The sequence below is a fragment of the Notolabrus celidotus genome, chromosome 5, assembly GCF_009762535.1.
Source record: "Notolabrus celidotus isolate fNotCel1 chromosome 5, fNotCel1.pri, whole genome shotgun sequence".
NCBI classification, from domain to species: Eukaryota; Metazoa; Chordata; class Actinopteri; order Labriformes; family Labridae; genus Notolabrus; species Notolabrus celidotus.
The window spans coordinates 17,946,023-18,074,394 of NC_048276.1; the positions used below are offsets into that span (position 1 = coordinate 17,946,023).

A 128,372-nucleotide genomic window follows, 5' to 3' on the forward strand; every position below is an offset into this window, starting at 1 on the left:
GTCTGCATTTTGATATAGTACACAGTAGTATATATTTCTAGTATATAGGGATGCACTGATGTTTTGCCAGTTTGTTCTCAGCCGGTCCTCGTCCTTCTCAGTCTCGTATGTCAGGGTTGAATGTGTCCCTCTGACAACACCCTTGGCCTCAGCCTGGCCCCCCCAGTAAAATTGGTCTAGAACCGCCACTGGTTCAGTCCACCCATTCCTGGGACATTTGAGACGTCCCTGGTGAAGGCGCAGTCTCCTAGACACACAAACAGCTTCAGGAGAGAGAAACAAAAAAGGATGAAAATCACCCGAACACGTGCCTGTAGGAAAAAGCGGGTTTTGGAGTAGGGAAACACCCACGCCTTCAAAGACGATGTTGAAGCTACCCAGGGACCCATGACACTTAGACAAAAAAATCCTGTAAATGTGTTTGCTCGGGTGAAAATCACCTGGTGATAGTGTTCTAGGGTTAAGATGCATTCTGCAGAATGTAGATGTCAATGATTGTTTGAGTGATATTGACTGATAAGTCAAAGTCTTGGTGCTGACATTAGAGTCATTTTATGATTGATTATAGGGATCAGTGCATTAGGTGATTATACACATTCATTTGATGAAGGTCTCCCAGTATCTAAATGCTGTCTCCGTTTTTCTTTAAATGCTAGTTTCGCTGAGTAACAGACTGATGGATCTGATCTCCTCAGACAGTGAGAGTTGGCTCTGGGTGCACTACAGTGAAGCTCCTGCTTGGCTTTGTAATCTAAGATATCTGGCTGTACTGTTTGTCAGATCGGCATGTTCAAAGAAGCTCTCTAAGTTGTTCATATGATTGCAGTAATATGACAGTAAATCCTACAAATATCCTCAGTGAAAATATTCACTTTTTGAATTATCACTTTAACATTTTGAAAATTTTACAGCAGATTTTTGTGGTGCAGATGGTTTTGTTACAGGAGAAAACTTGTCTCTTCTTTTGCAATCTTGGAACCACTTGGTCATCATCTGATGACATCATCGCCTCTACAAGCATTGGTCAACACATTGGTGACTCGCTGCAGTATAGGTCATACAGCCCGCCTCCTCAATTATAACAGATGGAACATGGGTCAAACTAGAAAGTTGAATTACACACAAAACAACTTTTCCTCTAACACGCTTTCTGTCTAAGGAGTTAGTTCATATCATGCTGATTTATGTCCAAGTGTTCATTTTATGTGCAATATCTACTGTAGGCAGTATTTTGGTTTCACTTTTTTATTTACAATGGGAAGAGATGGAGGCGTGCTGTCCATATTATTATACACTCTGGCTGTTTCCGAAACCGCCTACTATACTAGCAGTACGTACTGAATTGGCCAAAATTCAGTATGTGTGGTGCCAAAACAAACAACCAAAAAGCATGCCATGGACATCTTCATGAAAAAGCCTGAGCCCTGCTAGCCCTACTGGTTTTGCAGCCTGTGTCTTGAAGCAAGTTTGCTTCGAGACATCTATGTCAGTTACCAGTTACCAAAGCATTTCCCCTGGGTGCAGAAGGTGCCCAACCTTTATGTGAACCAGGTTTGTGTAAGAGTCAGGACTTCAATTTGGCTAAAAGTGCATGACAACTGTTGTCTTTGAGTATAAACACATGACAAGTACATGCCTTGTTTTGATGTGCCACTATTTGCCCTGTTGAGTTACGGTGTTACAGTTGATCTGAAACCAAATCCCTATTATTATTTTAGTAATCACATTTCTTTCAATCTTTTTATGAAGTGATATTTTTGGGCATATTCATCTTTATTGATAGTTCAGATGAAGAAAGGAAAAAAACGTGGGGAGCAGAGAGTGGGGGAAGACCAAGCGGCAACCTCCGGTTTAAAAGTATGAGTCCAATGCGGAAGTGTTAAAAACTGCAGTTCATCGAGAATCCGCTTGAGGCTGGCCCCGGAAGTACCGGAAGTCACATACACATGAATTGGAAAAAGCTGATCTTTACAGCAGAAATAAACATGTTTACAGCCTGGTACAAAAGACAAGTGTAGTAGCTCATTTCTCAATGTGCTCTCAATGTGAGGGGGGTGAATTTTTTTCTAAAGCGGTATTTTCGAAGCTATTGAGATTACGAGTCTTCCAATGAGAGGCACAGCTGACTGCAGGAACACTGTAGCTGTTGGCTAGGAGGCTCAAAGCCTGCCTCTTTAGGTCACACTGGCTCCACAGCAGCAATATGACTGCCGCCGGCGATTGGCCTCAAAACAGCGCTTCAGAAACAGATGGATGACGTCACGGATACTACGTCCATATTTTATACAGTCTATGGGGAAGACATGCAGCAAATGGTAGTGGCCGAAAGTCAAACCAGCGGCCACTGTGACGAGGACTACAGCCTCTTTACATGGGGTGCACTTAAACCATTAGGTCAACCTGAGCCCTATTTCTATCTTTTTGTAACATTGCTTTTATTTGGTTTTATTGCAAAACATTTCAGTAATGTTAAATTTCCGTTTAGCATTTCAAACGTGACTACTGCCATCTTTTGGCATAGTAGGTTGCTACAAATTACAGTGAAAAAACAAGATACTTCCAAACACATGATTATTGGTAAATTTGGTAAATTAAAGTATAAGAAGTATATTAAATTTAGCTTGCGTACAAATATCATAAAAACTACAGTAGTTTGTCAACCCCTTTTTTTTATCCTTCCTTTAATTTTAATTTTATTTCCCTGTAATTTTATATGGCCTGTAATTTGGAGTCTTTTTTGCTTGTGTCAGCAATGACTTGACATGACTTTATTCAAGGCTAACTTTTATATGACTATAGATGAGTATTTGAGGAAATGTATAAGCTAAAATCCTACTTAAGGATATATCACAAGTCATGAAGTCCACTGATTGTATTCCTCTTATATGGATTTGATTGAAATATGTAGAAATACAATAAAATTCTGACATCAGCAACATAATCTGTAGTACATATGTCCTGATCTGACCGGTACATGAGTGAAAGGAACAGAGTTCGATTTGGTCTCTTGGATCTGTCAACGAAACCTTATCCCTTAAACTTACATGCACACACACACACACACACACACACACACACACACACACACACACACACACACACACACACACACACACACACACACACACACTGCAGCCAGCAGCAGTTCTGTCAGGCAGCTAGTGAGAAAGGAGGGTTGTGGAGATCAGGGTGGCTGAGCTGGCCTCGCTCTGCAGAGTCTGCAGTGATACACCAATCAGACCACTGGGAATGTCATTACATTCATCACAGGGAGTAATTGAACTCAAGTGTGACCGCAGGAAATACTGCTGAACGATGCACATGTTGACATTAAAACACTTATTCACTAGGTAGGAAAAAGATACATGTGTGTACAAATACACACAAATAAAATAAAGCAGCACATGTGTTAGACTAAAAAAATTATCTTATTCTAGTATAAAAACCTGTTCTGGAATCTGAACAACTAAGAAATATGAAAAACCTTCTCCACCACCATCATCATCATCATCATCACCTTCTTCCCCTGCCGCTCCCTCTCTTTCTGTCTTTCTTCAATTCTCTCTCTCACTCCGCATAAAGTCACTTTGATGATCTCTTTCTCTTGTGTGTGCTCAGCAGTAGCCTCCCTCCTCACCCTCATTCAGACACACACCCATGCATACTCACACACAAACACACACACCCACACAGACACACTTCTTGCTTGCGGCTGCATGAACTCATGAAACACTCTGCATGAGGCGACTGCTCCTCTGGACTCTTATGATCCTTCATTTTTGAGGTAAGGCTGCATGCGCGTTTGTTCACTAACGTATATCTCTTGGACCCAGAGGGACTCTAAGTGGTGATAAAACTGGATCACTATGGTTCGGGCTTGGCTGCAGTAGCAGTATTGATACTTAATGCAGGCCATATTACAATTTCCCTTTGTCTAGTGGATTATTATCTATCTGGCGTTATGTGCTACAGTCTGAGGTAGGTTTACAATAGATTAACTGCATATTAGATGAGCAGTGTGATGGATCTTATTTGTTTTGTCCTAATAGACGTCTGTGGCTCTGAAAGCACACTCAGACATTCTTGCTATCTGTTTATATATGCATGAATAAAACCTGGTGTTACAAATTGAATTCCCTTCTTGAGGAAATTCATGAACGATAAGCGCATCCCTACTGGATTTGTTGTGTCTTTTTTCTGTACAAAAGCATGAAGTATATGCAAGCAAGCTTTTAAAGTTACCTAAAGCAAATCTATAATCTATAATCATGACTTTTTGCATGTATTGCTGAATACTGGCTGCAGAATATTCAATCTAGTGAGTGGATGGTCAATTTGTGTTTCCCAGCAGCTGTAAAAGTGTTTGAGGAGTGAGTGTATATTTTGCTGTCACTGTGTGACAGTTTATTGCTCTAATTTTGGATCAGGACCAGCTGATCTGCTGAGTTCAGAGCTGCAGTCACCAAACTTTAAGAGATGGGAGCTTTTTTAATCTTTTTTTCCTCACTCTGGCCAGTCCTGGTCCAGTGATGCAGAGAGATGAATTTAAACTGGCAGAGCCTCTTCTCTTAAATGATAAAATCCCCCCCCTCTTAAATCATTCACCAAATTCTTGGGGCCAAAGGGAGCGTCTGACACATCCGTCAGTTACTCAACTCAAGTCATTTCACAAGGTCAAGATGCATCAGAGTGCAGTTTGAGGTTTAGAGCAAAACACCTATGGATTTAGCTGAAGTAATAACACCAAACCAGGTCTGCCTGGCACAACTCGTCTGAGGGGTTCGGCTCCTGTAACTTTTTACAAAAAGATCTTTGAAATCCATGTTTTCATTTGGACTCTTTACCTTTTTCACAGGACATACATCTTCTTCTGCAATGAGGTATCTCCCTTTTTTTCGTCCAAGTTTAACACTCTTGTGGGTGGAATTCCAAAGTTTATCACCTGTCAACGATATGTAGAAATAATGTATTACGATCAAGACAAAAAACAACAGGTGGCTTTGGTTCAACAACAAGACTGACTCTGTGTGACACTGCCATGCCTGAACGCTTCATGTTGTTGTTGTCTTCATCACTGTCAGCTGTTATTTTTGTAGGGAAGGTGACTTTTTATTGTACTTATCTAATAAATTGTTGGGAACGCTCTGAAGTCTGGTTTGCTGAAGAGAATACTATTACTTCTTTATTAAAATCATAACTGTTTTTCTTCTTAGGAGTTTGTTTGTTCAAATTGAGCTCTTTACAACAAAACAGGCCTCTGTGCTAATGTGCATCATCCTTTCTAATATAAACCAAAAAATATGATGTCTCTCTGTCTTCCTATAGTGCCCCCTCCCTCAGAGTGTGAGGCGGACGGCCTCCCCAGTGGTTACGGGTCCAGGGATTCGATCCTAAAGCCTGGGGAGAAGAGGGTCTGGAAGAGAGCAAGGCGTGGGCAGCTACAGGCGATCAGCAGGTAAAATCAACTGTTATCGATTCATCTGTACTCATGACCAGTGGTGGACAAAGTACACGTCTTCATTACTTAAGTCAAAGTATAGATACTCAAGGTCAAATAATACTCCAATACAAGTGAAAGTTGTTCTGTCAAATTATTACTTGAGTTAAAGTACTGAAGTACTTGCTTTTAAAAATACTTAAGTATTCAAAGTACTTCTTAAAACATCTCAAAACGTTGTATTTTCCCAAAGCATGAGTGCAGTCTTGAAACATGACATTCTGTTACATTATGTTTATCTAGAAAACATTATTTGAAATCTCTAAAAACTACACCATGGAATAAAAATAGCGACAAAGTTACTCCAAGCACAGACAAGTTTGAAATGTTCATCTGGAATGAAACAAACTTTACGTAGCTTAACATGCTTTCTCAGGTTGGACAGGGAATTTTTGTATGTTTGGGCAGAGTGGGAAACAGGGACAACATTTCAAAGAAATGTTTCATTCTTCATTTCAAAACCCTCTAACACGGGCTGAAGATATGACCATGGGTGTTCAGGTGGAGAATTATAGCCATCATTACCACCTCTAAATGAACGGCCTTATCTGAGTGAAATTTGCTCTGTGTTTGCTCCACGTTCAACCGTGGAGACGTACGATATACAGGTACGACTAAACCTCTGAGACAAACAGAACTACACAAACATATTTTACTGTCTTTGGGATCAGATTTCAGAAAAGAGAAGGAAATTCATGAGCTGATTTCAAAGCAAAAGTAGTGAGTAACTAGAGCATTGATGGAAATGTAGTGGAGTCAAAAGTACAATAATTGTCTTCTGAATGTAGTGGAGGAAAAGTTATAAGTATCCTCAAAAAATAATAATCAAGTAAAGTACAGATACTCAAAAAATTTACTTAAGTACTGTACTCAAGTTAATTTACTCTGTTACTGTCCACCACTGCTCATGACACATTAAAAGGTGCTCCTGCAGTCACACCTGCTCACAGTGTCAGGCCAGTTGATTGGTGTTTGATCTGGTATGTTGCATTAAAAGTGTGGCAGCAGTGTGGTGAGTCCACTTAATGCCTCGTGTACAGTCAACAGCCTATCTGCAGTGGGCGTGTGTGTGCAGCCCGGAATTGTTTTCAGTCTCTGTGGTCAGAGAAAAACCCTTGTGTTTGTGTGGCTTCTGATGTTTCAGCTGCAGCAGCTGGGATCTCAGTCCCACCAGCACTGAGGCAGGCAAAGGGAAGCAGCAGCCTGTGTTTGGACTAGGCGGAGGTGCATCCATGCGTTGCTCCACTTTGCTCGGCATCCTCACCGGGGTGCTTCTGTACCTGGTGCTGGGAGCAGTGGTGTTTCGTGCCCTGGAGACTCCACGTGAGATGGGCAAGCACATGCAGCTCCAGGACACACGCCAGGAGTTTTTGATGAACTTCACCTGCGTCGACCCTGAAAATCTACAGAAACTTATAGAGGTATGACAGAGCTTCTCTTACTTGGAGCATATCATCTCCTACTTTTTATTTTAAATATGTGATATAAAAAAGGATCGCTCAACAGTGATATCTCTTTAAGACAGCAACTCTCCCCCACTCTTCCTTTATTCTTACGTGGGCGGGGTATCATGGTGTGTGTGCATCCACTTGTGCCTATATGGGCTTGAGCATATTTGTGACACACCAAAATTATTTAGTTGCAATTTCCTGTTTCTTAAAACAGTGGCACTTAAATATTTTGGGTTTGACACCCTTCCAAGTAAAGCAATAATTGTTTGTGATGCCAAGTCACAGGTTAGGTCATTGCCATAAGTTATGAGCTATTTATGAGACCTTCCCTGTCAGGAGGGAAAATAGAATCCATATAGTATATAGCAAAGATAATCTTTTTATGAATGGGAACACCTGCTAAGTGCATGAAACACCACTTTTGAGAAACAATAATGTTGCAAAATGTTCCTCCTTTTATTTCAATTTAAATGTCTATTTTGCTAGATGACTTCCCAGGCTTAAATAAAGCAACTTTCTAGTTACTTTCTCAAAAGTTAAAATGTCACAATATTTATGTGTGAAGTTGCAAATAGAAGATTTTTTAAAAATATTTCCTTTGATTTTGCAGATGCAGTTTTTCTGCTCAACACATAACAAGGTGTCCTTCAAATAGACTCAGCGTTTAAAGTCTTAAGTTGCGGTAGATCTTTAAAAATGTTGCCAATAGTTTGTCAGATAACTGTGTCACTTTTTTAATCCATTAAAGAACTTATTAGACTTTGACTAAACAACTTATCATATTAAATCATTTGTGATACACTCATCAGATTTTTTTACAGTTTTTGGCTCTGTAGTGAAGCTATTTGTGACTTTGATGAGCCAGACTGTGGTCCAGACAGCAGGTGTTTTTATGTAAGGATGGGTCAGCTTTACAGTGTGTGTGTGTGTGTGTGTGTGTGTGTGTGTGTGTGTGTGTGTGTGTGTGTGTGTGTGTGTGTGTGTGTGTGTGTGTGTGTGTGTGTGTGTGTGTGTGTGTGTTTGCATGAAAACTGAAAACTGATCCATGCGTAAATTGAGCGAGTTACGAGCTGGAATGATCTCAGTGCAGTGATGATGAGATGTTTGTTCTCGCTCCAGAATGAAACTTGTAAAATACAGTTTTAGCTTGCAAAGTTATATAGACATGTTGGCTGACATTTACTAAGAGGTTAAATGAGGACTGAGGGATACAGCAGGAGTAAACAGTGTTGTCCTTAATTTGAAGAGGACATATTTTGTAGTGAGATGATAAAAAAAAAAAAAAACAGGTTAGTGAGTAAATACAAAGACTCAAAGGAAGAAACGGCACATTCTAAAGTAGGACTTTTCATTACAGAGGTGTTGTCACCATAGACTGTATAAAATATAGACATAGTATACGTGACGTCACCCATCTGTTCGTGAGCGCTGTTTTGAAGCCAATCGATGGTGGCAGCCATATTGGAAATGCGGAACTCAACCAGGCAGAGTGTGACGTAAAGGGGCGGAGTTTGAGCCTCCTAGCCAACAGCTATGTGTTCTCGACCGTGAGTCAAGTCAGTCATGTCCTTATTTGGGCAAAACCTCATCAATCTCAACTATTCACAGATTCTGCATCAAAAATGAAAAATAAATGACTAAATGACTCAAAGTTTTTGGTATCAGATAGGTCTGGTTTCTGTGCAGTCAGAGTATAAATGTTCACTAAGGTTTCAGTACGTTTTGACTGAAGGAAAACCATCCTTGTGGAGAGCAAATTATATAGAACCAAATACAATCCAAGAACCTAATGGCTATTATCTAAAGAAAATATCCCTTTAGCTAACATCCACTCTTAGATGCTGTTTCTGTACTCGATCCCAGTTGTTAAATCTGAAGTTACCAGTCTGATTGTGAATGAGTTTGTTCTAGAATTCCCTGATCGCTAAGTGCTGGCTACACTGTCACGCCAAGGGGCTAAACTGATATTGAGCATAGCCGATATGTTCTGAGATTACCACCACATACTGTAGAAAACACAAATGTAGACTCACCCATTGTTTTCTGAAGAGGCTTTATGAATCTCATAGATGGCGGTTATCATATTAGAAATGCTGACAAACATCTATAACGCACCCACCTGTCAAATCATTCTCAACTGTGATATTAAGAGGGGATGGGTTATACCAACATATCCCCGTACAGTTGTCCAAATGGCTGAAATAAGCAAATAATGTTTAATACTACTGGAAAATGAAGATTTGAACATGGGCTCTAACAAAGTTTCCTCTGCTTTTGGAGTCAGCTTTTAGTGGACACTGAAGAAACTGCAGTATTTTGCAGTTAGCAGTGGCTTCAGTTTTCCACACCAGATGCTGCGGCTCAATAGACTTGCATTGGAAAAAATGCCCATCCAAAGACAAGAAAAAAAAAAACGTATTTCAAGGTACTTTTACCGTGAAATAAGCAAAAAAATCTGCCAATAGAACAAGTGAAATTTTTCTTCGTAAGATTTCTTGAAATAAGACGGAATATTTAGAAATCTGTGATCTTAAAATTAGCAGGGAAAACTTATTTTAAGCAATATTTTACCAGTATTTTAAAGCTTAGTGTCTCAGAATAAGACAGGAATGCTAACAGTTAGTATTTATTCACCCAAAAAAATATTTTTGCACTGATAAATTTCATGTCAACTTCTTCATTTGAGATATATTCACCTTAATATGAGTTGTATTATAGCGGCACTTCTCTAGGTTTAAGACCACCTTGAACTTGAAATAAGATTACAAAGTTATCTGATTTAGAAGAAACAGTGCCTGAAAACACATCCTTAAAAAAACAACTTTTCTTTCTTTGTTTCATTCTTTGTATCTTTCTTTCTTTTATCAATTGAGCTGTTATCTGATAGATTGTCCAATAAAATGCATTACTTAAATCAAGTAAAGGGTTTGTCTTAAATCAAGATTATCTGTCTTGTACAAATAAGATCTCAGCTTGAAAAATGTATGAAATGTAAAATAAACCTTGTTTCTTCTAAATTACAACTCAAAACAAGATAATTTCAAGATTGTTTGACTTAACAAGATATTTAAGATGTCTTAAAACAAGTCTTTCTATCTTGCTCAAATGTTACTTGTTAAGTAAATTGATCTTAAATCAAGTTGGATAAGGCATTTTAACTAAAAATGAGACAACTAAGATTTTGAGTTTTTTCAGTGTATGAGATTGTTTGCCCTGCCCTTATTGTCTCACCTGTGTCTGATTATTCTCACCTCCCTAATGTATTCAGTCTTTGTAATAAACATTAACTTCAAAGTTTTTTTTCGTAAACAAGAGAATCCAGATATTATTCGTCCATATATAAATCATTTATATAAAAACACAAAAGTGCAAAGCACACAGTGATATTATAAGGTACTGTCAGAAATTACAGTAGAAATCTAAAGGACCGATTAGATAAGCTTGCATTATAGCACAGTTGTATGTATAAAGATTTTTAAAAAACAGAACCGGTATGATGACAACTTACATCAGAACTCCAGTCATCTTTTTCATGATTGAAGCAGGCAGCTGTTCGAGAGCCATGCTTCAGATGTTCTGTTTTACAAGCAGCATTGTGGGTCAGGTTTCACTGAACCGATGTCAGCTGATGTTTCAACAGGTCCTCAACCCCCCCCTTCCTTGACCATATGACCAACCATGATCATATTTAATCCAGTTGAGAAGTAAAAATGTATCTTATTTTTACATACCAAACCATGAAGCAACAACACTGAAGCCTCATCATCCAAGATCTTTACATTCGATACTTTAATGCAGTTCCACCTGGAGAAAAAGCAATGAAATTCCCTCTCTAGCTTCATTGAAAACAAAACAAGTTCAGAATTTGCAATTTTTTTTCTGCTTTAAAGTGATCAAAGTTTAGACAATATATAGACAAGGCATATTTGTAAGGTACACTAAATGTATTTTCTTATAAATACTGCTATAAAGGTAAATACAAAATACAAAACTTTTAAAATACCGCATAAATAATAAGATGATTTTTAACAAAGATGTAAAAAGTGCAGCACAATTCATCCCCCCAATTGTAAATCAAATCCACCAACCAAGTTACAAAACATTCAGAGTGTTAATGTGGAAACGTAAAGTAAAAATAGGGATGGACACATGCAGCAGCATTATTCCACCAGACACAGTCCTGCCTCTGTTATCATACATTTATCATCCAATTCATTAGAGTTGATAATATCTGCAGAGACCACATCCAGTCTTCACTTCATCTGCTGCAAATTCAGAGTTAACAAATGGCTTCAAGTACCCAAAGAAACAAAAGAGATAATTGGATCAGAGGATTTGATTTTTAGTGCTGGCAGCAGTTTGTTTCACTTAGGACGGAATGAGTCGTCACCTCATTGTTGCAGACTGCATGAGCTGATACAATGACGATGCAGTTTGCACTGTACCAAAGCTCTACTTTGAGTTATGAGGTAATGAAGAGAGTGATTTTAAAATAAAGTGTTAAAGTGAAAGGTTCATTTATCTTTACTGATCTTTGTGTGAGCTTTTGCTAAGTGCTTCTAACTTCATCAATCCAGCATCTGTTTCTTTGCTGTCCGGGGCATAGATACTCTCAGGGATGGCCAGGGCTCTTAAAAGCTGAACAACCACCCCAGGTGCTACCTCAACTATGAAAATCAAGTATGGTTAAATATATGCCTTGTCAGAGGCGAAACTTGTGCTAGAATTAGCTGTGCGGACTGTGTTCCATTTTAATTTTTAATTCCTGTAACCACTTAGGATGAGGTGTCAAACCAGATGACTGAAGAAGAAACCTTATCTTTATCATTCTACAGCAAATAGTCACTGTCACAAAGGATACACTGACTGTTAAAAGAGGGCTGCATAATATTAACATAAAAACACTACTTACGCCAGTGCACAGGGGGCACTCAGAATCAACACAAACAGACTGTTCCTCGCAGTGTAATGTAATTGAAAGTAGATATAAAAAGTGGTGACAACGGGTAAATAGATATTATTTATTTCTATATATATACCATGCCTAATGTTGCGTCCCAGTTTGGCCACCCCAGTCCAAAAGTCTGACATGCCCCTGTTTACTGTGAAATCAACTCATCTCTGTATGTTCACAGGGACTGGTGGATGCAATGGGTGCAGGTGTGGATCCCAACAGTAACAACACCTTTGTCAGCTCATGGGATCTGGCCAGTGCCTTTTTCTTCTCAGGAACTATCATCACAACCATTGGTGGGTGAAGAGTTGAACTGTTAAGGCCACCAAGAGGAGATCCTGGTTGAATATTTGTGATCAGAACTGTGAAGACAAACCTATTTCATCTACTGCTCTTTGACCTCTGACTCTCACATGTCCAGGTTTTGGAAACATCTCCCCAAAGACAGAAGGTGGCCAGCTGTTCTGTATTTTCTACGCCCTGGTGGGAATCCCAATGTTTGGTTTCCTGCTGGCTGGAGTCGGTGACCATCTGGGTACTGGACTGAGGAAAGCTGTTCTGAAAATAGAGACTCTCTTCCGGGTCAGATCCTAAACAAACCTCTCAATGTCTCCTTTGCTTGCATTGTAAACATACTGAGCTCTATACGACTCTGTTTTTCCCTCTTTTTGACAGAAATGGAAAGTAAGTCCAACCATAGTGCGAGTGATCTCAGCTGTCCTGTCCATCCTGCTGGGCTGCCTGCTATTCGTTGCAGTGCCTATCCTGGTTTTCCAGGAGGTGGAGCAGTGGAGTCTGCTGGAGTCCGCCTACTTTGTAGTTATCACCCTGACAACAGTTGGGTTTGGAGACTATGTTGCAGGTATTTGAAAGCTAATCAACCAATTGCATCTTCTTCTTTTTTTTAAATTATACTCAGACAGTGTAGAGGGAGAGAGAGAGAGGGTGAAAACAGCAGGGTCCCCATTCTCAGGGACAAATGAGCAATTGCACTAGGCCTCAAATTACAGGGGCTCTAATGGCCATAGTTAAATCATGATCCTCGGATTCAAAACATGGAAGTTAAGTACCAATGACTAGAAAATGAATATTAAAACACTCTAAATATAATGTAACTATATTTACTAAAATTCTTGTGTTGTCAAGGTAACGTGGGAATGTTATTTATTATCACATCAAACACTGAAACAGAGGGAGTTTAAGTGAAGTGAGAGGTGAGGTTGTTTTAGCACTGTTACTAACTACTACTGTAATGTTGTCCTGTTTATTCAAGAACATTGAATCCTTAAAAACTGATCAGTAAAATACCTGAAATTCTGATTTTTTTTTTATGTTTAATCATCATATAAAAGTGACTAAATGTCAAATGTAATGCAATAGAGGGACCCCAAGAATGGTTGATTGACAGGAAGTAGTAACAGAAAATATAAATATTTAAAGCCCCTGTGAGGAACTTAAGGTTTGTGCTGATTTTGGTGCCCTCCTGTGGACACAGTTATTTCTTTGCTGATCTCTTCCTGTTCATGTGTTGCTAAACAGTGGCTGTTACTATACCGCCTACTATACTAGCAGTACGTACTGATTTGGCCAAAATTCAGTATGTAGTAAGCAGTATGTGAAAAAGAGCAAAATCTGCAGTATGTGAAAAACTCCCCAAAACTCCCCGGATGTCAACTGATTCAGGAAAATTTCTCAGTATGCATCAGACCAGTCTGCCTCACGTGCTGTTTCCCACAATGCACAGCGCTCGTCCGCTTTTTCTTTTTTATTCTTATTTGATATTTGGGTAACTCAGTTTTTAGGGGCTGTGAAAATTATATAATTACAAATAAACTACTTCTTACCTATTTAAATCATGAGTGATGCTAAAGAAGCAGTTTCTCTATCAGCTTGGCTGTTGTTTACTTCCGCTTTCCTAAACCGGGAGTCCAGTGACGTCTGGCCCAGCGTACTCCAACACAGATACAACAGAACAGTCATACTACATACAAAATTAAAACGCAGTATGTAATACGCAGTACCTACTAAATACTACTTTCGTAGGTAGTATGTAGCAGGCCGTTTCGAAAACAGCCAGTGTATCTTGATGAGAAATCTCATCCTGTTTTCTTAACTTCTTACTCACTGTTAATATTTGCTGTAGACAATGTAAAAAAAAAGGCTCTTCTGTCTGTGGGCTTTAATCCCCACACCTGACACCTACCTGGTGGCAGCAGCAACAAGCACTACAAGTAACTAGAAATGTTCAATCTTGTCCACGATGACCTTTGATTTTGTGGCTCACACAGGGGCATGAGTATGGATTTTCAGTCTGTTTTATATCCACCTTAAAAATTCTTTAAGTAGAGTTCAAATACCTCAAAGTTTTACTCAAACAGTACTAGTGTAAAAGTAATATTAACAGTTTGTGTGTATGTGTGGGGGGGGCGGCTTTATTTCACTGAATCCACCTCGGCACAGTCTGAATGGACAGAGGAGAGGAGAATTTATTTTGACCTGAGTTCTTGTCAAGCTGTACTCATGCTAACCAGAGGTGCAAAGCATAAGCTTGGGATGTCTCTTCGGTGCATTGCATTCAATGTGTCCATCAAAAGGCCTGCAGTATCTCTACAACAGAGGGCTTTTTGTCATCACTTTGCATGCTTTAATATACACAGATAAAATACCCAAGTGTATAATTTGTTAACATGTGACTTGCACTTGCTTTAAATTCTTTCTTTTCTTTGTTGAATGTATTTATCTCTACTTGAGTTGCACGTACAATTTAATTAGTCCCCATCAATATAATTGTCAGTTGTAATGCATTAAGTTCACTTAGTGCAGACATTTTTCATTTACCTCATAAATGATTCAGGGTTTTTGTCTGGTCTGAGGTGAATTATTGATGATGTCATCTGATAAAAGTATCTCCTGTTGTAAATGTTTATTTACTCCACAGAAGAGAATAGATGTGTGTATGAATGTGTTGCTGTTACTTAATGCTACTCTGTGTTTCATGTCAAGGGGATTCTGGGAATGAGGGCAGTGACCACTGGTACAAGCCTCTGGTGTGGTTTTGGATCTTACTGGGCCTCGCCTACTTTGCATCAGTCCTTACAATGATTGGAAACTGGCTTCGGGTTTTATCCAAGAAGACAAGGGCTGAGGTGCTTCTTCTTCTGCTTCTTCTTTAACATTATCATCTTCCCCTTCTTCACTCTTCCATTATGTGTAGTCTCTACCACTTCCTGTCCATTATCTCTGCTTTCATACCTTCCTCTTAGATGGAGGAACTTCGAGCCCACGCCACAGACTGGACCCAAAACATCCAGAATATGTCAGTGGATTTCCGCATCCCAGGAAAAATGGATGACCCCTTCAAGCGCCGCCGGAAAAAGCGCCGTCACGGCCCTCGCAACCATGGTCACAGTGTGTCAGCTAACGGCGCCCCTGAAGAAAACCAAGAGCAGCACGAGAATCAATCAGAGTCTGGATCTTCCTCTGCCTCCTCCTCTTCTAATGAGTCGGAGTCTGAATCCGAAACAGACTCTCAGGCCACGCAGACGGAGCAAGTTCCTGAAGAGAAAATCCCAGAGCCTGTAAAGGAGGAGATTCTTCCAGAGCCTCACCTGTCTCAGCCGTTGGACTACTTTGGAGAGAACCTCGCGTTTATCGACGAGTCTTCAGATACTCAGAGTGCTAAAGTACATTTGGATCCTATGTTGGATTCAACAGAGTCCAAATCTAGATCTGTTCAACCCAAGAGGAGACGCCATAGGAGACCAGTACCACAAAGAAGCCCCAGAGTCAACCGCTTAAACCAGGAGAAGAGGGAGTCCAATGGAAACCCAAAACCAGTCCCAGATCCACCACTGAAGCCTCAAGCAGATCACAGAATATCCACTGCACAAGTATAGACTTTAGAGAAATGCAACGGGTTCATAACCTGACAGAGGAGTTCAAAATGTTGCAAGTGTTTTGTGTATCAGTTGAGCTTTATTCCAAACATTTAAAATGCTGCAGAAGCCTTAGCTACATGTGGTTTGCATCGAATGATCTCAGCATGCAAGTGTGTATGCCTTAAAGCTGATGAAGTGATTTTTATGCCAATGTTCCCCTTACTTTCTGGGGAGTTACTGCTCTCTACTGGACCAGATCAGAAATGCACTACACCTCTCTGAACATGGGGGAGCTGCCTTTTACTACTAGCCTTGTAGTCATGTTGTAGAGAGGTTACTCTGGTCTGAGTCAGTCACTTTTAAATCCTGCCAACAATAAACAGGTACTAAACCGGCTCACATTTTTGGTATGAGAAAAACGTTTTTTAAACACTTTGAGCAACCATAGCACTTGCATTTTGACTGCGAAATGAAGTACTCCTACTGTAATGCAGAAACATAATAAAAGTGTTTTTAAATAATGCAGCACTTTGTCTTGCAGGTATGTTATAACTTTACAGTTATTTAAAGACTCCGGGAAACATGATAACACACTAACTGTGGAGCAAACCGGATGTTTATCATAACTTGTTGCATAAGCTGTATGATGATGACCTTGATACACTGAGCATGACACATCCTCAGTTTTTGTTACAAGAGAAACATTTCTGACAAAGCAGGAGCTGAGCACATCAAAGCTGAATCCAAATGTAGATTTCTACAGAGCACCTTAAGTCAAGCAAGGGGGTGATGTTCATCTTGTGCACACAAAGGCCATAAATACACATTCATGTACAAACAGGATGCCATGAACATGCACTGACAGGGAGACGTCAGAGTGAGGGTGCTGCACATGGACAGGCACTTTGAGTAATAGGCGTTTCGATGCCTTGCTCAAGTGGATCTCAGAAGTGCCCAGGAGGTGAACTAGCACCTCTCAACTACCAGCCCGATTTCCAAACTTTGGAACTTCAATATGTGAGGTTCCAATTTCTGAGCCAAGTCCTTATAGACTGAGCTACTGCTGCCCCATACCCCACTCATGTAGCATTTGTGTGTTGTCTCTTGTGCTGTGTGATAAACATGGCATAAACACTAATTTTGGCTCCCACCACAACACTGTCTATTCTGATAACAATGGAAGGATGTGAGGCCACTCAGCCACTTTTGGTGTAGAAGTAAGCTCCAGAAATGCTTAAAAAAAAAAAATGAAAAAAAAAAAGCTAACTTTGGGTAAGTAAGCTGCACCTTAGAAATTTAGCTAGGACACCACATTAACACGGTTGGTCAAAACTACTCTACAGCAAATCAATATCCCAAAAGTGATAGTCGGTGTTCGGCTTCACATTTTACAATGAAGGCATAACAGCAGTTATTTACTTTGATGTCACTTTCAGGATGGAGCGCTTTAACACTGTCAATATCATAGTGCTATGTTCAAGGTTTTAGTCATGTAGTGCAGGGGTCCCCAAACTTTTCAGCCTGCGACCCCCAAAATAGGTGCCAAAGACTTGCGACCCACACTGTCCCTCAAAGTGATTTAATGTGTCTTCATTTAGCTCGTCTGCAGAAAATGACCCTACCTATATGAATATGTAGCTGTGTTTCCTGTGTCGTTATGAATTAACCTACTGCTACTGATGCTTTTGATAATTAACTATTAAACTGAGGAGTAATCTGGCAAAAAGAAAGGCAGAAAGCTCATTACATTTTCTATTATGAAGGATTTTGTTCAAGTTTAGCTACTACTTTTGTCAAATTTTTTACTATAATGGGTAAAATGTACTATTTTTTAGATTTTATAAATATCTGGGAGACATCTCACAACCCCCCATTTGTGTCTTGCAACCCCCCAGGAACCCCTGATGTAGTGTATGATCTTAACATTCTACTGCTTACTGATTAATTAGCCACTGGAGAGAAAATCTTGAGGGAATTTAGCTCAAGTTAAAACAAGCTAACACATGACCTGCTATTAGTTTAGCTCATATCAACTATCAACCACTTCCTTCCTCACATTACTGTTTGACGGTATAATATAACCTGAAAAGTGGTAAAGTTAGATAATTTACAGTACTGGTAGAAAGTCAATATTAGCTATTGGTTTGCCAATGAATTATCAAAACAATACATCCATAAACTAACCAGGACAGCTAAGTCACAGCAGCTGACATCAGCGTTGAACCATGATAGCTAGCTAATATCTTTAGCTAGGAATTCCTGTTACACCGGTAACAACTACAACATCGTGACATGGATCAGCTTGAAAGTGGTTGAATACTTCTTGAGGTTTATTTATCAGTAATTGGTGATAGGTTATGGTTTTCAGAAACACATATTTTATACAACCACAACTGGAGGTGTCAAAAGTATTCACATGCATTACTCAAGTAGAAGTATAGATACTAGGGTTTAAAAAGACTTCTGTAGAAGTTGAAGTATCAACTCAAGCTTTGTACTCAAGTAAAAGTGAAAAGTACTGGTTTCAAAACTACTTAAAGTATAAAAGTAAAAGTAATGTAAGGGGGAAAAATGCCATTAAGGACAAAAGCTTAGGCTGCGCCACAGGGGCCTATAGTGCACTACCCCACCTCCCAAAAAACATGTTTCTAAAGGCCATAATGACTATAATGTTATATTAATATGTTCATGTTGAAATATTTGGGTTGCACCTGTTTCAGCTGTGTTCATGCCCATTGAAAATAAATGCATTTTTGTACGATGCAAATACATTAAAGAACCATATAGAGTATGTGTACTACTGAGCATTAACATGTTTAATTGAGTGGAGGATATGATAACTAGTTGCCTATACGTATTGTAACGGTGCAAAAAGTCAAACTTGGCAGGCATGTTATCAATAGCTTTTATTGGAATGTCAATGTACATAAATGTGTTTTTTTGAACAATGTCAAACGAAATATAAGTAACGAGACTATTTTTAAAATGTAAGGAGTAGAAAGTACATCTAATTGTGTGAAAATGTAAGCAGTAGAAGTAAAAAAGAATTACTCCAGTAAAGTATAGATACCCAAAATTTCTACTTAAGTAAGGTAACAAAGTATTTGTACTTTACTTGACAGCTCTGACCACAACATAATAAAAGCAGTACATTATAATGGCATATGAGTTTCCCACCCTTAACAAGAGATCAGCTAATCCTAACTCTAATCCTAACCCTGACTGCTGTGTTAAAAAAGTAAACACCAACAGAAACCAGTTAAAGCGGGGATTGAAATCTATCCCAGGCAATATTTGTCTTGAATTGCAGATCTGCTCTATCAATGAACTGAAAAACAGGCCTCAATGTGTGCAGAGAACAGGGGAAAAATATCTTATAATTTGATGGCGAGGGGGAAGACATGGTTGTGGCTTAAAAATTACTGTGGACCAGTTTAAGCCAGTGGAGAGAGTTCAAACGTGCTGCAGGATCTGAATAGCATACATTCAGTACAGTGAAGGTACAGTATAAATGCCCTTCAAGTTGTCAATATGGCTCTGTTAGCATGTGCTATAGTTTCTGACTTGATCCATGTAAACGATACTCTGCTTGGAATTCTACCTTTGCGTTCCTGAAAATGGCTCCAAGGACAAACATTGCACAACAAGCTGAAGCTGCTGTTTGATTGTCTGCATTGCCTTTTTTTTTTATTAAAAGCAGATTCAAATGTATTATTTCTTTAAGAAAAGAAGGCTGAATCCAGAAAAGAAGTAGTCATCACTAATTTGAAATTAGTCCACCCCTCAGAGTAAATGGATGCAGATTATTTCATGTATGAACACAGCCAGCAGATGGCACACATTGACATGTTTTCCTGAAAATGACTGCCAAAGACTAATTTAAAAAGTAAAGTAATATACATCCAAGGTCTTCCCCTGACATTGACTTGCATGATTTTGTTTGCAACCATCTTAATTATTTTAATGTCATTTTGTTGTAATTTTAAATAGCAATTCACATTTTGTCCTGCTGCTGGTTTTTAAACTATTTCAAAGGTGCAGAAACTCAGTGGAAATGAACTAACCCTCCAGAAGCTGTCATTTTCCTGCAGTAATTGTAAAAAAAGAAACGGCAGTGTTCTGGCATCGCAATCAGGAAGTCAGCAGTCAGTGATGATGAGCTGTGGCAGTGGTGACCTTTTACTGGAGGACACACACTCAGCTGCTCTAACGTCATCAGCACTGCTGCTGCAGTTACCCTAAGCTGCCAATAGAGGGCAAGTGGCTACTGTTTGTCCTGATGATGTAGGCTACACTACTGACCTAGAGATAAGGGAAACACACACCATAAATCAGAACTGGATGTAGATTATGCTGTTTTGCACCGTCAAGATTTTCTCCTCTTATTTCTGATGGACAAAAGAGACATAGTGCAGCAAACACATTATGTAAATAAAAGTTCTGAATCTGCTGCATGATGAAGACATTTTTAATCAACAAATGGGTGCTGTACTCTTACAAAATATCTTAAACAAAATCTCCATGCACACATGCAGGAAGTCATTTCAGTGTAACCTCATGGGGAAATTTGCTGCTCTCCAATTTCTGGGGAAAATGTCTGCATTTTGAGATACTGGCCTAACTGCTGATGTTCATTATATTACAGCACATTACTATTCTATGGTGAATTTGTTCTATAACCTTTACATGACTGCAACCAACACAGAGAGCATGTGTAAATGTAACAAAATAGTCATCAAGCTTCAGTAAGAAATAACACTATGCCTTGTGTTAACTTTATGACCTTGTCATTATTTACACGTCACCTGTTAGTCCTTTCGTCAAGAGTCCTGATTGTTCAGCTGTGGACCAGCTGACCTCCACACCGATTGTAGTTACACACAATACATCTGTATTTTTCTCCATCCTTTTTATACAAACAATACGACCACTACTTTAATCATAAGAGTAATAATCGTAGGAGGAATGATGATGATATATTTTTTATATCTGCATTTTTAATTTATAAAGTTACAATGTGCTTTTTTAAAAGTGTGAGTGCAAATCACATTTTTGTTGCAGTGTACTCCTGAAACATTTTCATGCAAAAATGTCTGCGTTTACAGAAGGAAATCTTTGTAGGGTAACACACTAAGGTAATCCTCTCTCCCTTTTGGAATTATTGGAACAAAAACCTGTTTGTTTTAAATCAATTTGGACTCATGAATTGTGTGTATACTTGCATATTTGTGTTTATTTATCATTTTCAATACAGTTATGAACCTATATATATTCAAGCAATAAAACGTATACATGTATAAGGGACAGGTAATGGAAGACATAGATTGAAAAGAGAATGTGGTTACGATGGGGGATGGGAATCACAGAGTAACTCATGATACTAAACCTTCCAGCACATGGCCCACAAGCAGGATAATATTACAATACAGCAGCTCTGCAATAATTGATAAAGTGCAAGACAGTCATGAAATGCCACAATATCTGCTTGACCGAAAGTTGCAAAATGGGAAGAAAGAGTGGGGAATGACATGTGACAAAGGGCTGCAGATTGGAATCAAACTAGGACCACCCAGTGCATGGGGTGTGGATTTAACAGCTGAGCCAAACCATCACCAAAAAAGCTAATGTTTTCACATGTAAATATTGATCTTTGGCACCAGCAATAAGATTTGTATTCCAAAAGTCAGAGCGACCATACATTGTTGTTTAAATATTTTGAGCCACCCTTGGTAGTGTTGTAATTTTTGCATAGACATTTCAAAAACTGATGTCAAACCAGTCAATGATAGTCATAGTAGTTTAGTAACAGCTTTTTCTCTCTTCCTTTTCATAAATAGGCTAATTATATACTGATCAAGGTGTTAATAGCACAGGTGGAGCTGCTCTCTATTAGATGTGTTGTTGTCTATGACTCACTGATGCAGTGCCTAGTTGCTATTCGTGTACAAAAGACACAATGGTTTGTATTCGTGTAACCACTCAGCTGACACCTGTCTGAGGTCACGACCTGCTGTATAAGGAGCACCCCGGGGACCCCAGCTGGCATCCACAATGTGCTTCTACTCCTCAACCACAGCTTGAACACAAACCCTGAGCGAATAAACCCCTGTCATAGGACTGCTTTACTTATATTACAATAAAGCAGTACATCTTAAATCATAAACTGTATGTAACAAATCCAATGTTCTGCTTTTTGAGTGTATCTAATGAAAATAGCATGAGCAGATCGCCTTTGACAGGATGATAGTGCACACTCTGCAGCAGTGTGATGCAGCTCCGCAGAATTGCAGTGTCTGCAGCACAGACTGGATAACCTTGCTTCAAGGTCACAATGACACTGCCGTCAGATTTTCCTCTCATGCGCGCGCCACAAACCCTGTCCCGAGCCCCGAGCCCGCTACACGCACGTGACCACATCCAGACACACACACTGCTGCTCTGCACTACACTGACACCCTTCAGGGAATACAAGTGTGGCTTTAGCGCTTATTGGTTTAAACCGACTAGACTGAGGTTTATTGGTCTATAATTACAGCCAGATAATGCCAGGATCTCAGGGGAAATACTTACTTATCCGAACGGTACCGTCTCATCCAACATCCTGTTTTATATTCTCTCTTTTAATCAAAGACAAAGTGTCCAACTCTTCTGTGACTACTTGTCTCCTCTCTGCGCCAGCTGTTAGCAGGCATGTTGGGAAGTGCAGGGGCAGCCTATTTCGAGAAGCAGCAGCTACAAAGTACGACATAAAAAACACTTTATTGTCCTCATTACCTGTACAAAATATATAGGCTAAGAAGTATTTGTGATTTCAGTATAGGCCTACCGCCTCCAACAAACTGTTTTCAGTAGTGTCATTTTTTCCTCCTGTCTATTTCCCCTTCTCATCCCATTGCAGTGAGCTACTGATCTCTTCCTTGGCTCCTGTCCAAATAGTGTAGTGGTGGAGTGAGCCGGGTTAGTGTCACAAGACCGACAGCATGACTACATTTTCCATAGAGGTGTGCAGCAGGGGACATGCAGCCTATTTTTTTAATTCCCTCTTCCGCAGTCCTCTAAAGCCTGTATAGCTGTGCCAGTGGTATGACAATGTCTATATAACAGCATTCTTTATTATCATATGTTAAAAAAGAGCTCTTAATGACCCACTAAGGGAGGACAATATATCCATGAAGGCCAACGAAGCTTACTTTTGAACGTATGGCATAATGTTAGAGTCCTTCTGTTGATTTTTTAATTTTCTTTGGGGAAAACATCTATAGATTTCGTCTTGCAGGCCTCACGTAGTTTATTTGTAAATAGTTAATCTGAAATCAACATTCTTTATCTTTACGCAGCGCATTCAAAAAGCCTGGACCACATTGGGATTACTGGGTCATTTTTTTTTTCTTAATTTACGAGTTGCAGGCTCTTATAATACTGATGACGCGGGTGGAAGGTGCGTACGGACGTAACGGAGACTCAGCGGACGCAAATTGGGCTGAGGGAGGAGAAAAGGCACGGGACAGAGGCTACGTCACATAGAGGCGTCAAAGCACCGGGAACAAGCTAGGCAACAACCGGAAGTTAATCTGCTGAAGCTTGGAAAAATAAAACAGCAACTTCTATTAATATCAATTATACCAGAGCCGGCCCTAACTGACTTGGTACCCTAGGTAAGACTTCAACTAGTACCCCTTGTATTATAACCAACTCCAACAATCACATCACATAAACACTTAAAGACAACTCACATAAAGCTTCATGTTTGACAGGTTTCATTTGTTTTAAAATAAGAATAACCTCTATAAAAACATTAATAAAATGGTAATAACACTGATATTTAGCAGGAAAACAATTATACAATTTCAAAATGCATAATGTTATAGTAGTAGAATGTATTCAGTCATTATATAACACAATTATATTCCCAGTGCAGACACTTTAAACAAAAAAGGCTCAAGGAGAAAGGGTAACGCAAAAAATATAAATGTTTGCTTTTCATCTTTTCAATACAGTCACAAATCACACAGCTGTGGCAACAAATCTCTTTAAAATTGACATTAACTGAGAGAAAAGAAAGGAGACCCACCCGCCATCCCGGCCGAAAACCCACAGACTTGATTGTGTTCACTATTAAAGAGCGTATACTGCGATTACAACGGATTTCTGACTAAACAAAAGCTGCACATCAAAATCGTGGATATCAGGACTATCAAAAAAGGCACAAACAGATAGGTCACACAAAGAACTCAGCAGAAACTTTTTTATACAACTAATCCCAGTAAGGTTTCCAGTGCCCTAAATGTTCAAACTAAACCCTCCAGAAAAGTCTTTCAACAGGTAAGTCATCTTCATCTTAATCAGAATCAGAAAGAATTTTATTTACAATGTATCTCAACAATACAAAGAATTTGACTCCGGTATTTTTGCGTACTCCCTGTACAAACATAAATAGACAGACACTAAAAATAAAGCACTAATAAAAAAAAAATATATATATATAAGTACAAATGTATCTTGTATTAAGTGATGACTGAAAAGGCAGAAAAAAATGTTTATTTAAGCTTAGCCTACATTTCTATCTAATTAATCTAACAGCTTCCAAAGTGTAAAGAAAACAAAAAAACAAAAACAAAAAACAAGTAAATCATGAACACTTAAAGGTGACATATCATGCAAAATCAACTCCTTAATGGTTCTCTACCTGAAATTTGTGTCCCTGGTATGTCTACAAAACAACTGAAAATGAAAAAAAAAACATTCTGCCCCTGTTTTGATTTCTCCACCTTTTTGTAAATGTGTGCTGAAACGAGCCGTTTTAGATTTCCATGTTTTTGTTACATCACAACGACATCCCTCTTTAACGGAAGTCAGAGCTCGGAGCTTGTTCAGCACATGGACTGTATAAAATACAACTCAACTCCTCCTCTGTTTTTCATTACCTGCACACGTGTGCTAACAAGGAGCTTAGGAGGGAGGCATGCTAGTTGTAGGCTGTGTTAATAAACACAATGGTCGGTTTTACTCCCCACGTCTGCAGATTTGAAGATCTAGTGAATCATTTTTATTTTTCATGGAAAAGTGCTGGCGCTAGTTAGCATAGCCACATAGCTACATGTTTGTAGCTGTAGCTGTGTAGACACACGTCGACATACTGACAAATAAAACAGCAAGAAACACTAAATCTGTGACCAATAGTTCAGAAAGGTCCTGCTGCCTTTCTGGCAGATGTCGGTTTTACTCCCCACGTCTGCAGATTTGAAGATATAGTGGAGGATTTTTATTTATCATGGAAAAGTGCTAGCGCTAGTTAGCATAGCCACATAGCTACATGTTCGTAGCTGTGTACCAAGACACACGTCGACATACTGACAAATAAAACAACAAGAAACACAAAATCTGTGACCAATCCTTCAGAAAGGTCCTGCTGCAGGCGCCTCTCCGTCAGGATCAGATTCTGGATCAAATTCAGAGGGTTGAAGTAACGTGGGTCTGTGAGCAGCCATGTATATTCAGCCAACATTAAAACATTAGATCAACGTGCTGGAGAGCCAAGGGCACATCCTCTTCCTGAGGAGGCGTGGTCAGAGGGAAAACAGCCTGTTCTGAGCAGGGCTGAAAAAGAGGGTTTTTCAGGCATGCCGAAATCTGATTTCAAAGTGTTATTTGAGCATAAACTTTAAAGTCATGTTTTGGGGACCTCTTAGACCAATATATTTTGATGAAAAAGAGCGTAATATGTCACCTTTAAAGACTTCAAAAACTGATTTGCATACCATTATTTTTTAAAACCAAGAGTGAATCACAAGCTTTTAAATGTTTACTTGCATCATTCCGCAATTGAATCCAAATTTAAGTTAGATAAAACAATATTCTTTTTCTTATCTTCAAATTTTCTTCCTCACTCATTTAGCAGTGCCCCCTATGGATGGCCGGCGCCCAGAGCTGTAGGAAGTGGCTTTAAGTTGGGGGTGCTGTAGTAAGAGGTGCAATTTTTTTTTTCTTTTTGCATTTAGGTTATGTATGCAACTGATAGGACATACATTTTATTATTATTTATCTGGTTTGACTGCAAGCTTTCAAGAGAACTTTTCATTATAAATTCACATCAATAACAACCATAATACAGGCTACTATAATTTGTATCAAATACCCGACTTGCAACTTCCATACCCCGGTGTACAGCAAAGAGCATACAAGCCAAACCTGGTAAAACAGGCCCAAAAGGCAGTAAAGCACATTGAATAGAACTTATCCAAATAACCTCAGTTCTTAAGCACGAACACACACAGGGCCAAGGCTTCGGGTTATTTTAAAATGAATAATTATTTAAAATTGCTATAATTATTTCTCAAATCTTCCTCAGGCATTAGATTTTCAGAAAATAATACCATGAAAGTAATAGAAAAAACTGTTTTATTGTGTTAATTAATGTATTTATTTCAACTTATTTATGCATCCAGAAAATAATGTGTGATGCCTTTTCCAACAGGGGGTGCTGCAGGGTCGGCCCTCGTTATATTCTTAATTTTATGATTTTTTGGACTATATTGAACATTAGAGTAGATGAAAGTAGCTTCTTTCTGTTGGACTCTGGCTCATTTTTTTTACACGACAGAAATGAAATTGGAATCTTTTATTTTGAAATCTGTAACCGGAAGTTCAGTGTCCTTTCTTGAATTCCTGTCGCTGTCATCCAACTACAACCTCGGCTGTGGCTGCTGAAGACGAAAATTTATAACACCAGGGTACCGATGCGAACAGGCGGATAAGACAGCGTGTCGCTGGTTGTTGATAACGTCTTATTACACGGTAACGTAGTGATGCAATGAGAGAAACCGAGCGAGGCTTGGACAGCGCCGTTAAACCGGTAAAACCGACAGCGGACTCTCCAGCCGCAAAGACTTCACTGACTTCAGACTAAAAAAAACACAACCTGCGATGTTTTTACATTTCCCAGTAAGTAGCCCTACTCACCCATTACTGCAGACTCTGATGACACAGTATGTTTAAGCTATGTGTGATTTTTCATCCTATTGTTGTGATTTTTTCTAGATGTCAGCTGTTTTAATGGTTGCTATGTGCTGCACGATTCTCCAGGCAGATCTAAGTTCGCGTGGCCACGTTATTCAGGGCAGGGGGCACGAGCCGCTGGATAAATATTAATTACATTGTGTAATAATTTGCAGTTCAGGATTTCTTTTCCAGCTTCCAACCCCACTCGTAATTTATCCTTTGAATAGTTCAAACATAAATTACAAGCTATTGCACTCTACGTCAAGGCATAGTGCTCTATTTATCGATGACCATCCTGAAATGTCCTAATAAACAGCATGCATGGTCACTTATCGGCTTCATTAAGAATGCAGGGCCATGCTTGAGTACGGTGCAATGGATAATAATGTCCTCATACGGCTCACAGCATGTCCCTCACACTTAAAAAGGCGAATCTTGCATGCACAAACACCCAGCACTTCCCCAACTGTACACACTTAAACTGCAGCTTTTTAACATATGCATTTTAACCCCTTGAGTTACTTTCTTCCTCCTCTTAACATACTGAACTCTGCAAGTCACCGAGCATGCTGGGCCAGGATTGAGGTCACCGATCTTAAGGTATAATCCACTATGGCAATTAACCTTTCACCGGTCCGAGATCAGTAGGCAAGGTCACCCCTGGGTGCTGTTCTCGTTGTCTCCACAGTGCGCCGCATTTAAAACCCTCAAACTGAGTTTTTATGGACTGTCAGTGCGATGCATATTGACTGTCAAAGCCCTCTAACAGAACTAACAGAACCATCGTCTTTAAAATCTGTGAAAAAGGAAAGGTGTTGTAACATTTTCACATTAGGAAAAACGTTTATTGAGAAATAACATAATTTTCTTCTTCCTTCAATTGTTGTCTGCTTGCTGTGACATTTTTCAGGGAAATCTATTCTTTTTTTACTTTCCTTTTGAAACAATTGAATTGTCAATTATGATCACATAGAACACAGATGAGTAATCCACAAAAGTTGGTTGCAACATATTCAGGTCTTGTTGCCCGTGTAAAAGTTGGTCTAAAACAGGTACAATTGTGTCCTAATGTTTTCTTAATATTCCTAAAGCTAAAGTCACGTTTTCACTTTCAGGAGTAGGTAAAGAGATGTTTCAAGTAATGCTATATTTATTAATGCTTATTAAAAGGGTCTGATCTTTAATTATTTACAAGGAGTTATCTCTAAACTTCAGCTTATGACTTTGCATGAGTGAAAGACAAGGTGTTGGCTTTACTCTGCCTGTCCTTCAAGCATTCCTGTAACTGTGACCTTTGGAGTCTGTCACGCAGCATAAGGGGGAGGGTACTCCAGCAGCATGCACAAATCTACATAGATACAGTGGAATATGTACTTCAGGAAGAAAAAAGTCAGTGTTATGATCATAAACATGACTGACAACAGGGTAAACAAAGCTATGGCTAATATAGAGGCTTTCTTAGGAACACTGAAAGATTTGCAATGCTAGTAATCCAATATATAAGACTAGTCCTCAGACTTCAAAGGGTATAATTAGACTGGACCATGGATGTGTGACCATTAAAATGACAAATGGCAGGTGGGAACATAAAGTAGTGACCTGACTGTAAGTTATGTGATGGCACTCAAAAACCTTTGCTTACTTTGCAGGTCTCCTGAGAGCTGCAGAAGACATCCGAAAGCAATAGCACCACATTGAGCCGCCATCAGGAGTCACAAACATACAAAGGCTTCACACTCCAGCTCAGCAGACAGGTAATCTGTTCACAGTAATTATTCTTTTGAAATTGTATGCACTGATGCTTCCACTTTGTTTATTTATGTTCTGTCTCCCTTATTTGCAGTCCAGTCCCATTCCAAAGCTAGTTAAAGTCTTCTTAAAAAATCCCTTAGATATAAAAAAAATTGTGATAGGAGAGATGGAGCATAGACAATAACATGTATTGTTTAAGGTTTTCATTTGCCGTCCAAAATATTTAAAAAGTCTGTTTGCATGGTGCGCATCACTATTTTGCAGACAGGCTATGCATAGGATGAGCTGTGGGCTGAATGTGTTGTGAAAGTCCTGCAAAACCCTGAAGGGATAAATGAAGGACAAATAGTGTATGGAGGGGAGGGAGGATTGCAGTATAAATCAATGGGAGGATGTCCAAAATCCTGTGTGAGGACAGAGAAACAATCAAAGCATCAGTCTCAAGTTGAACTCTGAAAATCTTTGTCTTTTCGGGTGCATTGTGCAATACACAGGGTTGATTGGGGGGGGGGGGGGGGGGGGGGTTAAAAGCTTTCTGCAGCACTTTGTGTCATTTGGAATCAAAACCTACTGTTGCCTCTAGTGTCCTAATTTGCTCTGTGCATTATTTATTACAATAGTACCACTCACCAGTAAAAATATTAGTCCAACTTTACCATTCATCCATGAAAATCTCATGTATTCCTGCAGGTAAAATAAATGGAGTCTTTGGACTTATGATGACTAATACACTGATAGTGAGGTCATGTCGGACCTTGCCGGAAAGCATATGAGTAGTAATAAGAAAAAAAGACCATGTGTGTAATTTGAAAAGTAAAGTTTGCAAAGCACTCTCCTACGGAAGCCCTAAATGGACATGCTTCCTTTTGTTTTTTTGTTTTCCCAATATGTCAACCAATCTCTAGTTGTTTTCTTAAAATCTGGACTTTGCTTGACAATAACTCATATCCACAGAGTTGCAAAAGCACAAACCAAACATAGAACATTAACATGGGTAGCGGTAGCATGGCATGTTGTGGTATTGCCTATCACAGGGACCAGCCTGTTGTCTGGCTTTCTAAATTGCAAGAAAAGTACCAGGGAAACCAAGCTTTGGTATGTCATGATAATGACTTAATCCTGTCTGTTGTAATTGAAAACAAGTGTTCCTATTTCGAGATAATGGGATAAATTAGTTGAGATCTCAAGGAAACTAACCAAAATGACTTGTTATCATGGGCACGCTTGGACACATATCCTCTTGGGACATCCATATTTTCCAAACCATGATAATAACTCAAACGAAAATTAAAGGATATATGAAATGCAAGCAAGCACAGTTATTAGATTCACAACTTATACAGTAGCTATAGGCCTCACACAAATTCACAATCAGGAATGAACTGCATCTGCAATTTCATCTTTTAACTTTTTGTGACATTTCTATATCCACATGAGTGTGATTCATCTTAAAGCTGCTGTTGGTAGTCACAGAGTAAACATCTGTTCAGAGAGAGGGACCTTGAATGTCAACGCTATCCCTCCCAACCAGATTTCCTCTTAGACCCCCAACAAAGATTGGTGTGTGCGGTCATGATAATGTGGGACTCATAACCAATCGGAGGACATAGTTGGGGCCACTCCTTAACCAATCAGGACAGAGGATTGGAGATTAGCCATGATTGGTCCATCATAACAGGGGGAACGAGGGGAATAATAACATCGCTTGATACAAAGGCATTGGAAAACGCAGAGATTTCGCAATAGTCTCAAATTACTCCACTTACCGATGAGTACCTATCATAGACTGTATAAAATATGGACGTAGTATCCGTGATGTCACCCATCTGTTTCTGAAGCACTGTTTTGAGGCCAATCGTTGACAGCAGCCATATTGCTGCCTCCTAGCCGACAGCTAGAGTGTTCCCGCAGTCAGCTGTGCCTCTCATTGGAAGACTAGTAATCTATATACCCCCCCTACAGTGTGTGCCGATCAAGAAATTAGCTATCCAGACTACACTCGTCTTTTGTACCAGGCTGTAAACACGTTTATTTCTGCTGTAAAGATCATCTTTTTTGAATGGCGTTGTATTTGGTTTCCGGTACTTCCGGAGCCAGCCTCAAGCGGATCCTTGATGAACTGCAATTTTTAACACTTCCACATTGGACTCATTTTTACCGCTTTGTAGCTATAGGCCTTACACAAATTCACAATCAGGAATGAACTGCGTCTGCAATTTCATCTTTTAACTTTTTGTGATATTTCTACATCCACATGAGTGTGATTCATCTTAACTCTAAATTTCTTAGTGCAAAGTTAGTAAAAGAGACTCAACCTTAAAAAAAATTAACATTCAGTCATGTTAACAGTGAAATAATAAGGAAACAGATAACAGTTTCAGACAGTGCTCCTTGAACTAATGTGTTTAAGCTACAGTACAGCCATCCATAATCATCAACCAGCTGCTAGAGAAAGCCGATTTTATCCTAGCCCAACCACGCACGCACACGCACTCTCTCTCTCTCTCTCTCTCTCTCTCTCTCTCACACACACACACACACACACGCACACACACACACACACACACACACACACACTGGCAACACGAGCTAGCAGCCGCTTGCTGTCTGAAGACCGATTCTCTGTTAAACCTGTGCCATGATATCACACCGTCAGGAGGCTTGAGTGCTGTAGTAGTCACCGCTGTCAGGTAAGATGTATCCTAGGCCGGGTTAAAGAGACAGAAATAATCCCGTGGAGTAGAGGAGGGGAGAGCTGGTCAGTCGGGATTAACGCTAGCTACCACTGCTAGCTTAGTTAGCACAAGGGAGCTAACCTGCATCTATCATAATGTGTTAGCTGGGTTCAAGCTAATGCTAACGCTACTCATAACATGTTTACAGTACACACGACACGCTCCAAAAGGCAAGTTATATAGACAACACAGCATTTAAGAAGAGCTCAGCTGTTTTCTGCAGAGTTTAAAACCTGCTTCTATCAAACAAAAATACAAATTCAAGTTTCAATATTTTCCCTAACTAAATCGATGTTCCTCATTTTGTAAAAAGCAGATGTGGAAGTAGCCAGTGGTGCACATGGTGTAGGGATACTTGTTGGTGTTACATCTAAATCATCTGTAAGGTTATCTGGGCTCATTTAGCAGTCCTGATCCATTCACTGAGTTTATAAACTCAGTAAAAAGTCAGCTAAACTTCAAACAGGCTAGGTTTGCTGTGACTCCCCTTCCCTTTGCTGCTTACCAAACAGCCCCACAATCAGGTCCAGAGAGGGCAAACTCCAAAGAAAGTGTAGACTGCCTGCTGACACTATAGGAGTGTTTTATCTGTTGTAGCTGTAAATATGATAAAAGGCTTCCTTACTTTGTAATATCAGGTTACTGACTTAATGCCTGAATGGCAGATGAAGAAGTCTTTATCTGAAACCTTACTATCTATTATTACAGATTGCACTGTGCTCTTGTATAGCGTGTACACTGTATAATTTAGATAGTAAGAACTGACTCAGTCTGCATCATATCATCAGTTTAAACATACTCCTTGTTCTTTCATTCAGTGAGTCATTGAGCCAGTTATATTTAAAATATTGAACAGCTTTGTTCACTTCCAAATCTCATTTTCATGTACACAGACGGGCAGAAAGATAGAGGGAGAATTGAATTCGGGTGTCGTAAAACATAGATGCACTTAATAAATGTTATAATTTATGATATCTGGGGGACTGTGGCAATCCATGAAAACACTATTTTGAGTTAGAGGTAAGCATGGACTTCTTTTGTTCTGTACACATGAAGATTCAGATTCAGAGAATTTTATGAATCCCAGAGGGCAATTTGGTAATTTTATAAATACACATTCACAATTTCACAATTTCACAAGGACAATCTATAACAAAGTGTTAAAAACTGCTATCAGCATTCAAAGGCCGGCTTTGAACCCTTTGCTAAGATTGCACAGATTGTAGCACTATGATACCAGATGTCACAGGGAGTGTAATGACTACAAATGTAGATCCCATTGGGATTGGTCAGAAAAGTAAACCAGTATACGACTCAAATTTAAAGTTTTTTAATATTTGATAGAGATTGTAGTGTCTCTACTATTAACTGTAAAGCACTGGCGTTATATTGAATCAATACCCTTAGTTTTGCGTGTCATATTAGAAGATTCTTGTCAATACCAAGAGGCAACCTCCGGTCTCAAACTATGATGCTCATGCAGAAGCATTATAAACTACAATTCATCCAGAATCCGCTTGAGGCTGGCTGCAGAAACACCGCAAACCACATAGACACCGATTCAAAAAAGACGATCTTTGCAGCATTAATAAACATGTTTACAGCCTGGTTCAAAAAACGTCTTGGCCCTACGTAGCTAATTTCTCTATCGGCACACACTATACGGGGGGTGAATTATTTTCTAATGCGACAGCCAGAAGATATTAAGATTACGAGTTTTTGCCCAAATAAGGACGTGACTGACCTGACTCCCGGTCGGGAACATAGAGCTGTTGGCTAGGAGGCTCAAACTCCGCCTCTACGTCACAATATGCCCGGATAAGTTCTGCATTTCCAATATGGCTGCCACTGTCGATTGGCTTCAAAACAGCGCCCAGGAACAGATGGGTGACGTCACGGATACTACGTCCATTATTTATATAGTCTATATTCAAATACTCCTTAGCCTTGAACAGAAAAGTGTCTGTTCAGTAGTATGTTCATGAAATTATGTTTAACTACTCATCATGTCCAGTTACTCTAATAAATGTAAAGTTGTCAGTAGAGCCCTGTAAATGATGGATGTCTATAATGAGTAATATATCACACGTTCATCCTGTCCTACACATTGACATTGACAACCAGCATACACCACAGGTCAGGACTGAGTACCTATTGATTTTATGCTGTTAACATACAGATTGTTGGAGATATTTTCAGGTCAGTGTGTTGGTTAATGTAAACATTTGTAACTAAACTTGGAAATATAAAAAAACTGCGTAGCCATGTTACCTAATAACCCCTTATTAAATGTAATTCAGTTTCATCTCTTGTATGAAGTATGCAAACAGTACTTTATTAATTGTGCCAAAATGTCCATAGTAAGGGGACGCCAGTGTGCAGAAAATGTGGCTGCATTCAATGTTGGCAGTTCAAAGGATTGAGGAGTCAAACCAACCATAAGCAATGCAGTTTAATCATTGTAAATATACTGATGACAACTCTCAGCTGTCTGATGACTCGGAGGAGGAAATTGTGAATTTGTATGAACAGACAGTAGATTAGTTAGAATGTATACCAGATGAGAAAATCCCAAGTCAGCATCAGGTCTTCACCAGATTGAGGACATTTCTGCTTTAGAAATCCTATGTAATAATAATAATAATGATGATAATAATGATAATAATAATAATAATAATAATAATAATTTTATTTGTAGAGCACTTTTCAAAAGTGCTTTACATGGGCAGCAAAATAAAACAGACAGATCATAAGAACACACAAGTCAATATAAAGAAATAAAACATATTTTAAAAGACATAAAATTCCCCTCAAAGAACTCTAAAGGAATACAATTATTTTAAAATATATTTCTTAAGACAGTTAAAATAAAACAAAGTCAAATAAAATTCAGATAAAATCCGTGAAGGCTCTGCGAAAAGTATGTTTTAAGAAGGGATTAAAAAGAGCTCACTGACTCAGCTCATGTCATCATCTTTACACCGTCATCTATAAAGTAAGAACAGGAGCACAATCGTGAGTGAGGCTCTTAATGAATCCAGCGATGAATGCACTCAGGTGTACACATGGTGTACCACTCCTGTAATTACAGGAGTGTTACACCTTAGTTCTGAATTAATTATCACCATTATTTGGGCATGGCAGTGGTCATGTGATGCACATTTGATACATTATGTGTCAGAGAGACCAGACAGCTGTTGGGCTAACCATAATATTTGTAATTGATGAATTTAAGATTAAAGTTACTGGAAACTAATTAACTCAAAGTGATTTAACCAATCAGATTGAGCACTATTGGGTTTGCATTCAGGTAAAGGTCACTACTCTTAACTTACTTTAAACACTAAATTCTTCTATTAATAGTAATAATGTTATCATCACGTAACAGTTGTGTATCTTTTCTTTATTGAGTTAAACTTTCTGAAAGCATTGACGTATAGGCTGTCAGCTGAATCTGAAGAGTTGTTGGTGTTTAAGACTGAAGTGAAGTGTTTTTGTGACTTTGGAGATCTTTGTTGTTGTAAAATTTACTGAGATGGGTGAAGGTGGAAATGCTTATAAGACTTGATAAAAGTCCATGATAATGGAAGATAGAAAATGTCCATTGCAGTGCTGAGATTGCTCCACAAATTTGTTACTTTCATGATGCATACAATATCTAGAAACTAAATTGTGGATTCAAAGGACGTCATGTTTTTTCATTTGGATGTACACATTTAATCTCATTGCCATATATGTCATAGTTATCATGTCTGCATTTGTAATCAATTGAGTACTACAGACAGCTGTTGGCAGGCGCGCAGGTTGCTGCAGTGCTCTTACTGCCATACTTGAACATAAGTTATGTGTCTGGTTTGTTCATGAGCAAAGCGACCTTCAGTCTCTCTCCTTGGCTATTTTAATGTCCAGAAAGTCAAAGACAAAGGCGTCACACTGCGGGGATGATCTGAGGGCTGCAGAGTTTTATTAAAGGTGTGAAAGGTTCTAGCTTGGTGAGTTTAGTGTTTTTTGATGGCATAAAAATCTGAGAAAAATGACAACAATCACACGAGTGCTGCAAAGGGGACATTTTGTTGTGCTTGTAGCATGTTGATAATGCAAAATCTGGGTTCTTTTACTAGTCCATGCTCCCAACAAAGTGAAGTAAAAGTGTTAAATTCATCAGCAGTGCCAATTCAGAATTTCTTCCTGTATCCACTTTGCTGCGAGTCCACCTCCATTTTATGTGTTTACACTCAAATCATCCCACATGGACAACCTAAACATGAGTGCTAGTAATAATTAGTAGCGTTTGGCATAAAGCCTCAGGGACGTCATAGTAAAGTGACACCACACTATGGTCTATCATTTGACTTTTGCTGCACTTGCTCACACCGTCTTGCCATTTGGAATACTAATTTCAGTATTTATGTAATTATGAGGGACAATTTAAAACATTCCTAATCAGATATATACCTCATGTCCGTTTTTTTAATATCATGAGGTGGTATATTGGTAGTTCAAAAGACGAAGATGTGGGTAAAAGGTTGTGTGCCTTTATTTACCTTGACCTTTCTTTGTTGTTTATTTTTTCCCCTCCAGACATCATGTCTTCCAGGGAGCGTCGGTCAGATGTCTACATAAAGGCTGAACCCAGCAGTCCAGAGGGAGGCGGGGGAGGTCGGACCAGCCCGGGCGGGGCCTCCTCAGACTCCTCTCAAAGTGGAGGTGGAGGAACCAGAGGAGACGGCGCTAAACGTTACTCGCCACCTCTCTACACGCCTGCTCTGCGCTGCCACTTCAAAGACGAGGCCGGAGACGGGCCAGAGGAGGGCTCCACCGGAAACGGAGCGGGACGATGCAAGTACGCCCTGAGCACGTTACCCAAGAGGTTGTGTTTGGTGTGCGGAGATGTGGCGTCAGGTTACCACTATGGCGTGGCGTCGTGCGAGGCCTGCAAAGCGTTCTTCAAGAGAACCATCCAAGGTGGGTGCAGAGGTGAAGTTTCTTTATCTGAACAGTTTTCTTCTACATTTAGAGTACTTTTGTTGAATGTAAGGCATGTTGCCTGACAGTGTCCTCCATATCTGGCCATTAACCCTACTGTTATGTTTGTTTCTCTGGAACAGCAATAATGTTCCTGGGTCAATTTGACCCGGGGCATATTCAATTATCCAAAATTGTCTGAACCCCAAAAAATTCCAATATACATTTTTTTTTAAATCACATTTTTAGCTCCATTCCTAACCATTTAAATCAAGATTTAGTCCATTGGTGTTCTTTAATTCTCACAGATCATGCTTCAATGAGGATAACTCACTCGATTTTCATTAAAATTCATGTTAAAACTTTTTTTAATGTACATTACAGAAGCCCTTAATATAAATACAATAGTTGTACATGACAAAGATTTTGGTTTATTTTATTTAACATTTGAATTTTTTTTTTTTTTGATAAGTTAACACGACAACTCTTTTGTCACATGCTGCCCAGATTTTTATGCTGCGTTTGACTGGTTTGGAAGGCATATGTTGCCTAAAATAGACTTTAAAAAGGGTCAATTTGACCCGCAACATAACAGGAGGGTTAAGATATCCTAAGCAGTGCAAATATTTTGTATACACATCATTGTGTTATCATTGTCAGTAGGGTTGTTTATTGGCAAGAATCTAGCAATGCAATAACTGTCACTGTATGGAGGGCAGAAATTATTATGATACCATTTAAAAGGCAATAAACTAAGGTAAAATGTATATATATTTTTTTATATATATTTATAACAGTGGCCTATAACATCTTGGATCAAAATACTGTTTTTGTGAAGTGTGAGAAAAATATTAAACATTAGACACTATCTCAGAACATTACCCTTTGAATGGGAATTTTTGATTAAAAATACAGGTGCTACTAAAAAAATAAAATATATAATAACAATATAATATATAATGAAAAAAGTCTATATTTTCCGTCACTTATTTAAAAAAAAATGGCATACAGCTTAAAATTGTAAAGTGAAAATAGTTGAATATTTCATTTTGAGTAAGAGTAAATCACTATTCAAACAGAATGAATACCATACATCACTTAGTCTAGTTCAGTACTCACAACCACAATCATGGGGAAGACTGCTGACTTGCCAGTTGTCCAAATGATGTTCATCAACACCCTCCACAGAAGGTCAGGAAGACTGGCTGTTCACAGAGTGCTGTATGAAAGCATATTAATGGAAAGTTCACAGGAAGGGAACAGTGTGGTAGGAAAAGGTGCACAAGCAACAGGGATGGCCGCAGCATTGAGAGGATAGTGAAGAAAATTAAATTCAACAACTTTGGAGAGCCTCATGATGAGTGGACTAGTGTCAGTGCACCTAGAGCCACAAAGTACAGCTGTTTTCATGAAAGAGGCTAAAACTGTCACATTCCTAATACCAAGCCACTCCTGAACCACAGACAACATTAGAAGTGTCTCACCTGGGCTAAGGAGAAAAAGAACCGGGCTTATGCTCAGTGGTCTAGAGTCCTCTGTTCAGATGAAAGCAGATTCTGCATTTCATTTATAAATCCAGATTCTAGAGGAAGAGTGGAGAGGCACAGAATACAAGGTGTTGAAGTCCTGTGTGAAGTTTCTGCAGTCTGTGATTTCATCTGCTGGTGTTGGTACTGTGCTTTATCAAGTCCAGAGCCAACCCATCGTCTACCAGGAGATTTTAGAACACACCATGCTTTCATCTGATGACAAGCCGATTCTCCTCTCCAGCAGGACTTGTCACCTGCCCACACTGCCAAAATTCCTACCAATTGGTATACCAACCATGATATCACTGTGCTAGATTGGCCAACCAACTGGCCTGACCTGAACCCCATAGAGTATCTAAGATGAGTAACACCAACACTGCCAATATTAAAGCATCTTAGGCGTCAGTAACTCTTTACGCCTCAGCAGTGCCTCAGGCTGGTCCCCCTTTATGTGACACCACATTGATGCAGTCGTTTGTGTTAAAGGAGCCTCAGCTAAGTATTTAGTGTAATAACATTACTTTTCCCAAAAGGACATTTCTGTTATTTTAAACCCTTTAAAAAGATTATCTTAGAAAAACTCCAATGATGTGAGATACTGGATTTCCTTTTTTTTTTTATAATTAGTCATTTAATTGAGTTTTTCTTCTTTTTTTTTTAACAAGAATAACGAACAACACAGGCAAAGCAAATATTACAACATCAGACAAAATAAGTAAATATGTAAATAAATACAAAAAAACAAAACAAGAAAATAATATTAATAAATACAAATTAAAAAAAATAATAAATGAGAGAGTTTGGCAGGAAACAGTGGGCATTTACATTTATGTTTATATTTACATATTAAGGGCAATCACCATACATTCTACACAGAGTTATGTTGCTTCCCCCAGTCTTAAAGTCACTGAAGCTGTCCCATTGTTCTTTAATCATATCGTTTCTGGAGTTTAATTTCCCCAACATATTCTCACATGCAGATACTGGTTTTCTTGAATTTTCACTGCATGTGTACTGAATGTAGAATACATGAAAGTTTACTTTTTGGACAAAAAGGAACTTTTTCACAATATTCTAATTTATTGAGATGCACCTGTATATGTTGTTTTCATTAGATGTAACACTTCACAAAATATTATACAATGATAGTTTCCTTAATGCTTAAAAATAACTGTTTCCTGTCTCTTCGACCTCTGAACTCATGGCATGCAGTCAATGGATTTATTTATAGAAACAGGATGTCTACAGAGCTGGTCATAGGGCGAGTATAGCTGAAGCGTTGGGCTTTAAAATACACAAATGCTCATGAATTAATCAGGTTTAATCTAGATGACACTGTTGAGTTCCCTTCATTAGATTAATTGATCAGTCTGGGACAGTGTAAGGCATGGGGTTGAATAAGACTCGGTGACTAAAGACTTGTAACACATATTGTAGTATTGTAAAACATGCTTCAGTTCACTGTCTCTACAACCATCCCATCTGTTTCTGCTGGCCTGTTAAAACCTCAAAGTTATTTTTCAGTGTGTGTGCTCAGAAACTTTGTAGGTGATTAACACCCTGATAACAATGTAGGTCTCAAAATCACATCCTTATTATTGTTTGTATGATCATTATTAAAGCTGATAAGTCCTATTTTTCTCCATAAAGGTAACATTGAATACAGCTGTCCAGCATCAAATGAGTGTGAGATCACCAAAAGGCGCAGAAAGGCTTGTCAGGCATGTCGCTTCACCAAGTGCCTCAAAGTAGGCATGCTGAAAGAGGGTGAGTGCTCATGATGTGACAAAGCTCTCCAGTGTTAGATCTGAAGGGTCTTTGTTGCTTTTATATACTTTATTGATTTTCATGTGTTTTACTGGTATTAATTATTTATTTTTTCCACAATGCAGGAGTTCGTCTTGACAGGGTCAGAGGAGGAAGACAAAAGTACAAGAGACGTCCCGAGGTGGAGAATGCAACATACCAGAGTGCCCCTCTACCACTCACAAAGGAGAGTGAAAAAGGTGGGATTAATGTTCCTGTTTTATGACTTGATTTTTAATCCTGGAACAGGCAACGTGCTTTAATACTATTACCATAATCAATTTATAAAAATGAAATCTGAAATCTGAAAGTATCTTATCTTATATAAGATAAGATACTCCTTTATTCGTCCCACAACGGGGAAATTCATTGAGTTACAGCAGCAAACAAAAAGGTGTACAGTACAAGAATATATATATATATATATATATATATATATATGTATATAAGTCCATCAGAGACGACAGCTTGGCAACAACTGTCCCGTCAGCCACCACCCCCACAGGGTCCAGGACTGAGCTGGCCTTCTTCACCAGTTAGCTTGCACCAGATAGCCCAGTAACTCATCAGACATACACTCATGGACTGTTGATCCCATATGTTATTGTTACAAATTTTGCAGGTACAAACATCCCACACATAAACAGCTATATAACAGCATATGCTATTTGACCACCAGTGTCTGTGAATGTTTTGTCTTCTTTTCATCTGCTTGCTGAGCTATATGTTTTCAATAGTTTATCAGTAATGTGCTGGCATACTTCTTGGTAACCAGAGATAAATCTAAACTGAGGTTGGTAAAAAAATAAATAAAATCATGTGCTCGTAAGCTGAACCTTTTTTACTTTTAATAAATAGTAATACAAATAAATGTATTTATAGAGCGCTTTCAACCAAAGTGATTTACAGAGATTCAAAACATTTTAAAATCAAGATGCCCGGAGTGTTCCTCCAACAAATGCAGGGTGTGCTGGATATGTCAAACATTACTTTGCCAGAGAACACCAGCAACACACAATATGCTCCATGAATTCTGTATGATTAGTAAACAGCACCCTCTACTGCTGGAAATGGTTCAGTGTGTGATTCAGTATGACTTTTCAGTCAGAATGAAGAATCACATCCATGTTGCTAAAGGGTTGTGCACGTTTACATTTTTAAAAAATCTTATTTTGTCATTACAATGAGAACACAAGTTTGACAATAAGAAGTCAGTTTGCAGCTTTTCATCTACATCTGAATTTCAGATGTAGAAACTTTCATTATGAATATTGTGCAGTGTGATTAACTCTCAAAACAGCATCATAATTCAATACATTAGTTTGATTAACAGGGATTATATTTTGGTTATCTGTATGTTTCTAAATGTACACTGAAGATTGTATTCATGCATCTTATTAATCCTTTGTTTCTTATGTATTTGTGTCACAGGTTCCTCCAACATCATCGTGTCCCACCTTCTAGTGGCAGAGCCAGAGAAGTTATTTGCCATGCCTGACCCTCTGCAGCCCGACACAGCCCAGCGCACGCTCACCACCCTGTGTGACCTTGCTGACCGAGAGCTGGTCGTTATCATCGGCTGGGCCAAACACATTCCTGGTAAGAGATGCAGGGAGGATAAACGACAGGAGGAGAGGCGATAAAAGCATGGCAACCATGGAGGATATGTATATCCTTAAAGCTGGGGTTGGTAGTCTCGGAAAACCAGCATGAATTTTAATGTAGCATTTCCTCATGACTCCGTCTAACCCCTCCCCTCCTCCCTCGGAGCTCCTCCAAAACGACGCGCCCCCCCCCCCCCCCGCTCACATGAACGAGCGCTGCTGACTTGCGACCATATGATCGTGACTGATTCAAAACCGGTCCTCACCAAAACATTATCATAGTGAAAGTTAAAAACACAAACAAACATGGCTGCTGTTAGTACTTACAACTGTCAAGCGAGCATTATCCAGTTGTACTGGTGACACGATATCAGGAGAAAAGTTATAACACATATAATACTGTAACAACTCTACTGTTTGTTAAACGTGTTCAGTGTAGATGTTCTTAATTCCTACAGTGTTGACAGTCAGTGAAGGCATCAGGAGAGGTGTAGAGTGTGTGAGCGGGAGAGACGAGGATAAGTTTATCATTCATTCAAACATTGATTGTTGCTTTCATTAGTTGGCGTGATCACGGCTGACAGTGACCGGTAAGTTAAGCTCAACGTGTTCACGAATCGGCTCGTCATCACTACAGCGTCTGGACGGACGCTACAATACATATACATTCTATGTAGGACTTACTAAATGTCATTCATTCTTCTGCTTGTCAGAGCCCCCGTGGTGAGAGCTTTTTAGACTCTGATCCGGACTACAGTCCTGAGCAAAGCACCTAATCGGGTCAGAGGGGACAGGCCTGAGGTCGAGCGAGAGGGGCAGTGAGTAGAGTCAGGGGAAGCAGCGGCAGGAGACGGGGACTCGGAGTGCACGCTGGGGAAATGTACGCGCAGGAGGCGAGCAGAACGGCAGGACGGGATTTGAATGATTTAAAGTTTTGGCACACAAAAAAACGGTGATTGGTTGGTGTTTTCCCAGGTTTTCTCCGGCTGTAGATAGCAGCTTTTCTTCGCTCTTTTTTAGGAACACATTATGTATTGATTTCCATCAGGACATAAAGATCATTTTAAACAGTATAACAAAAAGTGTATCTAAATCTGATTACCAACCCCAGCTTTAACTTGCTGTGTCATGTTCTCCTCAGGCTATGGCATCTGGATTTATTTATTCGGGAACTAGAATACTGACTGATGTAAATTGCCTGGGTCAGCGTAATCAGCTTAATTAATAGGCACAACAAGGTCAAAAAACATGGTCAAAATAAATTAGATTTATGTGCTACGGAACTGACGCAGTGCTGAACTGTTTTACAGGCTGAGTCAACCACTGTCTTACTCTGCCACGAAAGATGGGACCAGTGCTTGATGAGTCAGTTTACAGAAAAAATGTGAACACATCACCAGTTTGCCCCCTCTGCATTCACATTTGTGTGTGTGTGTGTGTTTCCTTGTAGGTTTCCTGTCGCTATCCCTGGCAGACCAGATGTCCGTGTTGCAGTCGGTGTGGCTGGAGGTGCTGGTGCTGGGTGTAGCTTACCGCTCTCTTGGCTGCGAGGATGAGGTGGTGTTCGCAGAGGATTTTGTCCTTGACGAGGAGATGTCACGTGTTGCAGGACTGACGGAGCTAAACGCAGCAATTAGTCAACTTGCCCGCCGTTTCCGTGCACTAAACGTGGACCGGGAGGAATTTGTCATGCTAAAAGCCATCGCACTCACAAACTCAGGTACTACTACTTGTGAAGTTGAACAGACATGCCATCATATAAATGGTTAAATCCAGTTTCCAAGTGCATCTTATAAAACAAGTTGCATGATAATGCTGTTGTGCTCCTAACAGTGATGAAGAATTGTATTGGTTTTAATTTCACTATCCCTGGGAAATGTTCACTAGTGGTTTTATTGAATATTCTATACATTTTTATCATGTAGTCTCCCTTAAGATAAGATAAGATAAGGTAAGATAGTCCTTTATTCGTCCCACAACGGGGAAATTTAAGTGTCAAAGCAGCAAAGTTGACAGTTCAAAAGAGTATAAAGATAACAAGAGCATATAAAATAGCAATTATTAAAAAGTTGTTAGCAATTCAAATTAAAGAGGTAAAAATAAGCATATCTTACAACATATATACACAATGTATATACATAACTAAACAAGTAAATTTACAAATATTTCCAAAACCAATGACACAGTGAAAATGTGCACAGACTTGTAGCCTAGGTACAAACAATGTACAGAACAGAACTGGGAAGATGGGTAGAAAGACGTATTGCACATGTAAGAAGAGAAGGATGAACTGGATTAGGGAAATATTGCACTTGAGTCCGTTTTGGTGATGTAATTGTTATTGGTTATAGAGTCTGACCACTGCAGGAAGAAAAAGAAAAAAGACTATCGAAGAGCAAGGATGTCTGTGCTGATATCAGTTGAAATAATCAAATACCAATCAAATATTAATATCAGCTTTATTAGGGACTGCTTTTGCAAAAAGGAAACTTTGGAAGTCCTTCACATTGTCAAGTGGAATATGTCCAAAACTACAATCACAATGAATCATAGCAATAGGATTTATGCAAGTTGTCTGTGTTAGATTGCATACATTTTAGCTATTTGTACAAAGTATACTTTCTACCTCTATCTGTCTGAATTAGTGGGCACACTGAGGTTTCTTTTGGATATTACACTCCACCGTTTGATTGGTATAATTCTTGAACAAGTGTGGTTTACGAATGTGGGGTAGTATGTCATTCCAAATGTAAGTAGCTGGTTAATTAATTCAATCAGCCCTCATCTGACTGCTAAATGTAGCAACAACAGTGGATTAGGTGGAATGGGTACAGTCAATGTCAATTGTCCAGCTTTTTAGCTTGATGAGATTATGTACATGTCTGCAGCCAAAGGTTTGGGACAAACAGGATGACAGGGGACAGGTGCAGTGAATGGTGCTAAAAAATAAAACAATAAATATTTAGATTTAATCTTCTAGTCTTTTGCTGGCAGGTCTACTAGTGCAAAGACATAATAATTATAATTGTATAGAAGTTATGACGACTGGCAACAGCAGATCCTTAAGCATATCCTGTTTTGCCACAGATCAACCGTTTTTTTTACACAGTGTTTCATAAGTTTTTAAGTTGGCTACACGCCTTCTTTCTGTTGTAACAGCTACATTTTTTCAACAAATGGGGGTAATTGACAAAGAATGGATTGCAACCACTAATCGCTCCCAGAATAGCCTATGATTTGCCCCTGCTTTCTGTTTTGTCTGAAGGTCGGATTCACAAATCAAATAGCACTAATGCTTTTGCAAAATATGCTCATAATAGTGCAAAAATATCCATAAAGTTCCACAGCTTTGCCCCAGTTTTGCGTTTTATTGTATGACATAAGCTGTAAGCATCTTCAGACTCTGCTGCACAGAGCTGTGCTGTGCACTCTCATACTGACAGCGCTAAATTGTATCCACACAAATGATGAGCTGAATGGAGAGGGAAAGTCCTTGCCAGTTAACTGTGGAGTCGATTCACAGATGTGACAAATATTTCACAGTTATTATCCAGCTTAACTCCTGGAGCTCGTTCAGGTGGAAGAAAAGAAAAAAAGACTCTCTGAAATGGCAGAGCCTGTATGTGTGGAGATTGAGCCACCGAATGATATAACTCCTGATTATTATAAAAATAGTAATTTCAAAGTAAAATTAACAGACTTTTGAGTGTGACAACACTTTTAAATACTCTAGTTTAATTACCAAGCATACAGTAAAAATGTCACTCTTAACTGCACGGGGCTGCTCTTGCTGGTGTTGGTGAATTAGGTGTTGTTTTTTTACAGTGAGGCTCTTTTGCATAAGAAAGGACCATCTTTTGCTCAAATTGAATGCATAATGGCTCATTTAAATGTATGCAAACAACACTGGTGCACAGAGAAGGCATTTACTCTGCAGTGCAGTATGTTGAGCATTTAACCCTTTGCACGTGCCTTGTGAATTAGACAATGTCTTTTCGGCCTATTTGCACAGGTTTAGCAGTCAGAAAAGCCACACAATCCTTTTTGGGAATCATGCCCACAGTGCCTTACCATGTGCTTCCTTTCGTTTTGTCAGACTCTGTTTACATCGAAGACATGGAGGCTGTGCAGAAGCTGCGGGACCTTCTTCATCAGGCCCTGCTGGAGCTGGAATGTCAGCGGCGCCCAGACGACCCCCAACGGGCAGGACGCCTCCTTTTAACATTGCCTCTCCTCCGACAAACTGCTGGTCGGGCTTTAACCACTTTCTACAGCATCAAGACCCGTGGTGGTGTACCCATGCACAAACTATTCCTGGAGATGCTGGAAGCCATGATGGACTCTCCCTAGAGCAGAAAGCAGCTGAATCAGATGAGGATGCAGTGGGAGGAAAGACCCAACAGAGGTCTAGACTCGATGAGTGGTTTGTGAGACATGGAAGATTTTATTATAGAATTAATAATAAGGGAGATAACCCTTTTTCCCTTTTTTTATAGGCTACACAAACTAAAAAATAATGAGAAAAGAGAAGCTCATGTAATCATGGGAATGGTTATTTACAGTAAGATGTAACTGCCAAACTACAGCAAGAGGCTCCAAGAGTGCAAACATCTAACAGAAATGCCAGAACTCTGCTCAGTTTCAACTGTTTTAATGATGTGTTTCACCACAGCACCAATCTGCAGTTGCATCAACACTGAAGGATGACATTTAGGTACCCCAGAACAGACTGAAACAGCGTGGCTTTGGAACTTTTTTAAATTAATGCAACATCTGCTCATAAAAGCCATAGTAACATACTCGGGGGGGGTGACTTGAGGGTCCAGTAAAGGGTCACGTGGACATGCACATGGAGGGCTTATATTTACTATAGTTTAGCGTGCCGTTGTAGGCAAATCCATAGGAATTACTTGCAATATGTTAAAGCAATATAATGACTCAATTATTGTCTGTCACATTCAAAATGTGGATAAAGTGGAGATACAACAAGTAGTATGTGTATATCAGTAGTTCTCAACTCTCAGGGCCTCAAAATGTTGACTTTTGTAAATTCTAGCTTCTAGTAGGTACAGGTTTGGATCAAGGATACCAGCCCAGTAGAATTAGAGAGAAAAGTACTGTTAGTTTTTGAGTAAAACCTGGAGTTGGGAATCACTGGTGTACAGAGCAGGTGCAGGATTCTTTATAAAAGGTTGTGCAATTGATTTTCAGTCCAGGAGTAGACGGTGTACTCAAAATATTCTCCACTCGGAAAGAAGTTCAGTGTTGTGTGTAAATTGGCACACATAAAACTTGCTTTCTGACAAGCAAGTGTGTGCGTTTGTGTGCAGTCTAACTCAATGAGCTGCACTGAGATCAGGGAAGAACACAACTCTTTGACATGATAGCCAGTGTGGCAACTACGGTCCTTAGAAAAGAAATGCATAAACTTCATCTGCTTTTTTTTAATACCGTTCCCCTTCTTTAGATCTTACCACTATTTTTGGCTTCAGCAGCTGTGCTGTGAAAAAAGGAAAGGTCTGACTTGTCTGATCTGTGGACTATAACTTCTAATACTAACCTAAATGACTGATAGGTGTGTGATGATAGTTTGCTGCATTTTTTGCAGCAGTGAAGAATGTTGCATTAAAGGTCTCAGTTGGTTCAATATGAGATCTGTCATTTGTTTATGTGCATCTGTTGAACTTTAATTTGAAAGTGCCCATTGTGGGCTAAAGAAAGACATGACACATATGCAACATCTTTCTTTTGGGTGTTAAAACGTTTGGCAACATCCTGGCAGTCATACTCATAGTTCAGCAGGTCTGTATACTTAACTATAGAAACGATCAATACAGTGAGCTTCAAATGCAATGTAAGGCTACAGTATCTGATGTCTGACAGATCCATAAGAATATTTAGTGGCCATTGGCCTATTAAACTTTTAGCCATGTACAGTTCCATTTAAATAAACAGAAACATGCAATTTGTAGTGGAAGATAATAAAGCCAGCAAATGTGATACAAATTCCCCATTTCAATTACATTTGTGCAGCTTACAGTGTTCTGAAATTTGTAAAGACTTGAAACTTGCTTTTTCATACATTTTCCTTTCTAGGATTTAAGGGTATTTTATTTACTTGTGACACTGTTGTGGGTTTGGTATTAAAATGAAGCTTTCCATTCAGGACATTATGAATACTAATTGTTTTTATTTTGATGTAAGACGTGGTGTGTTTTCTGAAGCTGATTGTAGGGATCATTTAACACGGCAAATATTTAGCAGCATGGTGAGGTTACAGAGGGCTACCTCAGGAGGCACAGTAAGCCAGATGGCCAAAAAACTGTGGAGATAAAAGTTATCATTGATCTTTTGATTTGTCAATCTGAATATTGGTTTTTATTGAATGTCTTGCAGGTGCGCAACCGTTTGAGATGATTCTTTTTCTCTTAGTTTTCATAATGTTAAGGTGTATACGACTCAGTAATCAGGTTTTAGAAGATGCCCCATGGTACAAAGTGTCTCGCACTGAGAGGCAAAATGACAGTCGTTGGTTTTACAGGAATAATGATGCAGCTAGAAAACACTGGAGGTCAGTTCACATCGCAAAATATTCACACAGATGTTTTTTACTACAGCTAGCACGGTGGAGCAGGGACTGATATCTCTGACTCACCTTGTTTTCATGGTTACAACATAAAATATTAATGTCATCAAAAAACGATATTTGATCTCTGATGTGCTTACTAACCTACGTTCTCTAACAGTAAACTAAACTGAGGCAAACAAAAAATGTGGATGCCTTCGTCACTTTAGGGCTGTTAAAGTTTCTTGATATTTACCTGATCATTGAAATAAAGTTAGCTTTCTCATTAGCATACAAATATGTTTTAGGTACAGTGGGTTAGGGTGAAGGCAGGGTCATTTGCAGTGTCACTGTTAAAATTATATAGTCATTTGTAGTTTTATGAAATATGTGCGCATTAATATAAATGAGCAATACAATAAATTACCAAACCTCACACATTTCCTTGTATAGCCACGATGTACATTTAACATTGCCAGTTATAATGAAGAATAGCTACTAAACGTTCTATTATTTAGAGGTTCAAATCAATGTTTGTATTTTGAAAGACTATTTAAATGATTAAATTCTATTTTTTACTCAATTTACTGTTGTTTGTTGACACTGCTTTATTTTTGTGTGTGATATTGGCTGTGAATTTCTGTGTGTAGGCTCCTTTTTGTTTCATTTAGATAAACCAGTTTGATGTCCTTGTCTAAACATGTCCACATAAAATCACTGTGAAAAAAGTGAGATCTTCCACTGTCTGAAGCAACAGGGAGTGGACTATTGTAGGTGCTTTGTGTTGTGTAATAAATGGACACACCACCACCACATAACATTGGCCTCATCTCTCCGTGTCTTAGATGTATGTGTGTGTATATATATATATGTTTGTTTCTTAACATGTTAGCCAATGTGATGAAGACTACCATCAACTCTATGATTTGAATTATTAATCATGTGGTGCTAATATCACATTATCACACACACTTCATTAATAATGATCTTGCAAAGATTGTGCTAAACAAACCCTTGATAATTCTAGGTTACAGTAAAAAAGTATACTATAGAATAATAGCTATACTGTAGTTCAATACTAGTGACACCCACTGTTAATGTTATATTGGAATTTTCCAATCAAAGTTCCGAGAAACTACTTGTAAACACTATGTCACATTAAAATGTTTACTTCTTGTGCAGTCAAAATAGTTAAATCTGTATTTAAGCAATATTGCACTGCAGAGAGTGCGGTTGTATTGTATATCGGCACGTTCTGACTGTCTCATGCTAGAGACTGCGGTCTACGTGCTAGGAATACTCACAGCTGTGCTGTCATTAAGTACAATAGTAGGCCTACAATCCGAAGTGGAATATTGCTTTCAACAGTGTTTCAAGTACGAAGCAAAAACACCATTATTTTTCTGATTCCTTAATTTTCACTTTGGCACCACCAACACGACTCGTTCTGCATTTTAACCATCTTAACCTGCTTTGTCCTGATTCCAAGGAGCGAATACAAGTTGGCACACATGGTGCATTTCGACCAAGAGTTCCGGGGTCTTTTAGCCCCCAGAACTACTTTCCCCTGGAACTAAAACGTTCCTTTGCCCCCATTGTTGTCTGCGTTACGACCGCGGGCTGAAGTCCCGGGTAGATTGTGCAAATCAGGCCAGTGGCGTATGGAGAAAATAATAATAATAATAATATTTTTAAATCTTAATAAAAAACTAAAGTATGCATTCCCAGGAACTCCCTCTGTGTTTCAACTACTGTGTAAACTCCAAAAACACTGTTACGTTCAACCGAAAGTTCCAGGACCTTTAAAAAGTACTACCCCCCAAAGCAAGGGCTTTTCAGGGGGGAGATTATCTACCCCTGAACTAAATTTAGACCCTGGTTCCTCCAGTTGAAACGCATGTAGTTCAGGGGTCAAGTTCCTGCGGTCAAAAAACACCTTACGTGTGCATGTTAGCGCACCTACCTGTTAACAAGACTATTCAGAACACTTGGGGCGCATAGTTACAAAAATATAGATGTCCAAGTGTGGTTACACTACTTTATCAGTGCCACTGTTACATCCAACTTTATAGTTCTATTTTTGAGCAAAATTAACTAAATGATCAAATGTAAAAAACAATTTGAAGTCAACTCATTTAAACTACAAAGAGCTTAATGTCACTTTAAAAAAAATAACAAATCGAAATACTCAAAAGTGCGAATCTCACAGCTTAAGTATATTGTAGACGTCTTGTCTAAATTTAAGAGTTTTTGCCAGTAGTAACTTTTAGGTTTATCTTCCAACATTATGTAGCTTCCCCACCTTTAACATGTTTTTCATGGCCAACAAATAAAGCCATGTAAAGTTTGTTTTGGTTATTAACCCTCATGTCTCTGCCTACAAATGCATCAATGAGCCTGACATATTACATTAGACTTTTAGCTTCCTACTAGCAGATGGCGCAGTAAATAAAGATTTAGCAGGCCCATTTCTGGGTGCTAGGTTTAATCCAGACAGTCCATGTCTATCTGGGACACTGCTGTTGGTTCACAGTGTCGGAAGTTAGAGTTGCAGCAGGACCGTCTCTGGCAGATTGTGGTGTGTCTGTCTGAAACCCAAACGCAGCGCACCGCACATCCTATAGCGCTACCGCAGCATATTGCCTCCACGCTACAATGCTCACTATCACATCCACTCTAATCAAGAGCACCCGTGCTGCCCAGTGCGTGAGGCTGCTACACACTTCTCCTGTCGCCAGAATGCCGATACAGGTGAGATTTGAGTGCCTTGAAGCTACAGCATTAGCGATATGTGCTACATGGCTTGCTCAAGGTTTTATATAACAAAGATTTGACTCTTTTATTCGGCTTTCCTCCTGTAGCTCACCATGCTAACAGTGCTGCTGAAACCACGTCGCCATAACAGATGTGATTTAGGAGTGATAGAGCGTGTTTGTTTGTGCGTTATGAGCATGTTCGTCCTTTCTGTACTTTACTACTTCCTCAACACCTGCTGGGGTTGATTTGAACGCTGCATAATCTGTGCGTAATGCAAACTGTCAGTCAATACAGCAAGGTAATACTACTGGTCCCATGGCTTTCAAACATGGCCACTTGAAAATAAGGAGGATTTGCAATTTTCATGTCGATGCAGTTACACAGTTGAGTGGCCCTGAAGTTTATTTCAGTGATACAGCTACAGTAATACCTTTAACTTTGGACAGATATGGTGACAGCTACTTCACACCACGTGCCCTGCAATCTTCAGCTGCAGCTACGTACAGATATTGTTTCACAAGAAGTATCTATTCTCAGAACATGTTGGGAGTTTGATATATTGTCCAAAGCATGCTGAAAGGGCTTTTGTTTAAGTGTATTAACTAAAAGTCGGTCAATGTCAGGCTTAAATATAGGCATTCGGCCATCTTATCATGTGATATGCACCTTTGTGTAGTGATGTGTCGCCCTCCAGTGGTCAGCTGCGAAAATGTGCGCACATGATGGATTAGAATTTTAATCTTATAAAAATATTCACTCTCTATATCAAGGGCGTCAAACTCATTTCAGTTCAGGGGCCACATACAGTCCAAGTTGAAAATCATAATATAATAACCTATAGAGAAGGACAACTCTAAATGTTCCCCTTTGTTTTAGTGCAAAAATGTACAAGTACATTCTGAAAATGTTCACATTTAGTGAACTATCTTTCTACAGAAACAGCTGTTGTATTTTTCGCCATGATGAGTCTCACAGTGGGGCAGAATATTTTACTCTTTAAGCCCTGAAACCTGCTGTGAACACCCCAAACACACAGGTTACCCATTCACCTGACACAGAGTGAAATGTTTACTGCAAAATAACAGATCAATTATATTAATCTACAAGGCAAGGCAAGGCAAGTGTATTTATAAAGCACCATTCATACATAGAGCAATTCAAAGTGCTTTACAGAGTTAAAAACAAAAACCAGACCAGTAACAATCAACAAAAACATACAGCAGACACTTCAAACATTAAAAATTTTTATGCAGCCAGTTATGTTTGATCTACTCTCTCTCTGTGTGTACTTATGTAACTTAACGTACATAGTAAATAGTGTTTGGTCTTGTTATTTATTTAAATTTGGAAGGATTATTATAAATAATCAGCCCCCTTCGCTGCTCTGAAGTCCGTAACTTGCAGAGTCTTACTGTCCCGCCGGACACAGAATCACAACTGGTCTTGTCTTAACCGAAATGAACCCTTAAATTATTCGATTAATCAACAAGGTAAAGTTGACTGTTTTGGACCCCTCAGCTCCAGCAGGAACAGTCTGCTTGCTGGACGGTGTTGTATGCAGGGGTGTAGACTGTAGAGCTAGTGTTAGTAGTTAGTGGATCATCTTATAGTGCTCTAAAAAGTCTGCATGAATCTCAACCGGATTATGCAAACAGCAAGTAATTTTTCACTTTAAAAAGTCATTCCACGGGCCAGATTGGAACCTCCAGCGGGCCATTTTTGGCCGCATGTTTGACACCCCTGGATTAGAATTTTAATCTTTTAAAGTTATTCACTCTCTATATTTTGTTGAACCACGAAACTACAATACGACCGCTATCTATGGGTTTGATTTAATATATGCTGTATATACACTTTATTTCAGACTCATAGGTCCATATCATCATAAAAAGGTATAAAAAGAAAGGAAATAAATAAAATACACAATACAGGGTCAGCAATAATTACAATTAGTTAATTATCTGAATCTTTCTCATTGGCTCTACTGTAACTGAACCAAAACTGAGCAGTATAAAATGGAATACAGTAAGCACTAAAAAGCTCTATTTTAACATTATCTGTGCACATTGGAAATCTACCTGCCAGCATATTAGCCTGTGCATACAGTTTACAGCACGGTCGCTGCAGATCATCATCATCACTCAAATCATTCCTGATAATGTGCCTTGAATATTTCACTTTGTCTACTACACTAAGCACTTGATCAGAGCTAAAGAAAGAATAATTAATAATTAATAATTTTGGAGGTGAAAAAATGCCTCAGATCGTTCATGTATGTTTTTGTATGTTTCCCACTTTTCATAGAAGTAGTTTTTGCAGCTTACAGAATGACATCGGGTAAAACTGTTTGTTCTATCCCTGACAGGTCGGAGAAAACCTCCCTGCAATTGAGGTCCAGGAAGGAGAGCCAGGAAACAAGGTGGCTATGGACCAGCTCTTCAAGGGGAAGAAGGGAGTCCTCTTTGCTGTGCCTGGAGCTTTTACACCGGGTTGTTCCAAGGTTAAGCCTACACTCTCAGCTCTCTGTCTGCTGTTTCTTGTTCACATTCAACTTTACATCAGCTGACGTTGTATTTCTCTTGCTGCTTTCAGACTCACCTCCCAGGTTTTGTGCAGCAGGCGGCCGACTTGAAGAGTAAAGGCATACAGGAGGTGGCTTGCATTTCTGTTAATGATGCATTTGTCATGGCTGCCTGGGGAAAGGAGCACGGGACAGATGGCAAGGTAAGATTGCATTTTTGAGCAATTGCTGCGACAATCAGCACTGAGAAGAAGGAGATAACATTGAATTAATCACATCTTAAATGTGAAGGTGTTTTGCATCTCTACTGTTAGATCTACTTGAGACTAAAGTAAATGTGTAAGTCCTGCTTTCCACCGATCTGTAGTGGATTTAACCAGTAAGAAACCTCAGCAGACTGCTTGACATTATGCAACAGGATGTGTGCATAATGGAGGCAACTGTAAAAATTGTACTTGATTGCATGCAACCTTTGAAATTTGGAAGCTGACAGATGATTAAATGTCACACGCTTGTTGTCAGTGAACCTGTGTTATATTGTCTTTGTGTCCTGTTAAGTCTTAAAAGGACTACAGTGTCCCTTGCTCTTAGTTTTGAAGCACCCTTGCTTGAGAGTACAGAGGCAAAAACGAAGCAGACGTATTAAAGACACATGAAATCTTTGATAATACAATTGTTAACAATATTACATTTACTACTTTGTATTACAGGTGCGAATGCTGGCTGATCCTACTGGAGCTTTTACAAAGGTGAATCTAAATGTCTGTTTTTTTTTTAACTTACATTAATGTCACTGCGTGTGCTCATCTAACTTTTTTTCTTTCTGGCTCTCTCTTAGGCTGTTGACCTGTTACTTGACAGTGATCAGATTGTGCAAGCTCTCGGAAACAAGCGATCCAAGAGGTAATGACAGTCATCACGTATTTATGTTTTGCAATAATAATGTGTGTTTTATCTTTGTTTCCATTACAACACAAATGTTAACTCAGGCTGTGTTGGAAATCTGTCTGTATGTGCTGTGATAGCTAAAGTTTGAATCATCCACAGTCCCTTGCACTGGCCCGAACAGATTGTCTGTGATATGTTATCTTGGTTTGTTAACATAACAAATCTATAACTTTTTAGACACTGATGAATTTTGTATGAATCATTCCTACTCACTATTGAGTAAGAATGATTGTTTACCTGTCAGTGATTGGTGAATAATAAGTGAAAGAAGGAATGATTTCCAACATGACAGCAGATACAAACCTCTTTTTGTGTGTTTATGATCAGTTTAAGAGGATAAATACAGAGGGTGTGAGTATTTTATGTTAAACAACAAAGACAAGATCTGATTTTGTGCTGAAGGCATATTTTCACTGTTTTCACTTGTATAGTCCTGAGTCAATTCACTGTTTTATTCCTTGAATGATGTTTGTATCTTTTTAAATTGACATGCTAAATGATGGATCATGCTGAAAATAAATCTTTTATTTAATCAGTATTTAGACAAGGTTCATCCGGAGGTGTTTTTGAGTCCAAAGCTATAATTAATTTCGTATTTCATTCTGTGTTTCAGATATGCCATGTTGGTGGAAGATGGAGTTGTGAAGAAGGTCAATGTTGAGCCTGATGGCACTGGGCTGACTTGCAGCCTGGCTTCTAATATTCTGTCTGATCTGTAGGCCTATTTAGATCATCATAACCCAAACTGTAGGCACAGTTTCTGTAAAAGTTGCACTTACCAAGCCCACTACCAAACCTCTTCAACCTGTCTCGCTCCCCAATGATGGATGAAAATGTCAAACACAGCCAGAAGGTTATTAATGCGCACAACTAAGACTTGAAAGGCGATCAAAAGTAAAGACCACGATCCTCTGTAAACTGTTACTCCTGAGAGAATAAAGTTACCCCTGAAAGCAATAATCACTGTTTTCCTGTTTGGCTTTAAGTGTAATTAATACATTTTTATTTAATCAGTAACTGTATTTTCTTTTCATAATGACTTCTACATGAGTGATGTTTAATTCCATGATCTAGAGAATAATCAAGACACTTTAACTGAAAATTAGTATGCACTGAAAAAAACAACAAAAAAGTTTTGGTGAACAACAGCTAACTGAAAGGGGGATATTTGGAAAAAATATCTGAGAATGGACAAACTTAAACACACTTTGTCAACATTGCATGAACAACACTGAAACAACAGTGTACACTACATTTTTTTTTTTCTCAGAGGCATGTTGCAACAATAATCGATTGCCAGCGTTGCCTTTTTTTCTTGAGGTATGATACTACACATTATCTGAATAGTATGTTTGCTTTTGGGAGAGTATGACTTTTTTTAAATAGGAAGACACTGATCTTTAGAAAATATGTTGTCTAGAATAATTTGATTATCTGTATTAAACTGACAAAGTCCCCTCTTTCATTTGAGGGGTCTGCAGCTGCAAATGTGAGAGTTTGCCCACTAAAGTTGCTTTACTATGAATTATAAAACCCAAATGAAAAACAGGAATATTATGACACCACAATTTCTAAAAATATTGATTCAAAGGGGGCTTCAAGAATTAATTCAGTGTTAGCCTAGTATTGGCCTATCATTCAGATAAAAAAAGTAACTTACTCTGTAGTTACAGATGTTGAATGAAACAAGTTTATGCTCAAAGCTGGATCAGAGCGGATGTGCCTTTGTTTTCTAAAAATGGTATAATTTGTTTCTTTTTGAAAGGCTGTAGAAAAATTGCATAGAAGTTTTGATTTGATTTGATGTCTTTATTTTGAACATGTAAAAGTAAAATAGAAAAAAAAACATACAAGTAAAAAAAGAAGAACTAGTTATACAAAAACCCCAAATTCAATGAGTTCCATTAGCAAGCACTGAAACATTTTACTTTACATGTGCGAAAAGGAGTAGGAAGAAGTTAAAACTTATCTAATCCTACCCCTTTATTCACTATTTTCTGGCATTATACGAGTGCATTCCCACAAAACAAATCTTCATCTCCTATCTTCATATTTACAACTACAATCAAAAGCAAACCCCTCATGATTCTCAGCACTTGTCTTCCTCCTTGTACCTCATGAAAATTACTTCTCTATTCCTCTTCCTCAACTGATCATGTTCTGACATTGCTGTAGCTCCATGTTGAGTATGTTCCAAGTTTTAAAATCATTCATACTTTAAAATGCTTGAAGACTGACTGTATATCAATATTATTGGCATTACAGTCTATGGGCTGGACTGTTTATTCCATAAAGCAGCCCTATTCAATTAGCAGCCCGCGGACCACATGCGACCGGAAAGCAACCCTCGAGTGGCCTGAAAGCAACTGCATAGTGTATTGTCATTTCAGAGAGACATTTGGTTTTCATAGTTATTTCACTTAATTGCGCTTTATTATGCACTATGATGTCAGCTGGGTCTTTACTTCCTTTCAAAGGAAAAGTGTCACTGTGCCCACTGTTTATTTTTTTTAATTATATGCACTGAAGTTGTGATTGTCTTAGATGGGACCAAATATGGACAGGGACAAACTGTGTTTTTTGTTATTTCAAAAGAAGAAAAACACCTCAAGTTCTGAAAAGTTGCTGTTAAGAAAGTTACTTTCAGATGTGACCAAAACAAAAGATGGTGTTCCTAATCTGCACCTTTTTTTTTGTTCATATGCACCTTAACATGTATTTACCTTTCAAAATGTGTTGAAGTTATGTGTTAGAAATGTAAAATTTAAAGAAGCAGTATTTCAGCATAGGTTTAGTCTAAGTGCTGCTCTTTTATTGTGTTTATGCCCTTTTGGATGTGGCAATACATTAATAAGCATCCAGTGTGTTTGTTATCTTATCTATTTGTTTTTCCTTTAAATGGTTAACTTTGCTCACTGTCTGCTAAAAATGTCCGGCCCAGCTCATGTCCTTAGTCAGAAAATCCTGCCCGACCACATATTTAATTGAATAGCCCTGCTCTGGTGTATGGGCTGGTTTATCCTGTAAGGCAATAATCAGGGTCATCAGTTCAAATCGTCAGCCTGTGACGTAAGTGCGCAGAAACCAGGCGCAATGCATTGTGGTCGCCGGTGCTTGGATAGAAACAGAAACCACACGACTGTTCAGTCAGCAACGTGATATTCAGCCAGGGATCACAATAGAAAGGTAAGTTAAAAGAAGGCGATGATGTGTCTTGATCGCGATTTGTTTATAAGTAATAGAAGCACATCAGTTTCGAGGATGTGAGAAGAAATGCAGTGAAGAGTAATTAGCCAGCTAGCTAACAGTGATGCTACATCCATATGAAGGCGCCTAAATCATTTGCAGCTAGCTAACGTTGCTCTTCATGCAAGCTGCTCCACGACTATGAGGATTGCTGGCAGACTGCGTCATGTCCTAAAAAGGCGATAACTCCACTGTAACAGGCGGTGGCAGTCGTTGGTGAATAGACTGCAATGCGATGAATAGTGAGCATTAGCACATTTGCTAAAGCAGTTAGCAACTTCCATTGCGCGCGCAATTCAACACTGCTGTTGTTGCTCACGAGCACTGATAAGGATATGGTTTCCAACTTTCTCACTACTTAATAAGGGACAGGAGCGCGGTGCAAAGCTGGTGTGAGCATGATGTGTGAATTCAGTGTGTATTCATATTCTGGTTCAACTGGAAAATCAGGAAGTGTGTATATTCCCTCTAATCCTTACTGTATCATCATGTAACCTCATATGAATAAACCTCAAAGAAAACACAAATTGGCTCTTTAGATACTCCATGTCAAATATTACTCCAATACAAGTGAAAGTTGTTCAGTCAGATTATTGCTTGAGTTAAAGTACTGAAGTACTAGCTTTTAAAAAATACTTAAGTATTCAAAGCACTTCTTCAAAATATCTCTAAACATTGTATTTTCAAAATACATGAGTGCAGTCAAGAATACAGTACATTCAGTTACATTATGTTTATCTAGAAACCATTACTTAAAATCTCTAAAAACTATGCCATGGAATAAAAAGTTACGTAGCTCAGCACGCGTTCTCAGGTTGGACTGTGAATGTTTGTATGTTTGGGCAGAGTGAGAAACAAGGAGAACATTTCAAAATATATGTATCATTCTTCATTTCAAAAACCTCTAACACGGACTTAAGATATGGCCATGGGGTGCTCAGGTGGAGAATTATAGCCATTATTACCACCTCTAAATAACCGGCCTGATCTGAGTGAAATCTGCTCTGTGTTTGCTCCACGTTCAAATGTGGAGACGCACGATATACAGGTACGACTAAACCACTGAGACAAACAGAACTACACAAACACATTTTACTGTCTTTGGGGTCAGATTTCAGAAAAGAGAAGGAAATTCATAAGCTGACTTCAAAGCAAAAGTAGTGACTAACTATAGCACTGATAGAAATGTAGTGGAGTAAAAAGTAAATTAATTGTCTTCTGAATGAAGTGGAGTAAAAGCAATAAGTACCCCCCAAAAATAATACTCAAGTAAAGTACAGATACTCAAAAAATGTACTTAAGTAGAGTACTCTAGTAAATTTACTTTGTTACTGTCCACCACTGATGACAAGTCACAGTTTACAGATATTTGATGTTAATTTTTGATCAGCTCTGTGCTGCATCTGTTTTTTGAGTCTGACCATTTAATGGCCATCAGAGAGAAAATCCTCTCCACACTTTTTTTGCAGGTGTGATTGGCACACGATCCACTGTGGTTTTATCTGATCTAGTATCTGTAGAGTGCAGTCTGCTGTATTTACAAGAGTTAATAGTCAATATATGGGACAATTGAGGTCCCGTATGAAACAAACCAATGTAGCCCAATAATACCCCGGCTGATACAGGACAGTTGGCAACCCTAGATCAGGCACTGATTTGGCGATGAGGGTAAAAATGTTTGCTCACCTGTATGTGTGTTTTAAAGTTACCACTCGACAACAGCTCACTTTATTGAATAATAATAATAATAATACATTTTATTTAAAGTGCCTTTCCAAGCGCTCAAGGACAATTTACAGAGAGGATGAAACACAATAAAAACAACACGATAAAATAAATAAAACAACAAGCAAAGTAACACCAAGTTAAAATGAGGCAGTGAAGTTAAACAGAGTTCGAGAGTTGGGGAGCAGAGCGACTGAAGGCTTTGCTCCCCATGGGGCTGAGACAGGCAGAGGGCACAGAGAGGTGGAGGGAGGAAGAGGAAGACCTGAGGGAGCGAGAGGGGGTGACTGTGGAGATCAGACATATACGGGTAGATGAGGTTGTGAATGGCCTTAAAAGTATACAGGAGGATTTTAAAGTTGATTCTGAATTTGACCGGGAGCCAGTGGAGCTGCTGGAGGACGGGGGTGATGTGATGAAAGGAGGGGGTTCCTGTAATGATGCGGGCTGCAGAGTTCTGGACCAGTTGAAGCTTATGGAGGGATTTGTGAGGGACACCGAAGAGGAGTGAATTACAATAGTCAATGTGGGAGGTGATGAGACTGTGGACCAGGATAGCAGTGGTGTGAGGGGTGAGAGAGGGGCGGAGACGGTTGATGTTGCGGAAATGGAAATATGCAGAGCGGCTGGTTCAGGTTTCCTTACCTCGTCTTTGACACCACTGAAGAATGTACCAACTTAACCACACAACACAAATTCTTGCCTCCCTTCACCGGCATCCGATCAGCTACAGAATTAATTTCAAAATCCTTCTGTTCGTTTATAAAGCACTTCATTGTTTGGCCCCCACGTACATCTCAGAACTCCTGTCTCCACATCACTCTGTCAGAGCACTCAGATCATCACACCAAAACTTCCTGTCTGTCTGAACATCAAGGACAAAGAGATATGGGGACAGGGCCTTCTCCATCTGTGGAGTATTCTCCATTTAATTAATCAATTAAATGCATCTCATCCAACCTTTCTTGTGAAACCATAAGGATTTAACACTGTTCTAACACAACCCCTTTAATTACACCTCCTAAAAGGTAAACAAAACCCAGGACTTCTCTCAGTTGAGTTTCTTTATGAGAGCAGAGCAGGAGTGGCAGATAATTCCCAGGAATGATATCTAAAGAGAAAAGTTCATTGTAAGACTTGTAAAACCTGATGTACTGTACAAAGAACTGCTACAGCTGATACAATGTACAAGTGTAATCAGACAACAAAGTGACTGAGATTTTGTTTTCTCTTTTTTTTTCAACTTTATTCGTAGAACATTTTCAACATTTTAGACAGACAGTGCCACCACCCATTACAAGGCCATTCAACAATTTAAAACAATAACAATAATAATAGAAAATACAAACATAAATGAATAAATAACAAAATATAATAATGATAGTAAATAAGTGGGAGAAAATAGGATTAAGGTACAATAGACGTATTAGATAAAATAGATAACAAAGAGTATGTTAAGATTGCACACATCAGTCCTCCAACTCAGAGGAAGAACCTAGAGAATGTATATAGTCCAAAAAGGGATCCTAAGTAACATGAAACTATTTCACCAAGCCTTTTAGTGTAAACCTAAGCTTCTCAAGCTTCAAATTATACAGCACCTCGCGGATCCAATGAGAACGTGAAGGGGGGCAGGAGAGCCTCGTTGAGGAGAATCAACCGACGGGCCAGCAGGGTTGTGAATGCCAAGGCCTGTTTTGAATTTTAGGAGCGCCTTTAGAAGGAACGATGCCAACAATCGCAGACAGACTATTCGGAGCAATAGTGTAACCGTATGCCTTAGTTAGCGTATCAAAAATATATGACCAAAACATCCCCAGTTTGGCGCAAGACCAAAACATGTGTACTTGATTCGCAGGAGATGACTTCCATGTAATCGATTTCTGTTGTTTTCTTTGTGTTACAGATCAGAAGCTGTTGATTTGATACCCCCCACATATCAGCCATGTCATCGACATCCCAGAAACATAAAGATTTTGTGGCGGAGCCCATGGGCGAGAAAGCTGTGATGGCTCTTGCGGGTATCGGAGAGGTCCTTGGTAAAAGACTGGAGGAAAAAGGCTTTGACAAGGTGAGAGATGTTTGCATCTTTCATATATTTACACAGTGTGAACAAACATGAGATGTTGTGTCAGGAGGGTGTTAGTCAATGTTATTCTAACAGCTGTGTCAATGATATCATAAAACAGCAAAGTAATGCATTTAAAAATATATCAGGTGTAGAATAATGAAGGTTGATGTCTTACTCAGGGTTTTTGTGTGTACCTCTGCAGGCGTACGTTGTCCTCGGACAGTTCCTGGTGTTAAAGAAAGACGAGGAGCTCTTCAGGGACTGGCTGAAGGACACATGCGGGGCTAATGTCAAGCAACAAGGTGACTGCTATGGCTGTCTGAAAGAATGGTGTGACGCCTTCTTATAAAGCATCCGGTCATTGTTTTTTACTTCTGAAGCCCAAACTGTATATTACCTCTTCACTGATCTTGATTCAATTCTGCTGCACCATATGTTTGGACTGACACTGTACACACTGATGACATTTTTAAAAGTATATTCAAAGGTATTATTATATTTTTTGATCCATTCGATCCTCCCAAAAAGTCTAACGTTCTCACAGTTTTGGCTACGATTAATCCGGACCCCCTTGTTGTTCTTTGGATTGCTGTTGAATTGACAGGCTGCAGAAATTTTGGCATGTCAATATGATAGGAGCACAGGTGTAAACAGGTACGTCAATGATGGATAACTTCCATTATGGCTTACTAGTGATGTAACACATGTCAGTAAATCTAGGTTTGACACGTCAAAATATCTGCTGTCCACAGAGAAGCCTCAAATTGAATGTCTAGTTCCCAGATTTGAGAGAGAGCTGCTCATGTTCATCATTTGAATAATTTCATGTACTTCTAGTTTTTATAAATGTTTGAGATTTAACAGTTCAAATATTACATGTCTAGTCAGTTCTGTGTTATAATGTTCAACCTAAAACAAACAGTTTTCAGTCTAAGAAAATATTTAGTTTTCTCTGAGTGTGATGTATCAGTACGACCCAGACTAATATTCTAGCTCACTCTCATTTCTTGGCTCTGTGTCCATGTTTGTCTGTTTTTAAAGCCATTGTAGAGTCGATGTAAGTTGTATTTTTCTATCACAGTCTCCTATCATATACTCCTAAGACCCCCAACATGGTGTAAACAATTTTTTTGAAGAGGTGTCTTGCAGTGGGTGTGACTCATTTGGAAAAACTAAACTACAGAATTAATGTGACACTGTCTTAGCAGAGAAGGGTTCTTTTTTATATTATTACAAAATCTTTTAATCTTAATCCTGAATATAGAGAAGCGACATGGCCATCCGGTCTGAGCAAAGCTTGTTACAACCTGAAGTCTGAAATGTATGTAAATAAAGATGCTGATACAACAAACTCAAAGCTGTCAAAGACGTGTCGGTCTATTACAGATGTGCGGCGCCCATGCAGAAAGTCAATAAGCTAGACAATAATGCTAATTTTATTCGCAGCTCCCGAAATGCTTTTTGTGCTCGCCTTTCGTGCAGAGTTGAAAAAAGAGTGAGACACTCAAGTGATGTAAACATGTGGCAGCCATCTAAATCCATCTGAACCCTGTTTATTCATTACCAGTGAAGAGGCTAATTTAATCGACACGCTGTGCTGTAATCAGAATGTATTTAAGGCTTCAGTAGAAGTTGACTGTGTTACTTTTTTCTTGTAATCAAAATCCAAACAAGACTGAGTCACAATTCAACAACCTATGTGTAAGACTTGGTCTTTTAATTACCTCCAAGTGATAAATCCCTGATCCAGTGGCTTTACATTGAACTGAACACCACCTACAGTATGCACACAAGCCTGACGTAGGTTATGTCTACATGAATGAGTTGATTCTGTTTTTGTTTTTTTTTGAACATGAGATGCCTTAATGCGTTCTAGTTTATTTTATTCAGAGGAATTATAAACATCTGCAGTAGTGCATGTCCAGGCTGTGCCACGTTCTCGTCCATATCACCAGCTGTTTAAAGATGTAACTGTTGTGTAGCAGCTTTTTGTTAGGAAACACTGAATGGTGTGTTTGCATTTTACTGTGAAACTCCTCAGTTTTTATAATGCTGTTAATACAAAATAAAAGGCAACTGTCAGACGCTTGGTAACAGGATGTTTTATTTCAATGCCTGGTACTCCTTGGTTACTTTTTCATCAAAGCTCCTAATTTTATATTTGCAAATACTGAAAGTACATCAGGTTCTTAGAAAAGTGTTCCAATGACAGACTTTCATTTTACCAAATAGCTTTAGTTCAGATTGAATGGCTTTAGTTACAGTGCTGTGAAAAAGTATTTGCCCCCTTCCTGATTTCTCATATTATTGCACATTCTTTCACACTTAAATGTTTCAGATCATCCAAAAAACAGTAATATAAGACCTTGATAACCAGAGTTAATACAAAATGCAGTTTTTAAATAATGATTTTATTTATTGAGGGAAAAAATGTATCCAAACCCAACTGACAATGTGTGGAAAAAGTATTTGCCCCCCTTGTTAAATCACAAATTAACTGTGATAAATCTGTTTTTTTGGAAAGCTGAGCTCAATTTCACTCTCCACTCCCAGGCCTGATTACTGTCAGACCTGTTGAATCAGGAAATCACTTCAATAGAACCTCTCTGACAAAGTGAAGTGGGCTAACAGATCTCAAAAAGCAGCACATCATGCTGTGATCTAAAGAACGATTAGAAACAAAGTCATTGATGTCTATCAGTCTGGAAAGGGTTACAAAGCCATTTCTAAGGCTTTGGGACTCACAGTGAGAGCCATTATCCACAAATGGAGAAAGCTTGGAACAGTGGTGAACCTTCCCAGGAGTGGCCAGGCCTACCAAAATGACTCCAAGAGCACAGCGACGACTCATCCAGGAGGACTGATGAGACAAAAGTTGAAGTTTTTCGAAGGTGTGCATCTCGTTACATCTGGCGTAAAAGCAACACACCGTTTGATAAAAAGAACACCATACCAACAGTGAAACATGGTGGTGGTAGAGTGATGTTCTGGGGCAGCTTTGCTGTGTCTGGACCTGGACGACTTGCTGTGATTGATGGAACCATGAATTCTGCTCTCTACCAGAAAATTCTGAAGGAGCATGTCCGGTATTCAGTTCGAGACCTCAAGCTTAAGCACACTTGGGTTATGCAGCAGGACAATGATCCAAAACACACCACCAAGTCCACCTCTGAATGGCTTAAAAAAACTAAATGAAGGTTTTGGAGTGGCCTAGTCAAAGTCCAGGCTTGAATCTGATTGAGATGCTGTGGTATGACCTTAAACAGGCCGTTTATGCTCAAAAACCCTCCAGTGTGGCTGCAATCAAGTGTTGCTATCGCAAACACTTGATTGCAGTTGTTGCCTCCAAGGGTGGCACAAACAGTTATTGGGTTTAGGGGGCAAATACTGTTTCACACAGTGTCAGGTGGGTTTGGATAACTTTTTTCTCTTAAAAAAATAAACTCATTTAAAAACTGCATTTAGTGTTTACTCTGGTTATCTTTGTCTAAAATTAAAATTTGTTTGAATTATGATTCAGTTCAGTTATTTAAACAGGAATGTTGATCTTAATATGAACATGTAATCTTGAAATATTATGAACATATTAGACTTTCAGCACAAGGCCTCCATTAACATTCGACCACAGAATCTTGGGGATTCAGGCTTCCTGTCTTTCAGAACCATCAGCGAATCTCAGATGGGTCCAGAGGAGTTCACTCCGGTTTCGCCGTGGTGTCTCAGTTGGCCGGATTGTTTACCCAAAGGACAGAGAAGTGATACGCCAGGGTTCATAAACTGGTCGTCACAGGAGTGTGCGTCACAGTACGCCATCAGGTCAGCCGCCGCCTTTGATACGAGCAGAAGAGGAGGATGGGACTTAAGGAGATTTATGAGTAATAGTAATGTTTTCTTGAATCAGTAACTGCATATTTCTGTTCATAATGACAAGTTTATGAGTAATGTTTAATTGCATGATCTAGAGCAGGGGTTCCCAAACCTTTCAGCCCGTGACCCCCAATATATAGGTGCCAAAGGACTCGCGACCCCTACTGTCCCTCAAAGTGATTTAATGTGGCTTCATTTAGCTGGTCTGCAGAAAATGACCCTACCTATATGAGCATGTGGCTGTGTTTCCTGTGCGGTTATGAATTAACCTACTGCTACTGATGCTTTTGATAATTAACTGTTCACTAACCATAAAACTTAGGAGTTATCTGGCAAAAGGAGAGGAAGAAAACTCATTAAATTTTCTATTTTCAAGTTTTTTTTTTAAAGTTTAGCTACTGTTTTTATTGATATTTTTACTATAATGGGTAAAATGTACTGTTTTTAGAAAAAAAAAAACATTCTGGAAGACATCTCACGATCCCCCATTTCTGCCTCACGACCCCTGAGGGGGTCCCAACCCCCACTTTGGGAACCCCTGATCTAGAGAACAATCAAGACATTTGAAATAAAAATGAGTATGCACTGAAACAAAAAAAGATTTTGTGAACAGCTAACTGAAAGGGGGATCTCTGAGAAAGGACCCACTAAAAGACACTTTGTCAACAACACATGAACAACACTGAAACAGCAGTGTACATTTAACTTACTCTGTAGTTACACATGTTGAATGAAACAAGTTTATGCTCAAAGCTTGATCACAGCAGATGTGCCTTTGTTTTCTAAAAATGGCATAATTTGTTTCTTTTTGAAAAGCTGTAGAATAATTGCACAGAAGTTTTAAAACCATTCATGCTTCAAAATGCTCGAACATTGACTGCATATCAATATTATTGGCATTACAGTCTGGGCTGGACTGTTTATCCTGTAAAGCAATAATCAGGGTCATCAGTTCAAATCGTCAGCCTGTGACGCAAGTGCACAGAAACCAGGCTCATTGCATTGTGGTTGCCGGTGCTTGGATAGAAACAGAAACCACATGACTGTTCAGTCAGCAACGTGATATTCAGCCAGGGATCAAGCTTGAAAGGTAAGTTAAAAGAAGGCGATGAAGTGGCTTTAAATAGCAATAAAAAATTGTAAAAAGGCAATAAAAATGGAAGAGTTATAAAAACCAAACTTAAAAGATAGGTCCTTTATTGACTTATAAAAGTCTCAACAATAACTCCCTTCTTCGACATTTTGTTACCTCGTCTTTGACACCACTGAAGAATGTACCAACTTTAAGTGTTTACTCCCTGAAAGCTGTAGATCCTCTCCAACTCTCACCTCTTTTAAATCAAAGATTAAGACTTTTTTATTTGTCACTGCCTTCCTATCTTAGCTTATTTTTAACTCGATTTAAATGAACATTTTAATTCTATTTTTAATATATTCCTATTTTTCCTTTTTTTTCTCTATGTTTCATTATATTTGTAATTTTAACTGTTCTTCTATGCTTGTTTTAATGTTTCCATTGCTTTTAATGTTTTAATGTAAAGCACATTGAGTTGCCCTCGTGTATGAAATGCCCTATACAAATAAACTTGCCTTGCCTTGCCTTGCCTTACATCAACTGCCTGAAATGTGTAACATGTTAATTTCCCCACTGGGTGATCAATTCAATATATCTTGTAATTTCCTTTCTCTTGAAACCATGACGATTTAACACTGTTCTAACACAACCCCACACCTCTTAATCAATGCATCATAACATAGTTCAGTTTCGTAATGAGAGCAGAGTAGGAGTGGCAGATGATCCCCAGATATGATATCTTAAGATCAAAGTTAATTGTAAAACTTGTAAAACTTTACTACTGTAAGCTGATACAATGTACCAATGCACATCATCTTATGTAAGAGTAATTCTAAAAGATGGAGCTAGGAGTAGTCAGAGACAACAAAGTGACTGAGAAAATGTAATCTATTTCTGTTGTTTTCTTTGTGTTACAGATCAGAAGCTGTTGATTTGATACCACCCACATATCAGCCATGTCATCGACATCCCATAAACATAAACATTTTGTGGAGGAGCCCATGGGTGAGAAACCTGTGATGGCTCTTGCAGGTATATGAGAGATCCTTGGTAAAAAATTTAAGGAAAAAGGCTTTGACAAGGTGAGAGATGTTTGCATCTTTCATATATTTACACAGTGTGAACAAACATGACATGTTGTGTCAGGAGGGTGTTAGTCAATGTTTTGAGAATGTTATTCTAACAGCTGTTTTAATGATATCATAAAACAGCAAACTAATACATTTAAAAAGATCAGGAGTAGAATAATGAAGGGATTTTACTCAAGTGTTTTTTCACCATATAATTTTAACATCTGACAGAATTCCTCCTTTATGAAAAAATGACAAAAGGCTACAGTTGATAAGGTGTTGTAAAAAATACAGAGCTATACTAAACTGTGAGTTTTTTTCACATTCATTTTACATTTAGAGCTTCTGTTTCCCTGGATCTCCATCATGAGTTTCTTACTCAGAGTTTTTGATGTGTGTTGACCCCTACCTCTGCAGGCATACGCTGTCCTCGGGTAGTTTCTGGTGCTAGGGAAAGACAAGAAGCGCTTCGGGGACTGGCTGAAGGACACATGCGGGGCTAACACCGAGCAACAAGGTGAACGCTATCGCTGTCTGAAAGAATGGTGTAACTCCTTTGTATAAGATTGTTTATTTTATTCAGAGGAACTATAAAATCTGCATGTCCAGGCTGTGCCACGTTCTTGTCCATATCACCAGCTGTTTAAAGATGTAACTGTTGCGTAGCAGCTTTTTGTTAGGAAACACTGACTGGCGTGTTTGCATTTTACTGTGAAACTCCTCAGTTTTTATAATGCTGTTAATACAAAATAAAAGGCAACTTTCAGACGCTTGGTAACAGGATGTTTTATTTCAATGCCTGGTACTCCATGGTTACTTTTTCATCAAAGCTCCTAATTTCATATTTGCAAATACTGAAAGTACATCAGGTTCATGAATTAATATATTCCAGAGCAGGGATTCCCATGAGTTGTATCATGTCAGAGATGATGTGGAGGTCATGTGATGGGTTCACGTTAGGAGTAGATGGAGAAAGTGACCATTCTATTAGATTCCTAAGTCCCTCTTATCAGTCCTGTCTTCACATGAATGAGATTAGAGGATACACTTTTCCTTGATTTCCTGGAAACCTCTGCTCTGGAATTAATGATGTACACCTGTCTTTAAAGCACAGCATAACTGCTTTTTTTTAATGTTTTTTTGCTTTAAAGAATAGAAAAGTGTTCCAATGACAGACTCTCATTTTACCAAATAGCTTTAGTTCAGCTTGAATGGCTTTAGTTATATGTTGAATATCTATAACCCCTGGAATGTGTGTTTGTATTTTGGGTCTGTGTGCTAGAAAATCTGGTGTAACAATGATCAGATGACAAAAATCAATTCTTGTTTCACAGTAGCACTTATACACACTCACACACACACTTCCACATTCACACTACAGCAACAGTATAGAAATTAGCAAAATCTTAATAAAACTTTGAAACAAAAACCATATGATCATAATCCACTCATAAACAGCTGGTAGATACAAGTAACTGCCAAAACAGAATTCACCAAAAGAGTACAAAATATATTAATAATGGATGAGATGCAGCTCTGAAAGACAATCTAAATGCTATTAGCCAGCTCCTTTATATACGGAAACACTCAGTCGTGGAATATGTGCTTAATTACCTAACATAGGCGTGACTCTTCTTTAGTTTTCAGATCTCACATGTAGGTTTTTTTTTTTTTTTTTTTACAATGATCTGACCCAATCAGAGCAGCATCTGAGATCTGTAGCACCTCCTAATTTAAAAAAAACCCACCTAATACAGGAACTGAACATCCCAGTTGAAGGTTTAAAATGCTGCAGAATCCACATGAATCTGTTAAGACACTTGATGATACACACATTGTTTCCTCTCAGGCAGTTACCTGTAATATATAAATGAGCATGACGTATATTTTCATCCACATGAACGCTGATATATTAAATGTTACTTTTGATAGTTGTGACTCTATCTAGAACTTCAATGTTCAGGTTTTGTTTCAAATCCCCACACTATTTGTGTTCCTCCCCTCTAACACTGAGACAGCAGACAGGTAGCAGGTCAGGAATTTGGATCTAGATATTTTGTTGTAACTGATTATGTACTGTACATCGGCAGCTTTTATGCAAGGTTACTATAGTACACTGATGTTTTATTTTCGGTTTGAAGTACATGTACACACTGTACATACATGTACATACTGTACAGTTGTACTTTTAATCACAACAATCCCTGATTGGTCTCAAAGCAGAGCGCAGAAGAATTTCTTCTCCCTGAATGGGTTCTCTGAGGTGGGCACAGGGGTGATAAGAGGGTCGTCACAGGAGTGTGCGTCACAGTATGCCATCAGGTCGGCTGCCGCCTTTGATACCTGCAGATGAGGAAGATGAGATTTAAAGAGATTTATGAGTGTGATTAAGTCAAATTCGTTTCTTGACTTCATTAGTTCTCTTTCAGTCTGAGCTTCAGAGGTTGTTGAGTTTTAAACAACAAGAATCTCAAGTTATCTACAGGACACTTGAGTTATTTCAAAATGGACAGTTTCCTTTCCAGATGATTCCAAGAGTTAAGTTGTAGGATGTTACAATATCAGTGTAATAAAGAATAAAATATTTTTTTACTGCTGTGCACAAAGAACCCTAATTATGTACAATACAATTCTTATTGGCACTCCTTATGCTTATTGAACACTCTCTGAAAACAACCGAAGACCTGGAAAACAATCTTAGCTCTCGTTAGCTTTATTAGCTTGCAGTCCCCCAAAACCCGGTTTCTGCTATTTGGAAAAGCTCTGAATTTTATCATGAAGCTGCTTTTTTTTTGTTCAATCATCTTGACTTGATATGTTGAAAAAAAACAGCCTTATTATATGTGATTGTTCAACAATTATCGCTTACATTTTGGAAGCTTTGATGTGAAACTGCACACTTTGCCTGCACAGCACTCTTGTTGTTTGCATCACATGATACATGATATATATACAGTTATTCTTTGCAGCTCTGAGAAAGTAGTTACTGGTGTAATAATGCATACAACTGCTTTGCAGCTCTTTGTTGTAAGGATGAAGAAAAATTATCTGTGGGGGATAATGAAATATGGTATCAGATCTGTGGTTTACTTCAAGAAATCATCAGTATCACAAAAAAACTCAAGTTTACGTCCTAATAAGGATTTCCACGTAACCTCAGCTTGGTGGTCTTCTGTCCTTTAAATCTTCAATTTTTTTCAAATGCAAATTATTAATCATTTAGTGCCATGTTTTTGTCTGAGTCAACAAATAGTTTTAATTTCTTTCTTCAGGTTTTTAATAATAAGTCTAATTAATTTTACTCAGTTAAATTTCTTTAGATGATGATGATTCAAATATCAGTCAAAAATGAAAAAGGCACAGAAAGACGTCTTCTACCAAAGCTGGAAATAATTGAGAATTTTGAACGTGTCTGGGCGCAGAAGAAGTAAATTAACACTCTATAAATATCCTAAACAGGATGCGCAGATTGAATTTATTGATTAAAGTGAAGAAAACAGATGTTTGTTACAGAGGTGTCATGATACAGCAGTGAACACAGGAATCAAAGAGCATGAGCACAAATCAAATTCTCATTAAGTCCCAGAACACCTTTGCTTTGCCTCTTGGATGCTTTTTAATCTATTTTGGAGATCCGGTATAAAAAATTGCAGACATAGATAACTTTACCATTCTGAACACAACATCTGCCTCAAAGTTTTCCATTGAAACATTAATAGATATTTTTTTCCCTGGTTGATTTTACACTGATGGGCTGTTCTTTCTGAGGCAGAGGAGAGTAGAGGATACTCAGCATACAACTTGGAAACTCTCCAATGAGAAGCATTGAGTTTAATTGTCTTTGAGAGGGTCAGAGCTGCCTTCCTTCATCTATAAAGCCACGTGGATCAGAGAAGTTTGTCACATTTCTTCACTGCTTTCCTTTCAACTTTGATTTAAGACTTTATGTTCTAAAGAGGATTAACATCAGAGTCAATCTTTGTCCTTTATACACAGACAGCAAGTCTCACTTCTGCAGCAGCACTGATCATCAAATACAAATGTGATAGTGCTTCCACATGAGTTCAGCTAGGATTATCTGGACTTATTTTAAAAGACTTCTTCAGGAAGGCCAATTATGATTTAAAGTGTTATCCTCTTGTATTGATTATATCAATTTCCTCTTTCACACTGTGTTTGAATGTGAGGCGTTCAGATTGTCTTACCTTTATCCTGCAGAAACTCGCCTCTATCTTCAGCTGCTCCACCAGCTTCCTGGCCTGGCCGACGCTCATTGTGCTGTTCACTGGGGTGTCTCCTTTCATCCTGTCAAACACATGCACAAAAACACAGCAACATTCAACAACAATTCATTTTTTTAATGAATTAAATTAAATGCAGTTTTATATGAATAACAGGTACAAATAATATTTGTTGATGGTCAAATTAGAATTTTAATACACTGTACAAGTTTCTGATCATATCAAAAACATTTGAGTGAACTGAATGTAAAACAATTCATTGTAGAGCACTTTTTTGTATTATATGCAGAAAGCAACTCTCAAACATTTCTGTGAATTTTTGCTTACTTGTACATTTTAAGATTTTGGAAGCTTTGGCCACCATAAAGCCAGCATGAAATCAGTCAGTCTCCATCAATGAAACGTGTATATCAAGTCAATATTGTGTCATTGAACTGGCACAGCCTCTATAATATGTCATCTCATATGCCATGACAGGGATGTATATGTTGTCAAATGTAAATGCAACATGTAAATTGGGCCAAATGGTCAGATTTAGTCACCATGGCCCTCAGATTCTTCCACCATGAGTAAGAATTCCCACAGAGATATCTAATGTAGAATAAAATAAGCACTGCAGCCGCACTGACATTCATAAATTGGTGAATAGACATGGACATGAATGAAAAAAATGTGTCACAGATGGAAAAGGAATCAGAAAGACAGGATTGTCAACAGGAGGAAAAAAGCAGAGGAGCAAAAGAGCAGATCTACGTGAACCATTCTGGACCTTTCCTCCCCATTGTCTTTTCCCTTCTCCCTCCATCCACCCCCTTTCCTCCTTACCCGTATTATATTCCTCTTCAGGTGCAGTCTTCCCCCCTCTTCTCTCTCTCTTTTTTCCTCTCTTTTTCTGTCCTCTCTGTGAGCTTCTGTTTGGTGGTATCAGTGTAGCCGGACCCCACCCCTCACAGACAACAGCCTGGATGGTACCCTGCTCTGTACAGTCCAGTGCACTGCAATTCTGCCACAATGAGCACTAGATTTGTGGTGGATGGATAGGATCACCCCCTCTGAGCTGAGTGGTACCTGCCAGACAGGGGGAGGGGGGAAGCCATTAGTGATGGTTTTCTTATGAGGGTGGATCGTACCAAGTCATTGCCTTGGCAAAAGGGTCCAACTAGAATGTCTCAGGTTGAGGTCTCTGTCATAGAAAAGCATCTTCTTTGAGGTGTGTGGTCTGGGTTTTTCGTGCTAAAAATAATTCACAGCTTGAGATGTGACCTTAAGAGACCTGAATCATTAAGTGTCTTGGTGCCTTTTGTAATGCCCACCCTCTCCTCTGTTGCTATGGGGACTGCTGCAGTCTGGCTGAGTGGTTTACATCACAGTTTAAATTTTGTAATTTCTGCTGGTACTTGAACTGTGTTTGTGGTGCAGATAAGAGGAACGTCTCAATTCTTTCATATTAGATTAATGGACAGTAAACATGTAACGTCCAGGAAGGAAAGAGTGGGTGTATTTTCTCAGAAACCAGGCTCTTGTGATGCTCTCAGATCAAAGAGCCTGTGGTGGAAAGATAAGTGTACCTGTAGCATACACCCACATCAGCTCTGTAATATCACTTCAAAGACAGGGACTCATTTGTGTGCTTGTTGCCTTAAAATAAAGATTGCTTTACAAAAGTACACTACGGTGAATCTGATAAATGTTCTCCCTCGTGGTTTCATTCACTCAACATTCGTGCAGGCTGCAAACGGCGAGCTTTCCCCCCAAACTTTAATGGCGCTGTGAGCCTGAATTCTGTTTTGATGTCGGTGACTTATCTTGTAATTCTACTATCTCTGGTGGCAAGGAGGCAGTTCCGCGTTCTAGATCATTTGTCCTTCGCGCTTGCCGTCGTTTTTGAAAAAGAAGACAATCATTACATCCATTCAAAGATAAACAGGTAAAAAGTCGTTTTCTTTCTGAAAGGTACTTGATCTTTTTGGGGTATTTTCCTTTGAATCGATTTGGCTATTATATGGCCTATGCCAATGATTTGTATTGCTCATATTTGCTCCGTACATTCCAAATACACCAGCAACATACAGGTACAGGTAGGTAACAAACATTTATACAATCCATGGTAACAAGATGCTCATTGTGTCATGAAAACACTGAAATTGCAAACTTCCAAACTAGTACAAAGACTGCAGAAAGTAAAAGTAGGCCTACCAAATACACACATCTGTGGAGTAAATAAGTAAGTAAGTAAGTAAGTAAGTAAGTCAGTCAGTTAGTAAGTCAGTAAGTCAGTAAGTAAGTGTTATTTAGTATAGCACCTTTCATAGAATAAAATCACAAAGTGCTTCACAGGAAAAATATTCAAATCAAAATGAAATCATAAAACATTAAAACGAAATCATAAAACAGTAAAAGAAGAAGACAATATCATAATTAACCCTCCTGTTATGTTAGTTTCTCTGGGACACAAATAATGTTCCTGGGCCAATTTGACCCAGGCATATTCAATTATCCCAAAGTGTCAGAACCCCAAAAAAAACCCAACACACATTTTTTTTGTTTAATTCTTATCTCCATTACTGACCATTTAAATCAAGATTTAGTCCATTAGTGTTTTTTAATTCTCCCAGATCATGGTTCAATGAGGATAACTCACTCATTTTTCATAAAAATTTATGTTAAAACTTTTTTCGATATACATTGGAAAGCCCTAAAGATAAATACAATAGTTTTACATGACACAGATTTTATTTTATTTTTATGAAGTGATATTGATAAATTAACTCGAAACCTCTTCTGTCACATGCAGCCCAGATTTTTATGCTGCATTTAGATGGTTTGGAAGGCATATATTGCTTGAAATATACTTTAAAAAGGGTCAATTTGACCTGCAACATAACAGGAGGGTTAAAACATTAGTCTGTACAAGGTGAGTCGAAGGCCTGATTGAATAAATGTGTCTTTAAGAGTTTAAAAAAAAAATGACAACAGAGACAGCTGAGCAAATATTTACAGGAAGAGCGTTCCACAATGTTGGTGCCACCACTTCAAATGCATGGTCACCATTTTTTCCTTAGACAAGCTTGAGGGACAACCAGCAAGTCCTGGTCAGAAGACCTGAGTGACCTACTGGTGAGGTAGGGGTGAAGCAGGTCAGCGATATATTCAGGAGCCTGACCTTGCAGAGCTCTATACACTAAAACAAGAACCTTTAAATTAATCCTAAATTTAACTGGAAGCCAATGAAGGGAAGATAGAATCGGAGTGATGTGGGTTGTCCGGCTGGAGCTGGTGAAACCATGAAATGTAACACCATTCAATTATTAAACCCTTACCTTTTATGTCAATGGACTGCTTCTGGTCTATACAAAGCACTAATGCTTAATGATCTGTACAATCCTACTCTTAAATGCTGTAGTGTAAAAGTAGAGACTAACAATGAAAAACTGCTGTTTCATATGCTGGCAACTTCAAGAAAAACTTCTGAAGCTGAGGCACACAGGTGCTAATATTTTTAGTAAAATGGTCAAAAAATGTTTTTGTTGATTGAAATAACTATTTACATAGACTTATGCCGACAACATTACTGCACACATATAATGAATGCAATTATTTGAATGCAAATTTGTATTTTGGGGCATTATTATTGAAAAATGTTCAGACACTCAAAACAGCACATCCCATTCTTTATTTTTAATTAAATTAAACATCTTTCAGTGATTAGGACATTTGTAAAATCACAGAAAGGTGTTTTTTTTTATTTTTTTTTATTCATTTGTGTATAGTTCTGGGAATCATAGTCACATCTTTGTGCATCTTTTTTTAGTGTAGCTTTACAGTTTTACTGTTCATAAAAGTTTAATTCAAACTTTTATCAACTCAACTAAAAGATGGGAAAATATATGGTGCATGTGTAGATGAAAGGATGATTAATTTGTGTAAAATGAATTTCTTACATCTGAGGTTAGATTGTGATGAAAATCAACATGTGTGGAGTGGTGTACAGACTAGAGAGCTAAAGGCTGCTCATACAATTTCATTTATTTGATATCAGTGTTATTCTTTTATTGTGTTGAAATGACAGATTTTGGTCTTGATTATCCTCCTTCAGGGATTGCAGATTGACGTCATGTGGGCTGAGTGAACACGGTTTATTTGGATTTAGAAGCTGCAGTTTAAGGACTCCATCTGCTGGATGACGCTGACATGGTCATGCAGAAGATACATCACTGATCTGCAAAGACCGCAGGAGGTGGGTGATATCTGAGCTCCTAACATCTCTGAGTGAAATATTTAAAAAAACTTCAAAATATTAATAAGAACTTGGTTAAGAGAAACAGTAGATTACAATAAATGACGGCAGATTTCACATAACAATGTTGCAACATGATGAGGTAAGCTATTTTGATCAAGTTAGTCTCAAATTGTTTATGAAGAAAAACCTAATTTATCTTCACAGATGAATTGTTGAATGAATCTAAGGTATCTATATCTAAATATATTACAATTAGTTGCAGCAAAAATAAATAATAAAAAATAATAATAATTTTGAGCTGATATTTTAACAGATCACCTGAAGCAACTTTGATGGTACTTTTTACAAACTGAGTTTAGGGTCAAATTGAACAACAAAATATCCAAGGAGCTCATAATACTTCTCGAACTGTGTGAAATAATTTACTTTTTTAGTGTATTTGAAATACATGCAATAATATTCAATTTTACTTAAAACAGAATTGTAACTAAGTCCAATTTCCTTTGTATTTCAAGTTTATTTTAAAATTTCCTTCACCTCTTATTCTCACGAGTTCTTGATTGCATACTGAAACTAATAACATTAATGATGGCTCTGTTTCAGTCTTATTTGACTGATTGATTGGTTAATTTTATTTTATCTATGTTGCATGCACACAAAGTGCCAAACTCTTGTGGGTTTACACAACACCATAGATACAGCTGTGGTCCAATCATTTATTATTATTTATACAGAGTCATTTCAAAGTTCCATGTTTGAACGACAGCTCAGTTTTAAACACTGTTTTCTGCCTTTTCTCCAGGGGTTTGCAAATAAAATCTACTACAAAAAAAGTTCCTCTTCTAAAGCAGGACTAGTTTTTGGCTCTATACTGTAACTATTCTCTATGACACGGTACATTCGTAGTTTTGGTTTGCACCTTAACAGACCATTCTTTATGTACAAAAGAAACGTGTAACCTCCTGATTTAGAAACCAAGAACAAGGCCCTGTTAGGAGACCTCAGGCTACAGTAAGCCTCATAGGGAGTTAGCAGTTGTTAGTTTTTAGTTAGCAGGTAGACCACAGGCGGTAAATTTGGGACTTTCAAGACAAGAAGTATAAAAATACATTCAAGGAACTTTTTTCCTGCATGAAGACCAGGAAGTTGAGCACAGCCTACAGGAGCACTGATAGTTGTGAGGAATGGACGGACTCGTGCCATCCCCTGGTTGCTGGTCGCTTTCCTTAAATTAAAGAGTTCCTCAATCAAACCCCAACACCACAAGATTAATTTACTTAACAGTAAACCATCGTCTTTTTTAATTGCATGATTGTGACCTAATAACGGGGAAATGTTAAAAACTAACGCTTGACCTGTTTGCCTTGCTATGTATCCAGCATGCTTTGCTCATTAAAGCGGTCACTTACCTCGCTAAGCTCCCTCTTGTTGGTAAAATTCTGTAACATAATAGAATGGATGCAGATCACCTCTTAGTTAACAAAACAGATATTAAAAGTGTGTCTTATACATCACATTTTGTGAGTTACTTTTGAATGTGAATGTTTACACTTATGTTGAGAGCAGCTTAAAACCCACCAGGCAATGACTGATACATCTGTATAATTTATAAATGAATGTTGTACTACACACTTGATAAAACATCCCAAAAGTGGCAGGTCCCAGAATTGGCTTTTGATATATGAATGAAGCATAGTGTTGCAGTGATGATGGAAATGTTACACTGTTTTGTATAACTATTATTTCTTGTTAACGCATCAGTTCTGGAGGGGTTATGGGTGTTGACCATGGACTGGATAAAATATGGACGTAGTATCCATGACGTCACCCACCTCTTCTGAAGAGTTTTTTTGAGGCCAACTGTCGGCTGCAGCCATATTGCTGCTGTCGAGTGAGTGTGACGTAAAGAGGCAGAGTTTGAGCCTCCTAGCCAACAGCTAGTGTTCCCGCAGGTAGCTGTGCCTCTGATTGGAAGACTCGTAATCTCAATATCTTTGAAATTGCTGCACTAGAAAAAAATTCACCCTCCGTACACTGTGAGCCGATCGAGAAATGAGCTATCCAGACTACACTCGTCTTTTGTACCAGGCTGTAAACATGTTTATTTCTGCTGTAAAGATCGTCTTTTTCCCATTCATGTGTATGTGGTGTCCGGTACTTCCGGAGCCAGCATCAAGCGGATCCTCGATGAACTGCAGTTTTTAGCACTTCCGCATTTGATTCATATTTTTAGACCGAAGGTGGCCGCTTGGTGTTGACAAACAATAATACCCTAGGAAAAGTGTGTTCTCTTTTCTGCTCATGATTATGTTATAATGTTTACCAGCTGTTTTATTGATCCAACTTACAGAAAAGTGAATGTTACTGTCTCTGTTCATGTGCAATCAACTAAATATACTCCTTACTACTTTTATAGCTGATTCCTTTCAGCTGTATTTTTCTGCCGTGCAGGTTGTTCTACTGAAGCAAACTGTAGACAGGTTTCAGGCAGCCAATCTACAGTTTAAGCACACATTTTAATTCAGCAGGGACTTGGCACAGTTGCCTGCAATTTCAGGACCAGTTGTAATCCTCATGAACGATTTTTTGTCTTGGCACAATCTCTAAAAAACAGTGACAGCAGGTGCAAACCCCGAACATGACTGAAAGAGCCGTGTCTTAAATGCTTACCAGATGGTCCATGAGAGCTCCCGCTTCTGCTTTGTTGTATTTGGTGTGCGTGCATGCTTCCTAATTAGTCATTAACTAAGTAGCTGGTATAAAAATAATTACAACATCATGGTAAAGTAATGAACAAGTGAGCTTTGGGGAGGTATTCATTACAGAAAAACAAGAAAGTTTGACTAGTATGTCTTTTCAATGTAGGAGAGTTAAAGGCCACACAAATCTAGTGTTGTTTTGAACAAATAACATAGTTTCAATTTTAATAAGTAACTTCCTTGTATGTTAATTAACGTTTGCGCTAAAAATATGAAAATTAATTAACTTTTGATATATTCTTCATTGCTTAATTTATGAACCTTAATTAACTTGAACATAATTACCTTTGTGGCACACTGGAGCCTCCAAGTCCGGAGACCTCAAAGCTTGAGAGATGTCTGAGCCTTCTCACTTGATTTCCTACTCGCCATATTCATGATGTAATTTTTGGTGTCTTAGACATATACACATTTTTTATTTTGGGCAATTTTTACAGATAAAAGAGACTAAACATTCTGATTTGTCTCATTATATAAGTTAAAGCTGTATTATTTTCTGCTTCAGGGCCCAATGTGGCTGACTCTAAGTAAAAAAAAACTAGCATGAACAGCACAATACGTGTCTGATATGTTGTTTGAAATCCATGCAGCTGATAGTGCTCTCTGCCTCGAGGTTGATGTCAATATAAAAATTTAAACAATGTTGGTAAATGATTTTCATTTCAACCCATTTGGGCCATTGATTCCATGATTGGACTTGATGGCTGACTGACTCTGAAATGCTGGAGGTGTTTGAAGCTCAGCAGTAACTGTGGTGCTGATATTGGCACGCGTGATGCAAAATGCATTATCTGTGTAAAAGTCTGAGTGTTAAAGTCTGATGATTATGGGCATCTAAATGTTTGCCAGAATCGAACATGTACTGCAACAGCAAAACTTGAACATTAATGACATTTATACATGACAGAAATTATTTAGCAGAGCCAAAAGAAAGCTACTAGGTTACATGCAAACTTACTATTAACATGTGAATGTGAATGTTCTGTATATCAGGGGGTAGAAGATATCTATCTGATATCAATACTGTAACATATCCTCACCCTGTGTGGTACAGATTGATAAATATTGATGGATTAATAAAAAAAATAAAATGGTACTCTCAACAGATATCCCATACAGTTTGACTCGCCATGTAACTACTGCATGATACTTCAGTGTTGCTAATGACACGAATCGTACACTTTCCCTAAATTAACGTTATTGTGGGCAATGCATTGAATGTCCTATTATGATTCACCTGCATTTCCCAAAATACAGTACGCAGTGATTTATATGCTTAAACAAACACATACTGTATACAAAGCAAAAGATATGGATAAATAGATAGATAAAGCATGTCTTACCTGTCTTAGCAATGCATCCCTGAACTGCCTACAAGTGGTCCAAAATGCTGCTTCTGAGCTGTTGACCAAATCATCGTGGAGATCTCATGTTACACTGATCCTCATTTCTTTGCACTGGCTTCCAGTTAAATGTAGGATCCAGTTTAAAATTCTTGTTGTTGTGTACAGAGTGCTCAATGGTCAGGCTCCAGTCCATATCAGCGAGCTGCTGAAGCCTTATAACTCCAGCAGGACTCTGAGGTCCTCTGATCAGGGTTTATTGGTTGTGCCTCGTACCAGGTTAAAAACTAAAGGGGACTCTGCTTTCCAGGTTGTTGGTCCTAAACTCTGGAACAGTCTCCCTGTGGAACTGAGAAATGTGGACACTGTTGACAGGTTCAATAAGCAGTTGAAGACCTATCTGTTTAGAATTGCCTTTGTTTAATCTGTCTGTTTTTAGGTCATGTTTTTGTGTGTATTTGCAATCGCTGTTTTGCCTTTTAATGTTTTTCTATGGTTGTTGTTGTAAAGCACCTTGTGACCTCTGTTCTTGAGAGGTGCTCTATAAATAAATATTACTTACTTACTTACTAAAGAGAGAAAGAGAGAGAGATTATAAAATTAATTATAAAATATCAATCTCAATCTGTATTCTTTTGTAACCCTTTGGTCGAGACTTTTTAATAATATTTGGGATGCTGTGTAAAATATTGATAAAAAACAGATTCTGATATTTTTTAACCTTGTTTTGCATTGAAAAAGTGCAAAGATCAAATATTGAAACTGATTATTTTTGGATTATGAAAAAAGTGTTCTCATTTTAATTTGAATGCCAGCAACACTTAAAAATAAAACTGGGGACAGGGGCATGTTTACCATTGTGTTGCATCACATAATCTTTTTACAACACTACAAGTGTTTGGGAACAGAGGAAACCATTTTCCGGAGTTTTGAAATTGAAACATTATCCCACCAATGACAATGCTAATACATCTTTTTGTAGAATGGAAGCATGCTCTAGTTTTCCAATCAACACTAAATCCAAATTATTGACTAATGAGAATGGCATTTGCTCAGCAAGTATTTTGTCATAAAGCAAATCCCTGGACAAAAACAATTCCATCTTTGACCTGATGGTGGAGCTAGAAGAACAGTGAAGGGATCACAAGATTTTGAACGAATCCTGAGTTGAATATTAATGTCTATACCAAATGTCAGGAAAATCCATCCATGGGTTATTGAATTGTTAGAGTCTCATCTTTTTAGGTGAACAAAGTCATATATGAAAAGGAGCAGTCTCTGTTATTGATACAAATCAAAATGTATTCAGGGTTAAATCCTTTTGCTTAGATTTAGAGAAGTCATTTTGAAATAAAAAACATCCCAGTGGAAATAAGTCAGCACTGTCCCACACTGCTCATGCTTTATATTTGCAGAACTTATTGCAGGCAGAGTTTGTTTTAACCTCTCTCACTGATCGATCGCCCCCCGGGTGCTCGATCAAACAGCTGTGAATCCCGACCAGCTCTTATGTAATGATGAGCGAATCTGGGTGGGGTGATAATCTGAATCATCAATTGCAATTGGTTGTTTGTATTGACAGCAATGTAACCGATCAATACTTTCCAAATAGACACTCCTGGCTTCATTCAGAGAGTGCTGGTTGATCAGCCTGTCGCAGCAGATGATTTTGGGATGTTCATTAAAGGTTTTAGAACAGTCACAGATAAAAAAAGGAAATAAGTAAACAGATACTCCCCAAAATAGATATGTTTCAGTTTTTTATTAAAAGAGCCAGTTCCAGTGTGTTTACTAGAAATAAACATGGAGAACAACTTCACAATCCAGCCATCAGGTTTCAATAGCACACTTTAGGATGCTTTTAAGGTAACATTATCATATTCAGTTAAAACCAACAAAAGAAAAGACAGCAATGAAATCACTTGATTAGAAATCAAGCCAACACAGGAATCGGTTTAATCTGCTGCTAATTCTACATGTAAGAAAAGGAAGAGAAGGGACATGTGTGAACTGAGATTGTTACTCACGCAGAGCAGACAGTGTCCAGGGAGCACTCCTCTAAAATAAGAGTGTTTGTTTCAAACTTCCTGATGCAGAAAGTCTACCTTTGTATTCACAGCTCTTCTGCATGCAGGGCAGTATGACTTCATGCTCACAGAGTTGAGTTGTGTATAAACCAATGAACCGTTTCCACACACATCACTCTGCTTGTCATCTTCATCCTTGCAACTCCACAGAGAGGGAAGATGTTGCTACTATCAGAACAATTTGAAACCTTGATTTCTAAACATTTCCCCCTCTCTAGAAGTCATAGACTCATGAAAAGCTTGTGGATATCTGAGATGAAATCTTTTCACTGACTGACTTGCAGGCTACAGATTCTCTGAAGTGTGTTTCAATATAGTTCCATTTGATTGTTTGCATATTATTTTGTGCTACAAGGTGATTTATAGTTGCAGACTTTTACGGTACTCTACTCCAGATTCTCAAAGTTTTTTAGTTTGTATACACCAAGTTTATATTTTATTGTATAAGAAGGTAAATTAATCTAATTCAAAATGTGTTCATCAGCACTAACTCTACATTAACCTAAAAAAACAAACATACAAAATAGAAATTGATCTTTCCCTAGCTAACAGATATGGGCTAAAACCTCTGTATTACTGACATTGTAATGGCATTATTATTATTATTATGAGTTTTGTCTACTAGTCTATTTGAAATACTTGAAATCACATCCTAACGTGATCAACAACAGATGCTTAGATTTGAATTAAAACAGATTTTGCTTTGTCAGATTAACAAAATATTTCGGTCTTGTAGATCCTTGTTTGCACAATCTGAAAAAACAAGTCTTTTTTTCCCCAGTGGAGCTAAAATCAAGTGAATATTTCAACCCAAACATGTGCAGGTTGTATATGTGTGTTAAAATTAGCAGATTTTTTTCATAATGTTATTTTACATTGTAAAATTCACTTGAAACACACCAAAGACTGTACAACCATGCTAGCAACTTATACAGCGATGCTTTGAGCTAAATATAAATGTTAGCATGCTAACAAGCACACAGTGCTAGCATGTTGATGTTTAACCAATATAATGTCTTAGGTTACTGTAGCTGTGTCCAAAGCTGCATACGATCATACCATTGCTACTAAGTGTGGCGAGACATGGAGCATTTGGTAGGAATGTGTGAGTTTGGTCAACTAAATGATGAAACTTTGTCACCCTTGCTAGTCAGCACCAGAATTACAAGTTGGTTATTATTGAATGTCTGCGACTAGCCCGGGCTGTAGCTCCCTTTAATGGCTTCTGCCATAATGCTGTAATGCTCTCCTACCTAGATGTACACAAGCACAGTTGATATCTCGTAGTGTGGTGCGGTTTGGCAGTGTTGTGATCTAGTAAATGGAGATAAAGTGGAATGAGGGCTGTGTCTGGTTAAACTGGCATATAACCACTCAAATGTGTACATTAACCGGCAATGAGGAAGGAAGGTTAGTGATCCTAGCTCCAAGTTTGACAGGCCAATCAAAAAATTTTTACCTGCAAAGCCTGGGATCCTGTCTTTAGCTGTGTTACATATACGTGATAAAATATTTATTCAAATAACTATGTAGCTGTTTAAGTAATGGATGTTTGTATATTGTTGCTGAAATCTATATACGGTCCAACAGGCGTGCTATCTTGGCCATTGTAGCTTAGTCCAGAAATAAAACTAAAACAGAAACAACAACACAGGACGTCTGTGAAGGTTCTCAGTCATCCTGGTCATGGTAATCCAAAGCTTGAGGCAACTGGACTGGTAAAATTCTTGAAGACGTTTCACCTCTCCTTCAAAAGTCTTCTTCAGTTTTGACCAGACTGGGGAAGAGCTCGAAAATGTAAGCTACTAACAGTTGTTGGTGTGTCCAGGAGTCACAAAGGGTCCTAAGTGGGGTCGTTAGTCTAGTTCCTGACAGTGGTTAGGGTGATGGGTCTGCTGTGAGTCACATGGTCTCTGGTGTGAGTTTGGTCTTACTTGTTTTGAATTGAAGAAGTCTTTTGGAGGAGAGGTGAAACGTCTTCAAGAATTTGTATCAGTCCAGTTGCCTTACTGATCAAGCTTTGGAACAACAGAGAACCTGCATTTGTATGATGTTAACAGCATATTAGCTGCCAAGTTAGTGGGTAATGTGCAGTTCACACTGTTAAAGTATGGAGTAGGTAGAACTTAAGTATGTGGTTTTGGACACAGTCTGTGCTAGCATGCTAACATTAGTAAATTAGCCAAAAACAAAGTGTAACTAAAGGCTCAGAGGAATGTCAATATTTTGGCAGGTAGAAACGGTAGATGGTTTTGATAAATGATACTCTTCGGACCTTTAACGTCTGAACCAAATGGTTTTGCAATCCATTTGATATCGGTATTTGTCAAGATTTTCAAATGACGAAAACGAAACAGTCAACCTCAGTAAACTGTAGCAGTGCTGTGAGGGTATAGTCAAAAAATCATCAGGATTGGTGGGTTGATCCTCTGAAAAACTTCTCTGGCATTTAATTTAATTCTTATGAAATGTCAGTTGGGAGCAGACCAGCAAAAAAAAAAAAATCATTGCCATCCATAGAGCCATGTTGCTAGCATAGCTTAAATGTATTAAATAATGTTGGAATCAGTGATTATTACATTTAAATGATAAAATTCAATATTAGATATTTGTAAGCTGCATGTCTGCCCCACAGCATATACTCATGCACTTGTCTAATAGTTACAGGATTATTGTTTAACAGTTTTGTCATTAGGACAGAGTCTAGATTGGTTTTTAAATGTTCCATATTTGCCATTTACATGTTATATATATATCTAACTCAAGTCTGAAAGTAAATCAGTTAGCCTAAATCAATTCTGCCAGATGAGTACTTGCAAAGAACAGCAACATCACAGCTTTATTGAACCACAGTGAGTTATGAGATGGGCTTTTAAACAGATATTTCTGCTACATTTTGCCTTTTCTCTGTCATGCTTGTAGAGGAAGACCAACAGGAAGAGCTACAGATCCCACGCTTGTGCACTCAGTTGTTCTGAGATTCAAACACTGCACAGAGGCAGCACAGTAAAGCCTAGACTGAATTTGAACAATGTCAGCGCGGCCTCTGTATTCAAGCCCACATTGTATCAGTCACCTTTAGCGATATTCATCCCTTTGTATCAGCTAAATGTGACGTACAAAACAAAAGTCTTTGTGATATAGCAGCATTGTATTAGTCACAGTGCATGAAGGTAAAAATGTTGTCTAAATACAAGGAACAGTTACAACAATATGAAAATATTACATTTGTTTAAGAGAAACAATCCATTATGAAAAGGAAGAGGAAGAGGAGAGCATCACAGGTTAGAGTACATGAGTTTTGGGTCTCTGGAGGAGGTGAAAGAGCACAGCTTTACAATGAGAGTCGTACCTGAAGAGCTCTTACCCCCATCAGGAAGGAAGGAGGTGAACTGCTTCTTTTTTTTTTTTCATCATTCCTATTAGTCCTAAAATTCAATATTTGGTGCAGGAAGTAACACAATGTTTGAAAATGAACGATAAAACACAAACAGGAATAATTGAGTTCCCACAAATAAGCATTGCACAGATATACAATGTCCTCATCACTAATACAGTTCCTCTTTTTAGGTGCAAAACACAAACAGAAGATTTTTACAGACTCACAGAGACACTGGCCCTTCAGTTTAGAGGAATTAAAAGACAAAATGTTCAGCTTCTTTCGATGTGTCTCTCGAGTACAAACAACTGAGGTCAGCATTGACTCAACTGCACAGCCAGTCCACACAGTGTGGACTTAAAGAGATGCTTCAACAGCCATTTTGCATATAAAGTCTGTATAAAAATCAAGGAGCAATAACAACAGGGCCTCTGCAAAGGTTAATACTACACCTACTGTGAGCGGAGCTGGAGAGACTGGAGGAGTGAACTGCATGTTTGGTTCTCCAGCTGAAATAAAGGCGCGGAGGTAAAAACAGGATTACGGTATGTTGACCCACCGGGGTCTGATAACAGTGAAACTGTAACACAAAGCACAGCTGAATACCCTTACTGTCGTGTCATTCTGCCTGGACAGGCTTGCATACAAAAAAAAAGCTCCATGTAAGAATAAAAACCAAAAACTGTAAATACACAGGTGCAGTATCTCTGCATCCTGAACAATGATGAAGTCTGATTGTAGAAAAATATATAGCCTCTATCAAAGTCTCTCAGCCAAAAAATAAACCCAGAGAGAAAAAGTCAGGATAATTTTACAGTCATACTTGTTACATCAACAGGGGAGGACCAAATTACACAAGGCTCAAATGAAGGCATTTTGGTTTTAGAAACTTGTAACAGGGCATTGTGTAAATGTGAGTCAAAATCTGGGTAAGGATTAGGGTTGAGGGGGCGTGGATAGTATTTAGTAAAATGTACTAAGAAAAAAGATATACACTAAATTTTGTATGGGTTTTCTGGACAATCTAATCCTGAACCTCCCCTCTTTAATGTTGAGTCAAATTATCTCTTATCAGTTATGCTGTGAGCTGAATCTCTGCACTATTTCAGTGCTCCGTATGACTGCATCTCCATTCATTTACCACATAAAATAAAACAACCAAAAGCTTTTCTCTTTTCAACACTCTTGCATATAGGAGCTAATCTTTCTTTACAAAAATGCCCTTTTAGAGACTGTTTAACAATTAACAATGGCCAAATTGATATATTAACAGCATGTTACCAAAATGTTCATGGAATCATTTATTAAAATGTGCAAAATAGTTATCTCTCTGACAAATTACAAAATGTTCTGTCTCCATGAATCACTGATTCGGCCCATAAAGTGAATTTAGTGACATAATATGAGAAAGGAGCTAAGATGCTTTGAAAATCCAAAGTCAAATTAACTGCAATTTGTATCACATGTTCTTAAAGACTCAAATTTAAGAGCTTGCTACATGACATGCATTCTGCACTGACTCTCGGCATCAAACTGATTTATGAGCCTTAAGTTTAATCAGATGATTCAGAGAAATCCAATATTTGGATATCTTCATCTGTTTGGTGACCTATAAGTATAACTTTGTGTGTAGTGAGTAGAGAGAGTTCACAGTTAATCATGATACCTTCTCTGATCAGTCAAAGCTTTCGTTTTAAATCTAATGCATAGTCATGAGGGCCACAGTTCAGAAGTTCAGTAAAGACAATAAGGCAAAGGAACGGTGAGGGGTAAACACCACACATTATCGTACCAGCTAAAACATCATCACCTCTAAAAAAACTGCTGTTTTCTGACTTCTTCAGAAAGTGTGAAAATAACTTAATATTAAGTACATTTGGCTTTTAGATTAATCACAGCTTACAGGGGTATACTGTATATATATATTTTAAGTGGGATTGTATTAGGTAGGAGTCAATAGTATCTGTATTAACTACAGGGTATATCGGTCAGCTTGGCTCCTTCGTTGAGAAAAGAAACCAAGAACAGAAGCTAAGCTATCAGCCGCTGAAGACAGGGTCAGCTCTACAACATCTAAAGAAATTCTGACCCGTTAACGTAAGTGTAAGTGTACGCTTGGAAATTATTTAGTGCTTTACTTTGCTTTCAGAAAGCCTATTTGTTTTTTGCCCCATTCACAGGCATAACACATAAATGTTCCACAGCCTGCAGTGCATTGATCAGCTGTTCAGGTCCACGGGCAGAAAACACTATGTCACTGTCACTGCCATACTGTTCACTGTGGACACAAGAGGACACCTTTATGAAACAGAGCTTACAGAGGAATTACAAGACTCAATTGATTGAAGGAGAAAGGGGAGAAACTTCTGTGCTAACTGGAGAGCAGGAGAGATCCAAAGTTACCTGGTGGTACGGGTGTGTAAACTGTGAGCCCATGCCCACGAACCAGGGGAGCTACTACCTTAAAGACAGGAACTTCTTAACAACAGCACTCCGAGACCCTTCTGAATCAGAGGATATACCAGCTGCTCACATATGGCTGCAGTCGGCATTGCTCACCATCCTGAGTTCCCTGTTTTACTGAACGTAGCTGCTTTACCAACTTTCTTCAATTTTCAGAAGTTAAACCAGAAAACCAAAGGAGCACATTTAAGGGTTAGCTTTTGGCTCACAAGGTTTTTAATGCATGATATGTTTACCTTATCAAAATATGCTGAAGAGGAAGACTGAGCTGAAATACTTAATTCAACAGCCATTACTGTGTCAGCCCAAATATGTTCAGCATTTGCTGCTTGCTACAAATTTACAGTGCAATTAACTGTTTACACATACATTAGAGAACAGCTGATCAGTGCACTGCAGGTGGAGAAACATGTATGTGTAAAGTCAAGGTTGAGCTAACTCGGTCTGTTGTCTCTTGCAGCAGAGCTTCTGGTTCTCAGGGCGGTTTCTTAACAAAGAAGCTGAGCTGACCAGGATCCCCTGAGTAAAACACTTTCTAGTGACAAGTACCTCATGCAGCCCCACTTAAAAAAATTAACTCCCCCTTTACTAACCATGGTTTGAGATATGAAACTATATTTTTTTGTAATTGGTACTTGGTTGTCAGTCCTTTTCTAGTACAGTGGGAAATAAAGCCTGAAGTCTTTCACAGAATGTAAAAAAGATCAGAATTCAAAGTAAAAAATAAAAGCTTTTAGATTCCCACATTTTTTACAACTAAAATCATAATAAATAATTTGGCTATATGTTCCTTATGACTCAGGTAAAGCATGACGCCAAATGTTGCCTCTTTAGTTTGACTGTCATTTCTAATTAGCATGTGCTTTTTAAATATTTGAAGTTTTTGTCTGTGCATCTTAACAGGAGTGACACATCTTAACCACTAAACACGGTCAAGATTTTTCTTTAACACTGTCATGAAAAAAACATTTATCTTCTAAGTTACCCATAAACTAAACGATGCTCAGTTGGAGAAGGTGTGTTGTTTTTAAAGCACAAAATTAGAGCTGACAGTCCTCTGGTCAAATATTGCTTGAGAAATTTGCTAGAGGTACTGTTGAGGTTTAAGATTTGCAGTAAATGTAATAATAATGAGTTCTATTCAGTAACTCAACTGGTTTTAAACTTCACAGAAATAAAAACAACATTCTCAAACATTAAATGAGGTGTTGTCTCTTTTGTCACATCCAGGTAAATGCTACTCAATGCTACTGACTAGGTCCATGCTTCTCTATTGCACAGTTCCAAAATGGGAAAGGAAAACAACAAACAAACATGATAATCATAACCAAACAATGACTGAAGACTGTGTGACAAATCCTTCACATCTTTATGACAATTCTGTTGGTGATACTGAAACAAATGCATGGGCTTTAAAGTGCAGTGTAATAACCTGTGTGTTGCTACATATGGCGGGAACATGAGAGTGTTGTAGTAGATGAAGTAGGACATAAACAGAGATCCCTTTGCATGTTTGCGTTCCTGTGCTGCATGCATTTATGTATTTGTGTGTGGTGCTGTGAATGTAAACAACAGGAACAAAAAGGATGAGGCATTAGAAAAAAAGAGATGAGATATCTGAGAGTCATGTAAGGTCTATACAAAATATTGGCACATTATCTTATAAACAGTATACTGGATGGAGATCATGTTGTCTAAGAATTACTACTTAAACAAATGACACATCCAGTCTTTTGTCTCGTATTTCACAGTATTAAAAGTGCACTAATTGCCAAACCGTTTCCCAGATGTAATATTTCTCACCATGTCTGTCTTCTAAAATGTGCTGCACCCATTAATGCCACTTTAGTCTTCATTTTGATCTGTGGTAAAAACCTGCATGCTCTTGTCCGCTGACCTTTCTCACACCTGTGTCTCCACACCGTTCAGTTTGGGCATCAGGATGCGAGGAGTCACCCCAGAGTTGAGGTCCCGCTCGAATTCCAAAAGCTGGCCCATGAAGTTTAGATTGGGGGACACCACAGGACGCCGGCTTCGCACGTACTTGTAGGCATCTGTCATTGTCATGAGGGTGTGCTTCATAAGGTAGGCAATGACGATGGTTGCCGAACGGGACACGCCTGCCTGGCAGTGCACCAACACTCCCTGTCCACTCTGATATGCCTCCTCTGTGGATGAGAGCAACAACACAATTTAGCTTTATTTACTCAGTTAAAGAAGTAAAACTGTAAGCATCTGTGAATACATCAATTATAATTACCATCATTAAAATTCACAACTGATGTACATTTAGCAAGGTGTCATGTCAAACTACTGTATTTCGGTATTTTGAAAGCTTGAGCATGTTAAAAACCAAATTACAGAATATCAACAGTCTTTAAGCCAATTCTGAACCTTATCCTGACAAGCACAGTTAACAAGCATACTAAGATACTTGTCTGAAAGGAAATTTCTTCAACTGGAGCATGGGCAGCATGAGAAGTTCAAAGAACTAATTCCAGAGACAGTAACACAACAGTCATTCCTAAGGCTTTGGAAAGAAAGAAACATAGTGGTTTTATCTAAAGCATGTCATTTTTACCAGGTAACAGTTACAGCCAATCCCAGGCCTGTCTTGAGTGTCTAAGCTAATTGACTGCCCAAATGGCCATTAGAATTACAAAATTTTTTTGTTACATGTTTACCCATCATTTGGGCACAGGTAGCTCATCAGCCATCTCCAACAACCTGCAAATGGCTGTACACCAATGAGTCTGGTTCTCCTCAAGGTTTCTGCCTGTTTTAAATAAGTTTCCCCTGGCTATTGCTGCCAAGTGCATGCTCACTGGGGCATTGATGATGGATCATTGATGATGTATCATTGATGATGGATCATTGTGGATAATATTACAAGGGGGCCTGACAAATTGCTATCACAGTAGCCTGTCACAGCCTGGGTAGAAATTCAAAAATGTGTGTCTCTACCAAAGATGTTCACTTTCAGCTATGAGACATTTGACGACCAGTTGTTCTGAACTCAAGGCTTCAAAAACAGCACACCATAAACCAAGAGTTGACATCAGGGTAGCTACATTTGGCTCTTCATGCACTTGTCCTTTAGGAGAGCAAAGACCCTGAACTAATCGTACTGATCATCCAATGAGCATCTTTCTTTAGCACCTCTGAAAAGACAGTGGTTCAAGAGTGAAAACTTTCTCTGCAACTATTTGAACATGATTAAATGTTTTCGTTTCTCTGGGAAATCTGCCTCTGTCACAAGATTCATCACACATGCACACACATATTAACAACAATTTTCAAGTAGAATCTCATATATACAGTAAATGTAGTGACTAAAATGAACACACGTGAGCAGCGTATCACTGTGACCATCAAAAACATCAGAGGCACACGCTGGCGATGAACACATGACGTCACTCTACAAACCCAGCACTGATCAATGTGAACAAAAAAAATCTGATGAAGCTGTCTTTTTGAAAATTCAGTTTAAGTGTAACTAAACCCAAAACCACTTTTTTTTTTTAGCTTAGAACATATTTATATAGGATTTTAGTAGTGCTGTTAATCAATGTGGGTCTTGATCCCAGTAGTTGAGCATAAAGTATTAAAATTCCTCAAATTGTGTTGAAAATGTGTGTAGAGACTGCCATCTGCAGGTCGAAACCTGACTACTGCAATAGAGTTTTTCTAATGGCTGGCTGAGTTCACGGTGACATCATTTGGTACTTGCGTCTATCATCGTACCCTATATAAGCTACCTCACCCCATTCCACAAACTCCAGCCCTGTCCAAATGTATACATTGACGTTCCAATGGCATTGTTTGAAATTCCAGGGTAGATGTAATTCCTTGAAACTCGGGGGTTTAGTTACCCTTTACCTACGTCAGCATCCAGAGGTCTGCCCCAGTAGTGGTCAGAGCTGCACTCTCTAAGTACCTGTGCATGCACAGTTTTCTTCTTACTTCTTCTGTAGAGAATGCTTACTGAACAATGCCCAGAATGCCATATATTTATGATTTTGTATAAAAAATTAAATACTTTATAATTATGTCCTTAATTATTTCTATAATGTTGGAAAATTACTTTGGAGAAATTACCGATACAGTAATCATTTCTGTCCTCCTTTCACCCCAAAAATAAATATTTCAGCTGATTGAAATTATGTCTTGGACATCCAGACCTGTTTTTGACCAAATTTTGATGTTGAAATCAAGGTTAGTGCTCACGGGGTAAACAGGAAATATATATAAATCATCCAATCAATCCCTGGTAAGAGGGTAAACAAGACATGCATCAACAGTTAGTGTCTGTAACTGTAATCTAACTTCTGAATATCAACTGGAATCTATTCTTGAATACAAATAACTGTGAACTAATTTTAAGCCATGCATTAATACCAAAAATTCGTTTCTGGAGCCAACCTTTCTACAATGTATCCCATATGCTCACATTTCCATGTACAACAATCTAAAGCAGAAGGAGAGTCTCACCAATGAACTCAAAAACTTCCTCGAAGTACTGTCGAAGGTTTTGCTTGCTGTTATCGGTGGCTGGCAGCCTTTTGTAGCGCAGTCCGGAGTTGATGTGGTAGAGGGGCAGATGTGTCGTTACGTTGACCACGTAGCCGATGTTGAGGCGCATCAGCAGGTCCAGGTCCTGGGCGTCTCTCTCGTTCCCCAGAAACAGGAAGGGCAGGATGGCACTGATCACGGCATTCTCCGCATCAGGCGTCATCAAACTCTCGTCTGACAGAGACGCTGGCAATGATGAAGAGAGCGGCAGAGACAAGTGCACTGGAGGAGAAATAGAAAGTGTGTGTGAAGAACAAGAAATGACAAGAATAGACTCAAAAAGAAAGTGAAGAAAAGACTCAAATCACTAATCTGTATTCTGAAAGCCAATGAGCAGTATTTTTTTGCTATGAAAGAGGTCTGAACTTCAGTATTTTGATTATTTATAACTTAAATAGGATAAGCGACTCTGTCAAAACTGCAGCATGATTATCAAGGAATGAAAATCATGACAGCCAAACCCTGACTGTACAGACTGTCCTTGGTAGTGAAATTCAGTTTAATCCCAGTGATTGATTGTAAGATATTCTTACTTCTGCTGTTCTCTTCATTTTGCTCTCTGTTCAGGGAGTTGAGGGCCAGGTGAAGTGACTGAGCCGACGGCAGAGAGTGTCCTCCCTCCCTGTCTCTTTGCCAAGGTTTGGGCTTGATGAGTGTGCTGGGGGCGGATGGGGGAGGCGAAAAGGACACAGGTGAAGGTGGGGAGACAGAACGAGGAGAGGGGGAATGTGGATATGCTGCTTCTCCATTTTGCTCATGACTGTCCCCCATTCCTCCATCTTCGTTTTTATTCAGGAGCCTCTTCAGTGAGCTCCGCCCGTCATCGTAACCAGATCCTGATCTGCGGCCCATAAAATCAAGGGCGGCCATTTTTCCTTGCTGAAGGCACCGTCTGCCTGCGTGGTCTATTAGCTGAGACTGTGGATATTCCTGGAGGTTTTGACAGTCCAGCAGGACAAGGCCCGTTCCATTGCTACCATTTTGTGCCTGGCTTGTACAGGTCTTACCGACTCCCAGTCCCATTCCGGCACAGTGAGTCTTTTGGGCTTTAGAGTGGGTCATCTTCTTGGCCAGCTCTTCAGGCCAGACAGTACGCACGCTATAGTCATCATCATCGGCCTGGAACATACCCATTGGGCGAGCTCCTCCGATGCTTCTTCCTGGGGGTTTGCCCCGGCGAGGATTGAATGTCACTACTATTGGGTCACTGCTGCAGTAGCTGCAGGTGGAGCTGCCTGTCTGAGAGGCTTTGGGGTTGCAGCCTGTGACACAGCTCTGTATGGCCCGGAGAGGGGCTGAGGAGGACAGCGGGGTACAAGGCAGGCATCCTCCTACCAGTTTTTTGCGAAGAATAGCAGGACTCTCAAAGTTCCCGGCCTCTCCAGAGCAGGAGGCACAGCGGAGAGGTTTGAACAGACCTGCTCGGCAGTCAGACACAGTGCTGTTGGAAGAGGAAGTGTTGGAGGTGGAGGCGTTGGAGAGACACCCCCCGAGATTTCTCAGGCCCATTACTTTGCCTCCTCTCTTCACTGCTCCAACATTGTGACCACAGGAGAACGAGGTGGAAGAGCTTCCTCCGCCTCCTTGGCAGCTAGCTGAGTGCCCCTTATACCCTCTGCATCTTACCAGCCTCCAGCAGCCACAACTGAACGGGTGGGTGCAGTCGATAGTGCAGGTATGATCAGGGCTGGGGAAGCCTCCGGCGTGGGAGGAGCAGGGGGAGAGGGGTAGACCATGAAGGATGTGAGGGCGTTGGTCCCTTCTGTGTGACAGGTGGGGCTGGCCAAGTTGCTGAAATGAGACAGGGACATGGGGGGGTTGGGCGGGAGGGGATGAAGGATAGTTGGAGTTTAGGATGGCAGCATGAGGGACAGGGACGGAGTTCTGGTGATAGGGCAGACTGTGAGTGTTATGGCTTTGATGGGCAGTTCCCAGTTTGGAACTCTTCTTGTGACTTTGAGAGTGAAATTCCTGGTCGCCCCTGTTGAGAGTACTTGTGTTTTCTTTTTCCTTTTCACTCTTGAATCTGTAATGCTGGGTCTGAGCTGGGACAAATTGTAGGACGCCTCCGGGGGAAGATGACAGCAGACTATGGCGGCTCCGCTGTGACTTGTGTTCAGCTCCACCTGGCTTACCAGCAGTTCTCTCACATTGCCCTTGATCCCACTGTGAAGTGACACATTTCCCTCGGCCACCTTTGACGGTTCCTCCTCGCCCCAACGAGTTACTGTATCCTCCCCGTCCGCCTTTGTCTACCGTCACCCTGATATCAATAGTATGTGTGTGGGAGGGCAGCCGTGGGCCGAGAGTTACTGTGCCATTGCTATGGCAGTGGCTAGGGTTGTGTCTGACACCCGCTGGGGTTGCAGGCTGGTCGCCCTTGAATTTCTGCGCGCGAGTGGGCCTGCGCTTGCATTCCAGAGTCAGAGATTTACAGGCGGGTGAGTAGAAATGGGACTGAGAGGGGTGGAGGTGAGCAGGGTGGGCCACTTGTCCATTGGTGGATGCTGAAATTTGAGAGGAGTGCTGCGGGATGCTCTGTGGGGAAGCCTCACACAGGCCTAGGTTTTTAGGGCGCTGAATGACCACTATACGCTCATCAAGAGGGAGGGGAGGCATCTGGGTTTATGCAAAGCTGCCCAATCAAGAGGGAGAGAGAGACACAGAGAGAGAGGAGTCAGAAAACTACTGTAATTAATTACACAAACACTGAAAATGTGGGGCACACTTTACATTTCATCAGTTTAGACTTGAACAAAACATGCTGATGCATAATGATGAACACTGCCTCGCAGCTATGAAATATTTAGATGATACAGTGCATAATTGGGAACTTAGTTGTTTTCTCTATAACAAGATGTTACAATCTTGTGTCATTATATTTACAAAGGAATACGATCAATTATTTATGAAGTGTAAAGCAAAACCCCAATTTTTTACCAAGAGTGACAACATGACATGTTTACAACAAATACAACATCAGTTTTTATGTTTTGCATATTTTCAGAAGTCATCACGGGGTGTCTTTTATACCAAAACATATCAGGAACAAATACACCAACAATGTGGCAATTATCACACACATTTCCTTTCACATATGCTGCAAATGAAAGGAGGAATAATCTAAAGAGAATATCCAGAGAGGTGCATGTTTGATTTGAATGGATAACACTGTAGTTACATTGAAAGAATCCATTTAAACATGCACATCAAAAATCGTCTGTTTTCTGTTTATACCAGGGCCAGCTGATGGTGATGAAATGCTCTTCAATATGCACTGGAGTTAGACGTTTAAATTTGAAATGTTTCCTCGTGATATCATAACAGGTTGAGTATAAAAACTTGGGAAAATGAATCCAAATCAGTTCAATCTGATCTCAGGTACAAAGATGTTTGCCTGTTTGCTGCTTGGAGCAACTAATCCAAGCTAAACCTGATGGCAGTGAGGCTTCTTAAAAGCTCAGTCAGAAAAGCTGCAGCAAATGAGCTGCATCAACCTTCATACCTCTGATGAGTCCTCAATCTTCAGACACTCTCTCAGGCCCGAGAAATGAGAGCTCAGTCGTGGCTTATAGTAAAAATAGCTGAATATGCTGTTCAACATGACTGTACTCGCTTGATGTAGTGATGCGTTTAGCCATAAATGTATTTTTAAACTACAAACTTATATAAGTCACTGCTTGTGCACTGTTTTCTTCACAGAAAAACGACAGCATGAAATGTAACCGCTCCTTGGGACTCTTCACTTTAAACACTGGGCAATACTAGAGAGCCATGAGATTATCTGAAATGAAACACTTCTGCTCCCAGCCATGTTAACTCTGCCTCTTGAATAAATTAGATTAACCAAATCCTTTGGGCCATTTAGAAATGAGCATTTGTCCAGGCCATGGTATAAACAGAAGGTCACCACGTACACAACAACAAAACTCAGCTGGAGAGAGATCTTTCTCACCATGACACAGCAAAAAGAGATTAAGACATTGTAGTTTATGAATATGCACTGTGAGAATAAAAGACCCAAGTTTCTTACACTGTGTCCTTAAGTGGCCGTGTGATCAATGTTATTAATAATAGGTTGGTACAGTGACTACAGGACTGTTTTGTACATCCATTATTGGGCCGCCCTCAAACGTTAAGATGAAAAATTATTGTCGTTAAAGTAAAAACCCACCCTCTCATACACACACTGTTTAATACAATCAATCTGAGACGTTAAATGCACCCAGGAGTTGTTTGGTTGATGAAGTGCTTTAATTTTCTTTTTTGCCACACAAGCAGCATGGCTGTAAAAGAGGCTATAGAGGTCAAAAGGGAGGATTCTAGTAGGCTAATGTTACTATTTACCTCAAAACACTACAGAGGCTTATGTAAATGTTATGTTTGAATTAGGGATGCACAATATTATCGGCACATTATCGGTATCAGACGATATTGGCTTTAAAATGAACTATCGGATATCGGCCAACACGCTGATATCCGCCGATATAATTAACCGATAAAATAATGGGCTGCTGCACAAATGTTGGGCTCATGTTTTAAGTTAAATTTGAATTTAAGCAGCAGTCTGTAAGGTACATGTAGCTGACTAATTTAGGCACATTTACTGTCAAAGAGTAAACCATTTTATTTCATTTGGGTTGAATTGCTGTAAAGTTGCACTTTTCACATGTTCCCTGTGAACAGAGGTTAGGTTTACTTACTATGTCAAATGTGAAATTGGCCAAATTTGCTCTGGTTGTGTTTATTGTTATGACTGTCTCAGGGAGAGTGTCATCCAAGTTTTAAGTAGGATGTATCTTTTTGTATGATTTTTGTTTGAAAGCAATTGTCATAAATAAATATGCAGTTTTAGGTATAAGTATTTTTCTTATTTTGCACAAGAAATGAATATTACATAACAAATGTGATAAGAGTATCCCCATAATACTGTACGCTAATTCCAATCGGCATATCGGATATCGGCACAAATCCAATATCGTGCATCCCTAGTTTGAATAATAGCATGAGAAAGAAAAGCTATCCCTTAAACTACAAACAGGTTTATGTCGTCTGTCTGCCAGTTTAGTCTGTTTAAGCTGTTAAATATCTGCCTTTAGTTTCATGGATTTCTTTCCTCTTGATGGTAGAAAACTGGTGTAAACTAATAAGCCAGAAATAGTTACTTTTTAGTTTTTGCTGGGGGCTTACCTAATTGTAACTAAATTGTAAAGTAAACGTTCTAAGTTGCATATTTTTAGCAAGGGAGGCTGTTGAGCAGCCAGCCCAGGCTGTAGTGCCTGAATAACTACTGGTTTACTATTACACAGGATCACAAAATCTGCTTGTAAAATATTACAAATTGGTTTGCCAAGTGTGGCTAACGCTAGTACTACCAGCCCTCTGTCGTTCTTGCAGGTTAAAGTCGACATGCCTGTGTTGGTTACACATTGCCCCAGTCAAGTGGCTCTATGCTAGTTTAACCAGACACAGCCTACATACAACTTCATCTCCATTTACGAGATCATAATACTGCCAAACCTGGCAGAGCAACAAGATGCCATTTGTAATCTGGCGTCTGTACTTGTTTACATCTTGGTAGTAGAGCATTGTAGTATTGTAGCATTATGGCAGTAGACAATAATTAGAGCTATGACATCCGGCTAGCTGGTGGCTGTGCTACACCCCTAGTTAGCATGCTAAACCAAACACTAAAATGGCCAACATTATAAGCATTTAACCTGCTTGAGCATAATCGTTAGTTTATCCATTAAAGACACCAAAATACAGCTCAGGGAGCTGCTAGCAAAGATTAGCCTTCACTGTTCTTAACCCTCCTGTTATGTTCGTTTCTTAGGGACAGGAGTAATGTTCCTGGGTTAACTTGACTTGATTCAAAAGTGTCAGAACCCCCAAAAAATCCCAATTTACATTTTTTAAAACCCTCATTCTAAACTCCATTACTAACCATTTAAATCAATATTTAGTGCATTGGTGTTCTTTAATTCTCACCGATCATAGCTCAATGAGGATAATTCACTCGTTTTTTTAATGAAAATTCATCTTAAAACTTTTTTTTTATGTACATTGGAAAGCGATTGGGGTGAAATATGTAACACAGCTGCAAAGAAACATTTAGCATTTGACACTTTTGACCCCTTTTAGCCTCCACTTTGACTGCAGGGTCAAATTGAGCCACGAACAGTATCTATGTAATACAAACATGCGAGGGGGGCGGGGGTTTTAAATGTGTGAAATTAACCATTTTAATTGTATATGTTGTTCAAACTAATGCCAAGCAGAAGAAGTTTCATAGCGAAAAAATACTTAACTTTTTTATTTTTACTTTGAAATGGGTCAATTCGACCCGCAACATAACAGGGGGGTTAAATAAACTATGAGTTTGCATCATCAAATAAAACCTTTTTTTTATTACTATGTACTCAGTGACATATGACCATGCAGATTTGAGATATCAACCATTTCTGCTGTCACTCCAAAAAGAGGTGAATAAAATTTGATCAAGCTCAGGGTAACAGAAAAAAAAAATCAGCATCTGAAGTGAAAAAATCTATAGTGGTCAATAGTTACAATAGTTGCTTTTAATTCAACCAGTTTTCACCAGAGTAGTAGTCCCAGTGCAAATGATTGACCTCATGTCCTCTATTGATCCCACTTTTTCGATGGATACATTCCTTTGATTAACAGATATCACAAAAAGTTAGATATCTCAAATCTTTACAAGTATAATACAATAAATCTGCATGACCATATACCACAAGAGGAAAAGTTATTTAGATCTGATTTAAATATATAAAGCTGGAGGATGGAGATGCACCAACTAAGCGCCAAACTTAAACCAAAAAAAAGGTTAAAAGGGAGACTGGGAGAATTGGATACAGAGGACGACACTGGCTTACAGTAACAGAGTGGGTATAAAGAGAAAATACAGGGGGAAAGATTATAACGTGACACTGTAATGCACAGAGCACAGGGGGAAGGAACACGTCAAGATAATGTTGGGATGCCTTCAGTCCCAACACAACACAGATACCAACCCATCGCAAAAGCAAACCACGCTCCAGTGTCCCCATGCTTAAATCCAGAGTCTGCTGATGGTATCCTCATCTCTTTTTTTTTCTTTTCAGCCTTGCCTGTGGTGGAGGGGGTGGGGGTTACATTGACCCAGTTTTATCATGGTGGAAGTCACTATCACTCTGATCACTTTTCTCTCACACACTGTTAACTGCAGCCTGGCCAGTGGCCTTTCACTCACTCACAGTCAAGGCTTCAGAAGACAGAGAGGGCCACAGAGAGAGATGGAAAACAATCAAATGATAGCAGGGATGCTTCTTTAAATTTCACTTCATGTTGACATAATACACAAGAAACAAGAATAAAATACACAGCAAAACTGTGCACCCTAGTGACTCGAGTTATCCTGGAAACAAATCCTCATTTTGGCCAATTTCTATGACAATAAAGTTTTGTAGAAGCAGTTTATAAAAATAACCCATCCCCATCAAAAGTAAAATCTGCAACAAGATTTTAAACAAAACAACATGAATTATAATCATCTTCGTTGTCAGTTCAGCAGGGACCATTTGATCCTTTTTTTCTAGGCAAAACATTTAGAGGAATCTTCATAATTAATCTCAAGCGTGGAGCAAAAAAATGCATTCCTTGATGTGCCATAACTGCAAAAGTCATTCCATCAAGGCATCTTTCTGATATTGCAGTTTCCCACATTTCATTCCCCTTATTGTGTGAAGACAGAAGCATGTCTGCCATTCCATCTCATCAGTACCTTAGATTATTGTAAAAAGCTAATATTCTCCTGTTTGAGCTCTGTAGTCATGTCCTTTATTTTCTATTCAAGTGTACAATATTTCACACGAAAGCAAAGTATATCGAAGAGTTTTCAAAATAAGAGCGGTTTTGTATTTGAAGACTTAGTTTTTCTGCATTTTATGTCTCTTGCTGACTGTGGCGTCAACATTAACTAACCCTGATTTATATTTTAGGGTGTTCCTGACCTGGATGATTAAAGACAAAACAAAGCAAATAAACAAACAAAAAAAGAAAGCTGAAACTAAGCCACCTTTCTGTAATCAGAAGTAGAAGAATCAGTAACATCTCTACCTGCTATAGTTAAATGATAATTACAAACAAGCTCTGTTTTAAATTTGTCATTAGTTTTTATTATGATGTTGTTCTGATTTTTTTTTTATTTCAGTCAAATATTCATTAGTTTTTTATGCTACTCTGTTAGTTTAGTTTAGTTTTTATTTTTTGACAATGTTTAGTGTTAGCTGATTTTTTTTAAATGTAGTTTTCTGTTTTGTTATGTGCGATTCTTATCAAGACAAATACCCCAAAAAGCTGAAAACATTAAATCATTTTGTTAATTTTTTTTTATCAAAATTCAAAAGATAAAACACTACAACCATTTAAGTTCACATCTTTTAACAGTCTAACGTCTCACTCATTGATGATCTTTCTCCTTAAAAATGTATTATGCTTTCTTTACAGCATGCTGTTGATTTTGTCTGACACCTACCCTGTGACAGCAGTTTAAGGCATTAATAGTGATAATATAGAAATAATAAATCTTGTTGCCAATGGTCTAATATGCTTTGGAAGGCTAACTGGATGCATAAGTATTCATTTCTGTCTGTTTCATGAGCAGGTTCAATTTCCTCACCGCAACTTTAAATAAAGGGTTGATTAACTTTTTAAAAGATTTGGCGGAGTTTGTTTTAATTTAGGACTACAAACGCTGGTCAAAAAAGGCTAATATAATTTAGTTCTCACAACTCCTGTCAATTATGTGTTTTTCTTCTCCGAACCTGAGGACTGAATGCTGCCTCGTGGCAGGATCCAGCTGTAAAATAAAACAGTATGAGCACAGTTGATCGAGCGGTTAGCTAGAATTGTGTTCAATTAACTGTATTTATGTGAAATCACTTCAGTTGGTTGGTGCCCAGTCATCTATCTTTCTAACACATTAATGGAGTCTGATAAAGGGCTGATGAAAGCTGCTCTGTCAACACACTGAACATGCTGAGTACTGTCGTGTGTTTGATTGCTGCTGAAAAGAGAGCCGCCTCAATCTGCTTCTCATGGACATCACAGACAAACTGAACAAACTGAACAGATTAATGTGATGTTTGCAAAATGAGGAAGCTGTAGCTTGTATGATCATAGGAGCAGGCTTGTTCTGCTCAGTCTGTGGTTTGACAGTTTTTCATTATTGAGCCCTTGTTAATGGCTCCAATTGGCAGATCCCAGAATTGCAGTGGCAGCCATTCTGACAGCTCCGAAATAAACACAGCAGCGAGCAGAGCAGCGAGGTGAGGGGAACCAGCTCATTACTGAATAAGAAACCTATTAAAATTATCTTATTTTGATAACAAAAACAAATGTCTTACGATAAACTTTAAAATACAATGAACACTGGGTAAATGTGTTATATTGTAGGCTATGACCGAGCTTAGGGGAAGCATGATAATAAACAACTATGTGTTAGGAGTTACTTGATACATCTAAGTGCATGACTGCAACAATATTACACATAAAACTACTCATATCAGTGTGTGGGATTGCATCATATTTCTGCTAGGCATATATTTCCTCAAAAGCTGACAGTAAAGTGTGAATAAGTTATGAGCCCCTTTCAAAAAAGCCACCTATACCAAATCTTAAACGGTGTTAGCTTCTTATACTGTCTGAATAAACAAATGTCACAGAAAGGATCAAGGAGCAAAGAGGAAAATGTATGCGCATGATTTGGTGTGTATTAATATTTAAGGCTAACGAATGCTAAGCTCTGCAATCACATTAGGAGCTTCAGACCTCGGGCATATAAAAAGTGTGACGAGTCGAACTAAGAACTCTCACAGATAAAAAGAAATATCAAAAAGGAGAAGGAGAAGGAGAGTCAGTTAGAGCTGCATGAGCCTGCAGGGGGGATGATGACGCCCTCCGTCAGCACACTGCCACCCAACCAGCAGAACAAAGATAACAGCTTTACAGGCATGGGGAGAGAGCAGGCTAATGTACTCCAGATAAATTGACTTTTTCCTAAACACCTGAGAAAACCTGCAGCATAATAAACTATCTAATTAGCCCGATAAGAGTCTTTGAACTGGTTAATATTCAGTAACATAAAAGCCTATTTAGGTCTGGGCATTGTGGGAAAATAAGATCTGCACAGCTTTAACTAAACTGAGTAAACTTGGTATTTTGCTGCAAAAAAAATTGATAGTGCTGCCAATTTTAGGAGTATCCTGATAATGAAACAGGCCTGAAGAAACCAGAGGGCGCATTAGTTAGACCTAAGCAAGGAGGGTTTTAGCATATACTTTAGTTGACTTTAATTGTCTGTGGCTTAATCCTTTCATTTTTCAAGAACAGATAAATTAAACCACAACAAAGACTGCAGCAAATGCTAAAGCAGTTTTGAATCAATGTCAGTATCTCTCCACTATTCCTCTCTGGACAGTGATATGTGCGTTCAGCTAACGTTTATGCATTTTTTTATAGGAGCTAAGCTAGTTAACGTTAGCATTGCTTCAGTGTTCAGAGTTCATGCAGTTTAGGACCATAGACTGTATAAATAATGGATGTAGTATCCGTGACGTCACCATCTGTTCCTGATTGCTGTTTTTAAGCCAATCGACGGCGGCAGCCATATTGGAAATGCGGAACTCAACCAGGCAGAGTGTGACATAAAGAGGCAGAGTTTGAGCCTCCTAGCCAACAGCTATGTGTTCAAGACCAAGTCAGTCAGTCATGTCCTTATTTGGACAAAAACTCCTAATCTTAATATCTTCTGAACCGCCACGTTAGAAAAAAAATCACCCCCCGTACAGTGTGTGTCGATAGAGGAATGAGCTACATAGAGCCAAGCAGTTTTTTGAACCAGGCTGTAAACATGTTTATTAATGCTGCAAAGATCGTCTTTTTTGAATTGATGTGTATGTGGTTTCCTGTGTTTCCACAGCCAGCCTCAAGCGGATTCTCGATGAATTGCAGTTTATAACACTTCTGCATGGGCTTCATAGTTTGAGACCGGAGGTTGCCGCTTGTTTAGGACTTAGACTCCAGTTCAACTCAAGTCCTGATTTTCTTTTCGAGGATTTTGCTTTCAAACATTTCACAGTAAATGTAAGCAAGAGCAATGCAACACGTGCTAATAGATTCACCAAGGAAAGCCAGAAACAAGCTCAAACTTAAACAGACATCTGTGTAGGACACAGAGAAAAGTAAGAGCGATGCTATACTTCCACTGTTGATTATGTCACTGCTGACAAGCTAGCGGTAATGTTAGCAGCCGGGTGACTCCACCGAGATGTAAAGTTGTTTTTATTCTACTTAATAATGAATGGGTTGCAGGTATTTTGGGGTTTATAGTGCACCTGCAGTGAATGAGCAAAACAATGAGTGTGTCTCCGCATTAAGAGAGCATGGTGCTCATTTACACGACACACAGTGCTGCAACTTCATTTATAATTTAAATCCCCATAGACTCTAACAGGATCAATGACAATCTATCAATGAAATGAAGTGTGTTTTCTAACCATCCAAAAGGTTCCACATAGTCAGTCTAGGTTCATACCTTGAATAGTTTGAGGGAAAACAGCGGTGCTTCTGTATAATAAAGAACAATATTCACAATGAGGTCTGGACTCGAGCTTGGTCTCAGGTAATGTGGTATCGATCCAGAATCAACTCGGATTCTGCTTTGGTGACTTTGATTAGACAAAGAAGACTCGAGGCTCAAGTTGTGTTTAAGGTTTGGTGTCTCGACTACAACACTGGGTCCTAGTAAACAAAACCAGCAAAGATACTGATAAAGCAGATTCATCTTAAAAATTTAATCTGGAACATTTGGGCCCAGAGCATCACAAGGAGCTTCGGCTAACATTACCTCAGCTTGTTATCAGGAGCTCAACTAGTTTTGTGGCTATGATTTCTTCAGTGCCCTTCAATTGAGGATCATGACAGAAATTAATTAATAAGTCTCATCTTCTTAATAAAGAATTTAGGGTACAAAGTCCACATTAAACCGTATGTTGAAACTTGCTAGTTTGTAACTTAGTTTGAGTCATTCTCTGGTTGCACCATGAAGACATAAGATTAATCTTAACTATAAGAGCGCAACGACCAAACTAACCTAATTATTGCATGTTCATTTCTTGTGGCTGATCATCACTGAAATGCACTTCACTGAAATTGTCTACAACATAAAGTAATAATGATACTGAGAAATGATCTACACTTGTGGAAAAATGACAGGAAGGAGAGTGAGAGAGAGAGCAGAGAATGCATCGTAGACCACCGCCATTCTACCAGTAAAGTAATCTGCTTCTCCTCATCCTCCAAGTTATCCCACCTTTCAAAATGATGAGCCATCACAACCAGTGTTCAACGCAACACTTGACACCCATCAGAGCTAGGTGTACGATTGAAGATGTACCTTACGCTTAAGTTGGAACAATCTCAGCTGGTGTAACCCTTAAAATGTAAGCCGCGCATTACCTTTGTCTAAAATTAAAAATTAGGGATGCACCTATCCTACTTTTTAGGTCCCAATACCGATATCGATACCTGGTCTTTGGTATCTGCAGATACTGATACAAGCCGATCCGATCCCGGTATTTATTTAACAATTATACTCCTTAATGTGAGGATAGAATCATGTTTAGGCAACTTCAGGCTTTTATGACTTTGTAAACCAAAATAAAGTAAACATTTTAAACTGTCAGTATCATTATTCAAGAGATTATAAATGTGTACCAGCAGTCTGGTGAGTTAATCTTCATAACCAATAGATATTATAAACACAGAAAAGCATAGAACGGAGATGAATAGATCTGCCACATGGATGGGCACTATATATCAGCCCCTTGTCACCGATGTCCGATCTAGCATTTTGAGTCTGATCTAGCCGATATCCGATACCACGATCGGATCAGTGCATCCCTATTAAAAATACATTTTTAATTTAAGACAAAGCCACAAGAAGTGAACACGTTATGTGACAATAAGTTGGTTAGTTGGGTCATTGCGCTCTTATAGTTAAGATAACATTGGACAGACTTCTGATATTTTGTTCGTCATCCTGGATTGATCAAACAGCCTATAACAGAGAAGAAATAGCAACAATAGACAGTCTGCAGTTTTTGCTTTCATATGAAGTACACTTGGGAGTACTATCCCACTGCCCACTGCTAATCCTGGTTTGATCTGCTGGTGAAGGAATTTAATGTATTTTATAATCAAATCAAAACAGGCGGTAAAGGTGAACTCATTTTAACCTCCAAAGATGAGATAAATGTGAAAAAAATGATTGTATAATTTTAATTATATGGATGTTAGTGACAGCCCTGGCAGGCCCCCTCAGGGTCAGAATGTATTGCAAAGACATAGATTTGTAACTAGGACTCTGCTTCATTCAGTGTTTTTACTGGTTTTAATAACCTGCACAGGGTTGCACTAGCCATGTGTTAGTTCAGATTTAGCCTAGTTTATTCTGTCTGATCAATCCAGCATGATTAAAAATGTCTGTCATTGTTTTTGACTTGATGCAATATCCACTTATTCACTGTTGGAATACAGCTATTTTAAGGCATACGAACCGGGTAAACATTCATTTAAAAAAAAAAGAGAACAGGAACAGGACTTTACATGCAGCACGGTATGACAGGCCATGACATACAGCACAGACGAGACCATAAAGTAGTGTAATCTTTGGGCATGGTGTACGCTGCGTCTCCAGCTGCAGAGTTGATGCAGTGAGCATTTTCAGGGACAAATTACTTGGGGGGGGCTGGTGTTTTTGGGACCAGATGGCTGTCTGGCGGTGCAAGACTGATGGCGACCTCTCCGTTCCCCTCACTGCACCCAAGCTTTACGCAGCTCTTTCATCAGAGGGCCCCTGACTGACAGCCAAACACCCACACAGCAGAGTGGACAACACCAGAGCAAAAACCAGGAAATAATGTGAGCATGTGCTGCTCAATTACTGGCTCTTAAAATTGCCTGAGTTAGATAATCTCTTCCTCTGCTGCATACATTTTCTCATCAGTATAAAAATAAAAAAGGCTGCTCGAGATAGTGGATGGCAGGAAAATTAGTCATCTGAGTCACTTGTTTCCAGAGGCTGATGAGCAGGCCGTTTCTGTCAGAGGACAATCTACATTTCCACATTCATGCTCGTGTTAAGCTCTGAGCTGGCACAAAATGACAGGAGGCGGTACACTTCTCTCTTTATATGGTTGTCCTCACACATAACCAAACTGACAGAGCTATGGGCGCTGTGCAGGAAGGGGAAGAAAAAAAAAAAGCACCAGGATGTTCACAGAAATACAACATGCAGCATGGAGGGCCAAACAGTTGTTACAGGAGCTTCTACATCCACACATAGACACTGGAGGTTTGCTGTGGTGCCACTGATGTGACAGAAAATCAATGAACAGGTTTACTAGATGGCTAAATAAATGCTGGAGCACAATGTCACGCTAATGCAGCCCTACTAGTGCTCACACAAACGACAACCACTTGTGGTATTAATGGAATAGTTTGACACGTGGAAAATAGTGTCCAGTTATGAGCAGGGCAAGTTTTAAACTCTTTTATTTTTAGACAACATGCTGACAAGACTACAGGACGTCCCTTAAAGCTAAAACTCCCTTAATTTAAAGCTCCTGGTAGGAGTAACATAATATGTCAAAATGAACACTGATGCTCTATGACACATACTAAAGCATTTACAGTACTAGATCAAATTACTACTATGAAATGCGATCTGTCATCTGTGCCTGTTTACATGTGGGCAGTAGAGCCTTATACAGGGTTCCCACTCTTTTCCAGGGATCATTTTCCAGGACATTTCCAGTGATGATCAAGCTTGTATGACAGTCTAAATTTTGTTCCTAATTTAGTTGCTAAATAGTCTAATATGTTCCTCTCAGTGGAAGTCTAAATTAAAAGACGTGCAGTCTATGGCTATCTATGAAATCATCTCTTACATGCTTAAAAAATTATGGCAAATTGATCATAGAATAATGCAGCTACAGATGTAAAGCACTTCATTTTGTTAGTGCAACCTAGTAACAATGATGGGCAACTCTCATCTCAGCTTTCTCTTTTCTCAAAAAATATTAAATTAGCTAAATAAAAAACAAAAGAGCCAGCAAAGGAATCTGGAAGCTGCCTTACTGAAATCGGATTCTCGATGTATTGCAGTTTATAGCACTTCCGCATGGGCTTCATTGTTTGAGACCGGAGGTTGCCGCTTGAACGGTATACAACTGTATTTCACTTATTTCCCATTTCCCAAGTGTTTTCCAGTACTGGAAAACTGGTCAACTGTTTTCCAGGTTTTTCCAGGACGCATGGGAACCCTGCTTAAAGCATTGTAGCATTATGGCAGTAACCAGAAGTACAGCCCCTGCTATTGGATGGTGGCTATGCTACAGCTTAGACATAACATATGACCGCCATCTCAAGTCTATGATGACAACATAAATGATTAATTCAATTGACAAGTAATTTTGGTGCCAACTAACAAGGGTGGTGATGTTTGATTGTTTAGTCAACTAAATGGCAATGCACACTTCCCTAATATCTATATTGTCAGTATCAATGCCTGGAACCACAGCAGCAGGTAAAGTGTCAGATCAAGGAATAAAAAGGCCTTTTACATTTCCATGGCAAAAATTCTCAACAAGTGAGACATTTGTCTGTTCAAAGTCAGCAGGATAAGATTTCTTGTTGGAAACACTACTTGTGAGGTGCCAGTTTGGCTGTGCAGTTAAAACAGAGGCTATAGTCCTTGACGCTGCAGTTTAACCCCGGCCTCAACCTTTTGCTGCATGTCTTGTGAGGCTCCTTACTGCCCACATTTCCTGTCTCTCTCAAGATTGTCTACAAATAAAGGCACCCCCCCTCCCCCGGCCCTCAACAAAAGTAGAATAAAAGAACACTATTGCATATGATAAGGAAAAGAATCATGACAGAGATAAGAGGTAGTGTTTTTATCCCAATGGGCACAAAAAAGCAGAAACACAAATCTTGATCTAAAAAGTCAACTTGGCTTGGTTGTAGTTCCTGAACACGTTTCACCTCATGCTCAAAAGGCATCTTCTGTCCTAAACTGACTGGTGGGCGGAACTAGAAATGTATGCCTCATACGGTTAATTAGAAAACTAATGATCGTAGTAGCAGAATGGTGGTCATTAACTGGGCTGTTGACCTAGTTTTCTCGGTTAATTTGAGAACCACAGACATCATAGCCATATTTTTTTTTTTACTTTGGACAAACCCAGTAGCCTCTCTATTGCTTCCAGTCTTTATGCTAAAGTGGGCTAACAGTTTGTTGGTAGTAGCTTTGTATTTATCTGACAGACATGAGAGTTGCACAAATCTTTTCCCATGACTAACCTAATGACCAAATACCCAAAATACTTTACTATGTCTTTATATGAATGTAAGTGAAACATGGGTTGTACCCAAGCCGCAACCTTCGGTCGAAAAATATGAGTCCAATGCGGAAGTGTTAAAAACTGCAGTTCATCCAGGCTGGCTCCAGAAGTACCGGAAACCACATACACATCAATTCAAAAAGCTGATCTTTACAGCAGAAATAAACATGTTTACAGCCTGGTACAAAAGACGAGTGTAGTCTAGATAGCTAATTTCTCGATCGGCACACACTGTTCATTTTGTTTTCAGATTTGGGTGAGATTTTATCGACTCCCTTGCTAAAATATGGCTCTAGTCAGTTCTTGTTTACTCTCTGTTGGTTGTGTTGAAGTGCTGCCCGCCTGATGGAAAACATCCTGTTTGAGATGTCTGTAGTCAATTTTCTGCTCAATGTTAAAACTGACGAGTCGATTAACAATGAGGGAATAAAAAGAGAAGAAATCAAAGCTGCTCCCTCTGCTTTTCAAATGGGATGTGCAGAGATTGTAAAGCACACTATGACTCTTTTAGATTTAACGTTTAGACATTAGGCAGAGTGAGACAAGTGGTTGTGCAGAGCTTTCAGCTAAAAGTAAATGTTGGTCTAATCAATGAAAACAAAGGCTTTTATTTGCCTGCGCAGATGTTGTTATCAGAGAACAAGATTATACACAAATCCGCGTGGAGGCAGGGAATTATCAAGCTAATCGGGGTTTAAATACTCGAGTGTGATTTAGCATCCAATTCGAACAAGCCACCCATCAGATAACACACTCTCTGATGTATCCCTGATACGTTCGCCTGACTACAAAGCTTTCAGGGCAGCATTACATTTTTCCAATATTAACAAATAAGGTCAAAGTTGACTACTATAGTATACAGATTGCCCTGACCACAGTGTTACAGCAGCATCTACCTGTGAGGGAATGTTCATTTAGCTGCAGCAGAATAGGCTGTAGGTGGGGAGAGGCAGCCAAGTAAAGCACCTCCTGCCTTTTTCAAATATAAAAGGTATGATAATGATCACTAAATGACTCATAAAGCATCTGCTACAGATGGCTGCTCTCAAAAGCAGGCAAAAATCATCTTTTAGTGGGTTATCGATCCCCCCACGTCTATGACTTCAGCTGTTCAGGTAAATCATAAAGGTGATGTAAGCAGCACACAAGTGCTAATGTGTGAGTCATTATGTGAGCTGCTTCAAGAAACAAGACTCTCAGCTATATACCTATGTTATCTATGTTGAAGAATTTTTAATTTTACAGCGTTTCTAATGATGTGTGCATTTTATTTAAATGTAAAATTAATGTTTTCCACAAAGAAGATTTTTGTTGGGCTGTGTGAGAAGACTGAAACATGCTGTATGCGATTCGTCAGTACCAATAAGCTCATGGACAAATAGTGCTCTTTCCAGTAGTTAAGATAAATTACTCAATGTTGTTTGTTTCATCCAGTCTTTCCTTCGAATGATTTACCAAGTGTGGCAAACCAGCCCACCTGACTGCTGGTTTCAGAAAACTATGCAGCATTGTTGTGGTCTAATGCTGGGGAAAGTCTAGTCTGCCGTCAGGGTGTACAAAACAAGTGTTTGAAAGTTTACCAAATTTAACTCTTGTGCGTCTTTGTGCAGTTTCTGTAATTAGGTAGTTGTGTCTAAAATCAGTAGCACCAGCAAGCTCATAGTTGAACTGCTGCTCTGAGTGTGAGTGTGACACCAAAGAAGCATGATCCTGATAAAGTTAAAGAAGAACTGGTCTTCATCTTCTGAAACAGATAAGGTGGGCTGAAGTCATTATGACTCACTGAGCAGGCTTAACACACACACACGTCTAATGGAGTAAGATTAACTTGGAACAAAGGACATTACTTCCAACCTGAAATCCTGCTGGGTGTAATGACTTCCCTGTGACTCAGGAGCCTTAATGAGAGTGTGTTTGCCAACAAAGGCATGATAATGATACCATAATGACACACAGGGATGAGCCTAGTGTTAGGAAGTAAGCAGCATTAAATCTTTCTTGACTCTATGTCTGTATGACTCATCCTGTTGTTTGACTGATATGGATCAGTTCCACAAAACAACACTGCATTAATTCTAAATGACTTGAAAAAAAAAGACAATGGCTTTTTTAGCTCATCTGTTTTGCTAATTCTGCTTTTCGCGGTAATCTGCTTCGTCTGACTGTCTCATCAAAGCTCACAACACTACAGGCAACTGATGGCAAGTCAAAATAATTACATCAGCTTTATCTCTGCAGTCAGCGGATGGAAAGAGATGGAAGAAACAGCACAAACTGTCCAATCAGAGAGCAGAGTGATAGTGAGTGTTCAGCCATCTTCTCTATCCTTATAGCGTTCATTTCACCTGATTTCACACTGAGACAAATACCAGACTCTCAGGACAGAACTCTGGCTAACACATCCAAGGATAATTTATTTAAATGTTTAACAGAGAAGAGGATAATAGTGTAACTTCTGCTGCAGGGCAATGTAATATTGCATTTATTTCTGCCCTTTTTTCTTAGCCATACTGAAAACTAAAATATTTGCATCAAGAAGCAAGTCAGTGCCCATCAGTTATGGACAGCACCTCTATTAGCACAATGATTTTGATTTATGCTGCAGGACAAACCTTTGCCCGCACAATGTATTGGCACATTGTGAAGTTGAAAGATGAGACTGGAATTTGACTTTTGGAAAAAAATGGCTCTACTAAAACAGAAAACTAAGGATAGAAACTGACAGAATCAGCTCGGAGAGAGGTTTCGTGCTTGGTTTGGATTTGAGCCCTCTGTCACACTAAGATAAGAAGAGCAGTCAAGTGCTTTGAATATAATTTTAAATCTTTTGAACTGTTATCTTCCCCAAAAAAAAAGCATGCGCCATGGTTGGAGGTTGGAATTATAATCGGCTGATGTTGAAAATCCCAAATTTGGACACAACCGAAATGAGCCGCATTACCGTCCCCCAAATGTCGACCCAAACTGTGACTCTGACATACTGGATCTTGGAAACAGACAGCGAGCATGATAAACAAAATTATTCTAATAATATGTCGTCTGCTGAAGAAATGTAGCCTGCTAGGACACAATGAGAGTGATCTAAAACAGGGAGTGTTTTCTTGATAAGACCTCAGATGCACAGAAACTTGTTGAATCATGCATGCAGAGGTCCAGAGGGTCCCCAAACCATTTTGTCCCCCACAGACTTTCAATTTGAACAAAAAATAACCCAGCAGCAACATCTGCTAGTGTCAGTGTGGTAACAACAGTCTGTTTCTTTACTCCCTCTTTAATTCATGCCGGACCATGTTCATATCCTCAAACCTCTTAGAGAGAATGACTGTGCATGAAAACAGCAAAACAGCAAACCTGGAGGCTGTCACTGCAGCATCTCCCTCGGCTTCACACTGCCTACAGGATCAACATTAAGAGGAGGGGGATTTAATCATTTTTAATGTTGTGGGTGAAAATAAGTATATATCTGAGTGTGCAAACTTGAGCTCAAGTGCAATTAGTACATTTTTTAGTGTCTCATTTCATACTTCAACATTAGATAGTGTGTGCATTATTCTCAACTAGAGCAGCTTCTTAGCCTGTGCCAACTCTAATTGTTCAGTTGAAACACATATTGCAAACTCATTCATCTCTAATGTGAAAATCAAGCTTTCTAAAAAATTGTTTTAGTGCATAAAGTTTGGGGCAGTGAGACTCAGAAACAAGATTATCTTATATTCAAAGAGATTTGATCCAGCTATTTCTTTTTGCAGACGCCACTTTCATTCACACATCAAACTACAGCCAAAGTGTTTTCAAACTCTTTTTGAAAAAAACTTAAACATGGGAACAAAAAAGCCCTCCCTCGCTAAACTGTGCTAAATAAATTACTAATACCTCCTCTCACTCCATCACAAATAATTCAAACTCCTTGCTCCTTTCTATTCAGAGATGCCGGAGGCTATCCCAGCATGCACTGGGTTTAAGGCAGGTAAACAGGACAGGTCCCAGTCACACACTGCTAAAACATGAACACACATATTCACATCTGTCAGCAGTTTCTGGTCTTTCTGGCTGGTGTGTCTGCAGACTGTGGGAGGAAATTGGAACACTGGGATAGAGTACAGTATGCAAACTGGAGCTGAAATAATTAGGTGATTGACAGGAAAGAAATCAGCCACTATTTTGGACACGATATTCAAGCAGCCGTGTCAAACATTTTGATGACTTTAAAGTTGGAAGACTTTTGATTGGATGAAAAAGCAATAACAATGTAACCTTGGAGCAATATGATTGATACTTTTCTCTGTCCTCTGTACCATATATAGACCGATGTACACTGCTGAATTAAAATATTGAGAAATAATCCTCAAATCAATCCAAATTGACATGTTTGCTGCAGCCCAAAGCCAAACATGACTTACCGCCTCTTTTAGGTAATAATTTCACATGGCCTGCTCTATAGCATAACTTTAGGGAAGTTTTTGGTTTATTCTGGACCTTTAATATCATTAAACACAGGACAGCACTCCAGTAACTTAATTTATCCTCATTATTGCCACACAGGTGTTTTGGGTTAATGTCATTATCATAACCTCAAAGTGGTTTCCATAGCTTTGTTATTATCTTATATAATTTCCAGAGTAAACTACCCTCTCCTCCTATGCAATCTTCATACTTCTCTCACAGAAGAAAGTTTTTAATGCCACTTAGGCAGTTCTGTTGAAGTAAGATCTGAAGATGCATCATATCTTTCCTGAGAGTCAAAGTCAATCTAATTATTGTTCCACTGGAACATTATGCCCACACCAGTAATGGCTTCCTATAGCTTTATATAGGGGATTATTGGAAACATTGAGTCACCTTCATAGGAATGGAAAGATGCTTCAAACTGTGAGCTGCTGAGATTGATGATTAATGTTAGTGATGTGGTCACTACAAACCACAGAAGCCTCATTAACTTAAATATTGCAGATAAGTTTGTAACTGATGTATACATCCCTACTTTGCTTTGTTCTCTCGTGAATATACTGCAGTGACTCTTCTCTTTGTGTCTTTCTACATGAAACACTATGATCACAGTTAATATGTTTGGTTTTACTTTTGATTAAAGCTGCTGTGAGGAACTTTTGATTTATATCAATTTTGGCACCCCTTCGTGGACAAAAAGATACCTCTTATCTCTATTTCTTTACACGCAAAAGGACTGTTTTCAACAGAAACTTCACCCTTCTGTATTTTAACAGACAGATTTATCACTCAGCGTGATTATTGGCCATGAAAACAGGCGAAAAATTTTGTTTTTAAAGCCAAATGTCAATTATGTGATCTGACACCTACCCCCTCAGAGTGGTTGAAGGCATTAAAAATGACAACAGATAAGGTATCAGTGTTGTTATTCATGGTTTTGTTTGCTTTTAAAAGGTCATAAAGAGGCTTCAATGTTGGTTTCAGTCTGTTTCTTTGCTGGTGAAAAACTCCTCATAGTGCCTTTAAATAAATAAGAAAATACAGTGTATGTTTTCTCAATGCAGCCCTGAGGAGCCAGTAGCATCTGCTACTCTATCTTATAGGCACATCCTGTGACTGACACTTTCTTTTGTTCCTGCTGGATTTGTGCTGGCATTGTTAACATACACTAGAGCCTTTACAATGAAATATGTGTGAATGAATCACTTGGTGTTTACACTTGAAATACAGAAAATGTTCTCTCTGGCAGCACATTTCACCTCGTATTTCTCCTGTCATCAACACTGAAGCATAAATAACCCAGATGTAAGCATTTCCGTTCTCCTCCTGCATTGTTGTTTATAGGGATGTTTTGTAGGCCAGTAATGTAAAATCAGCTCCTGTTTACACAGTCGCTAGGCGGCGCACTGCTTAATTTATCAATATTTTTTATCTTCCTTTCTTTGAATCTTTGCAAAGATGAGAGGTAGGCTAATGCTGATGTGGGGACCGTGCCTGAACCAACAGTCCGCTAAAGCTTCACACACTGTGGTCAAGTGCGAACATGTTTAATTAGGGTTCATTAAAAACATGGCTGCAGTCTCTAATCTCGATAATAAAACAGCATCTTGTGGCAATCATAAAGCTGACCTCCTTCGCACAGCAGTGATCAACACGAGCATGCTTTTAATATAAGGCATTAATATGACTGTAGATTTATAAACACAGGAATCATAGATGCATGCAATAAGAGATGTTTCTGTGCTGTGAGCTAACCTGACCCTCACGCAGCGCTGTGACAGCCGCTGCTTTGAACACATCCTGCTGCTGATGAAGGGGACTCACAGGCGGCAGGCCGATCCGGACCCACCGCCGCGATGAGTAACGTTAGTAAAAGGAAAACATCACTTACATCAAGCGTGCCAGTGCTGTGGTGTATTCATCATTTATGCGCAGCGGAGTGAGGGCTCCTCATGTCTGTAGTGGCCCGGGCAGCACGAGCCGATGCGTTGGTATGATCCAGATGTGTAACACCTTCCTGCCTGCTCGTTTCTTCATGTACTTTAAAGAAACACACACACACATACAAAAACAAATAAATAGAGCTACCTGGTTGGAGTCACTGAAGCACAGCTCTGTCGGAGCTGCAGATAAACAGTTAAATAAATAAATGTGATGCAGAGTGCTTGGCTCACTCAGCTGGCGTCACGTCTGAGCGTGTGTCACTCTGAGTTGCGGTTCGTGTGTGAGGAGGACACACTGACGGGGGAGGTGGGCTCTTTTGTCTCCTCTCTGGATGACATCATCCCAGACCAATGGAGAAACACACGAAATGAAGGGCTCAGGGGCGAGCACGCAGCACGTGCGAGCTGGTGGAGGAGGAAGAAAAGGAGGAAGAGGAGGGGGTGACGTTGAACAAGAACAAACAGTCACTTTCTTTTTACAATTAGGAAATAATTTGAATATTCAAATAAGTTACAGTTTAAATGGCATTAAAGTGGATGAAAGATCAGAGTCTGAAAAAATAAGCCCATGTTTACTATGTTTACATTTCACCTCTCCTAAACTACTTTTCAATGTGAAATCAGGCTCTAGTATGAAGTATATGTATACATGAAGTATAATATCATTCATATCTAAACTCACAATTTAAAAACAAAAAATGTGTGTCATTGATTTAAGCACAATTTGTTTTGGAAGTTAATTTATACATTTTTTAACAGCAAATTGCTGTTAAATAATTTATTGCTGCAATGCTGCTAGGTACATTGATAATAATTGAGAATGAGATTTTCTGTAAAGTATATATGAGATATAATACAATGCAAAGTTTCAGATTAAATGACTGAAAGGCGTGATTTGCATTCATACCTGTTTATTTATGAAGCGCTTGTTGGGATACGTCATATTTATCTTCTATGCTGGTTTGTTCTTCTGGAGCAAAACAAAACAGATCTAATTGGTTCACTCTCCAGGTTCCCAGAGTTAATTCAGAGCTGAGAAAAATCTGCCTTTGGCTTTTTTGCACCATCTACATGTTTGTTTGTTTTTTTGAGTCATTTTAAATAATTAGTTTTAAACTTTTTAACCTCTGATTGCACCTGTTTTAACAGACTTTGTGTTAACATTAATTTTCAATGGTTTTAAAATTACTTTTTAATTGTTGTCTGTTTTTAATTGATCATCATTATTTTAAGGTTTTATCTTTTATTTGCTTGTCATGCATTTTAATGTTTCTTTTACATGCTTGACATCATTGTAAATGAGGGCTTCGCTCTCAATGATTTTCGAGTTTAAATAAAGATAATTAAATTAACAGGTATTTATAGGCTTATTTTTAAAATTAGCTCTACTTCGACCGGCTACTACATTTTAACTCTATAATCAATACAGCAGAATATAATTATGTGCAAATGACACAAACTCTAGAAGCAGAATTTAATTAATGCAATTTTGCTAGTTGTTAATTAAATGATCTTAGTAATTTTATCAGTCTTATAAGCACTTGCAAAGAATTATTGTGTCAATAACAGGTAAACCACATACTGATTGTATTTCAGAACCAATACAAATTCTACTTTCCAAATGTATTCAAGTAAGGATACAAATCTACCACCATTTTATTAACTCACTGGGAGATTCTTTTCCATAATAACTGACCAGAGACTAAAGTCAATTCTCCATCAGTCTTTTCTCCTGATAAAATCAAACAGATGAGGAAATCTGACTGTACTATGACTTTTTATACAACGTTGGCAATTTTATCAGTTTACCTTTTTATTATGTTTTAAATAATGCTGATAGGAAATTAATGAGAAGTAATCTGTTTTTTTAAACCGCTTATTATTTTGTCTCTTTCAGCACACTCTCTCTAATACATTTTATATCAATTATTATCTATGTATATGGATCAATGGTCAATCTATCAGCTCTTCTAAAACTGGTCTTTAAACATTTGTATTTGTTGCCGCCTTCCCGCTATTTCACTCTATACTTTTAGTGAATTGTTTTCATTAAATAACTATTTAACTTTTAACAGATGTTATCTTTTAATACTTTAATATTTGCATTTTTATGTCACCTAAATATATTTCTCTCTTTCTTTTATGGTGTCACTTTTTTATCATCAGTTTTTCAGTTGCAATTGGTTAATATCTTATTTTATTTTTTTATGTCCTTTTTCTCTCTTTTTAAAAATTATTTTATATTTGAATACATTTTATATTTGTATGTCTTATCATAGCTCAATGTATTTCGTATTTCTCTCCATGCTTGTGATGTCATTGTGTTGTTGTTGTTTAACTCTGACTTTGACTTGCTCTATGCATTAATGGTGCTATATAAATAAACTTGCCTTAAGTTTGCTGAAAATATACAAACACACACACACACACACACACACACACACACACACACACACACACACACACACACACACACACACACATGCACACACCATTATCTCTCTCAGTTTGTTATTTAGAGCAAAGCTACTTAGCTTTAACAGAGAAATCCACTTCCTTCTCATCTCAAGGAGACGGGATGATTGACGTGGATGTTTTTCAGACTCGGAAATTATTCTCTCATTGTTATGAAGTAAAGTGGAGCCAACAGTCCCTGAATAATTTTAGCAGTGTTAGAGCTGGCCCAGAAAAGACAGAGGTATTTAGCCTCTGTTGGTTTTAAAATAGCTATGTGTTCATCCTGCTCTTGTGGCCTTCCGAAACATATTTTTCTGCTGCTCTTTGAGTCACGATAACAAAGACTGTTGGCATTTAATCTGAACTGGGTTCCAGTAAAATCATGTTTCAACAAATAATTTTTGAGCCCTTTTTAAAAGCTTCATTAAAGATTCCCATAGCTGCTCTTCTAGCTCAACAAAGACATCACCATCTGTTGCCAAACACAAATTTGGCACAAGCAAAAGCTCACCAGACGGCACTTTGATGGTTTGCACCCATTAGCAGCCCTGGATTAAAGCCCTGGCTGAGGGTCTTTCAAGCTGGCCCACCTCAAACAAACCTCTGCAACTGCACCTCTGATCACACAAGCTTTCTCATGATTAGAGAAATTACAACCAAGCAAAACAGAACCAGTTTACCAACATCTGAATTAGAGCTTCATTTGAACTTCTTTGAGACTCTACAAATGTGTGTGTGTCTGGCTGCAACAAAGATAACCACAGCTTGTCCTTTTTGTAGTGATACTGCTACAAACAGTACTCCCTCATGACACATTGTCTCCATCTGTAAACACTGGAGACACTTTATCCACCAGTAATACTTCAGGCCCATTCACAGCTGTGACTGTACTGTTAAACAGAAGTCTCTCAGATTCACAAATTAGCAGCATGGACCACACAACAGTTCATGTCCCAGTGGATATGTCATAGACACCTTCTACACTTGGCGATGTAATGGCATGTAAATCTGACAATGTGGAAATCCCACCCGACACCTGCAGTGTAAATTGGAAAAGGTGTGTATGTTTGGGAGTACAAACATTTGCAAACCTCTGAATGTGTAACAGTTAAACACTGTAGTAATGAGTGTATGCCAGGATTACACGATGAGCATATATCTGAAATATATATCTGTCTTTGTGACCAATTCTCCACTGCTGAAATAATCTAACATCCCCTAAAGAATCATATCTTGTCCTAATGGGGCTTATGCAACAGAAGTTTTATTATGCAGGATTCATACTCATATATTGCTCCTTCATTTCAGAGCAGCAGGCAGTGTTGAATTTTAATGTGTTTGTCCAACTTCTTTTTATCTGTCAGGGAGTTTTCTTCACAATCTTAGACTAAAGGTCAGTTGATTTCCGGTGACAGAAGGTATAAGTGTCACTTCCTGTATGGCTATTAAAGTATCAAAACAGAACCTATGCTAAGTTTTGTTTATTAACATGATCTGCGCTGTTTACAAAGACTAAAATATTTAAATATCTGAATTTGTGTTGCACATGATCATTGTTTTTTTTTGTTTGTTCTGGGGTTGGGTCACAGAAGCAGCAGGCCAAGCATCTCAACCCAGACATCTTTCTTCCCAGTAACGCTTTTCAGCTCCTCCGGGGGCGTTCCCAGGCCAGACTGGATATGTAATCCCTTCAGCAAGCTTTGGGTCCATCCCAAGATCCTCCCAGTTGGAGGCATTGAGGAGTTATTGTTGTATCTTGACCGCCCGTGATGTGTAGATGCAGAAGGAATCTTCGTGACACTGGCTTGCTTGCATAGTAATACGTTTATTACAAGAAAACAATACCAGTATCGAACAAGCACCCGGAATGCTTGGGAGAACAGCTCTGCTGACTCCCAGAGTGCTGTTGACCAACACCTTTTATAGGTCTGCGAACCAATGACATAGCCTACTGCAAAGCCCAAACTTATCTTGATCTCTAGTTATCTATTTTACCCTCCTGGGCTCTGCTAGCCTAATGGTTACAAAACTTGTCCATGCATGTCACTAAATTGGAAGGGGGTCTCAACCAAAATTCCTTGAATGTCTGGGGCAACATAGGTTTCTCTTTGACTTGTTTTACGTCAGTTACTTATTAACTATCAGATACTTCATTATCCCAACTAAATGCCTGAACCACCACAACCATTTCCTTCCAATGCCAAGGTGCAACGCCTCTCCTCCGAGCTCCCTCCAGGCGATAAAGTTTCTGACCCTATTTAAGGCTGAGCCACACACCCTTTGAAGGAAACTCATTTTGGTCAGTCTTATGTGATCTCACTCCTTCTGTCACCACCCAAAGCTCATGTCATTAAGTGAGGGTTGGAAGCTAAATCAGCTGGAGTAGATAAAGTTTGTTTACTTGAGTATCCTGGCCAAGACAGACAGCAGCACAGTTGACAGAGTTTCTGACAAACAGAACTGCCATACATAAAACCATAGTACAAAATAATACAGAAAAAAGTAAAGGAAGTCAGCCACAATCATAAATATATCAGGAAGAACATCAGGACATCTACAGCCAGATGCGTCCTCCTTCAAGTCATTAAAAGCACCTTACAATCAACCAATGAGACACATGCCTTAAGTTTCAGGTCTTTTAGTAATTTGCAATCCATAAAGTAATACACACAAAATATATCTAATCTTGTTTTTATTGTTTTTATTGTTTTATTATCCTGTGTTTTGATTGTTTTATGCCTGCGTTGTTTGTCTGCAGCACTCTGTTTCGGCTGTTGTCGTTTTTAAAGTGCTTTATAATAAAGTTGAGTTGAGTTGAGGTGACTTGAAATAGTTTAACATTTCCACATACATTCTTCTTAACTGTCTTGCAAAAGAAGAGTAATAACAAAACATGCTACTGTTTGCAGCTGGTTAGCTTCTCTTAACACTTGAAACAGCTAGCTTTACTTTGACTAAATGTAACACAATTCACTAATCAGCAATTTATATAATCTGATGGTCAAGTGGAATTATCTCATCTTTGAAAAAACAAACTGTGAACCAACAACAGTTTGGTTTATTTGAGATATTTTGTCAAATGTCTGGCACAGTAGGCTAACCTGCTGAAGCTCTGTCACTGTAAAGTTGCCAGAGCACACCATGGCTTCATATTTTTCAACTTTTTTTGTGCTGTGAACCACTAAAAAAGACACTATCATTTTTTAGAGGTGTCGAACAGAGCTAGCTAGCTGTTGCTGTTATTTTTAAAAAAACTGATATTGCCCTAAAAAACTAAACTTACTGCCCCTGGACCAAACTAACTGGCTGCTTGCTTTAGCTCTATAGTCATAAGAATGATGAGTTAACCTCTTATCCAGTTTTGGAAAAGGGGACTGGCAGACTTATAAAATTATCAAACTATTTTAATGAAGTAGTTTTATTTGACAAATTCTGAATGAATTTGAACAAATTTTCTCTATTAGCTACAGCTCAACAAGCTGTAACACTGTCATCCCTATGTTTTAGTTGCTGTTGTACGCTTTTAAAGCCAATATCCAGCAGACACAGAGAAACGTCCATGTGGAGTCATGTTTATGGAACCTTCTATATAAAGCACAAGTCCCCAATAAGCTCTCCTTGATTTTAGCCTCCCCTGACTCCTGAGGGAAATATCTGGCTTGTTCGCTACTAAATGCTTCACCATGTTCACCAGCTGCTTGCTAACTTTGTTATTTGATGCTGAGGTGTGTGTTGTGTATAGTGAACTTATTCGCTGACAGCAGCTGCCTGCTGCTGGAAGAAACACCCACAAGAGCAGTGATATTAAAAAGAACAGTAAGGCTAAAAGATGCTGAAAAGGGGCTGTAGAGATGAGAGGAGCCATATGAATATGTGATCATTGATGGTCCAGTACAAACCAAACAGAACTTCTCATATTGCACAGATTATCTTTATCAGAATAAGTACGAGTGCTTCCTTAAAATAAAAGTCCTATATCACAGATGTAGCAGGTCAAAACTTTTAAATACATGTTTTCTGTGACCGACCACAGGTGTCTCAAGTTTCACGTCCTTTTGTTTCATCCATCGTCTTAACCTGCTTGTTCCACCTCAGGGAGCTGCAGCATTTCTCAGCATGCTCTTGGCAGCAAGTAACAAAACCTATCCACAGCCACAGCATGTGTACACATATTAAGTCCATGCTTCATTTCAGATGGTAGAAATACAAATGTCACAGGATAAACCAATATGTGTAAGCCTCATTGACGTGAATAGTCTAAAAGAGAGATTTTTGAAGCAGAGCAGTGATTTGGGCTCCCCAGCCTTTATTATGTGCTATCAGAATTGAGCAGGATAATATCATTTATTCTTCCTTATGGAGGTATGAAAGCATTTTTATTAATTTTCAGAAAAAGACTAAATTAAAATCAAAGTTCTTATGCAAAAATGATCAGGCTTTGGCTAAATGTCTGCACAGCACTGTAACATATTGTTATTAACTCTGTGTTGTTTTCTGATGTGTAATCATTTTGTTTTCAAAAATTGAGAGAAGGAGGACTCAGTATAATGAAAAGTTCAGATATGTAGAGTTGGTAGCAGGAGCTGAAGGTTGGAAGGTTAGGATTTGTCCAGTGAAAGAAGGATGTAGATAGTTCACAGCATGATCAATTATATCAATACTCGGAGAAATGGGAGTGCATGGATGGTTAAAAGAGATATTAGACAAGGTTAACAAGTCAGTGGATCTGGAGGAGAAGGAATAATGTCAGTTTGGGGCCAAAACAAACTGACCCAAACTTTTCCCTCATGAAACTATGGTAGGAGGAGAAGGTAAAGCCTGATCTGGAGCCTGATCTGATCTCTACTCCAAACAGGTTTCCCTCCTTGGCTCAGCTTCCCCTGTTTGCTTTCTAACAACTCTCCACTGACTATTTTCTCTTTTTGTTTGCTTTTTTATTTCTTGTTTATGTTGGTGTGTGGGTATGGGAAAATGAGAGAGCTTGTATGAAGAGTGTGGTTCAGCATGCCAGAGCTTACTGCACTGCAAAAACTCAAAATCTTACCAAGTGAAATTGTCTAATTTTTAGTCAAAATGTTTTATCCCACCTGATTTAAAATAAATTTACTTAACAAGTAACATTTGAGCAAGATAGAGGGACTTGTTTTAAGACATCTTGAATATCTTAAGTCAAACAATCTTGAAATTATCTTGTTACATTTTACATTTCATACATTTTTCAAGCTGAGATCTTATTTGTAGAAGACGGATAATCTTGATTTAAGACCATAGACTGTATAAAATATGGACGTAGTATCCGTGACGTCACCCATCTGTTCCTGAGCGCTGTTTTGAGGCTAATCGATGGCAGCAGCTATATTGGAAATGCGGAACTCAAACAGGCAGAGTGTGACGTAGTGTGAGCCTCCTAGCCAACAGCTATGTGTTCCCGACCGGGAGACAAGTCGGTCATGTCCTTATTTGGGCAAAAACTCGTAATCTTAATATCTTCTGAACCATCACATTAGAAAAAAATTCACCCCCGTACAGTGTGTGCCGATAGAGAAATTTGCTATGTAGGGCTAAGCCGTTTTTTGAACCAGGCTATAAACATGTTTATTAATGCTGCAAAGATCGTCTTTTTCCCATTCATGGCTATGTGGTTTCTGGTGTTTCTGCAGCCAGCCTCAAGCGGATTCTCGATGTATTGCAGTTTATAACACTTCTGCGCTTCATAGTTTTAGACCGGAGGTTGCCGCTTGTTTAAGACAAACCCTCTACTTGATTTAAGTAAATGCATTTTATTGGAGAATCTATCAGAAAACAGCTCCATTGATAAAAGAAAGAAAGAAAGAAAGAAAGAAAGAAAGAAAGAAAGAAAGAAAGAAAGAAAGAAAAGGTGTGGGTTACAGTTTTCAGGCACTGTTTCTTCTAAATCAGATAAAAATATACATCCTCAAACTACATTCACACAATGAAACACCTACTTTTGAGCATAGCTGGCTTATCCTAAAAAACCAACATGACTGAATATTAGTAAATCCAGCTAACTATGAGAAGACATTATATCTCAAAATGCTCAAATTAAACTTTGCAATCTTATGTCAAGTACAAGATGGTCTTAAACCTAGAGAAGTGCCGCTATAATACAACTCAAATTAAGGTGAATATATTTCAAATGAAGAAGTTGACATGAAATGTATTAGTGCAAAAATCTTTTTTTGAGTGAAGAAATACTAATTGTTAGCATTCCTGTCGTATTCTGAGACACTAAGCTTTAAAATACTGGTAAAATATTGCTTAAAATAAGTTTTCCCTGCTAATTTTAAGATCACAGTTTTCTAAATATTGCATCTTATTTCAAGAAATCTTACCAAGCAAATTTTCACTTGGCAGATTTTTTTGCTTATTTCAAGGTAAAAGTAACTTGAAATAAGTTTTTTGTTCTTGTTTTTGGAGGGACATTTTTTCCAGTGTGTTGAGCCTCCCCAAGGTGTTGTGGGCCCACCTTGATGAAACACTGGTGAAGGAAGGTGCCCCCTTGATCATACCCGTGATGTACTGGCTCTCACTCCACATCTATCTTCATGCTTGGATCTTGGAGGACAGTAGGGGCCATGCAGTGGTGAAACTATTGGAATGGGGATAATGGGGTAGGTTCCTTGATTGAGAGCTTCTCCTTTTCATAGGAGCACAAGTACCTTGTATTTATTTGACAGTAACTGCAGCTTTTAAGGAAATGATATTTAATTGCTTGCTGCATGGATACGTTCTTCAGCTTCATCTGCTCCCAGCACTTTTATTCAAAACAGTGTTCATACACAACAGGAGTGACCTTTAATAAAACCCTGTCAGAGAGAGCTGAACTGTTTCTACTTATAAAAAATCCTTAAACTAAAACTCCCCTTTCTTTTAAACTGTAGAGCAGAGGTAATCCCACAGATGTGAGGGGGGAGCATACAAAGATAATTAGAGTCTTCTGCCACAGTGGGGGTTCATTTTCAAGTTAATGTGTTTGGACTCAGTACACCTTTACTCCTGCAATAAAAAAGGTTCAATTATGAAGATGCTTTGTAAGCCACAGGGGGAAAGTGGATAATGTTCACACAACAAACTCTGTTTCCCTTTCTTTCAAAGAATATTTATATTTTTAATTTGTGCTGCTGTTGAGCATCAGCATTCACAGTGAGCATCACACTAAATACAACATTCATTTCACAGCTGAAGAGGTCAACAATCACATTAAATCTGTTCAACATGATATAATAATGCTTGTAGCTGACAAAACTGCATCACTAGCTGGAGTCCTGGCTTACACGTGTCTCCCTGTTGCATCCAAGCGGCAACCTCCGGTCTAAAAATATGAGTCCAATGTGGAAGTGTTAAAAGCTGTAGTTCATTGAGGATCCGCTTGAGGCTGGCTCCAGAAGTCACATACACATGAAAGGGAAAAAGCCGATCTTTACAGCAGAAATAAACATGTTAACAGCCTGGTACAAAAGACGAGTGTAGTCTGGGTAGCTCATTTCTTGATTGGCACATACTGTACAGGGGATGAATTTTTTTCTAACGCTGCAATTTCTAAGATATTAAGATTACAAGTCCTCCAATGAGAGGCAGAGCTGACTGGGGGAACACTGTAGCTGTTGGCTAGGAGGCTCAAACTCCGCCTCTTTACGTCACCCCGGCTCGACAGAAGCAATATGGCTTCGCCGATTGCTCTCAAAACAGCTCTTCAGAAACAGATGGGTGACGTCACGGATACTACGTCCATATTTTATACAGTCTATGGTTGCATCCAGAGCAATCATCCACTGATGAGCCGTTAGATGTTGTAAAAACTAAAACAACTTTATTTTGATGTTCCATCAGTGTCACAAATCCAAAAATGTAGCAGATAATGCAGGATTCCGTGATAACTCCAAACCAGTCAAGCTTCCATTTATTAAAGAGACAGTGTCTTCTCATCAAAAAAGGAACTAAAATAGCACATAAATCTATAAACAGTCACTAATAACCGGAAACATTACTTTGTCTCATACAATGCTTTCCTTACTCATTTGAAACAGTTTGTATCTGTAAAGCGCCAAATTTCAACAAATGTTATCCGAGGGACACTTATTAAGACGAGCATGTCTAGCTCGCTCTCTGTGAAATAATTTACTGACAAGGCTAAGGGCAAACATGTGTCAGCAGCGGAGAGAAATAACTTCCTTTAAACAGCTAGAAACCTCAAGCAGAACCAGACTTATGCTGAACAGGTATCTACCGTGACAGAATAAACCCAGTGGGATAAACGGAGAGACAGAAAGAGAACCTTGAAGTTTTTAAATCATTTCTCAAAACCTTTTTTTTTTGTTTTTAACACCAGCTGAACAAGACAACTCTGACATTTTATGTTCTCTAATTTATTTTGTCCTTATTCTGTTATTTTTTGTGTCTGAGACTTTAGACTTTAATGTACCCTTGGGGAAATTCTTTTCCACAGCACCTTTCTGCATTTCCACAGACATAGACAAACACAAGAACATACACTGTAGGCCAAACAAACTGTCCACAAAGACATCAACACTCAGACAAAGTTGTATAATTCAGCGAGGCCTTTTGTTCAGGCTCTCTATAATAGCAGGGATCAGGCTCTTGACAGGGCAAGCCCTTCAGCACCTCAGTGCTCTGTACCTGCGTCCTGAGGGGAGTGGGATGAGGTGGGTGTTTAGTGGATGTGTGATGTTCGGTTTTATTGAGGTTGCAATGCGTATGATGGCCCTATTGTTTAATTCTGTGAGGTTTGTTGTGGAGAGACTGATTATTTTAGAAGCTGTGGTGGTTATTTGTGTGAGTTTTGCCTTGTTTTTAACAGATAGCATGTTGTAGAAGCAGGTGGAGCAGTACAGGAGGATGGATTGAGTCATGCTTAATGTCTTAATGCTTTTTAACCTATATTCGCTAAACAGGAAGTCATTTTATGAAGGGCTTAACTTGTAGAGTCACCAAACATGGTGCACAGTATCGCAGTAGAGCAATAGCTTTATGTATGTGAAATTACCTTTAGCTTAATGGTTGCAGGTTGAAGCATCTTGTCAAAGTTTGACATCAGGAATACCAGGATTATTTCAGCTGTTTTCTGGTGTAACACTACACTGTAACACACAATCATTTCTATAATAGTGTTAATTCAATTAAATCAACATTTTTTGTAAAGACTGAGGACACAGGAAATGTTCTGTAGCTTGTGTACGAAACTCAACAGGTGTGAATATGGTAGCTTATCAAAGTTTGACGTCTTGCCATCTGACAGGAAGTTATTGCAACTCAAACATGTGGTCCAAATTGCCTTAGAGATTTCATAATAGATTAGAATCTCTTCCTGAAAACATGTTTTTTCCATGGCTACATTCTTCCAACCAGCTTACAAGAGCTGAGAAGCCTTGCTTGACATTTGGCATGCTCCTTAACTTTGCAGACCCAAAGAAACTTCTGGTTTGACCAAGGAAATGGTTTAGAGTTTGGGGATTCAGGGTAACTGTGCAATTCAAAACCTTTATTTATTCTCGAAAAATAAATTTAGGTTTCCCCTTACTTCCAGTGCCGTCAAGATCACAGGCACATTGGAAACAACGAAAAAACACACAATTATTAACAAAACAACAGATTGATTAAAACAGATACAGTTTGAAACAGTGGTCAGAGATCACAGTCTTAGACTCTGCAAAAGAGGGAATGGATATCAACTTTAAAGTCTGCTGGAGGGTATTCCATGATTTAGGGGCATCAATGGAAAATGCTGATCGACCCATTTCAGTATTAACTTCATGGTGCGTTCAAAACAAATTCAAATTCAGAGTTGTTATGACTGTTTTTTCTCTTGTGAAGACATCACAGTGGCAACAAGCTCTGCATCTGCTCCACACCCCGACATTTGCCATACCCCAATATGTGCTGCACCTTGACGTATGCAAAGGCTCGCTAAGTGCTACTTGCAGCTGATGAGACGTGTCTTTGTTCTCCTCTTGTACTCTGATACAGACTATAGTAGTTGTCATCATGTTGAAAATTGTTAAGCCTGTTGCTCAGCTAAAGCTCAAAGTTTCAAAAAAGAGAAAGAGATAGAAAAAGTTCATTCATATGATCATCTCCCGCCTGTGGCTTCGATAGTATCTTGATAATTGAACCTTATTGCAAGCATGAAGGTACAAAATCCAAACACATTATCTTGAAAATGAACCCACACTGTGTTGTTGGCAGTTCCACCAGATGAGGATTTTGCCCATTAGACTTCCCAAATTGTTTCATATAAGTGAAAATTATCCAAATTTCCCACAAAAAGGGTCAAAGGGTGAACACAAATGAGTGTTGGTTTTTTTTCTTCACTCCCAACCTCATTAATTATCTCATGACCTAATGACTTCACCCGTGACCCTTTCGAGGGGTCTGACCCACAGGTTGGGAACCATTGGACCTAACACATGACTGTGAGCAGAAGTTAAAATAGCTCCAACCAGCTACAAAATGTGAATGTGCTCACTTAAGAGCTGATGTATCAGTATTAATACTCAGACCATGTAATAATCTGTCACTGCCAGAGATGTTTTTCTGCAGAGCTGAGATAAATGGTTTGGAAGATCATTAATTAGCTTCTGAAAACCACTCTACCACACATACCTCTGACCTGAGCAGTGTAATTCTCTCACTTTGATATTACAGTGGCAAAAGAGTATGACACCAAAAAAATCAATTTACAGTAAATAAACCATAATTAACCCTTTATATGTGAAGCACATTTTTAATATGTTAAATAAATATATATATATTTTTTAAATATGTTGATTACGCTAATTAAGCCAAGCAGAAGAAGTTTCATACCAAAAAAATACTTTAAATATTAATTTTTTTATTTTTTTACTTTGAAATGGGTCAAACTGACTCAGAACATAACATGAGGGTTAATCATGACCAAGGAGGCAATTGCATTTCATCACT

At 38.8% G+C, this 128,372-nt stretch overlaps 6 protein-coding genes and 3 long non-coding RNA genes across 12 annotated transcripts in view; 7 read left to right on the top strand and 2 right to left on the bottom strand.

Annotated features, from left to right (window-relative positions):
* The window catches only part of LOC117813048 (potassium channel subfamily K member 4), a 19,871-nt gene extending 3,603 nt beyond the window's left edge, over positions 1–16,268 (top strand). The window contains exons 2-8 of the mRNA XM_034684109.1: positions 5,326–5,455; positions 6,642–6,918; positions 12,084–12,198; positions 12,324–12,484; positions 12,578–12,764; positions 14,906–15,048; positions 15,166–16,268. Coding sequence (XP_034540000.1) covers positions 5,326–5,455; positions 6,642–6,918; positions 12,084–12,198; positions 12,324–12,484; positions 12,578–12,764; positions 14,906–15,048; positions 15,166–15,798 — 1,646 coding nt within the window. The 3' untranslated portion in view covers positions 15,799–16,268. The remainder of the gene's footprint in view (positions 1–5,325; positions 5,456–6,641; positions 6,919–12,083; positions 12,199–12,323; positions 12,485–12,577; positions 12,765–14,905; positions 15,049–15,165) is intronic.
* Positions 16,269–26,426: 10,158 nt separating this feature from the next.
* Positions 26,427–48,549, top strand: esrra (estrogen-related receptor alpha). 4 transcript variants are annotated; one of them, XM_034684110.1, is made up of 8 exons: positions 26,427–26,721; positions 28,428–28,532; positions 35,847–36,242; positions 39,410–39,526; positions 39,652–39,765; positions 40,997–41,164; positions 42,620–42,889; positions 45,266–48,549. In XM_034684110.1, exons 3-8 carry the CDS (start codon positions 35,852–35,854, stop codon positions 45,517–45,519), a joined length of 1,314 nt encoding a protein of 437 aa, XP_034540001.1. In that variant the 5' UTR covers positions 26,427–26,721; positions 28,428–28,532; positions 35,847–35,851; the 3' UTR covers positions 45,520–48,549. The 4 variants fall into 4 exon arrangements, with proteins under 4 accessions (XP_034540001.1, XP_034540003.1, XP_034540002.1 ...); XM_034684112.1 differs by having other exon boundaries at positions 35,847–36,230; XM_034684111.1 differs by lacking the exons at positions 26,427–26,721; positions 28,428–28,532 and adding an exon at positions 31,048–31,220.
* Positions 48,550–50,151: 1,602 nt separating this feature from the next.
* prdx5 (peroxiredoxin 5) lies at positions 50,152–54,920 on the top strand. Its single transcript, XM_034684297.1, has 6 exons — positions 50,152–50,485; positions 52,857–52,991; positions 53,084–53,215; positions 53,723–53,761; positions 53,851–53,915; positions 54,574–54,920. The coding sequence occupies exons 1-6, from the start codon at positions 50,390–50,392 to the stop codon at positions 54,677–54,679; spliced, it is 573 nt and encodes a 190-aa protein (XP_034540188.1). The 5' UTR covers positions 50,152–50,389; the 3' UTR covers positions 54,680–54,920.
* A 2,093-nt stretch (positions 54,921–57,013) lies between these two features.
* On the top strand, positions 57,014–63,087 carry banf1 (BAF nuclear assembly factor 1). Its single transcript, XM_034683415.1, has 3 exons — positions 57,014–57,146; positions 60,838–61,002; positions 61,205–63,087. The coding sequence occupies exons 2-3, from the start codon at positions 60,877–60,879 to the stop codon at positions 61,349–61,351; spliced, it is 273 nt and encodes a 90-aa protein (XP_034539306.1). The 5' UTR covers positions 57,014–57,146; positions 60,838–60,876; the 3' UTR covers positions 61,352–63,087.
* A 2,606-nt stretch (positions 63,088–65,693) lies between these two features.
* On the top strand, positions 65,694–67,782 carry LOC117812915. Its single transcript, XR_004631287.1, has 3 exons — positions 65,694–65,959; positions 66,862–67,026; positions 67,432–67,782. It is a non-coding gene; the product is annotated as an uncharacterized LOC117812915 (long non-coding RNA).
* A 2-nt stretch (positions 67,783–67,784) lies between these two features.
* gng3 (guanine nucleotide binding protein (G protein), gamma 3) lies at positions 67,785–73,498 on the bottom strand. The gene is made up of 4 exons (XM_034683909.1): positions 73,452–73,498; positions 72,081–72,323; positions 71,220–71,319; positions 67,785–69,357 (listed from the first exon to the last, which is right to left on the bottom strand). The coding sequence occupies exons 3-4, from the start codon at positions 71,316–71,318 to the stop codon at positions 69,229–69,231; spliced, it is 228 nt and encodes a 75-aa protein (XP_034539800.1). The 5' UTR covers position 71,319; positions 72,081–72,323; positions 73,452–73,498; the 3' UTR covers positions 67,785–69,228.
* On the top strand, positions 73,059–89,818 carry LOC117812914. The gene is made up of 3 exons (XR_004631286.1): positions 73,059–73,182; positions 75,352–75,492; positions 89,456–89,818. It is a non-coding gene; the product is annotated as an uncharacterized LOC117812914 (long non-coding RNA).
* On the top strand, positions 84,931–85,341 carry LOC117812916. Its single transcript, XR_004631288.1, has 2 exons — positions 84,931–85,071; positions 85,255–85,341. It is a non-coding gene; the product is annotated as an uncharacterized LOC117812916 (long non-coding RNA).
* Positions 88,742–94,733, bottom strand: si:dkey-175m17.7. The gene is made up of 3 exons (XM_034683912.1): positions 92,632–94,733; positions 92,018–92,320; positions 88,742–89,694 (listed from the first exon to the last, which is right to left on the bottom strand). The coding sequence occupies exons 1-3, from the start codon at positions 94,715–94,717 to the stop codon at positions 89,429–89,431; spliced, it is 2,655 nt and encodes an 884-aa protein (XP_034539803.1). The 5' UTR covers positions 94,718–94,733; the 3' UTR covers positions 88,742–89,428.
* Positions 94,734–128,372: the final 33,639 nt, after the last annotated feature.

Coding starts and splice junctions, on each gene's coding strand:
- esrra (XM_034684110.1), top strand. CDS start 35,852: ATGTCTTCCAGGGAGCGTCGGTCAGATGTCTACATAAAGGCTGAACCC. Junction 39,527..39,651: donor AGTAGGCATGCTGAAAGAGG/GTGAGTGCTCAT, acceptor TCCACAATGCAG/GAGTTCGTCTTGACAGGGTC. Junction 41,165..42,619: donor CTGGGCCAAACACATTCCTG/GTAAGAGATGCA, acceptor GTTTCCTTGTAG/GTTTCCTGTCGCTATCCCTG.
- prdx5 (XM_034684297.1), top strand. CDS start 50,390: ATGCTCACTATCACATCCACTCTAATCAAGAGCACCCGTGCTGCCCAG. Junction 50,486..52,856: donor TCGCCAGAATGCCGATACAG/GTGAGATTTGAG, acceptor TATCCCTGACAG/GTCGGAGAAAACCTCCCTGC. Junction 53,916..54,573: donor GGAAACAAGCGATCCAAGAG/GTAATGACAGTC, acceptor TCTGTGTTTCAG/ATATGCCATGTTGGTGGAAG.
- banf1 (XM_034683415.1), top strand. CDS start 60,877: ATGTCATCGACATCCCAGAAACATAAAGATTTTGTGGCGGAGCCCATG. Junction 61,003..61,204: donor AGGAAAAAGGCTTTGACAAG/GTGAGAGATGTT, acceptor GTACCTCTGCAG/GCGTACGTTGTCCTCGGACA.
- gng3 (XM_034683909.1), bottom strand. CDS start 71,318: ATGAAAGGAGACACCCCAGTGAACAGCACAATGAGCGTCGGCCAGGCC. Junction 69,358..71,219: donor CGAGTTTCTGCAGGATAAAG/GTAAGACAATCT, acceptor CCTCATCTGCAG/GTATCAAAGGCGGCAGCCGA.
- si:dkey-175m17.7 (XM_034683912.1), bottom strand. CDS start 94,717: ATGCCTCCCCTCCCTCTTGATGAGCGTATAGTGGTCATTCAGCGCCCT. Junction 92,321..92,631: donor AAATGAAGAGAACAGCAGAA/GTAAGAATATCT, acceptor TTTCTCCTCCAG/TGCACTTGTCTCTGCCGCTC. Junction 89,695..92,017: donor GGAAGTTTTTGAGTTCATTG/GTGAGACTCTCC, acceptor TCTCATCCACAG/AGGAGGCATATCAGAGTGGA.